Source organism: Oryctolagus cuniculus, chromosome X (genome assembly GCF_964237555.1).
Source record: "Oryctolagus cuniculus chromosome X, mOryCun1.1, whole genome shotgun sequence".
NCBI classification, from domain to species: domain Eukaryota; kingdom Metazoa; phylum Chordata; class Mammalia; order Lagomorpha; family Leporidae; genus Oryctolagus; species Oryctolagus cuniculus.
The window spans coordinates 130,132,574-130,275,636 of record NC_091453.1 but is presented as its reverse complement, the minus strand read 5'-3'; the positions used below and the strand labels follow the sequence as shown (position 1 = coordinate 130,275,636).

The following is a 143,063-nucleotide window of genomic DNA, read 5'->3' as shown; positions in this document are numbered from 1 at the left end:
CACCCGTCAATGTACCACCAAGATGTTGTTCCCAACACCAAGGGCAGCTCTTGCCCTTGATTCCTCCTTGTGGGAAGCCTGAGTCTTGGGGCATAAGCTTCTTCTAGATTCTTTCTCTGCCTCGGAAAAGTCTCTCACTCCCCTCAGGAGGGCTCCAGGCACTCCCAGAGAGTGGCATGGGGCAACTGCAGCCCTCTGTCTCTCCCACCGTTTGAGTTTAGGTCTTGCTATGAACAGTGTCCTCTTGTACAAGAATGAGAAATTTGACCACTGGCTCCATTGTTTAGGGCAGGAACTGGGCAACAGGCTTCCCTTTTCCAACAAATTGCAATAGTCACTTTAGCTCCTCGTAATCTAAATGCAGGAGAGAGGTCCTGCTCTTCCTAGCAACGTTCACTCTCTCTTGTCACCTCTACCACATCCAACAGTCACCCTCCTCTTACCCCTGCATGGGAGATCTCGCCCAACACAGCTTGGTGCATAAAAATCACTCCAGTTTTCTGAGTACCTATGTAAAATGATTGGGGGTGGGCACTTCTACAAAAGAATTTATAGTATAATTGCTTATTTTTTTCTTTTATAATGTTTATATTGTTTCATTGGAAAGGCAAAGTTACAGAGAGGCAGAGGCTTGGGAGGCTGGAGAGGTCTTCCATCTGCTGGTTCACTCTCCAAATGGCTGCAACAGCTGGAGCGGAGCCATTCTGAAGACAGGAACCAGGATCTTCTGATCTCCCATGTGGGTGCAGGGGTCCAAGGACTTGGGCCATCTTCTACTGCTTTCCCAGGCCACAGCAGAGAGCTGGACTGGAAGTGGAGCAGCTGGGGCTCAAGCTGTTGCCATACAGAATGCCAGCACTGCAGGCAGTGGTTCTACCCACCACACCCCAACTCCACTCTAAATTTTTTTTTTCAAGATGGCAAAAGGTAGCTCATACTTCAGTAAAAATTCCCAATACAAGGCAGGAAAACAGACCTTCCAAGCTGAACTTGACCTAAATTCTAACCCATCTCCATTTCTGATCCAGATGACATGTGGCAGAGCCAGCTGTGTGGATGTGTGACCAGTGGAGGCAGATAATCCATATGCATAGAAGGGCTCCACACACAGGGCATGAGGTTTTGCTGTGCCATCTTGAAGTTTGTAATACTTTTGGAACAGGAGACCTTTCATTTTCATTTTGTGTTGGGCCCACAAAGTATGTACGTAATTCCTATCAATGATGTCCCCAGCATCCATGGTCACTCCAGTATCCATCACTCCTCTGGCTCCTGTCTTGCTCCCCTCTGCAAGCACTGGAAAGCCCTTCTTTCCCCATACCCAGACTACACCAATTCCATCAGCTTCCTCCACATTGCCTCTCCTCTACTCCTTCCCTACACTTCATCCTTTGGCTGAGATGAATGCTCTCTTCCAGTCTCAGCCATTCCAAGAGTTTCACTCTCTCCCTAACATGCATTCACTCCAGAAGTGAATCCTTCTCTGAGTTCTACTCGTAGGCATAGGTCCTTGAGGAGTCTCACTCCTTCCCTGAACTTACACATCGATCATTGCTCCAGTAAGAGTCTGGCACCATCTCTGCATACTGATTAAGAAACTAATCAGGTGTTTTGAGCTGAATTGTGTACTCCAAAATCTGTATGTTGAAGTCCTAATTCCCAGGACCTCAGAATGTGATTTTAGTTGGAGACAGGATCTTTAAAGAGACAGCCAAGATAAAATGAATACCGGTGGGCTGTAATTCAAGAAGACTGGTGTCCTTTGAAGTAGAAGTCATTAGGACAGACATATTTAGAGGAATCACCTTGTGAGGACACAGGGAGAAGACAATCATCTGTGAGCCAAGGAAAGAGTCTTGGAAAAATCATGAATCTCACACTTCTAGCCTCCATAACCGCAGGGTAATTCATCTCTACTGTTTAAGACACTTGATTTGTGGTCCTTTGCCATGACAGCCCAAACAAATGAATATTTCAAGTATTTATTCAGTGGCATTATGCCCTATTCTAGGGCCTGGAGCTACAAAAGCCAACAAATCGAACAGAACTCCTACCCCCATGGATATTAAACAAAAACCAAGAAGTCAAAAATATAGGAAAGGGGATGGTTTGGTGCTATGAAGAAAAATGGGGCAGAGATTTTAAATAAGGTGGTCAGGGAAGACACTGCTGAGACGCTGGCATGTGGCTGAAAACATGCAGAAGGGAAGGGCCGTCCTGTTCTAGGTGCACAGATGCACAGATGCGACAGCCCTAGATGCAGAGGCATGCCCAGCCTCTTGACAGAGTCAACAAGGCAGGAGACTGGTAGGCGATAAGGTCGGAAAAGTCAAGATGAGGCATCAGAGATCGTACTAACTTCAGCTATTAAAGTGATCTGGAGAGATGCTGAGGACTCTGAGACAAAGAGTAGTGTGACCTGATTTCTATTTTAATGGAAATAGAAATAAGGCTGACTGCTTCATAAGAATACATTTCAAGGGTGGGAAGCTGGAAGACTATTTAGGGGATACTTGAAATAACTCAGGTGAGAGACAATAGTGGCTTACAGTTCGGGTTCGATGACAGTTTGGAGCTGGGCTGGGACAGGAGTCCAGGATGGCTCTCAGGTTTTTAGTCAGAGGAACAGGAAGAATGGAGGTACCTTAACTGAGATGAGGAAGACAAGAGTAGACTGCTTATATAGGGGTGTCTGAAATTCAGGAGTAATATCAGAGCTGAGGATATAACTGGAGAATAAGTAGCATTCAGTAGGTGTTGAAAATCATGAGACTGGATGGGATCGCCAAGATAGTCAATGCAGAGAGAGAAATGTAGCCCCCGAACTAAGCTCAGGGAAGGAGTGACTGGTAAGGTAGGAGGGAAACCAAAGGAATGGGGAGGGAGCTGAAGAAAGCGCAGCAAGGAAACAGTGAGTCCTGTGGACTGGGAAAGTAAGATGAGAACAAAGAGCTGCCTGTTGTGTTCGTCAGTGTGGGAGTCCTGAGTGACCTAACGAGCAATTTCCAGGGAAACGTGAGAGACAAAGGCGAAGCAGAGTGTTTTCCATCAAGAGTATCGTAAGGATCACTGAAAACAGTGAGTAATGACTCACAGCTCTGTTGAGCTTTGCTATGAAGAAGAGAGAAATGCAAGGGTGTCAGGGATATGTGGGGGCAATATATAAGGTTTTTAAAAAAACACAGCATAAATTAAAGCATGGTAACATATTTATGCTCATGAGCCAGGAAACAGGGGAAGGCCAGTGATGCAGGAGAGAAGGGGCACAGGTGCAGATGGATGAGAGAGGCGATGATGGAGCTTGTAAAAGTTCTCAGCTAAACAAGAATCCAGGCTACCAGCTGGGAGGGCGAAAGGCATGTTTTGGTCTGAGGGGAGAAGGTTTGACGTAGTCTTTGGTGAGATGGAAGGTACATGCAGCATGACTGTCGTGCTGTGGTAAGGGCCCAGTGCAAGCAAAGCATGCAGCTACAGACCCAGAGTAGACAGAGATTTGGTTTTCAGGAGGGCTAGGTTAGTTTTTAAAAGATTCATTCATTTATTTTGAAAGTCAGAATTATAGACAGAGAGGGAAACACCAAGGGGGAGAGAGATTTTCTATTCACTGGTTCACTCCCCAGATGGCCATGACAGCTGGCCAAAGCCAAGAGCCAGGAGCTTCGTTCAGTCTTCCACAAGGGTGGTAGGGGCCAAAACACTGGGAAAGCAGCAGAGGATTGTCCAAGTGCTTGGGCCCCTGCTACTCATGTGGGAGACCTGGAAGAAGCTTCTGGCTCCTGGCTTAGGCCTGGGCCAGCTCAGGTCATTGTGGGCATTTGGAGAGTGAACCAGTGGATGGCAACTCTGTCTGTCTGCCTGTCTGTCTCTCTCTGTACCTCTTACTTTCAAATACATAAATCATTTTTAAACAACAGCAAAAAAATAAATTATGGTGAGGTTATGGTTACAGATGTCAACACAGCCTTAGCACAGGGTCACAGAAGTTGGTGGCTGGGGTAGAGAGGAGGACAAGAGCATTGGTAGGGAGAAGGTCAAGGGAATAGGAGACTAAGGTTGAATTAATAATTATTGGATATATATTACCTCGGAGACCTTATTCTATATCCTTATCTGCATCACAACTCGTCCTTCCATCTCCTGAACTTGAGCTTCCCCTCTTCCCAGAGCCTCACTGGTGGTAGAGGTCACCCCCCCAACAATAGCCACACCCTGGGCCCCTTGCAGTCATCCCTCCCTGAGTCTTGCCCCTAAACTTTTTTCTCATTCTTCTTCTCAATTTTTAACTGACATATCAAAGTTATATATAGCTTTGAAATACAGCATGATGTTTTGACATATATATATATATATATATATATACACACACACACGCATACATACATGTTGTGGAAAGGTTAAATGAAGCTAGTTAACATGAGCATTACCTCAGTGATTGCTGATTTGTAATGAGAGCACATAAACTCTACGGCTAGCAATTTTCAAGTATGAACGATATTTTATAGCTGTAGTCACCATGTTATACAATAGAGCATCTGAACTGAAACTTCACACTCTTTTACCAGCTTCTCCCTGCAAGTCCCCACCTCTCCTCCAGGCCCTTGTGACGACCTTTCTAGTCTCTACTTCTATGAGTGACTTATTTACAAGCCACATATGAGTTAGATGGTGCAGTATTTACCTTTCTGTGCCTGGCTTATTTCAGTTAGCACAACGTCCTCCAGCTTCGTCCACGTTGTCACAGCTGACAGACTGTCCTTTCTCCAGCTGAATAGTAGTACATTATGTATACACACTACATTTTTGATGACAACTGTTGGCAAGGATGTGGAGGAAAGGGAGCTTTGCACAGTGTTGGGAATGTCAGTTAGCACAGCCATTGTGAAAAACAGTATGGGGGTTCCTCAAAGAACTAAAATTAGAACTTCAGTGCGATCCAACAGTCCCACTTCTGGCTATATATCCCAAGGAACTGACACCGGTCTGCTGAAGAGACATCTGCCAAGATGTGGCAGCCTCTGGGCTTTTAACTGAGTACCTACTGTTTGGCAGGCACCATGCCGGGAGCTAAGGACATAAGAGTAAATCAAAGAGACAGTGTCTGCCCTGTTTCCATTCTGACTGGCGAAGACAGACAATAAACCAGAAGACCCAAAGAACACCTAAGAGGCCGGGAAGGGGCCCACGGAGTGCCAGGGCACTGACCCTCACTTCATCGCAATCCGCTCCCCCTTCAGGAGCTTCCACACCAGCAGAATTCTCATCCGAGGCCAGTTCCTCGCTCGCTCTCCCCCAGCACTGGTGTTTCCTCTTCTGAATCTCATCCCACACCAGCCCCTGCACCATCCTTGATCCTCAATCCTCAATGAAGCTTCATCTCAAGGTCTCGGTAGCTCCCCAGCTGCGCATTGCCCAGAGGTTTACTGCCCTCAAGTTGCTCCCAATCCCTGGCTCTCAGATCTGGACAGACCCCTCCCAGTCCTGTCCCTGAGCCCCGTCCTCTCCTTACCCAGCCCCTATTTGAGTGCAAGGGAGATGGTGCCTTCACCCACTTCCTGTCTGTGGGAAGCTACCAGCAAGCTCTGAGCTTCTCTTAACGAACCCTGGCAGGGAAGCAAAGCCAAGAGGCCATGCTGTGGAAGCTATAGGGCTGGCTTTGTCAGGACAGCCTCTGTCTGCCCTAGCTGCTGAGGGACTGCCTCTCAGCAGTCTGTCCTAGGCACATGGCCCGCCATGTTCCTTGGGGAGCCAAGGTGAGTGGCTCCAGGGCCCTGGGAGCTCGGGGTCAGTTGGACAACTGCCTGAGATGGGTGGCTGGTCCTTGCTGAAGAAGGAAGAAGGACAAAAAAGATTTCTCAGTAGCTGAAGGGTCCCTTAGGCACTTCGTCTCTGGGCAGTAGAATTTTCTTCCATTAACTGAGCAATCAGGGTCCCGTTGGCTACCTAGTCTATCTGCTGAGCATAAAGGAAGCCCTAGATCAATAATTTTTTTGACAGGCAGAGTGGACAGTGAGAGAGAGACAGAGAAAAGTCTTCCATTTGCCGTTGGTTCACCCTCCAATGGCCACCGCGGCTGGCGTGCTGCGGCCAGCGCACTGCGCTAATCCGAAGGCAGGAGCCAGGTGCTTCTCCTGGTCTCCCATGGGGTGCAGGGCCCAAGCATTTGGGCCATCCTCCACTGCACTCCCTGGCCACAGCAGAGAGCTGGCCTGGAAGAGGGGCAACTGGGACAGAATCCAGTGCCCTGACCAGGACTAGAACCCGGTGTGCCGGCGCCACAGGCGGAAGATTAGCCTAGTGAGCCACAGCGCCAGCCAAGATCAATATTTCTCAAAGACTGTGATGCACAGGAGTCATCTGCAATCCCCCCACCCACAAAGCCCCTTCATCCCAACTTACACCTATGGCCTAGGCCAGGAAAGATGCTTAAGCAGTCTAGCTTCCACTGGCCTCAGCGCCAGGCATTTCATTTTTCTTACTGCCACCTCCCGGACATGGTAGACACCATAGCAACCACCTTCACCCCATGTAATCATAGTCCTTTCCTGTGCCGCTATGGGTGTCATTACTTCACAAGTGGCTTCAACCATAATTGAAGTGTCCAAACTCAAGTCCAGATACATTCCTTGCCCTTGACTCTTATGAATGAAGTGAGGAGCATGATCATGGCTCCACTGACTTACCTGGAATGCTCAGCAAGACCAAAGAGAGACCCACCAAGCCCCAAGCTCTGGTCATTGAGAGGACACCTTAAAGAAGAGAATGTTAATGCCAGACCTGAAAGGCAAAAGACGTACTCTGTCACTCTGTTCAAAGCACAGTGGTCCCCTTGGTACTCTGGAAACCCCTTAAGCAGAGTCCTGACTCAAGATGTTTGCACTTGCCAAACTCTTTATCTGGAATTCTCTTTGTTTAAAGTGTGTAACAAATGCCTATTGAGCACCCACTATTCGTTCACAGATATGTCCTTGATATTGAGAGCAGCAGAGGAGCAAGCAGACTAAAGACCGCTTGTCTTCACAGATGTAAAGCAAGAAAATACAGACAGTATAACAGTAAATAAGCACAGTGTAGGTCAGGCTGCATCAAATCTAAGGGGACATCAGTTGCACGACCTTATAAGCTGTTTCCAATTAGGCCATGATACAATGCTTTCAGAGCACACAGAATTTTTATTTTGTATTCATTGACACAGTTCTTTCTCACTTAATCATTGATTTTTTAAATCAGAAATCTCTCTATGCTTACATAAAAAGGAAAATATAAGAAAAACAGTTTGGTTAAAGTACATCTGCTCACATTCAGAGTCCAACCCTTCGGAAGCACCTTTTAGCCGAGACCTGTGGATGTCCCCATGTTCCCACACAGCATCGCCCTCTGTGCCTTCCTCTTTTTTTCCTCTCCCTTGGGTGGCAGGGGCCCTTCTGCTGCTTTCCCAGGCCATAGCAGAGAGCTGGATCAGAAGAGGAGCAGCCGGGACTCAGACCTGTGCCCGTATGAGATGCTGGTGCTGCAGACAGTGGCCACAGTGCTGACCCCGGCAAAGTTTCTCTTAAACAATTTTTTTACATTCATATTTTCTTTTTGATTTTATTGTGTTTTCTTCCATTCGATTTTATTTTGCTTATTTTTTTTAACCTAGAAACCTCCTATTTAAGGTATACAAACTCCATGCATTTCATATATACAAATTTAAGAACATAGTGATTCTTCCAGCTTACCCTCCCTCCCACTCACACCCATACACTTCTTCCTCCCTCCTCTACTACCATTCTTAATTTTTACAAAGATATATTTTCAATGAACTTTATACACATAAGAATAACCCTATACTAACTAAAGACTTAAACAAACAGTATGAAGAAAAGAACACTATTCCTCAACAGCTGAGACAAGGGATGTTCAAAGTCGTCACATCTCAGAGTGTCAATTTCCCTTGTATAGATTACCTTTTAGGTGCTCTATTAGTTGTCACAGATCAGGGAGAACATATGGTATCAGTGAAATAAACCAGTTCCAAAATGATAAACAATTATTTTTAGGAAGTTTTGGGCCCTAGGGGCCAGTGTTGTGGCATAATGGGTTAAGCCTCTGCCTGTGGCACCAGTATCTCATACAGGTGCCAGTTGGGGTCCCAGCTGCTCCACTTCTGATCCAGCTCACTGCTCATGTACCTGGGAAAGCAGCAGAAGATGGCCCAAGTGCTTTACTCCCTACAACCACATGGCAGACCCGGATGGAGTTCTTGGATCCCAGCTTTGGGCTGGGCCAGCCCTGGTTATTGTGACTATTTAATGAGTGAAACAGTGGATGGAAGATCTCTCTCTCTCTCTCTCTCTCACACACACACACACACATCTTACTTTCAAAATAAATAACTAACCAAAATAAAAACCTTTGGACCAGGGCCAACGCTGTGGCATAGTGGGTAAAGCCGCTGCCTGCAGTGCTGGCCTGCAGCGCCAGCATTCCATATGGGCGCTGGTTCAAGTCCCGGTTGCTCCACTTCCGATCCAGCTCTCTGCTGTTTCCTGGGAAGGCAGTGGAGGATGGCCCAGGTCCTTGGGCCACTGAGCTCATGTGGGAGACCCGGAGGAAGCTCCTGGCTCCCGGGTTCAGATTGGCACAGCTCTGGCCATTACAGCCATCTGGGGAGTGAACCAGAGGATGGAGGACCTACCTCTCTCTCTCGCTCTCTCTCTCTCTCTGCCTCTGCCTCTCAAACAAATAAATAAATATTTTTAAAAAGCAAACCTTTGAGCCCAAAGTCTACCTTGGATTTCTTAGGGAATGCAGCTGATCTACTTAACCCCCACCCCTTCTGCATGAGTAGCACTTAAAGGTAAGGGAAGCTCAAGACAGGTGAGCTGTGTGCAGGTAGCTGAGAGAAGAACTTTCTAGAAATAGGAAAGCAAGTGCAAAGGCCCTGAGGCAAGAGTGTGGTTGGCATTTTTAAGGCACAAAGAATGCAAGTGAAGTGCTGCACCATAGCTCCCTGAGCCTAGCATAGCTTCATACAGGCAACAAAAGCAAGGTTCAACCAGCATCTGGCTCAAGTTTTCCAAAATGCCCCAATGTTCCTCGTAGGAACCTCAGAAGATGAGTGGTCTTGTGTGAAGAGCTGTCTCAGAGGCCCTTGTACATTCCCTTCCAGGAGAGAACTTGTCAAAGGCTGGTGAGTGCTCTGAAGGAAAGCGTGCATTATTATTGTCACTATTAGTATACCATAAGTGTACTATAAGTGTACCATAAGTACCACGACCCAATGCCCTGGTTCTACTGGGGGATGGGACTCCGTACATTGTTCCTTGTGCTCTGCCTACCTCCCCTACCAGATGGGCAGCTCCCCGAGGGCGGAATCACCTGCGCTGGAGCCTCAGCTCCTTCCTGCCTTTCTCATGGCACTTCCCACCACATAGCCCAGGAACTGGTTCAGTTGGTGTGGAAGAGTTGTGGCCCTTGAATTTCTTTAGACTAAATCTGATCCTAAACTGTCTCTGTTCAGTAACAGCGGAGAGATGGTGGCGCTCCAAAACCATCGTCTGCAAAGACACAAACCTGGAAGCCACAATCCCCCCAAATCACAACCTGTAAGTTCTAAAATTTCCAGGGGTCAAGTCCCCAAAATCATAATCCCCCTAAATTAAAATCCCGAATGTTGATGGCTTTCTGTAAAAAGGGTTGGCCCAGCCACAGGAGTACCAGGAAAAGCTCCGTTTCAGCATGTGCCACTCTTTTTTTAAAAGATATTTATTTATTTTATTTGAAAGGCAGAGTTAAAGAGAGGCAGAGGCCAGTTCACTCCCCAGATGGCCACAACGGCTGGAGCTGGGCCAATCTGAAGCCAGGAGTCAGGAGCTTCTTCGAGGTCTCCCACGTGGGTGCAGGGGCCCAAGGACTTGAGCCACCTTCTACTGCTTTCCCAGGCCACAGCAGAGAGCTGGATGGGAAGTGGAGCAGCCGGGACTGGAACTGGTATGCACGCGGCATGCGGGCACTGCAGGCGGCGGCTTCATCACTACACCACAGTGCCGGCCCGTCATTTTACTTTCTGCATGGGCATTCCATGAGCTGCGGAGGAAAGGCCTGGAGCCGCAAGGTATGAACACTGTGTCTGGTAGAAGCAGCCAGGAAAGCGGCCCACGGGTTTGACCACATAACGCGCGGTGGGCGGATCCCACACTCAAGGCGAGCCACTGCTGTTCCAGGACTGCTGGGATTTCCGCCAAGCTGCGTGCCTGTGTGAGCACACGTGCGGGACTGCTGTCTAGGCGCGCAAACAGCAGGCAAGTGCGGCCCTGGAGTTGGGCGCGAATCATGCAGGTGCCCTCTGGGGTTCACGGCATCACAGAGGGCCTCCACAAAGAGGGGCGGCACTTGGAGACGCTCGCTGACACACGCCCGGGGAATCAGAGCCCAGCGGTGGCGCAGGGTATGAGGCTTCCAGTGTGAAAGAAGAGGGAGGAAATGGCCACATGCCAAACGTGAGTGTAAAGAGGGCCAAAACAGAGTAGTTCACAATGGGGAGGGGGAAGGTAAAGAAGCATTGGTCATACTGAGTAATGCATTGACCAGGAGTGACGTCTGTGAGATCCCCGCATACCGTTAAGGGTAAAAAAGTTACTTTGTTGTTTGTGTGTGTGTGTGTGTGTGTGTGTGTGGAGAAAAATATGCAGAGGGACAGGTGCCACAGAGCTAGCATAATTTTCACCAGTTCATCAGATTAAGGATGATTTTTCAGCTTCCTATTTTACATGTTTCTGTTTTACCTGAATATTCGTATAGTGTGTACTTTATGACTTTTATAATTAAATAAAATCAATGAAATAAAACTATTTATAGTGCATTAACTAAATGATGTGAAATTGGATTTGTGAACTGAAGAACAATAAAGCAATATCCAAAAGTTTAATAATGGCTTTCGCTGGCTGATGAGATTGTGAGTGATTAATTCCAAAGTACTCATAATAGGACTATATTTCTTTGAGAATTGGTATGGAAAAATGATATGCAATTCCTGGGCTATGTGGTGGGAAGTGCCAACACACCGTTGACACCAATGTAGCGCTAACCGAACTATTGGTATCAAATATCCTCTTAGCTCCCAATCATTTCTTTTCCCCAAAATTTTCTTATTTGTTATTGCTTATGTATTCTCCCATCTAACCTCCACAATAGCTTCATAAAATTACAAAGGAAAAAAAATACAGTTTATGAATTAAATTTCAAGAAAACTACTACCTTTACAATGTAAATTTCTTCAACTAACCTCTTCTTTTATATTTTCCTAAATTTTGTTTGGTAATCTTCAGCACACATTTCTACTTTTCTTCTTATAGGTCGCATACATTTGAAAGTATTATATGTGTTTTATAGACACTTACATAAATTGTGACGGGTATGTTTCCTGTTGTAGTTCCTAACTAGTTGTTGCTGATTTGTGGCATAGATGCTCATTTTGGTCAAATGAACTATATGCATCTGCCTTACTAACACATTTACAAATGCATCTCCTAGCAGTCCGGATGTGATTTACATGATGTGCTGGAGTCCCTGCTGTGTCCTGACAATGTCTCCAGTGGTTCACAGTGTTGACCTTGGGTTCACATAAACTCATTGCACCATGTTGACGAAGAATCCTTTTATTCCTGGTTCACTGCTACTTGTAATTTTGATGAGCAATGGAAGATGAATTTGATTAAATCACTTTACTTTGCCGTATTTTCTAATGGTTTCAAATAATTCCATTGTTTGCAGGTTTCAAAATGTACCTAACAATTACTCAGATAATTGGAGGCTTGGATCATTTCTATTTTTCATTATCTTAAAGTGTGCCACAAATGAATATTTTGAAAATAAAATAAATATTCATTTATCTCATAAAAATAGAATTGTGGATGCCAAGCACACTGTGGAGTTTGAGGAGGTCTTGCTCTATAGATCTGAGGTTTTTCCGGAGCCTAGTGGGTAACTGTGCTCACTTCACCGGGACCTTGCCAGTACGAAATAGTACACTTTGTGAAGTTTATTAAATGTCTCATTGTTTCAGTTTCTGTTTTTAGTCATGTCGATATTTCTCCACGTGCACTCACCGTTCTTTTCTGTGGGTGATCCGTGTGGTCGCCTTTCTGTGATGCACTGTTAGTGCAGTCGTAGTGTTTTTCCGATTGATTCCCGCTTCTTCTTTGTACCTATTGCAGCTCTTGTTTGTACCTATTTATGCTCTTGTTTGGCTGGGATTGTTACTTGTCTTTTGGGCATGAAAAATCTTGTTATTATAATGTAGACAAATGTATTCGCTTCATTTTACCTTTCTGATTCTTTCCAGTTGTCATAGACAGGGAGCCCCATCCATGCATGGCTGAGGAAGATACTCCGTACAGTTTTTCTTAGATTTTTGGTGGCTTTCCAGTAGGAGAAAGCAGCAAATCCAGAGCCCTCCCTGTGATGTTGCCCCCACTCCATCTGACGATAGCCTTTTGAAGCTGAGATCCCGGAGAAGCCTTGATGACTTTCTCCTTTTGGCTAGAAATGAGCTTCCCATCATTTAACCATCTCTCAACAGGCTGCTGTGTGCTTCCATTGGGTATCTCCGTGGCTTTTATTCTCTTTTTCAATAAACATCTAATGATTGCCCGCCCTGTTATCTGGACTGGAAAAACAGTAGGGGATCAGTCACTGTGCTTACTTTATGATGCTTCTAGTTTACAGGTGAGGGAAGAAGGTAAAAAGTTATTTATTCAGTCTAAGTGCATCTATTCACTTATTTTATTCAGCAAGACAGTATATAAGCAAATTGGGTTCCATTCTGTTATTAGTAGAGCTGATGCCAAGGGAAGAAATTTTACTTTATTTTTTTTCTCTTTTTTTTAACTTTTATTTAATGAATATAAATTTCCAAAGTACAGCTTATGGATTACAATGGCTTCCCCCCCCATAACGTCCCTCCCACCTGCAACCCTCCCCTTTCCTGCTCCCTCTCCCCTTCCATTCACATCAAGATTCATTTTCAATTCTCTTTATATACAGAAGATCAGTTTAGTAGATATTAAGAAGAAATCTTACTTTAAATAATGTAGTAAAATTTGAAGAAGGAATAAGAGGCACACATATTGGAAATGATACATGATTGCCTGCTTAGAAACTAAAGATGATTTAGTATGAAATGTTTTTAGCAAGGCAAACGGATTCAAGGCAATTTTTAAAAAATCATCACCCTCATTATAAATGAACAATCATCAGTGACCACAATGCAATGCAGAAGAAAGGACAGAGAAATGGATAGTGGATTTTACAAGCCTGAGATCATCAGCCACCTTGCGAAGAGATCTTTCAGTGGAATGCTGGGAGCTAAGGTCAGACTCAAGCACAGTGCTGAGTACACCAGGAAGATAAGAAGTGGAGACAGCACATACAGACAAGTGTCTTGGAAGATAGGTGACACCTCCTGGAGAAGGATGTGGAAGTCAAGGGATGACGCTTTTTCAAGACAAGAAATAGTGTTTATATAGCAAAGGGACTGGTCAGCTAGAAAGAAGCAACTCAAATATGGTAGAGAGAGGGGGATGGGATGGGCTGAAGAGCACAGATGAAGACATTAGGCTTAGAAAGCAGGGCTCTTTCCACCACTTTAGCTGTGCAAAGGAGGAAAGGCTAAGTACGGAGGAAGGTTGCTGATGAAATGGTGAGGAAATGTTCATTCCACATCTTCCGGTTTGTAAGTGCAGACTGAGCAAAGCAAGCGGAAGACAAATGGAAAGACATGGGCGGGGGGGTTTGAAGAGGGAGCAAGTCACTATACTGAGAATGGTTCTGGAAAGACCCCAAAACTCAGAAGTCCTTCTGAGAAGGGAGTTGTGCCTTGATAAATCTATGGAGGGCAAACATCTGCCAGGTTATGAGACAGCAGCTGAAGTGCAGACACACAGAGCACAGATTCAGCCAAGATGGGGGATCTGCCAAGCAACTGTGCAGAGGCAAAGAGGAGAAAGGGGGTGACTCTATGATGGCTCATGGATCTGAGTGCACTTGAGAAGAGGAGCGAATTCAAATTCAACTAGGAGTTGATCAAGATCAAGGGCTGGATTGAAATCTTGAGAATAGAATTCTGTCTGGCCTGGGTCTTGGCGCAGAATAGGTAGTCTGAGGTGTTAGCTGAATTGGTCACAAGGGAGGCCACTAGAAAAGTGCAATACTGCAATCATTCACCAGGGGGCAAGAGACAACAAGAAATAAGCCCAACCCTGCCCCACCTAAAGTTTTGGGGGCTGTATCCAGTGCTTCATTGGCCCTTCTACCTGTTCTGAGCTTTCCTAGGGCATCCAGGTATAAGATGCTGCCTACTGAACTGGAGCCACTAAGTCCCTCCAGACGTGGGATGATATGGTGTGGGGGACAAGGACAGAAGAAACCTTCAGCTCTAAAATCATAGAACCTCTTTTTAGTGCATCCATCCTGTGTTCTTGGTCCATGTCTGGACTCTAAGAAATGCTCCAGCCTTGAGCAACCATGGGAAATGGATTCTGAATGTCTTGGGCACCAGAAAGTATGGGAATCTGGTACCACGAAAGCCAGTTTATGTGCTGACCCCAAGGCATCATCAAACCTCTTTGCCAAGGCTAGTGCCATAGTATGTAATCTCACAGGTTGACTCTAACCTAGAGGGCTCCTACAGCTAACAGCCCAGAGCCCAAAACAAGGTGCTTGTGCCTAAGGAAGGGAGGGCTCTGACAGAGAAAGCCCATGAGCAACAGCTCTTTCCTGATGCCTCCTGTATTTCCAGCCCATGCTGACCCTGGGCACACAAGACAGGCCCCCTTTCATGTGTTATTGGAGGAGACGGACAGCTATGTCCTAGGTGATGGGCTGGGTAGGGGATTGGGGGATGTATGCAAATATTGCCTTGGGCGACTGAGAGGATGGAGATGTCTGTCCCTGCAAGGGGAGTTGTGGCAGTTAAAGGAGGAGACCCTTGTCCTGAGAAAGCACCAGGAGGAAGGGCCCAAACAGATGGATATGAGAGATGGGAGAGAGCATGCAGTGAAGAGATTCTCTCTGCAATACGTCCATCCTCTCAAGGACCAGGCACCTCCTCTATGTCTCCACTAGAACTCAGGAGGAGTTACACAGAGCTCAGACTCGCAAGGAGAGAGACCACCGTTCATTCTCTTTTTGACCCAGGATGGTTCTGGTTGCAGTCGCCGCTCTCTAGTGAGCACCTTGTCTTCACCTATGTGTTCCAGGAGTTGGCAGAGACACTGACAGATTAAAGATATGGCACTGGGTTTCACAGCAGGTAGTTGTAGGCCGAAGCCTAAAAGCCTAAAAGCCTTGCCTGCCTTAGCACCACATCCTTGTTGGCAACTGGGCAGGGGGCACCAGCTGCTAGTAAGTGAGATCAGAAATTAAAAAAAGGCCGGCGCCACAGCTCAATAGGCTAATCCTCCACCTAGTGGCGCCGGCACACCGGGTTCTAGTCCCGGTTGGGGAGCCGGATTCTGTCCCGGTTGCCCCTCTTCCAGCCCAGCTCTCTGCTGTGGCCCGGGAGGGCAGTGGAGGATGGCCCAAGTGCTTGGGCCCTGCACCCCATGGGAGACCAGGGAAAGCACCTGGCTCCTGCCTTCGGATAGGTGTGGTGCGCCGGCCGCAGCGCGCCAGCCGTGGTGGCCATTGGAGGGTGAACCAATGGCAAAGGAAGACCTTTCTCTCTGTCTCTCTCTCTCACTGTCCACTCTGCCTGTCAAAAAAAAAAAAAAAAACAGCCCTCAACTGAGTGGCCTCATCCTCCTGTCTCGGGTTTTCTGCTGTCCACAGACATTCTGGCCAGGCAGCCTCAGGCTGGTGTTCCTGGCTTGAGCACACACTCTGAGGTTCCTGTGTAAATCACCATGTGAGCCTGAGCCTGGCTCTTGCCCAGAGACGGGATCTGGTCCCTGCTGCGCTTATGGCCCACCCCAGCCCCTCTCCCATGTACATTCCCCATAGCACAAACACTTGACTGCGCTCTTCTAAATACTGCAATTTGTCTGTCCTGTCGGCTTGACCTTTGCCTCTCTGCGTTTGACATGTTTTCATTCTGCAGGGTTGTGGGTTTTGTTTCATCAACAAGGTGACCATGTGGTTAATTACCCTCTGACCTGTGGGGTCAGGGCCTCCATCTGGGCAGGAAACATCCATGGCTCCAGGACTTTCAGCCTCCTTGGCATTTAATTGTTACTGTCAATTCCCTCTCCTCTCGCCCCACCCCCACCTCAGCTCCCTGGAGTGTTCCACCTTGGGTATGCCACAAAGGCTAATCAGGGCTCATCAGAGCCACCACCAGGGACATGTGCCAATTCGAGCACTGTGTCATCCACGGAGTCCCTTCATCCTCTAAGGTCCGTAGGAAAGTGACGATTTTGCATTGCATACCAATCCAGTGGCTCCTACAGCCCCTCGTGGAAGAGGGCTGCAAGGTGACTAGCTGATGCGCACAAGCTTAAGAACAGTTCTGCCTGCACTAAGGGAAGGTGAGTGCAGGGGGGAGGCTGTCCTGGGCACTGTGAACTGCGTAATGGGCTACCTTTTGGCTTGAAGGACCACCTGACCACTGGACGGTTGTCTGAGTCCGGTTTGAATTCCCACTTGCTGATCCTGCCTCAGGAAGCTACTTGTGTTTGTGAAAGTTTCAAGGTGACTGCTAAGTGTGTAGGTTACAAGGATGCCCTTTGGAACGTTTGTAAAGAGAAGGCTCACTCTGCAAGATCTGCTGTGCTGTATGCTGTGAATGGAGTGGCAGAAGAACACGGGCTTGGGCTGGTAGTTTTAATAACACTCATCCTTCTTTATTATAAAATGCATTTGGAGGGGCTGGCACTGTGGCATAGCAGGTAAAACCACCGTCTGCAGTGCCAGCATGCCATATGGGCGCCAGTTCAAGATCTGGCTGTTCTACTTCCGATCCAGCTCTCTGCTGTGGCCTGGGAAAGCAGTAGAAGATGGACCAAGTCCTTGGGCCTCTGCACCCATATGGGAGACCCAGAAGAAGCACCTGGCTCCTGGGATCGGATCCGCTCAGCTTTGGCCATTGCGGCCATCTGGGGAGTGAACTAGTGGATGAAGACCTCTCTCTCTCTCTCTCTCTCTCTCTGCCTCTCCTTCTCTCTGTGTGTAAATCTGACTTACAAATAAATAATAAATAAAACTTTTAAAATGCACTTGGGAATAGGAACACTTATAAATTTTTGATGCCACTGAGACCACATGAATATTCACCTCTAAGTCTGTGTGTAGACTCTTCCATTATTTGAAGACTGCTTCTAGCTCAATAAAGAGTGCTGCACTGTCCACCTGGGAGTGAGCCCCTGTGCAGGGTGGCACTGTGCCTGTGCCTGGAAGCTCTGCCACGTGTGGCAGCTGAGGCACCCCTGTTGTGTTCTTCCAACACACCCCTCCTCTGCACCCAGCCCCCTAGCCCCTTTGCACTCTGCCACACAGGTGAAAGGAATCTGGCTTCATGCCGAAGGGGTAAACCAACCTACACCAAACCACTATCGAGTCTTGCAAGGAAGTGGCAAGGAGGGTGATTTTCAGCTGAAAGACACCTTGCAGCCATCAGTGCTGGGGACCGAAAAGTACAAGACAGAGGTACAGCACTACCTGAGGCTGCTGGTGGCTATGCTGAGGGTGGGGGACAGTCGGCGCCTGGGGCTCCCTTCCTGGAACCCACCTGTAGGCTTTTGTAGCTCAGTAGAGAGAGGGATTCACCCCTACTGCAGGAACCTCTGCCAACTGGACTGCAGTGCTCGGACCCCTGTTTCTCTGCTTCCCCATCAAAGGGAAAACAGGTGTGGTCTGGGCAGATGGAGTGAGGGCACCTGGCTTGGGACATAAAGGCTGCCTGTTCCCATGTGCTAGTGTGAAGGCCGCTGCGCTCAGGCCATGAGGCAGAGTACTGCAGCCACTCTGGAGCCACCCAGATGGCTAAGTGGCTAAGACTGGGGACACTGGGAGTGGGAGCCCAGGGAGCGAAGCCGTCTTCACTTTTGGCTTCTCCCTCCCCACGTCTGTTTCCTTGGGCGTACCCAGCCTTGGGCTGCTGAAGGAACCACTCATCTACCTCTGCTCCCTCTGATACACCTTACAGAGCCTGAGAGTAAATATGGAGTAGACTTGTTCTACCCAGTTGTGCCCTGTGCACGTGCAGCATGCGAGGTGGAAGAGAGGCTGAGAAAAAAAACATCTTTGCCCTGAGTAGCGCCAGGTGCAGCATCCATCTGCAGATTTCCCTGTTGAAACGTTGTAGTAGGTAGTGCCCAGAGGCTTCTGGGGTAGTTCAACACAGAGCACAGCCACAGTCACCACTCCTTCCAGTTTAAGCAATAGCTCCACAAGCTTCAGGTGCGTCTTCTCAACCCACCTGTGCCCAGACCTCTCTCCTGCCCCAAGCAAGGCTGATATAGGCCCTCACTGATCAGTGCCAACGCAGAAATCCTTTGGCCTGGTCACTGCCTCCCTGAGAGCTGCCAGCTTTCTCCCCAGCTCTCTGGAGCTGGGGGGCATTAGGCTTCATGCCTGGGACAATGAGCAAGAAAGATTCACCCACAGCAGACTCCAGGTAGAACCACTGATCTGCTAAGTCACGGTCTAGGCCGTGGTGCTGCTGGGTAGCTCAACGTAGAGACTCGGCGCTGGAACTGCTGAAGAGACCGCAGGGAACTCCCTGTCTCTCCAAGTCTGACCTTAGTAAATCACGAAACAACTGGACTAGCTCACACAGGAGCGCTCGTTATAGCCTTTGGACCCTGAAACCACTCTTACTTCCTCTCGTGCTAAGATGGGTCATCCTTGGAACTACTCCCGTAGGAATCCCCAGAAAAAAAAAATAAATAAATAAGCAAGCAGATCTGGGCAGCCCATCCCTCTCCCCTCGGCAACTTTGCTCTGGACTGAGCTAGGAGCTAAGCAGGTGACTAGAGGGTGAATGAACACTGCCCCAGCAGGGATCCCTGTCTGAACTGCAGTGGGTGGTGGACTCGGTATCAATGGACTGAATCGGACAAACCATGAATTCAAACAGTAACCCCAACCAAATGCTTCCCAACTTCATCAGCTTTCGCTGTCTTTCCCTGATGTCTTCAGCACTACCATTCCACGAATGTACCCTCAGAGCGGCTCTAAGAGCTTTTTTTTCTCCACCTGAAAAAGCTGAGGCCCAGAGACTTTGAGTGCTTTTCCAAGGCCTCTGACTGTGGGAACTAGCAGTGGGGCATCGCTCGTGCTCAGAACGCTCCTAGGTTGGCCGAGTAGGCAGAAGGATCCTGCAGCTCTCCTGGTAGCTTGTGAACCCTGAGCCTGTGTCATTCCACCTGCTGGCAAATAGTGTCCCTCGCACTGCCTTCTCTTTACTTTCATAGGTATGGCTTGGTTTTGCACACACTTTACCCTCTGGCGTGAGGACGTACATGGCCCCTGGGAAGTCCTGTAGGAAAGAGGTAGAAAATGCTACAGCTTCTACCTCTGAGCTGGAGTTTGGCCTCTTGAAAGAGGCAGCTGCCAAGACAGGAAGCAAGGGAGTCCCGGCCCACACCCAAGAATGACAACCACCTCCACCTCTGCGAATCTAACGTCAAAGAAGGAATCGAGAATCCTGACATGGCTTCCCTCTCTGCTAGGTGACCCCATGCTAACAGATTCTTGGGAACGCTCTGCATCTGCTGAACACAGTGGGGGATGCACCTGAGCTGGTGAGTGACTCCAATGACTGACTGCCATGTCAGCTGCCCCTTCCCAGTCGCTGCGAATGTATACACCTGAAGATGGTCCCACACTGTAAATAGTTTTTTTTTGCTTTTTTAAAAAGGATTTCCTTTGTTTATTTGAAAGACAGAGAGAGAGAGAGAGATCTTCCATATACTTGTTCACTTCTCAAAAGGCCACAATGGCAGTAGCTGGGACAATCCAAAACCAGGAACTCGGAACTTCCTCCAGGTCTCCCACGTTGGTGCAGGGGCCCGAGGACTTGGGCCATCTTCTACTGCTTTCCCAGGCCATAGCAGAGAGCTGGATTGGAAGTGGAGCAGCTGGGACTCAAACTGGCACCTATATAGGATGCTGGCACTGCAGGCTGGGGCTTTAACCCGCTGTGCCACAGTACCGGCCCCGGCCCTGGCCCCAGCCCCATATTTTAAACAGCTTGATCTGTCACAGACTAGATGGCTTCAACAGCAGACATTTATTTTCCACACTTCTGGGGGCTGGGAAGTCTGAGACCCAGCTGCCAGCAAGGTACTAGGTTTTATTCTGAGGCCCCTGTCTTGATTGTGTGTGTGTGAGCACACACGTATGCACATATGTACACAGAAGGGTGGGGGGTGCAGAACAATCTGTCTTTATTTGTTCTTGTAAGAGCACTAATACCATCATGAGAGTCTCACTCTCATGGCCCCATCTAAACCTAAGTATCTACCGTAAGTGTCATCGCTATATCCATGGGTTCTGTATCCATAGACTCCACAAACAGCAGTTATGAAAGTTTGGGAAAATATTTCATCTGTACTAAACATGTACAGATTTTGTCTTTATCATTATTCCCTACACAACACAGTGTAACAGCTATTGGCATGGTGTTTACCTTGTGTTAGGTGTTACAAGTAATCTAGAAACGATTTAAAAGTCTATGGGAGGGGGCAGGCACTGTGGCTTATTGGGTAAAGCTGTCGCCTGTGACACCAACATCCCATATGGACGCTGCTTGGAGTCCCAGCTGCTCCGTTTCCGATCCAGCTCCCTGCTAATGTACCTGAAAATACAGCGGAAGATGGCCCAAGTACTTGAACCCGTGCACCCATGTGAGAGACCCAAAAGAACCTCCTGGCTTTGGGTCAGCTCAGCTCTGGCCATTGCAATCTTTTGGGGAGTGAACCAGTAGATGGAAGATCGATCTATCTCTCTCTCTCTCTCTCTAACTCTGCCCCTCAGATGAATAAATCTTTTTTAAAGCCTATGGGAGGGTGTTTGTAGTTCTATTTCATATGTGGATTTTGGTATCCTTGAGGGAAGGGTTCTGGAACCAACCCTCTGCAGATCCCAAGGGTTGTCTACACCATCACACTGAGGGTTAGCGCTTCCACATAGGAATTCTGGGGACAAAACCTCTTGTGTGAGGCCTAGTGTCTCCCCTTCATTTCTCCCAGTGATTGGTCACTGCCTTAAAAAAGGACACAGTGACTCCTGACAGGGCTTTCCAAGCCCCTCCCTGCACACATCAGGCAGACAGATGGGAAGAAGTTCTCCTTGGTGTCTGACCAGGGAGCACAATCCCTTTTCCTTTAGAGAATATAAGACAGCTACAGATGGAAGAGAAGGCATCTGTTTGCAAAGGACATAAATAAAGGAGTAAATCACAAATTCGTGCAACATTGTATTGCAAGAAAATGTTTATTAAGCAATAAGGCTGTAATCACTTTAGTGCCTGTAGGAGTGCCTGTGTTGCAGATTTTGTGTACCCACAGTCGGAATTCCATTCCCTGGGAGTTTCTCCAGGACTAGAGAAGAGAGACCAGGTTTGATCAAAAGGCCAAGGCCTCAGAATCTCAGAATTGTTGCAGCTAAAACAACTTCTTAGTAGATTGCAATCCACTCTGGTGGTTTTTTTGGGGGGGCAGGGAAAAAGCATTCTAATTTGAACAGACGTGCTGTATCCTATCTGCCCATGGTGGTACGTGTGTATGCACAGCTGGAACGTGCAGCCAGAGGGATTATAGGCTATTTCTGCATCATGATTAAAAAAAAAAACAGGCTATGCTTAACAAACAAAGTATGTCAGTAAAGAAAAGTAAATGCCCACCCCGCCCAAAACCCAATCCAAGGGACTCTGTTCACACTGTAGGTCCCCTGGACATGCAGACCTCATTGGTCTGTCCCCACCTCCGTCTTCTGTTCATGGCTTGGGACGGAAGTACTGCTTCTGCTGATACACAGCAGGGGAGGACCTTGGGTCTGCGGCAGGTGCCTGGGAAGCCTCTGCAGTAGGAGGCTGCTGGGTTCTTGGATTAGCAACTTGCACCTGCTGGGAGAAGAATAGACAAGGTGGAATCCTTTGCTAGAGTTCCTGGACAGTCAGCAAGCTGCCAAGAAGTGCCTGTTTGCAACATGAGCCTGCAAAGTGCTGACAGCAATGGGGAGCTGGGAAAGCGGAGATTCCTCCTCTTTTCTCTCTCAGTGCCATCTTGGCTTAGAGCTCAGCAGAAGCAGACCTGGACTCTGGCAAAGTTGCCTGAAAGCTCCTGGATCTGCATCTGGGCTTCTCTGCCCAGCTTCTCTGCAGCCCACTGTGGGGCCTCAGTCAGGCATTTCCATGCTGCTCTTGATCTGCAGCTCCTTAGGCCTTAGGCCCTTTAACAAACTTCCCAGAGAGGTGCCAACTCACCCTGGGGTGTGCAGGTGGGAGGAAAGATGGACACAAACATGCTTGTACAAGGAGTGGGCTGCTGAGGTCTTTTCTGTGTAGCAAGGAGGGATTCCTTTGGGCTCTGTTTTGAGGTCATATAAGAGTCCAGCCAGTGAAACAAAAAGGGTTGGAAGAGAGGACAGAAGGGAGGAGGAGGTGGCAAGCTTGGATCTGGGCACAAAACTGGAGGTGTCCGCATACCTTCAGGGCAGTAGGGCCCTGAAGTTTTGTGGCCAGTGAAGCGCCCACATAGCCCTACCTTGGGTCGCTGCTCTGCTTTCTCTCAACTGAGCAACTTCCAGAATCCTCCCTTCTCTACTTCCCTGGGCTACCTACTCAGCTTTGTGTTGGCTCTGCCTCTCAGCATCCCATCCAGGAGAGTAAGTTTGTCAAAATCAGACACAAGGGGCTGGCTTGGTGGTGCAGATTAAGCCACCACCTGAGATGATGGTATCCCACACTGAAGCTACAGTTCAAGTCCTGGGTGCTCTGCTTCCAATCTAATTCCATGCTAATGTGCCTTGGAAGGCAGTGAAAGATGCTCCAAGTGCTTGGGGCCCTGCCACCCACATGGGAGACCCAGGTGGAGTTCTACACTCCTGGTTCAGAACTTGGCTCAGCTGTGGCTATTAGCATTTGGGGAGTGAACCAGTGGCTGGAAGACCTCATTCCTCCTCTCCTCTCCTCTCCTCTCCTCTCCTCTCCTCTCCTCTCCTCTCCTCCCCTCCCCTCTCCTCCCCTCCCCTCTCCTCTCCTCTCCCTCTTCTCATCCTCTCTCCTCTCCTCTCCTCTCCTCTCCTCTCCTCCCCTCCCCTCCCCTCCCCTCCCCTCCCCTCTCCTCTCCTCTCCCTCTTCTCATCCTCTCTCCTCTCCTCTCCTCTCCTCTCCTCTCCTCTCCTCTCCTCCCCTCCCCTCCCCTCCCCTTCCCTCCCCTCTCCTCTCCTCTCCCTCTTCTCATCCTCTCTCTCCTCTCCTCTCCCTCTTCTCATCCTCTCTCTCCTCTCTCTCCTCTCCTCTCCTCCCCATCCTCCCCTCCCCCTCCTCTCTCTCCTCTCCTCTCCTCTCCTCCCCTCCCCCTCCTCCCCTCCCCCTCCTCTCTCTCCTCTCCTCTCCTCTCCTATCCTCTCCTCTCCTCTTCTCTCTCTCTTCTCTTTCTCTCCCCCCTTACCCCCCATCACTCTGCCTATCAAATAAATAAAAACACATCTTTAAAAAAAATAGCCATGAAGGCTCTCACCAGAGTCTGACATATGTAGTGGAACCATTAGACCCACTGATCAGCTGATTTCTTCATATGGGACCAATTTTCTGGCAGCACTGGTAGAGCCAGTTGGTCAAAGTGTGTATGTGAAAAAAAACACATCTTTAGCCATTTAAGGGCATTAAACTCTTTCATTCCACATTAACGTACTGGGTTTTTGTTGTTGTCATTTATAGAAAAAAATGTTATATTACAATTTCTAAAATCAGCACTCTGCTAAGTGCTGTCCCTCAAATTGTGTTTGTAGTCCCCACAGGGCACACTAGAAGCTTACTTGGGAGCAAAGCACTATGAAACTACCACCTGTCCAGCTTCTATCCTGGAAACAAGGCTACTGCGGATGGTTCCCAAGGTAGGTCGGCTCTCAACAAAGACACCTTTGATTTGTTTTCAGCACAAGGAAACATATCCACACTAAGCCCTAGATTTAGAAGCAGGACCAAAGACTCAAGTCCAGAAAGGGGCCTTGGGCCCAGGCAACACACTCAGCATTAAAAATATGGCATGGATCACTTAGACCAGCTAACATTTTTGAGAGCTTTCAAAGTCAGATTGCACTTAAGATCCTCTAGGAAAGCTCACTTTTTCCAAGAAACCTTGCAGAGAACAGTCTTACTCAGCAGAGTCCAGCCACCATGTGAATAATTGCTCTCTAATGTATTCAGCTTTGGGGTCGGTGCTGTGGTGCACTAGGTTAAGCTGCTGCTTGTGTCACTGGCATCCTATATGGGCGTCAGTTCAAGTCCCAGCTGCTCCACTTCTGATCTAGCTCCCTGCTAACTTGCCTGGGAAAGCAGCGGAAGTTGGCCCAAGCACTTGGGCCCCTGCCACCCACGTGGAAGACCAGGGTGGAGTTGCTGACTCTTCACTTTGGTCTGGCTCAGCCCTAGCTGTTTTGTCCATTTGAGCAGTGAACCAGCAGATGAAAGATCTCTCTCTTTGCTCTATCCCTCACTGCATTTCAAATAAATAAATCTTTTTAAAAATGTATTCAGATTTGAAATCTAAATTTCCCAGAGTCTGATACTGTGGTGTGGACCTCGTGAGGGAGGGTCCCGAGTTTCTCTTGATGCGTGCTGCAGGATAAAGGAGACGGCTATAGCATACCTCGTGCCACATGGGTTGGCCTTGGATGTTAGACTGCTCATTGGAGGTCCAAGGATTCATGTCAAAGAAAACATGATGTTGTGGCTCAGCTGGCTGTGGCCAGAGTTTGATGAAATCTTGTGGGGTCTCCAGAATGTCCATATCTGATTCAGAACTGATGGGAGACACAGAAATTGTTCCAGAATTTAGGCTATGCACCAATAGTGGCTGAGCCACAGAGGTCAACTGTTGCTCCGTAGGAGCAAAACTGGAAGAGAATAAACCTGTCACAGTGACCCAGATCTAGAAATGATGACCCTGAGACACTCTCCTGCTCATTAGCAGGTGCTTCAGACACATTTGGTGCAAGACCCAACTTGCCCAAGTAAAGTGAATGTAGATGCAGTAAGAAATTATAGTCACTTGTTTCATTTACATTTTCTTATTTATATTACTTGGACAGTCTTGGTGCTGCCAAAGTGGGTTAGGCATTTTACTTACCCTTAAAATCACTAAAGAAGCTGGCAGCTGAGTAAGGACTGCGACAAAGATTTTGTGATGTCAAACCCAGTGTTGGAGATCAAACCCAAAGCCTGGAGAACTTGTGACTAATCTATAAGCCCATTCCAGACTCTTAATCTACACTTTTAACACCCTCTTCAGGTGCATTCTGATGATCAGGTCAGTTGGAAACTATGACACTAACTTACCCCACATGCCCAGGTCACTGATTCTAAAACAAGGCCTGGGGGAAAACTCACAGAGCTTGGGGGGGGGGGGGGGCGACCATTTTAGAAAGCTAGCGTTCATTCAGAACTGTTATTGAGCCCAAACTGTTTGCTAAGCAATCCCTTAACTGCTGAGCGGAACCTTCTCCTTCTGACACTCGGAAACAGACCATTATTGAGCAGAAATGTTTTGTGCCTTCAGGACTTGGCTCTTACGTGTTCTTGGCAATGCAACTGTTTCACACAGTTACCTTGCATTGATTGTCAATGCATGGAAACCCTTTCACTGCTCTACTGTAAGACCCATATTCCAGGGATGTTTGGGCATGAGCCTGGAAGCCCAGGTATTACTCAGCTGTGGTCCCTAAAGACTTCTCTACAGATGCCCTGTGTTTAGAAACTGGGGTTGAAGAATCAAGCCAAGTGATTTCACGGTTTGCCACCTACTTCCCTAGTTGTGAGGCTTCCTAATCCCGTCCTTTTTGTCACGAGGACCCCTCAGTTTCATCAAGGGATGCTTAGCCATTCATCATTTGTTCAGAGACAGTGTGGGCAGTGGCCAAAGAGGGAGATGAGTTGAGAGCAGGTTTCTGCTGCTCAGAGCAGGGGTAAGGAACTTCTGGCCCATGGGCTGTATAAGGTTCGTGAAATCATTTGGTCTGGCCCTACCAAGGCAACCACAAGTGGAACTCAAAATTCAACAAATCTATATAGCACACTAATCTTTAAGTTAATAATTTTGTGAAGCCCACAGATGATGTTATAAATCTCCAAATGTCCCTTGGCACATAGAAACGTTCCTTATCCCAGCTTACAGAGAGAGCCGCTGGTGTCCCATGGCCATGACGGGGAGGCAGTGATCTCAGCCCTTATTACCATTATATGCACTTCTTACCTTTCATTTTGCTGTGGCTTCGAGTCTCCATCTTGATAATAGTCAGGGGACTTCTGCTCAGTTACTATCCGTAAAGGAACCAAGAAGGGTCGGGTCTGCACATACGTAACCTGCTTATTGTAGAAGGGTAAGGTTTGGCTTGGCAGACAGAGCTGCATCATATGATTCCCTACAGCGTTACTATGATGCTGTGACTGCTCCGGTAGCAACTGTTTCTGCAGCAATTGTTGTTGCTTCTGCTCCTGCAGCTGTTGCATCTGCTGCTGCAGCAGCAGCAGCTGCCCCTGCAGGTATTGTTCCTGCTCCTGTAAGTACCGCTGCATCAACACAAGAGAAGAAGTAGCTCAGTGTCTGTCTGAACCTCCCAGAGATGTCATAAGTACTCCCACTCCGTTCTCCCAAAACCAAAGACCACAGTGGTCTGTCTCTGCACATAGTGGTCTGTGTGACTGTCTACTTGTTTGACAGGGCACCAGTTGGAATCATGCTCCCGATTGTGAGAGTGTAATAAGCCAACACATATGCACATGTATGTGGGCATAGTCTAGTGTGTGCTTGGCTATACCTGGCCCAGGACTTTTTACTATCTTGTGCAAATGAATTTCAGCCAACAAGGCAGCCACTGTGCGTTGGGAGAACCAAGTGAGTTCAAATCCTCATGAAAATAAAATCCCCTTTCAGTTACACACTTAAGACAGGCTTTCTATACCTGGTTGGAAGTAATGGTATGGTCGTCAAACATATTAGTAGATGTCAAAGAGCGAGATGGGCCACAGAAACGTTTGGCCTCCTGGACATCTGAGAAGGACCTCTTCATCTGAGCAGTACACTGGGTTTTGGATTCAGGACTGACAACAAAAGTGGTTGATTGCATCTGTAAAGACACAGTATCACAAACTTCTCATTCAGGTTTTACGCCTGTGGGGAGCAACTCGGACTGGACTAAGTTACTGGAATTGGGACTTATTCTATGCATCTGCTCTCCCACAGTATGGCGCTGGGAGAGGAGAAAACAGCTTCTACACAGCTGCCTCCAGTTCAACCAATAAACTGTAGGACCTGCTCCTGGTTGGAGGAGAGCAGCGTACTTGGCGTGTGGGCAGCCGAGTTAGGATTGGCAGAGGAGGACTATAAAGGAGGAGAGAGACGGCATGCACCAGGAACATCTAAGGGGAACATCTGAGGGAACACCTGTGCAGCCCCCGAGAGAGCCAGCCGGCGGTGTGCCGCTCCCCCGCGGAAGTGGGGAATGTGGCAGGGGGAACCGCCCTTCCACGGAGGTGGAAGGGACGGTAGCCAACCCGGGAAGAACCAGCAGCAAACCCGGGGAGGGCCGAGAAGACAAAAGAACAGCGCAGGGTCCTGTGTCGTTCCTCCACGAAGAGGGGGAGCGACATAATGGTGCCGTGACTCGGATATGAAGCCTAGGCAGGGTCCAGTGTCGTTCCTCCACGAAGAGGGGGAGCGACAACGCCTGTCTTTAGGGCACAAGACTTGCTAAGCATGCAGCTCGATTGCCCACAGAGAACCCCAAAGGAAGCCTTGGCTATACACTAGCCACATCTTTCACAGTCAAGGACTTTCTGGTCCCCATCTCACCTCTTGCAACCAAGAGCAGAAGGGGAAATCCTTAAAAAACTGCTGATAACTCCCATGGCTCTCTGTGGACAGCAGTTGTTTCTCCTGGCAGGCCCTACTGGCTAACTCCTTGAAAGGTACCACAGTCCTCCTCTCTTCTTCCTCCTGCCACTTAAGGGGAACCAGTCTCTGACCTGATACGTAGAATCCTGCAATGTCTGAAGCTGTTCCTTCATCATGTCCAGAGCATCCTGTTTGCTTGTAATGTCAGCTTGCAGCACTCGAGTTCTGTCTTCCAGCTGCTCCTTAAACGTCTTCATCAGGTGAAGTTCATGGCCATTAGTATAGGACACCATTGGCAACGACACTGGCTGTGGAAAGGAAGCCCTTATGATTCATATACAAGAGCATTGGGTTCTCCAAATCCCACCATACTGTTCTATTTCAAAATTTTCAGGCTGAGAATGTAAACAGTGGCGCTCCAATCCATATTGAACTCATTTACAGAAAGTCTGAAGAAAAGGCTAGAGAATCCAAGATTTCTACATCAGAAATGGACCATGCAGATCATTTAGTCTGATATTTTTTTTTCCTAAAAGCGAAAATATGGAATTGGGCCAGAGACAGGAAGCAACATGCCCAAAGTTTTCAGTGGAAGAATGGGAAGGTAGAGCCAAAGTGTTCTACTCCTCAGTCAGATCATTATCACAGTCTGCCAACAGGACCCTGGTTAGCAACTGGAGATTCAGCTTAGAGTCAGGGAGCAGCCAGCTAGAAGGCTGTGGGGCTAACTCAAGCTAAAGAGAACAGGGATTCAAAACAGACCAGAGCTGGAAGACACACAAAGAAAAGCACACAATTGAGAGATTTAAGAGAGTGGACACACAGAGAGCTAAGCGACAGCCTGCAGCACTGGCCAGCATCCCATATGGGTGCTGGTTCCAGACCCAGCTACTTCACTTCTTATCAAGCACCCTGCTAATGGCCTGGGAGGAAGATTTAGACACAGGGAGAGGGAGAGACAGAGAGAGAGAGAGATCTTTGGTCTCCTGGTTCGCCTCCCAAATGGCTGAAATAGCCAAGGCTGAGCCAGGTCGAAGCCAGGAGCCAGGAGCTTTCTTTGCGTCTCCCACATGGGTGCAGGGGCCCAAGCACTTGGGCCATCATCCACTGCCTTCCCAGGCCGTTTGCAGGGAGCTGGGAGCTCTTCGGCCATTTGGATAAAGCATCCCTGTATGTCCCAATCTTCCTTTATCAGTGTCTTGAATTCCTGACTCAGCTCCTTCCCCCACCTGGGCTCCACCTTCTGGATACATTGCTGGTTGTCACTACATGGCACTCAGGAAGAAGCTTAGCATGCTATGACCTACAGAGCCTGGCTATACACGTCATTGCTGTCATTCTGATAACTTTAAGCAAGAGCTATACTGAAGTTTTAACTAGAAATTCATTCAAAAGAGAAAATGAATCTATCAGCAGTGAAAAGTACAACACATTTTCTCATAAGGACGTAAGTAAGAACAAAATGGGTTTCCATGGAAATTTCTTCTTACATAATTCAAATAATGTTCATAGCAGTCCACAAAGCTATGGAAAAGTAAGAAGACCATTTCAAGATGTCTCAAGAAACAAGAGGCTCAAGGGCTTGCCAGCGTTAAACTGCTGGAGCCCAACTCAAACAACTGTCTTCCAGACCTCAGTTCCTTTCACTGGATGAGGATGCATTGGACATTAGGACTGCAATGACTCAAACTCAGTGATTAATTCACACAATTCAACATAGCTGACCATAAACTGCTTCTCTTGGCTGCCAACTCAGATTTTAATAATTATGTCTAATATACAAGATGATCATCCAAATCTGTGTTTATGTACACACATTTGCTAATAGATGAGGTGCAGTTAATCCAAATGTTTTGATATTTGAAGGCTGGATATATGTAACACAGTGAAATGCATGATCTAACCTAACAAAATCGCACAGGAAAAAGCCTAGCCTGTGGCGTGAGGGACGAGTTGGTACAGGTGGGCAGGCAAAGTGTCCTTCCTCGGCATGACTATCATGCCCTCACTGCTAAGGAGAAGCAGGGTTCTTAAAAATACTGGCTTTTCCTGGTACTTAGCTTCCAATTTGACTCAAACTACCTCTCAAGCACAAAGTGTCCTTGGGCATTCCACATGAATAGAACGCCCAGCCTCCCTGTTTGCAAGGGAGTTCTTGGCTGCCTCTGAAAACCCAGTACAACAGAGGCAGGGATCGTTTCTTATTTGGTTGTAAAAAGTGTGCTTTCTACAAAGTGCCACTGAGCACGAGAGTGGAAATTCAGCGCTCGGCAGAGTTAGAGGTGAGTGCACCTTGTGGAGCAGGCCTCGCAGACTACCTGAGCACTGCTGCCAGCGAATACAGTGGCGGCGGACAGCACCTCCTGCACCACTGGGATCTCGGAATCTGCTGAGTCATCAACGGACAGCACCTCCTGCACCACTGGGATCTCGGAATCTGCTGAGTCATCAACGTATTCTGGTTCACTCTGGCCTGCTGAGTTCTCCTTCACTTCCGGTGCCACTGTTTCCACTGTGTTGTTCAGGTTCTCGGTATCCACTGAATTATCCAAGTCTCCTGCCTCTTCCAGGCTCACAGAATATTCCAGGTCCACTGGATCCTTCAGCTTCTCCGGATCCACTTCAGATTCGTATCCAAAGCTCTGCCAGGATTGGGCTAAAGAAGACAATAGAGTGGAATTCAGACAAAAAAAAAAAAAAAAACTCTGAGTTATCAAAGAAATTAGACAACAGTGAAATCCAGTTCAATTCTACAATAAGAATGAGATGTGTCAGGAATCACTAACAACACTATTTTTAAAATTTTTTTCATGTTTGAAAATTAAGAAAAAGGAGGAGGAGTCTGAATTTACACCTGCCCACTCCTCCAGCACTGGTGCCTAGGCTCATTTCAGTTGTTAGTGCTGTTTCATTATCAATTCTTTCATCTCTGCTCCAGGAAATTGGGTACCAATCAACTGAGTTGGTTGAAAATGAACTGAGAACAGTTAGTCATCAATCACTTCTGAACAACTGAATTCTCTAGAAAGTGGGAATTGCGACCAGGGGGCTTTGAAGGGCCCTGGGAGATGTGACAACATGACTTTTCTTCAATAGCAAAGAATATCGAATAATGTGAAATGGCACAGCCATTTTGGAAAAGCAATTTGACAGTCTGTACAATGGTTGAACGCACACTTCCCTTACAACCCAGCAGTACCATGCCAAGGAATTTGCTCAAGTGAATTGAAAATGTACATCCAGGGCCAGCGCTGTGGCTCACTTGGTTAATCTTCCGCCTGCGGCGCCCGCACCCCAGGTTCTAGTCCCAGTTGGGATGCTGGATTCTGTCCCGGTGGCTCCTCTTCTAGTCCAGCTCTCTGCTGTGGCCCGGGAAGGCAGTGGAGGATGGCCCAGGTGCTTGGGCCCTGCACTGCATGGGAGACCGGGAGGAAGTACCCGGCTCCTGGCTTCGGATCAGTGTAGCACTGGCCCTAGCAGCCATTAGGGGAGTGAACCAACGGAAGGAAGACCTTTCTCTCTGTCTCTCTCTCACTGTCTGTAACTCTCTCTCTCACTGTCTAACTCTGCCTGCCCCCCCAAAAATGTATATCCAACAAAACCTCCATGTAAATATTTACTCATAAACACCAAAAACATGGAAACAATCAGACATCCTACTACAGGTGACTGGATTTAAAAATGTGGTATATGCAAAAGATATGGTACTACTCAGCAGCAAAAAGGAACGAAATGATGCTTGAGGCAACATGCATGAATCTTAATTGCATTTTGGAAAGTAAAAGAAACAAGGCCAAAAGAGCTAGACATTGTATGATTCAATTTACATTACATTCTGGAAGAGGGAAGCCTACAAAGATGGAATTGTAGATCCATGGTTGTCAGGGTTTGGGAGACAAAAGCTTAGTATAAAGAGTTTGCACAAAGGAATTTTGGGGATGATTGAACTATTCTGTTTGGTACTGTGGTGATGGACACATGACTCTTAGCCTTTCTCAAAACCCATAGAACTGTACACCCCAAATGGTGAATTTTGATGTATATAAATTTAAAAATGAATTGATCATGATATGAGGAAGCCCAGTTTTGAATGCAGACTGTGGCAAATGAATCTAACAGCATTAAAAATAAATGATGTATCCACAGTGAATAAAGCCTAAGTCACTTCAGAAAACAGTGGTTATGGTGCCAGTGCTATGATATAGCAAATAAAGGAAGCAGCAGCTTGCAGCACCAGCATCTATATGGGCACCAGTTCAAGTTCGTGCTGCTCCACTTCTGATCCAGCTCCTTCTTAATATGCCTGGGAAAGCAGTGGAAGATGACCCAAGAACTTAGGCACTTGTATCCACAAAGGAGACCCGGAAGAAGCCCCTGGCTCCTGGCTCCTGACTGACCCAGCTCATAATCCACATTTTCATGAGTTTTTAGAAGACCCCTTCATATGCATGGGTCTCAAAATTTTATCGCACCAAAATAAACTTTTATCTTTTAATCCATTTTTTCATGAATTTTTTGAAATACCCTCATATCTTAAAAACGAAAGTGTAGAAACTGTAAAATTTACTAATTAAAAATAGAAGTATGACTTCTATATATGGAGATTCCACAGTAAAAATTTATCTATGATAGAATTCCACTAATTAGAGGACATGATCTATATTAGCAGATCTTTAAGCTTTGTGTTTTTTATACAAGTACAGTTGTGAAATGTATTTAATGCAGAAACTCATGTAATAACGTTTTAGAGACTATCATTTTCCCCTTTTATTCTCATTAAAACTGAGTAATGCAAAGTTTCTTTGGACTACAACTACTGTGCCATAGCAGAATAGACTGCATGAATATGAAAGATAAAGTGCTATTCCTCCCAGGACTGATATCTAGCACTTTAGAAGAGTAAAATTAAATGAGAGAAAATGATACTATTCCCAAGCACTTGAACTTGTGATGAGATGTTCATTTTTCATTGCTCTCAAATCATCCTCTCAATAAATTCACAGAAGATGAAGAAAGCTGGAATTCTCTCCTGTGATCTTATACCATTGCAAATATAGTATTATCTTCATCTGAAAAGCTGTAACCACTTTGTAGGTTCACTGTTTTTCTTCTGTTCATCTCCATCCAAAAACCCAAATTTACCTACCAGGAGAATCAGAAGATGTTTTGGAGTCGTAAGAAGAGTCAGACTCTATCTTAATCACTTCAACTTCTTGTGATCCATACTGCTGGACTGCTACCAAACCAGTTTCATCCTATGAATTTCCAAAAGATAAAGGAGATGACATTTCATTTTGGAGGTAGAGAGATAAATGACAGAAACAGAGGCAGAACACAATGTATCACATTTCACAACCACATTTCTAACATTGCTTCAATCATCTGAAAATTTAACACAAAATCACCACATGTGTCCTTGAAAAATGTTGCTGGAAGGAAACAGCAAGCAGAGATTATGGGCATCACAAGGTAAACATTGCCAAACCAAAGGAGAGAGACACCATATGTATGTATGCTAAAAGCAGAAGAATTTAAAAATGTCCCTATCAAAGTCCTGACAAACACATTATGCCTTTCAATGGAGTTAGTAGGAGTAGTAGCCAAGGATGGCCAGTCACCTCATCTTCCATTCCTCATTACTAGCCTCAAATCACTGGTTCAAAGAAAAGCAGGACAGCAGTGGGAAAACTGCACCACTGTACACTGATGGGGCCATCTTCTCAGAATACCTACACATGCAGCTTAGGCTTAGATCAAGAAAAGGTCAACTGGATGCTGTTTAAGTACTACTTCATATTTTTTAAATTTTGTATTAATGTGTCACAGCACAATAATTTGGTACATGTATTCAGTGATCATCAGGTTAGTCAGCATTTCCATCTCAAACATGTTTTTAATGAATAACACAAATTGTACATATTTATGAAATATAGCTTGATACTTCAATATGTGTATTCAATGTGTACTGATCAAACCAGAGCAATTAACATTTCCCTCTACTTGTCTTAGTTTATGTTTGGAGTCTTCAAACTCCTCTCTAGAGGGAGGTAGGATAACAGGTACCAAAACATAATGAGATGAGATGGAAGGAGTACATTCTAAGGTTCTACAGCACAGGTGAGTAACTATAGTTCTCAATAACCTGTTAAATATCTGTATTTTAGATGAATTGACATTGAAAATAATATTAGAAAAATCACTAGTAGTTGAGAGAGAAAATGTTCTTGAGAAATCCAAGTGCAACAGTCTCATTTGATAGTGTCAGACAAGACAAGGTCATACAGCATGTTAGGGGCATGGCAAGAGAGACTCCATTTTTGTCAAACCCAGTGCTCTTATTCCTAAGCCTGGCTACTTCTTTTTAAGCCATGTGCTACTTTAAACTGTATGCAGATGCTCCTTCACTTATAATGGCATAACCTCTTGATAAATTCATCACAAGTTGAAAATAGCGTATGTGGAAATTGCATTGAATCCACCTAGCCTATCAAACATCCCAGCATAGGGTGTGGGTTGTTCCACTTGATTGGGAGATGCAGTTCACTGCCACTGGCCAAACACTACAAGAGAAGATTAGAGTGCTAGCTAGGAAAAGATCAAAATTCAAAAATCACAATACCGATTTTATCAAGTGTGCATTGTTCTTACAGTATCATGTGTGAGAAAATCATAATCTAAGCCATTGTATATCGGGGCAATTTGTATACTATATGCATGTTGGGTTATCTAGTTCCATTTCCTTAACAACTGGATCCCTTTTTAATGGTCTGTGGGTCACTGTTCATATGACATTTAAGCACATGGTTAAGCAATGAAATATTTTACACATCTGTCAAAATACTTTGGGGTTTTTTTTATTGGTTTGTTTGTACTAGCTAAAGCACCGACATCTATGTTGATTTTTCTACAAGGAATCTGTTTCTTGGATTACATCCTAGCATTTCAACTTCAGGAAACTGTGTAGCCTCGAAACAACTGCTTTGTTTTGTACTCCTTTAAAAAAGTGATATGTTGCTAGAGATGTGTCAATACTTTTTATATTTAGAATAAAATTATGACAGGGTGGTATTCACTGAGATAGGATATGATCTCTCTTTCCTTTCTTTTGTTCTTTTTTTTAAAAAAGATATTTATTTGAAAGACAGAGTTACATAGAGAGATAGAGCTGGAGAGAGAGAGAGAGAGAGACAGAGAGAGAGGTCTTCCATCTGCTGGTTCACTCTCCAAATGGCCTCAACAACCAGAGCTGAGCTGATCCGAAGCCAGGAGCCAGAAACTTCTTCTGGGTCTCCCACATGGGCCATAGCAGAGAGCTGGAACAGAAGTGGAGCAGCCAAGACTTGAATTGGCACCCATATGGGATGCTGGTGCTGCAGGCTGGGGCTTTAACCCATTGCACCACAGTGCCAGCCCCTTCTTTTTTCTTTATCATAGTAATCTATTGATTTAATGCATAACTCCTTGCTTCCTGAACAATATTCAATAATAATTTGTATGCCAGGATGTTTATTAAGATGGTTATTGTTGTGCACTCATGTTTTAGTCTATGAATATAAATCCAGTGATTGTAAATTAACTTCAACTATGTTATCATATACAGTAATGGTAATTTGCTGGAGAAAACAAAATCAAAAAAACAATTTTACACACCTGTTTAAAATGCAATTAATACTAAGGCCTGGGGACCAGCGCTCTGACAAGCAGGTTAAGCCGTTGCCTGCAGTGCCAGCATCCCATATGGGTGCCAGTTTGAGTCCCTGCTGCTCCACTTCGGATCCAGCTCCCAACTAGTGCTTCTGGAAAAGTAGTGGAAGATGGCCCCAAGTCCTTGGACCCTTGCACCCATGTGGGAGACCTGGAAGAAGCTCCTGGCTCCTGGCTTTGGCCTGGCCCAGTTCCAGCCATTGTGGCCATTTAGGGAGTGAACCAGCAGATGGAAGATTTCTCTCTCTCTCTCCTCTCTGTATCCCTGTCTTTCAAATAAATAAATATTTTTTTAAAAAGAAAAATGCTAAGGGATGGGTCAAGGGAGGTACAGCTTTTGAGGCTGGACACTGAATGGGCTTCAGATGTAGACTCCAGTAACTAGAAATGAATATGTGAGGGTAGAGAGGGCATTCAAGAATTATGTACCCAAATCTTTGCATTTCCCATGTGTTAGCTTAATATCATGAGTGCTCATGACCTATTTTTAAGAGATCCTTCAATTTTATATTTTAGGAGGGAAAAGAGCCATTCGTCTTCCAGTCAGGCCAGCACATTGAATAGACATAGGGAAATGCGAGACAAACTAGAGTATAATTCTTAAAATACAATGATTTTAAAAGATTCTCTCTGGACTCCACTCTTTACCTGCCATCCTGTTTACATTATTTCCTGCACAACAAAATTTCTCAAAGAGGTTTTCTCTCTATACACAATGTCTTCAATTCCACCATTGTCTTTTAAATCACCTACAATCAGACATTATCCGCCCATACTCCTGCATATTCCATCAAAATTGTTTCCAAGTTCAGCAATGATCTAAAGGGCCTAAGTCTAATGAGCACTTATAAATAAACCTAACTAATCACTACCTCCTCCTGGAAATAGTTTCTTTCCTTTGCTGAACTCCTACCTCACAGTCATTGCTGCTCAGTTTCCCTTGCTGAGTCCTCCTCTTCTATCTCTTTATCTTTGGGTGTACTCCAAGGTTCAGTCTCTGGCCCTTGTTGCTATCTACCTAGGTGAGCTCATCTAGACTCAACAGCTTTAAGAGCATCCACGTTAGGGCTGGCATTGTGGCGCAGCAAGTTAAGTCTCCACCTACAGTGCTGACATCCCATATTAGTGCCAGCTGGAGTCCTGGCTGCTCCACTTCCCACTCAGCTCCCTGCTAATGTGCCTGAGAGTGCAGTGGAGGACAACCCAAGTGTTGGAGCCCCTGCACCCACAAGGGAGATCTGGAAGAGTCTCCTGGCTCTTGACTTTGGCCGGCCAGGCCCCAGCTGTTGCAGTCATTTGGGGAACAAACCAGCAGATAGAAGATCTCGATCTCTATCTCTCTCCCTCTCCCTCTCCCACTCCCACTCTCACTCCCTTTCTCCCCTCCCCACCCCGTAACTCTGCCTTTCAAATAAATAAAAAATATTTTTTAAACAGTTACAAGAAGAGGTCACTAGGTCCATTGAGACCTCAGCTGATGCCATTTGAGGTCTCCAAAGCCATATCACCTCACTAACAGGCATGGTACTATGGAACAGATGTTATGGAACACAAAGTGTTGTTATTATGTTAACCAATCAATCAGGTCAGGCAAAACCACACCCATCAAACAGTTTTCTCTAGGGTTCAGAGACCACCCCCCATCATTTCCTCTCCCCTATGAAATCCTCTCGTTACTTGGTTAATGCCACTCCTGGGAACATTGGCTGCTATTCTCACCCTGTCTCTTATACTACCGTGTCTGTTTAAGTGTTTACAAGAGGTGATAATGGAATGAATCAAAGCCTTCATCAACCAGGCAGTCAATCAAATGCTGCTACAGGGATATACTTGGCTCCCCACCCAGGAGATCACAGCTTGAGACATCACTCCATGCCAGTGAAGAGTAACTCATCACCCCATATCAGCAGGAAGTAGCTCTAGAAGACAGATCATCGTCCCTCTACCTCTCTTGGACTTTTGGGGCCAATGCATCCCATACAACACCTGCTTTATAAAAAACATGTGGCAGGGGCCCATCGGGGTCTCCCGCATTGGTGCAGAGTCCCAAGTACTTGGGTCATCTTCCACTTCCTTCCCAGGCACATTAGCAGGGAGCTGGGGAACAAAAGCAGCCAAAACCGCTCTCCCAGATTGAATCAGCGTTTACCTTCTTTGACTACTTATTTTAGACACTTACACACATACTTGTTGAATGAATAAACAATTAAGTGCCCATCACATGTTTAATATAATTGAGACACATGGATTTGGATGGGAAAGAAATCTGAAACACATGCAAGCTCCAAATCTGCCAAACATGCCTGTTTAGTGCACAGCTGAGAAGTCAGCAATTTCTAGGGATGGATGGCAAACGTCAAGTAGCTGATAACATAAGTTACCTAAACCCATCATTAAGAGCAAGTACTTGGACAGCCAATAGGAAGGATTTGCTTTGGATTGGCATCAACACTACTACATTAGCCATTGCTGCCCATATAGTGATGTGGTGGTTTTGTGGAAGGAACTTCAGTGAAGTTATTGTGCAACTGAGCTGGAGAACCTCTGCTTAGCCTTGGTGAGGTACTTGCTGTTGCCCGAGCTCACGTGATCTCTTATCTCCTGGTCTTAGCACAGGCTGCTCCCTCAGCCTGGATGTCCTTCTCCACCTACTTTTCTTGGCCACCTGTCCACTTCCTCATCAGAGGCTGTCATAGAGTTCTGATATTCTTTTCTTTTTGTCTTTGCCATTTTAATTTCTTCTCCATGTGTTTAATTTTGGAGAGTTCCTATTTCTTTGTCTTTATTTTATTAACTTTTATTTAATGAATATAAATTTCCAAAGTACAGCTTATGGATTACAATGGCTTCCCCCCCATAACGTCCCTCCAACCCGCAACCCTCCCCTTTCCCACTCCCTCTCCCCTCCCATTCACATCAAGATTCATTTTCTATTTTCTTTATATACAGAAGATCAGTTTAGCATATATTAAGTAAAGATTTCAACAGTTTGCTCCCACACAGAAACATAAAGTGAAAAATACTGTTTGAGTACTAGTTATAGCATTCAATCTCAATGTACAGCACACTAAGGACAAAGATCCTACATGAGGAGTAAGTGCACAGTGACTCCTGTTGTTGACTTAACAAATTGACACTCTTGTTTATGGCCTCAGTAATCACCCTAGGCTCTATTTCTTTGTCTTTAAATCTATCAATTTACTAAACTTAAGATGTTTTATCTGCCATTAGTTGCACCCAGTGTAGTTTTCACTAAAATTTTGACTTAAGAATGTGTTCCTATCTTGATATCTTAACTTAGAATTTTGAACATATGTAACACAATTACAATGATTTCAGTAACTTTGTTCACTAATTCTAAATCTGTTCTGGAAAAGTTTCTATTTACTGATTTTGCTCTTCACTAAGGGTCATGCATTACAGCTTCTTTGCATGTCTGGTAATCTCTGACTGAGTGCCACAATATTGTTAAATTTACTTTGGAAACTACTTCATATTTTGTACTCCTACAAATATTATTCCTCTATTTTCAAGGAAACAGGATAGTGAGAACCAGGGGCTGGCATTGTGACATAGCAGGTTAAGCCGCCCCCTGAGATGCTGGCATCCCATATGAGCTATGGTATGGTATGTGTCCCAGCTGTTCCACTTCCAATCCTGCTTACTACTAATGGCCTGGAAAAAGTAGTGAAAGATGAACAAAGTGCTTGGGACCCTGTCACCCACGTAGGAGGCTTGGAAAAAGCTCCTGGTCCTGGTTTTGGCCTGACCCAGCCCAAGCCACTGAAGTCATTTAGGAAGTGCACCAGAGGATGGAAGCTCTCTCTCTGTCTCTTCCTCTCTGTTTAACTCTACCTTTCAAATAAATAAATAAATAATTTTTTTAAAAAAAGAATAATTGGAAACAGTTTGATCTCTTTTGAACTGTTAGGAAGAACCAGGCAATGCAGATAGCCTAGAGCTAATTTCTGCCCTTAGCAGAGGCAGTACCTTTTCTTACCTAACTTCCAGTGAATGACGAGGATTTCCAGTGTGGCTGGTACAAACAAGAACTATGGCCAGACCTTTATGACTGCTGGAACTATTCCCTGTAATTCTCTTGAATGGCTCTTTACCCTGCTTTAAGCAGTTTCCCCAAATACAAGTGCTCATCAGGACTCTGCTGAATTGCAGAGGGCACCATCACAGAACTCAGACATTTCCCTCCAGCATCACCTCTCTGCTCTCTGGGACTTCGCTAGCACGCTAATGTCTGCCTGTATCATCACCTCAGTCTCCTCAACTCAGGCAGTCCACTGAACTGCATCTGTGTTCTCCTCCTTGGCCACATAGCCTAGACACCTGCTGTGTAGTTGGCTGTGGGAACTATGAGACTCAGGTGATCTCCCATCACTCAAGGATCCCTGGCTTCTCTGTCTAACGTCCATTATCTTGAAAACTCTTAATTCAGATCTTTTAATGGTTTTATTTTTGCCTGTTTTGAGCAGCAAAGTTAATCTAGTCCCTGCTGCTCCATCTTGGTTGGAAGTAGAAGTCTCCTAACTCCATAGAATATTCTACAGTCATGTTATGATCAAATTTGGGACTGTAGAAAAATAGCACTTAGTGTTAAGGAGAAGCCAATAGCATGTAAGCTATATTTTTCATTATAAATATATGAAAAATATATAGATAGACTAAAACTGAGTGGAAATAAGCAAAATTAAATAGCAGCTGTGCAATGGTGATGGGATTGTGAGTTTCTTAAAATATTTTCTTTGAATGTTATAATCAGATTTTATAAATTGTATAAAGTTGAGAATATTTTAATCAAGGTTTCCTCAAAACATACTACGTTTAAGGACCCTGGGTTCCTCATACATAGTATGCTATACACCAGCTGTGTTGATGGTTAGCTTGATGGTGAGAGCTGTGTGGTTGCTTGGCCTCTCTTCCTAGAATAACTGTATGTAAACAGAACATAGCTCTATTTACATTAGTCGCCTTCTACCTAATCTCCTCCCTGTTTCAAACTACCTTGAACAGAATGTTAGGTAAATGAAATCTTTTTGTGCTGTAGAATACTAGAACTTACTCCTCCTATCAGAAGGGAGGATGTTTTATTTACATAGAAGTACCTTGCTAAGTGAACAATAGTTAAAACTTCAATACAACATCAGCACTTCATATTTAGAACATTTGCTCACAGAATATGCATGGGACAGAAGAACTTAAATATTGAAAACACCTGCTGTCAGCACTGTCCCAGGAACTTGCAAATCCTTTCAGACACAACTACATATACTGTCCTGAAATTTCTTTACCATACATTTGAAAAGTTCTATAACAGTAGCAGAGTGATTTAACATAGAGTATTCATTTGTACATCTAATATTGATGATTGCCTCCTATGTGTGCCAAACCTGCTCAAGATGCTGAATATATGCTGTTCAGCAGATAGCTAAGGGTCCCTGCTCTAACAGGGGTTTCATTCTGCCGCAGGAAAACAGACCTCTGTTAGAGGTAACCATGCAGTGGCAGGAAGGTGAAGGACAGCCTCGTCGCTTCTCAACATTGGGAATGCCTCCCAGAATGCCTCTTCGTTTCTTCTCTACCACTCTTCTTTCAGTGTGAATCATTACATTTTTCTTTATTATTACTATCTTAAATGCATGCAAATAAGCTCCACAAAGTTCATGGAAAATGTGTATTATGCAAAAACTGTGTGTACTTTCAAAAAAATTTGCACCAAAATAAAACTATCTTTTAATTCCATTTCCCATGAATTTTTAATGTAGTGTCCTATTTGTATGATAATTTAATAAATGTATATAATGTGTAATAACTAAGATTACTTAGCATTTACAAATCCTTAAAATTTTTAAAGCTTTTTAATTAATTAACATGTAATAATTGTACATATTTTAGTTGTACATCTTTGTGGGATACAGTGTGATATTTCAACACATGATATAATGTATAACTAAGCCACGGTAGTTAATGTTTCCACCTCCGTTTCATTACTTTACACTTGGAGCCTTCCAACTCCTGTCTTCTAGTTGCTCATAAAATATGTAATAGGTTATTATAAATTGCTGCAAACCCCTCCGTGTTTCGGTACCATTTGTAGCAAAAAGTGGAGGGCATTAGGTTAAGTGAAGTAAGTCAACACAGAAAGACACATACCTCACATTCTCTCCAGGAATATGAAAGCTATAAAACACCAAAAACCTGAACATAGAATTGTGATTACTAGAAACTGTGAAAGGTGGGAAGCACAGGTTAGAGGGAGGTCAGAAAAGAGACACCAAATCATACTTAGATAGAATGTGGTTTGATTTTATTTCCCAGACTAAGTTTCAAATCATTGCAGGCAGACTCATGTTTTTAGTTTCTATTAATGTATATCCCTAAAGAAATCTTTCCGGTAACACCTGGTGAATGAATAAATGAACAATACCCTGAATTTCTTAAGGAAAGAACAAGGACAATATAGGTGAATTAGGAACTAGATTCTGCCTTTGATGGGATGATGATGTCTGACGAATCTACTCACATGGTCTACTGCGGCAGCCCAGTCAGTAACTTATAATTATAAAATGCACTCACAGGGCAAGAACTTGAACAATGTTTGGGATTGAGGTTAATTTAATTCTTTTTTAAAGATACTATGGGGACCATTCCAAACATGGCAGTTAGAGGCTCCCAATAATAATAATAATAATTTTACATAATGGCAACAATGGAACCCTGCTCATGTGTATGCCCATATGAGATTCCTCTTGAAATTAAAATCTTTCCATGTTAGCAATGCATATTGACTAAAAGAGTCAACATTAAAGGGTAAGAGGTCAAGGTTTTAGTCAATGGCTTTCAATGTACATACATTTGATGCAGCAGCTTTGTCACGCAGGGTTTGAAATCTAGAACCTCTTCTTTGGCCTTGGGCACTCCTATAAACAGGTGAAAAGAGAGATGGTAAGCATTTCACTTGCCATTTAAATCTAATTTTTAGATCAGATAATAAAAATAAATTTCAAGTAAGAGAAACTATTTGTCTTAATATATAACATCATCAATCTTTGAGGTGTCACATTTTCTACAGAGAAAGTTGTTATGCACCATAGCTACGCAATGTATCCTCTGTACCCTTGTAGGAATGACGTTTGCTACAGATCTCGATGAGGAAACCAAGGTTTTAAAAAGCCAAGGTGAATGAGAAAATTAAATCTGGCCCAAAGACATTTCTGTAATTTCAGATGGGTTAAAAATCAAGAAAGAACATGTAGTTTCCTGTAATTAGAGAAATTCTGCATTCTCTGGCTCATTACCCATTCATTTCAATCAAAATCAGAACTTCAATACCCAAGAGGAGATTGCAGCTTTGCGGCACATTTGAATCTAAATACTAATTTTTTACCAATTAAAGTAGAAGGAGGGAGGGAGGAAGAAAGGGAGTGAAATAAGAAGAGAGAGAGAGAATGTGACTGGGATGGAGGGAGGGAGGGAGAGAATATGAAGAAATGAGAATTTTATTTTTAATACTGAGAATATCATTCCAAGCCTTAAAATTTTTCATAACTGGGACTCTGAAATTGAAAAATATTTTGTTTTCAAGAAATTTTCTTTTAGAGACCAGAAACTGAAAAGTCCCTATTGCTCCAAAAAAATGAGGAACTGGAGTATGATAATAAATACAGTATAAAGGAAAATCTTGGAGCAGCAAGATGGTAACATGAATATATAAAATTTTTAAATTATGAAAAGTCCTTGGGCCCCTGCATCCGCATGGGAGACCCAGAAGAAGCTCCTGGCTCCAAATTGGTGCAACTCTGGCAGTTGCAGCCAATTGGGGAGTGAGCCAATGGATGGAAGACTTATCTCTCTCTCTCTCTCTGCCTTTCCTTCTCTCTGTGTAACTCTGATTTTCAAATAAATAAATAAATCTTTAAAAAAATTAGCCAGTTATGGGGCCGGCGCTGCAGTGGAGAGGGTAAGGCCTCTGCCTGCAGTGCTGGCATCCCATACAGCTGCCGGTTCAAGTCCCGGCCACTCCATTTCCAATCCAGCTCTCTGCTATGACCTGGAAAAGCAGTAGAAAATGACCCAAGTCCTTGGGCCCCTGCACCCCCATGGGAGACCCAGAGGAAGCTTCTGACTCCTGGCTTCAGATTGGTGCAACTCCAGCTGTTGTGGCCAACTGGGGAGTGAACCAGTGGATGGAAGACCTCTCTCTCTCTCTCTCTCTCTCTCTGTGCTTCTCCTCCCTGTGTGTAACCCTGACTTTCAAAAAAAATGAATAAATCTTTAAAAAAATTAGCCTGTTATAGATGTACTGAATTTCAAGTCCTGCCTGGGGTCACCTTTTCAAAGCCAAACCAAATGATTTCTCAGGCCTTATACAGACAATGAGCCACACATTCCCTACCCCTGAATAAAAGCATGTCAATGTTCAGTCAAAATGATTTGATAGACATAGTGCTTCAATGAAAGGAAACACATACAACATTTTTACATCACAAAAAGCAGGACCAACTTATTTTTAATACACAGAGTGGTTTCATATGGCCTAGCATGTGTACATACTCCATGGAAAGGTTTTCCCACACAACGTGTGTTTCATTTGGCATCTCAGTCTTTCTACTTGATAATCACTGGGTCATTCCCCTAAGATGACATCACATGTGTTTTTTCTATCATTTGTATAAGACTATTACTGTGTCAGTCCTGAAATAAAACCAATGAGACCAGTGAAGTCCCAGCATAAATTAAAATAAAAAAACTTTGTATGTCTTTGCTACTTATTAAAATGCTGATGGCTTATGTGTTGGCTGTGAAAAAATGAGATTGACATTAAACTTGGCCATATTTTTCATTTTGCATTCTTCAGATCATTCCCATTCATTTCTAGTGGTTATGTACAAGATTGTGCCCTAGAAAGGAGAAAACAAATTAATTGAATAAAATGAAGTAGTGTTTGTACTTAGGGAGACCCAAGCTGGATGCAAGTTGGATCCTAGCATCATGGAATTTTCAATTTTCTCTGAAAAGAGCCAAGTAACTCTCTGTAATCACTGAACAAAATGTGGAGTGTCATAAGAACAGAGGGAAATGGAGAGGGAAAAGAGCTCTTCCAACGTGGGCAGCAGTGGGGAGGACTCCTGAGAGGAGGAGGACTGCACTTGTTCTTGAATGATGAGAATTCAAACATGCAAGCTACAAGGGGGAAGAATGTCACAGACTGGTGTCTTTATTATAGTTTCTTGTTCACTCATCCATCTCTGTGCTACAAAGCAAGCATATGACAGGAGATACGGTGCTGGACCCTGAGAACACAGCCAAGTGGGATGTATTGTTTCATGGGGTATGTGGATAATGAAGAATTAGTCTCAGAGTGAAATCTAAAATTACAAAATGTAATAATGATGAAGGAAAGGGCAGAGTGCCATGGAATAAAACAAAGAAACTGACAGTACGAGTCAAACATGAAACAACAGAGAGAGAACGTACTTCGGGTTCAGGAAACAAACATATGCATAAGCTCTGTGTTGGAAAAGAGCTTTGAGATAACCTAGGGAGGAAGAGGCCAGGGTGGTTAGAGTATGAGAGATAAGGGGATATGTGGCACAAAACAAGGATTTGGGAATAGGTAGGCTGAGAGTAGTATGCCCTCCGTGCCACGCACAAACAGCTTGGATTTTATTTTGAGTGCAGTGGGGAAACCACTGAAAGTTCCGGGGAAAGAAAAGGTCAAGATCACATTTAAGCAAATGATGTTGGAAAACAAATTAGACATCCATATGCCAAAAAAAATGTGAACGTTGACCTAAACCTCATGCATTATAAAAAAATTAATGGACTGTGCATAGAAATGTAACTATAGGGGCCAGCTCTGTGGCCTAGTAGGTTAAGCCTCTGCCTGCACCCTATATGGGTACCAGTTCGAGTTCCGACTGCTCCACTTCCAATCCAGCTCCCTGAAAATAGCCTGGGAAAACAGCGGAAGATGGCCCAAGTGTTTGGGGCACTGCACCCACCTGAGAGGCCCGGAAGAAGCTCTTGGCTCCTGGCTTTGGATTGGCCCATCTCCAGCCATTGTGGCCATTTGGAGAGTGAACAACTGGATGGAAAACCTCTCTGTCTCTCCCTCTGTAACTCTGTTTCTCAAATAAATAAATATATACTTTTTAAAAAATTCACAACTATAAAACTTCTGGAAAAAATATAAATCTATGTAACCTTAAGTTTGGTATGGAATTCTTGAGACTTGAGTGACATCAAGGGGCCTGCTCTGTGGCAAAGTGGGATAAGCCTCCACTTGCAACCTAGCATCCCATATGGGTACAGGTTCAAGTCTCAGCTCCAATCCCAGTCCAGCTCCCTGATAAAGCACCTGGGAAAACAGTGGAAAATGGTCCAAGTTCTTGGGCTCCTGCACCCATGTGAGAAACCTGTAAGAAGCTCCTGGCTCCTAGCTTTGGCCCAGGACAGTCCCAGCTATTGTAGTCACTCGGGGAGTGAACCTGTGGGTAGAAGCTTTCTCTCTCTCTCTCTCTCTCTCTCTCTCTCCCTCTCTCTCTCTCCCTCCCTCTCTCCCTCCCTCTCCCTCTCCCTATCTCTCTCTCTCTAATTCTGGCTTTTAAGTAAATAAATAATTTTTAAAGAAGGACATGACACCAAAAGCACAATCCATCAAAGAATGAAATGATAAAATATTCCTACCTTAAAAATCAAAGACTTGTTCTGCTAAGGATACTGTTAAAGAAAATATAAAAGGAAGCTACAGACTGGAGAAAGTATTTGCACATCAAATATCAGAAAAAAGGCTTGTACACATTATATATATATAGAATTTTCAATTCAGTAATAAGAAAATAAACAACATGATTTTAAAATAGGCAAAGCATTTCAAGATACAATGCAAAAGAATACAAGATGAAGGCAAGTGATGAAAAGATAAACTCTGATACATTCACACAATGAAATGTAGCTCATCAGCAAAAAGTTATTGATGCATATTGATGAAACTCCAGGGAGTTATTCTTAAAGAAAGACATGGAAATATGGGCATGTATCTTTATATCTGGGTAGCTTTGTGTGTATTTGTTTCCTAATTTGGAAAGCACCTGAAAGCAGTTAACAAGTAACAGCAGAACTGCTGCCCATATCTTGGTTTCTAAATACTTTCAGGTAAAGAAGCCATGGTGCCTAGGAATTAGTTGATTTCATGGCACCATGACATAACAATTAGCTGATTTTATGGCTGAAGCAAAGAAAGTTCAAAATGAACTTGGGGGCCGGCACTGTGGCGCAGCAGGGTAAAGCTGCTGTCTGCAGTGCCTGTATCCCATATAGGAGCCCGTTTGAGTCCTGCCTGCTCCTCTTCCAATCCAGCTCTCTGCTGTGGCCTGGGAAAGCAGTAGAAGATGGGCTCAAGTCCTTGGGCCCCTGCACCCATGTTGGAAACCTGGAAGAAGCTCCTGGCTCCTGGCTTCGGATCTGCACAGCTCCAGCTGTTGCAGCCAGTTGGGGAGTAAATCAGTGAATGGAAAACCTCTCTCTCTCTCACTCCCTCTCTCTCTGCCTCCCCTTCTCTCTCTGTATTATTTTGATTTTCAAATAAATAAAATAAACCTTAAAAAAAACTTTGGGCATCTTATACCAGATTTTAAGATAATTCTCAAAAACTGATGAGAAGTGTCCAAAGGACCGAAGAACCAGTTGGAGGGAACTCTTCTGGGCTAATTCTGGGACCATATGAGCACTAAAATAAATAATGATAGTAATATATTCTAATCTAGTAAAAACTGAACAAATAAGTTAATTAATGAGGCACAGGAGAAATTACTTGACCATAAATGCCAGCCATTAAATATAGAATATATGAAAGAGTTAGAAAATCATCAATAGATGATAAGACTAATGGGCAAAAAAATTATTGAGGAACAAGATATTTATAGCCTTTTTAAAAAAAACATTAATTAATTAATTTGAAGGGCAGAATTACAGAGAAAAGAGAGAGGATTTTGTGTATGTGTGTGTGGGCGTATGTATAGAGAGAGAGTGGAGAGGGACAGAGAAAGGGAGGGAGAAAGAGAGAGAGAGAGAGAAAGAGATGGATCTTCCATCTGCTGGCTCACTCTCCATGTGGTCAAGTGGCCACAACGGCCAGGTTGAAGCCAAGAGCCAGGAGCTTTATTCAGATCACCTACATGGGTTCAGGGGCCCAAGTACTTGGGCCATCTTCCGCTGTTTTCCCAGGCATCTTAGCAAGGAGCTAGACAGGAAGCAGAGCAGTCAAGACTCAAACCAGTGCCCATATGGAATGTTGGCATCGCAGGCAGCAGCTTAACCCACTATGCCACAACACTGGCCTCAACATTTATAGTCTCAAAGTATTTTACCATAAGTTACTTACAATTTTCAAAGGAACAATCTACTTCACATTCAAGAAACTTGGCAGATACCACTTTAGTCATGTGACCAAATTTAATCTCAACATAGGGAGAATTATCAATAAGGTGCCTTTGGACATCATGTACTCATAATATAATATTGCTTCTGTGCCTCACATGGATCTAGTCAAGGAAAACTCAAATGGACAGATGTCCTAGAAACTATTTCATCTGTATTCTCCACAAATATTCAGGTCAAGAAAATCAAAGTATGAGAAAGTGTTCCAGATTAACAACTAAAGAGATATGACAGCTAAATTGAACGCATGATCCTGAATTGGACCTTCTACTAAGAAAAGGACAGCAATTGGTCTAATTGTAAAGTTTTAACATAGACCATATGTTAGATAATAGTATTCTCTAGGTACCAAAATTATTGATTTTATAATCATAATGTAGCTATACACTGGAATATCCTCAATCGGAGGAAATATGCAGAAGTATTTGAGAAAAAGAGGTAGTACACATGAGAAAGAGAAAAAGAGACAGGAGTTAGAGAAGTAACAAGAGGAGTAGGCAGATGAGGAGTAAGAGGAAAGAAGGAAGACAAACAGAGGGAGGGAAGCAGTAAGGTGGGAAAATAGAGAGAGTGAAAACAAAGAAAATGGGACAAAATATAAATACTTGTGACTACGTGTAAAAGAAGATACATATGATAGCTTCTGCAATGTTCAAATAAAAAAGTGAAAAAATGCACAAAAGGTAACAGAATGAAAGCAAAATAACAAGAAAAAGATGAAACAAAAAGAATTAAGACAACAGCTGAATGAACCCTTTCACTCTTCTTCAGATGATTAATTTACAATAAGCATAACATCTTCTTCACAAGTGATTGTCTGTACGAATGAGCGTCTGCCAGATATTTATCCCAACTTATTTTGTAAAGCAGGATAATAGTTCAGAAAGTTTGTCCCCGATTTTTATAAACTTTGATATTTACTAGACTCATTTTCATTGGTATCTAAACCCTCAGTGATTTTTGTTTCACTTCAGTGAGTTTTGAGTACAAACCCTTACACAGAATTGTTTCCAAAAATATTAACAAGGAAACTATTCTTATCAATTGCAAATTTAACAGTCTAATGATTGTATGCTATTAGAAGATAAAAATAATTTGCTGCGTAGCTGAAGATGGACTATAGGTAGGGTAGAGGTCATATACACAAGACAAAATATAAACCACCAAATCCCAAGACTTCCATCCCTTTTTTACCTCCATCTTTTGAAGAATGCCCTTTTCAAAGATCAGGCATTTCAAGGACTAACATGACAATTTAGGTGGAAACCAAGAGGCAAATGCAGCCGCAGGGCGATGGGCTGCGGAGTTTTCTCCAACTTCTTTCCTTATGTGTTAACACCACATGCAAACATGTGAGTGTATCTTGGGGCGGTATGAGAAAATGGAATCACATGGCTGGATGGGCCTTGAAGCTAGGAATGTCATCCTGTTCAGACTTGACTGCATCCTCCTCTGTGCCCCATAGAAAACATGGATGCTTTTCACTAAACAACCTGGGTGTAAATGCACCCATAGGTAGTATAGTTAACTATGCAACAAGCCCACCACAGTATTTATCAAATGTGACAAGTAGCAGTGAGGAGTAGAATCTGTAAAATTAGCCATCTGACCTGCACAGGGAGAGCAGAAGAATTGTCCTCTCCGCGACACCGGAAAGCAGAGGGAAGTCGCGGAGACTGACTGTACTGTTACCCCATGAAGGCAGGGACTAGCTGGCGTGCTCCTGGCTTCTTCCCTAAAGCTGCTCACACTCTCTGCAGCTGCACTGCTCTCCATGGCCTAGCAGGGCCTGCATGCTGCGACTCTATCACTCTCTGGCAATTGTACTTCAGTCACACTGGCTTTCTTGCTGTTTCCAGAGCCTCTGCCTCTGAGCCTTGGCCTCTGCTCTTCAATGAGGCAGGGCCGCTGCTATGGCATAGCGGGTGCTGGTTCGAGTCCCGGCTGCTCCATTTCTGATCCAGCTCTCTGCTATGGCCTGAGAAAGCAGCAGAAGATGCCCCAAGTCCTCGGGCCCCTGCACCCATGTGGGAGACCCAGAAGAAGCTTCTGGCTCCTGGCTTTGGATCGGTGAAGCCCCGACCATTGCAGCCATTGAGGGAGTGAACCAGCAAATGGAAGATCTCTCTGTCTCTCCTTCTCTCTCTGTTAACTCTGCCTTTCAGATACATAAAGAAATCTTAAAAAAAAAATCAAGGAGACTTGCTCCTCCACTCCTGTCAGGTGTTAAAGCAGAAGTCACCTGCTTTTTGAGGTCTTTTCTGGACATCCTATCAATAAATTTAAACTATAGGGAATTGGTAATATCCACCATTTTTAATCTATAAAAATGCCACTCACTGTGGCAAAACCTAGTAAAATTTCATCTCCCTCCACAGCAGTCCCTATCTCGTTTCACTGCCTATTTCCCCCTTGGCTTTCATTACCATATAACCTGATCTATAGTTTACGAATTCGCCGGCTTGTTATATTTATCCTCTATTGGTGCATTAAGTACCATGATGATAAGGATCTTTGCTCATTGCTGAAGGCCCAGATCCTAAAATGGAACCTCCCAAATTGTAGGTGCTAAATATGTGTTGTATGAATAAATAAGCTTCATTAAATCTAGAGTGGTGAGACTGGGCAAGCTAGCTACTTAGTGGCAGAGAAACTGAAACATGTGGCATTCTGATACAGTGATATGTGAGACTCTTCCCTATTAGAGATTAGGTAGACACAAAAACGAAGTCAGGGGCCAGCACTGTGGCATAGCTGGAAAAGCTGCCACCTTCAGTGCTGGCATTCCATTTGGGCGCCACTTTGAGTACGGCTGCTCTACTTCCCATCCAGCTCTCTGCTATGGCCTGGGAAAGCAGTAGAAGATGGCCCAAACCCGGAATAAGCTCCTAGCTCCTGGCTTCAGATAGGCGCAGCTAGGGAGTGAATCAGCAGATGGAAGACCTCTCTCTGTTTCTCTCTCACTCACTGCCTCTGCCTCTCTGTAACTCTGCCTTCAAATAAATAAATAAATCTTTAAAAAAAAAAAAAGGAATGAAGTCAGTGTACTCCTCAGCCAGTATAAAGTCCCAATACAACCAAACCTCAGTAGATAGAACTGTAGTATATCATCCACACTGATGTAATAATTTCTTAGAGTATTAGAAATAATGTGCTCATTACCCTTCAGGAAAAAAATTTCTTGCATATTCTATGAATGTTGCTGGCATAAATGTAATATAGGACTCCTTTGTGCATCAAAATATTTTCATCTTGTTAAATCTGTCTTTACAATAAGATCTTTGTCACTTCTCGGCCTTTTGGCTAAGATCAAGTGTAAAATAAATCTTTGTCTCTTTGTTCTAAAATAGGTATAGGTTCTCTTTGATCTCTGAACTTTCATTATCTGAATATTTCCTACAATGATGTGCTAACTTTTTTACACAAATGCATTACCAAAATCTACTAGATTAATCCATCTTAGGTTGCACATCCTCTTGCACACCTATGCAAGAGGATGTGAAGCATACTGCTACTGTGTCTTTGAGGATAGTGTCTTGAGTTAACCTTGTTTAAAACACTTTATGTCTTGTGGCTATCCTCTTTCCCAGTTGTTCAGTAAAAGATCTTCTAAGAAAGTAAAGAAACCAATGAAGGAAGTAAGCAAGACAGCAAGGACTAAGTTGTCCCCAACTCCTTCGAACTGTGAATAAAATGATGAAGATGTACAAAACTTCAAAGTTTCTACAAAGAAAAAGCTTGCTGACACAAAAGAATGTGAGCACATGAGCAGACATGTCACATTTGACACCCAATTACAAATGCACCCTCAGTGGGCAGGCTTTGTAGCATAGAGGGTAAAGCCACTGCCCGTTTTGCCAGCATCCTATATGGGTGCCAGTTCGTGTCACAGTTGCTCCACTTCTGATCCAATTCCCTGCTAATGCACTATGCAAAGAGGTGGAGTGTGGCCCTAAGCGTTGGGGGCCATTGCACCCACATGGGAGACCCAGATGAAGTTCCTGGCTCCTGGCTTCTGCTTGGCCCAGTCTTGGTTATTGTTGCCATCTGGGGAAAGAACCAGTGGATGCAAGATCTCTCTGTGTCTCTTTCTCTCTGTCTCTGTAACTCTGGCTTTCAAATATATAGAGAGAAATCTTAAAAAAAAATGCACCCTTAGGTTAGCCAGAGCGTTTAACCAAGCAACATGGATGCAGTCACCCATCATGAATTCTCTTTTCAATCTCTGCTCTGTGCAGAGATTCTGACAATGGTTCACAGCCAATCACCTCTGACTGCTCCTGCGGGGAAGGGAGGATTCTCTCTGTCCTCTTTCAGATCTACACATGCATGAACCTCAGCTGTTTCCTGTTTAACTCATTCCTTCACCAATCTGGTTTCCTTACCTACTCCCCAAGAGTAAGAGTGACCACAGCCTCAAGCTCCCTCTTCTTACCATCAGACCTCAAACAAGCATGCCCTCCAATGATAAAACCTCTCACGAAGTACTCATTTGCTTATTTTATTTTGCTAAGCATTACTGCTGGCTTGTAGAGCACATATTTAATGCATAATTCCATTATTGATCTATCAGTACATGTACATGATCATGTAGAAGGAAAAGGTTCCCAATTCTGTACACTGTGTACTGCATGGTATTGTGGCTCACTGCATATCAACATATCAACTGTTGTTGTTTATCAAGTATTAAGTAACTAGATAGAGACTATTATAAAAAGTTTATATTTTACAGAAAACCTTGGTGGGTTGTTAAATGGGAGTGAAGAGGGTTTTGGTGATATGTAGCAAGTCGATCAACATTTTCCTGTGGGTTACAAACTTGTTTTTTCCACCTAAAATAGTAGAGTATTGGCTTCTGTTCTCTAAACATTATCTCTATTTTCAATTAAAAATTAAGTATTATTTTAAATGCATTATCTTAATTTGAAAGTCATTAAATATCTCTAAGTTAAATTGACTCTACACTTGAACTATTCTATTACTTGAACTGGTTTTAATAAAAAGCCATCACCCATATTAATATTGGGTAGGAAAATATGAATTATATTAATTGGGAAAGGGAATTAAGACTAGTGGATTGGTCTTCTGGATTCACTTGATTTTTTTATTTTGATGGAAAAAAATCTAGAGATATTCTTTCTCTTGCTTTAGTTTTGTGTAACAGAAATGTATTCTACATCTCCATTACTTGTGCTAACACTACCTCTCACCTGGTGTTCCAAGGAGCATGTTCGCCTTCTGAATCTTGAGTAAGTAGAACTTCTCTGTTGAAGTATCTGTTATCATAAAGCTCCTGCAAAAATACTGGCATGTTTAGACACTTACAATATATTTACACAATAAATACATGGTATATGCAACATATCTAATTTTGGAAGCATGCTCATATTCAATGTCATAACTAATTTCCCTATCAGTTTGAGAAAGGCACTGTATTTCACATGTAGGAAAATTCAGGATTTACAGAGATGTAACAATTTACCCCAAGACACAGAGATAGTAAATCCAGCAGCAGAATTTCAAAAAGTTTAAACCCTGAGCTAAATGTTCTTCCCACAGTGCTACACAGTCACAGTATAAAAAGAAAGCTGCCCAAAGCCTTCTATTTTCATGATATCTTCTCCAAAATATCCACCAATATAGAACAAATATTCTAGAAACCCAGAGAAAAACTGGAGTAGATAAAAATAGAGCTCCTTGGGCCATGGGCCATGAAGGGGACTAGAGTGGTGGGCCATATAAGATTTTCTGTCTTTATCAGAACAGGAACTAGATATTGGCTTCGACCCCCCAGATGAGACGTCTACATCTCATGGTAAACACAGCAGTTTAAATCTGGAGGGCTACCCGATATCCTGTCCTAGATACTAAAATAGCAATATTAATGACAGTGATAGCGATGATCATGTGAATTTTAGTAGTGTTTACATATGAGACACTCTCTTATTTGCTCCCCACATCAACCCTAAAATGAGGTACTATTATCATCATTTATAGAAAAAGAAACTGAGAGTAAATGATACCACTTGGCCAAGGTCACACAGATGGTAGGAAAAGGGTTAGAACTCAAGTTGCCTTGATCCAGAAGCTCCCCCTTTAAGGTAAGGGGTTGGATGGGTTGAATGTTGCAATATCATCAAGATAATGGTATGAACTCTTGATTCTGAACCCCAAACGCTCTCCAATCCATACTGTTCATCCTGCTCAAATCAGTTAATGACAGTTCTACTCAACGATTTCCTCAGGCCAAAGAGCAAAGGATCATGCTTGAGATGTTTCTCTCTTCTCCCAGCCACTTTCAACTCATCAGGAAATGCCCCATCTCCACTTCTATCTCCATTGTTACAATCATGATCAAAGCCCCTATCATCTCTCACATAGATCCTCTTTCTCCATACTCCATTCCCACTCAGAAGTCAGAGTCAGCCCAAATTTTTCTAAGTAAATTCGATCTTGTCACTCTTTTGCTTTCCAATGCACTTGGGGAAAAACCTAGAGTCATTACTAAGGATCTCAAAGTTCTGCATGATCTGGACCCTGCGACCTCTTAAATCCTGTTTTCTACTACTCTTTCCTGTTTCACTTATTATAATCACATATTCCACTTTGCTTCTTGGTACCTGCCAAACTAGTGCTACCTAAGGGCTTTTGCCTTCTTTTCTTGTCGTCACTGAGGGTCTCTGCTCTCAGAAAGGGACCAGACATGTGAGCTCTCCATCTCCCCAAGTTATTAGCAAGTTATTCTGTCTTATCTCCATGGCAAGGGTCAGAATCACCCAGCTATGTCCATCTTCCAGTATGTTTCAAGGCAACTAGCATAGTACCTGTAACCTAAGAAGTGCTTACTAAGTATGTTACTGAATAAGTAAATTATCTGACCCCAAATATATCAGATTAAGTCTAAAGACTTGTTCCTCTTTTTAGATAGTGCCTGTGAGTGCCCAATAAGGTGAATACTGAGTAAAATCCTTTAAAACAAGTGACAATCAGGGAAAAAACAGCTGCCTCAAAACTCACTTTCTGACAAAATTCTTTATCTGCTTGTCAAAATATTCACTCTTTCAGTATGTTCCAGCTCCCAGAAGCTCATATATTCCTATTCTATATTCATAATAAATAATTGTGCATCTCCTTCAAGCATGTCGAAATCTCCACTGAGATGCGCACAGTTTGAAATACAAGAGTTGATCTTTCCTTATTCGTGTTAGTCTAGCTCAACCTACTGCACACATTGAGTGCTTTAGCAATGTTGTCCTGTGGCTAAGGCACCAAATGGGATGCAATGGATATACACACACAGCACACTCACCTTTAGAATCTTATTCCTGATAATACAAATCATTCCCACAAGATAAATCCGATCCTCCCAAGGAAGAGTCGAGTTAGTTGGTGCATCGTAGTAGCTGGTGGGAATGTGGGCAGCAAATAATGCAAAAGGCTCTAAAGGAGACAGGAACACATATGACAATTGAACGGTAAGTTGGATAAACAAGAAAACAGATCCCTTCCACAAAAGTGTGCTGCTTGTCAGCCTACTGACAATTTTCAAAATTCTAATTTTTCCTGTTTTCCTTTTTTCCTGCAACCCTTCCCAAGATGGTCCTTATCAAAACATGAAGAAGTCGTAACAGAGAATCAATTATTATGAGTTCATGTTGGTTTTAGCCATCTGTAATAATATTTACCTGTCAGAAGGTTCACTTTCCTTTATATGTTCCAGCCCCCAGCAGCTCATATATACCTATTCTATATTGTAGCAAAACCACTTGTAAATGATTTTGCCTCTTTGAAGTATGTATGAATCTCCACTGAGATTTCCAGTTTGAAATACATGAGCTGAACTTCACTTACTCATGTATACTAACACAACCCTGTGGATGAATGTTCTGATCTGTTCTCCTTTATAAACACCACATGGATATTAAGTGTTCATGTGTATGTAACTTGTGTGTATATTCATATGTAATCAAGTAAGATTTTTTGAAATGTAACTGACCCTTAATTTCCAAGAAACACAGCAAATACATCAGCTGAACTTTGTATGAGCTAGTTTTCATTGTTTGTTTACTTATTCATTCATTTCTCACATCTTCACTAAGATTTGTTACTACATACTCTTCTAATTTTTGCTCTGCTGGGTTGTAGAGTGCCATCTCACGAGTTTTTACACTTTCTATTCTTTGCTTATTAGTAAGGTTGACCATCCAATCCAGATGCTTTAGTGGCCCCAAAGCAACTAATGTTAATTAACTTATTAATTTGTTAGCTTGCAGTTCCTGAGACCTCAAAAATTTCAAGTGGGGGCTGTCTTTCTGGTATAGTGGGTGGGGCTGCCGCCTGTGATACCAGCATTCCATATAGGCGCCAGCTTGAGTCCTGGCAGCTCCACTTCCAATCCAATTCCCTGAAAATGGCCTGGAAAAGCAGCTTGGGCCCTGGTTTCTTGCTTCAGCCTGGCCCAGCACCAGCTGTTGTGGCCATCTGAGGAGTGAACCAGTGAATGGAAATTCTCTCTCTGTCTCCCTCCCTCCCTTTAACTTTCAAATAAAAAAGTAAATCTTTAAAAAATTATAAGTTGAACCCCATATCCATATATAACACAAATCCATGCTTTGATTTCCTGTGATATATATTCAAATTCCCAGAGAAATGCTCTTCTTCTAGGTCAGTGGACAGAACTTTACTGATCATCTCACTGATTTCTAGGTTTTATTTTATTAACACTTAAATGTTTTTAATTTTTTAAAATTTTTGATAAACATATAATACCTGTATATTTTATGGGATACTCTGAGTAGTTCAATACATGTATGCAACATGAACTGATAAAATCAGGTAATTACCACGTTCACTCTAGGTTTTATATAAGGATACCTCAAAAGTTTCATGAAAAAATGGATTGAAAGATAGTGCACATTTTCCATTAACTTTTTTTAACTTTTATTTAATGAATATAAATTTCCAAAGTACAGCTTATGGATTACAATGGCTTTCCCCCCCATGACTTCCCTCCCACCCGCAACCCTCCCCTCTCCCGCTCCCTCTTCCCTTCCATTCACATCATGATTCATTTTCAATTCTCTTTATATACAGAAGATCAATTTAGCATATATTAAGTAAAGCTTTCAACAGTTTGCACCCATAAACAAGAGTGTCAATTTGTTAAGTCAACAACAGGAGTCACTGCGCACTTACTCCTCATGTAGGATCTCTGTCCTTAATGTGCTGTACATTGTGATTTAATGCTATAACTAGTACTCAAACAGTATTTTACACTTTGTGTTTCTGTGTGGGTCCATTAACTTTTTAAAAGCTTCCTCAAATCTGTCCTTAATTGCATTTTAGAACTCCAGACGCCAACCAAGGGATCCTATGCACGATTTAAAACTCACCAAGGCCACCACAAAATCAGCTTCCTCTTTACCACTGTGGTATTGCTTAATTTTCTAATGGTTTATTTTATTTATTTATTTATTTGAAAAGTAGGTGACAGAGAAAAAGTAGAGAGAGGGAAGGAGGGAAGGAGGGAAGCAGAGAAGGGGGGAGAGGGGGAGAGAGAGAGAGGGAGTCTTCCCACAATAGCTGAGAGAGAGAGAGAGAGAGAGAGAGAGAGAGAGAGAGTCTTCCCACAATAGCTGGGGCAGGGTCAAGCTGAATCCAAGAGCCTGGAGCTGCATGTAGGTCTCCAGTGTTGACAGCAGGGCCCCAAGTACTCAGGTCATCTTCCACTGCCTTCCCAGGTACATTAACAGAAAACTGGATTGGAACCAGAGCAGCCAGTATTCAAACCAGCAGGTAGCGGCTTAACTCACTGTTCCACAATGCTGACCCTGTATTGCTGTATCTTTTAATTTCTGGCAACACAGAGTCCCTTTATTTTAAGTTTTCATATGCATTACATTTCTTTTGTTGCATTTCAGCAGTAATTTCCTTGTTTCAGAAAAGCAGAAAGCCATCCTTATCAGCTCAGTCTACTATACTTTTGCATGAGCTTACCTTGTACATTTCACTATTAGTTTTTTTAAATTCCAATTAATGTATGTAAATAGAAAGTTTGGCCATGGAAATAGAAAGTTTGCAGGGCCAGCGCTGTGAAGCAGTGAGTTAAGATGCGGCCTGCAGCAACGGCATCACATATGGCCACAGGTTCATGTCCTGGCTGCTCTACTTCCAATCCAGCTCCCTGCTAATGCACCTGGGAAAGCAGCCCAAGTGCTGGCTACTGCACCTACGTTGGAGACCTGGAACAAGATCCTGGCTCCTAGCTTCAACCTGGCCCAGCCCTGGTCATTGTGGCCATTTGGGGAGTGAACCAGTGGATGGAAGATATTCTCTCTCTCTCTCTCTCTCTCTCTCTAACTCTGCCTTTCAAATAAATAAATTAATCTTGAAAAAAACATGAAAATTTGTAAATACTGAGTGCAGAAGACATTAATGTTAGTAATGAGGAAGTTACATAACTCATTGACATCATCTAGAGACGATAAAGTGAACTGCTTACCACTTTGTAAAGCAATATCTTTTACATCCAGAATGAACTTTGCATATTCATAAGCGTCATGTTCAGTATCTCCTCTCTTCAAATAACAGCCAAATTCAATGTGTTTTTCTACTAAAAAAAGAATAGACACAAAACAATTCTACATTTGCACTTTATCATATTCTACTGTATAAGTTCATACAAGCAATGTCTTACACTAGATTTTACAAAAATATTTTATTCCCATGAACATTAGCACTTACATGGCTATTTATGTTGTATCTGTAGGGTAAGGTGCAAGCAAGAACCTTATGCACAATGGTCTATTGTGTTTATAGCACTCACACATTCGTGCAATATTGGGGATTTGTGGTTAAACAAGACTTAGTAGAGGAGAGATTTTTAACATTATAATGTTGGATATTATAAAACTACTCCACTGAATGTTTGCCTCTTGTCTCTTAAAATCTAAAAACTTATTTTTTATGTACCAGAGTTTGACATAGGAAGTTTAAGAGCTATCTTCTGGTAGACTTCATTCTTCTCTTCATCGTGGAGAAGGTGTAATAATTTTTTGCCCACAATCTCTTCCTGGAAAGAGGAAGAAGAAAACGGACAGGGATAAGGAGAAATTTTGTTAGACATGCTAATACTGTTCAGTTCCTCTATCTCCTTACCTCCAACGAGCTTATCCTCTATTCAACCTCAGTCATCTATGGCTATATTTTTTTTTAATTTTTTATTTAGCAAATATAAATTTCCAAAGTACAGTTAATGGATTACAATGGCTTCCCCCCATAATTTCCCTCCCACTCACACCCCTCTCATCTCCCGCTCCCTCTCCCATTCCATTCACATCAAGATTCATTTTCAATTATCTTTATATACAGAAGATTGATTTAGTATATATTAAGTAAAGATTTCGTCAGTTTGCACCCACACAGAAACACAAAGTGTAAAATACTGTTTCAGTACTAGTTATAGCTTTACTTCACATTGGACAACACATTAAGGACAGATCCCACATGAGAAGTAGGTACACAGTGACTCCTGTTGTTGACTTAACAAATTGACACTCTTGTTTATGGCATCAGTAATCTCCCTTGGCTCTATTTTTTTTTTTTTTAGCTTTTATTTAGTAGATATAAATTTCCAAAGTACAGCTTATGGATTACAATGGCTTCCCCCCCATAACTTCCCTCCCACCCACAACCCTCCCCTTATCCACTCCCTCTCCCCTTCCATTCACATCAAGATTCATTTTCGATTATCTTTATATACAGAAGATTGATTTAGTATATGTTAAGTAAAGATTTCATCAGTTTGCCCCCACATGGAACACAAATTACCAAATACTGTTTGAGCACTAGTCGTATCATTAATTCACATTGAACTACACATTAAGGACAGAGATCCTACATGGGGAGCAAGTGCACAGTGACTCCTGTTGTTGACTTAACAAATTGACACTCTTGTTTAAGGCGTCAGCAATCTCCCCAGGCTCTAGTCATGAGTTGCCAAGGCCATGGAAGCCCTCTGAGATCGCCGACTTTGATCTTATTTCGACAAGGCTATAGTCAAAGTGGAAGTTCTCTCCTCCCTTCAGCGCAAGGTACCTCCTTCTTTGATGGTGTGGCTATATTTGTTATACCTTTCAAAATACAATTCACTGTGCCCCAACTCTATGACCACTATTTCCTACCTTTTCAGTATACTCAATTCAAGCACTCCACCTCTAAAAAAATTACTCCACCCACTGAGACCTCCAGTTCATTCCTAACACATTTCTACTGGGCATTATATCCCTTAAAACCAAGCTCAAGACCAGCGCCGCGGCTCACTAGGCTAATCCTCCGCCTTGTGGCGCCGGCACACCGGGTTCTAGTCCCTGTCAGGGCGCCGGATTCTGTCCCGGTAGCCCCTCTTCCAGGCCAGCTCTAAGCTGTGGCCAGGGAGTGCAGTGGAGGATGGCCCAAGTCCTTGGGCCCCTCACCCCATGGGAGACCAGGAGAAGTACCTGGCTCCTGCCATCGGATCAGCGCGGTGCGCCAGCCGCAGCGGCCATTGGAGGGTGAACCAACGGCAAAAGGAAGACCTTTCTCTCTGTCTCTCTCTCTCTGTCTACTCTGCCTGTCAAAAAAAAAAAAAAAAAAAAAAAACAAGCTCAGATTCACTGGCCATTATGACCATTCCTATGTGTTCTTGCCTTTTGCCAAGTTTTCCTGGGAAAATCAAAACTTCTAACTGCTCATCTATCCTACACCTTCACCCAAGCAATCAAATGTGGATGGAGAAAAACCCACAGCCATGCATTATACTATTTGAAATTGGTACTCAGCTCTTCCCAGAAATCATTTCCACGGACAATTTGATCTCCTATTCTTCAATGTGACTATTTCTTGACTTTTCCTCCTTCTCCAAACCTCTAAACCCTCAGTCTCTTCATTTTTCACTGGCCTAATTTCTGATTTCACTGAAGAAAAAAAAAAGTCACCATCTCCCTGGCACCAAGTTTGCCAACATATCTGTTCCTGCTTCTAGAGATGTGCTTTCCCTCCTATTCCAATTAATAAGTTCCTAAGTTGAACTCCTTTGTTTATGCACTGCATCTCATTTTTCTCTTGAATACTCAGATATCATTCTAGAAATTCTCTCCTTACTCCTATATCATCAATTTTTCCATTCTTACTGGGCCTCCCTACAGCACGCATGCAAATGCTTTGTCAAACGTGCTATAGTATCTATTATATTGAAAGCCAAAAAAAGAAAGTCTAAAAAACTCAAAACCTTCCTTGCTGCTATCTCCTCTGTTCCAGCTGTAACACTACTTCTAAGGCCAATTTTGGAGCAAAAGTCCTTGAAATGAACTACTGACTAACTTGATATCTCTCTTTCATTTACTTAATATACTTTAAAACTATGCTAATCTTTTTTTCCTAACCACTCCACTGAAACTGCTTCTATCAAAGTCACAATAACCTCCATCTTGCCAAATCCAACAGCCAACTCTCAGTCCTTGTTTTACCTAATATTTCAAAATTTTATGCAATTAATTAACCCTTCTTTCATCAAACTCTTTATTTGGCTCCCAAGACATCACACATACAGATACGCTTCTACCTCAAAGCCTACTCCACAATTTTCTTTGCTGGATCTTCCAATCTTATTCCTGACTTCTAGGTATTGGAGTTCCCCTGGCTTACTGGTTGGACCTTTTCGCTTAATACACTGTCTCCCTAGATGGTCTCTTCCAGCTCTATCTCATTAAATACAAATATCTGTTAATGACTCCCAAATTCTCATTTATAGTACAGACTTCTCCTTGAATTCTTCTAGCCTTAGGTCCCAGAGGCAACTAAAAAATTTTCAATTTTGAGAAATACAAAACAGAGCTCCTGGTATTTTTCCTGGAAAAAAATATACTTTTCCCTCAGACTCTCATTTCAATAAACAACATCATCATTTACCTATTTGTTTATCTCTGACGTGCCTATTATCTCCAAAACTCATTAACAGCAAGCTCTATTGTTTCTAACTTCAAAAATGCACACAGAATTGTCCCACTTCTCATCTCCATCTCGGATTAATCCAATAGACTTAACTGGTCTCTCTTCATCTATTCTTGCCACACCTCTGCCAACATTCTATTCTCCACAGAACAGCAGGGAGGTGATCCACTGAAGTCAGATCACATTAAGCCTCTGCACAAAGCTTTCTACTGGCTATCCAACTCATTCAGAGTAAATCTAAAGTCTTTAAATTAGCCTTTACTGCTGTATATTCTGCATCCTCGTGGCTATTGAGTTTTATTTCCTCTCACTTTCTCTCTTGCTGCTCCCTGAACTCCAGATCCATGTAATTCCTTGCTCATATCCAAATACACCAAGCAGATATTTAATCCTCAATCCATGTGAAATACTCATCCCCAGTCATTTATAAAGGGCTTTATTATCAACACATAGAACAGAATTTGGCATGTGAGTACTAATAAATATTAGTTGAATGAATGAACAATGCTGTACCATGTAGTTGAAATATGGAGACAAATGGATAAATTGAATAACAGATAAAAAAATAAAGAGTTTTTAATGTGATAGGAACAAAGTCATAAAGTATCCTTTGTAGTTGAGTAACAACTTTGGGTGATGAACTACAAAATTCAAATGATTTTAACTGATTAATAGTAATAATCTACAGTCAATATTTAGAAATAAATATTTAGGGTCCATTTGCAGAAACAGCCTATGAGTTGGTCAGCGCTGAAATTTAGCAGATGGATCCTGTCTTATTCATGAAAAGGCTTGGCTCCTGAATAGAATTACATTAATTTAGCAAACAAAACTTTACAGAATTAATAGGCAATATACTTTGACAGTGAAAGTCACAGATTAAAATATTGTCTTTGCAAAGAAATGTAGATTACTATTCATTAAACCTACCATTTTCAATAAATTCAATGAAATTATTTGATTGGTTTAGTCCCAAATGCAATTTAGATACCAAATCAAGTTATCTCATCTCAGTGGAGATCACTCATTCATTCATCTAACACATAATAAACCACTGCTCCATGCCAGACTTTGTTCTCAATAGAGGAATGAAGGACAGCATTGTCACATAAAAGAATTCCCATTCCCATGAGTTTCTTATTGGTTATTTAGGGATGAGAATATTGATAATAAGACTTACAATTAGCCACCAATTAAATAATGAGCATAACAATCATTCCAGTGACCTGCTCCTTTGTTGGAAAAAGGGCAGAGACCTGAAAGCATTATCAACCTCGTGTTCTTTTTCTAGATCTTTGGCATTTGCTCTTCTTATTACACAAGGCAGAAAGATCAACATACTTAAAGCTTAATGAAGCGAGGATAAATACCAGTGAAAAATTAAGGAGATTTTTCAAAAGCCAAGTTTGAATACCTGTTAGTTGTCACACAAATATCAGTATGGTCCCAGTCATGCAAAAAAAAAAAAGAATAAAGGAGTGGTTGGCGCTGTGATGTAGTGCGTAAAGCCACCGCCTGCGGTGCCGGAATCCCATATGGGCACCAGTTCAAGTCCTGGCTGCTCCACTTCCGATGCAGCTCCCTGCTAATGTACCTGGGAAAGCAGTAGAAAAAGGCCCAAGTCCCTGGGCCCCTGCACCCACCGGGGAGACCAGGAAGAAGCTCCTGGCTCCTGGCTTCGGATCGACCCAGCTCCGGCCATTGTGGCCATCTTGGGGGTGAACCAGCGGATGGAAGATCTTGCTCTCTCTGCCTCTGCCTCTCTGTAATTCTGCCTTTCAAATAAATAAATCTTTTCTTAAAAAAGAAATTCATTCCACTCCATGTCACAGTCAAGAAGTATCTCCAAGAAAAAAAATATTTTTTCGTGCCTGAGACATTCACAGTAGACACGCATTAGAAAACTTCTCAACTCTAGAGGACACAGGAAAGCATAAGAGCCTCTGCAAGAAATTCAGGCTGCGTATTACATCAAATGAGACTTGTCAGTAATAATTCTCTTCTATTGCTGGAAGTTCAGGAAGAACAGAGCAAATCTTATCCCAATTATCACAAATTAACCGTGTACCTATGTTCAGACTCTGCTAAATTCTGCCGTTAAAAATGTAATCCATTGGGGCTGGCACCATGGCGCACTAGGTTAATCCTCTGCCTGCAGCCCTGGCATCCCATATGGGTGCCGGTTCTAGTCACGGTTGCTCCTCTTCCAGTCCAGCTTTCTGCTATGGCCTGGGAAAGCAGTAGAGGTCCTTGGGCCCCTGCACCCACGTGGGAGACCCAGAAGAAGCTCCTGATCCTGCTTTGGATCAGCGCAGCTCCGGCCATTGCAGCCAATTGGGCTGCAAATAAAAATAAATCTTAAATAAATAAATAAATAAATAAATCTTAAAAAAAAAACAATGTGTGACTTCATTCTCATTTAAGGTTTATGTAAAGATAGAACAGTTATGCCCTTATTTTAAGTACACCAATCTCAGATAATCAAGTCTATAGTTTAAGAGTGATAGTCCAAAAGATGTCATCTCATGGGTAACACTGCGTGTTTGTGTGTGTGTGTGTGTGTGTGTATTTGGGGGTACTTCAAATGTCCAAGGGTGAAAGAGCCTCTTGAAACGTAAAACTCAGCAGGGGGAGTTGGTTGCACTGTGGTGTTGTGGGTAAAGCTGCCATCTGGGATGCTGGCATCCCACATGAGTGCCAGTTAGTGTCCTTGCTGTTCCACTTCCAATCCAGCTCAATGCTAATGGCCTGCGAAAAGCAACAGAAGATGGCCCAATTGCTTGGGCCCTTGCATCAGCTAAGAGACTTTGATGAATTCCAGGCTCCTGTCTTTGGCCTGGCCCTACCATGGGAATTGCAGCCATCTGGGAAGTGAACCAGAGGATGGAAGATCTCTGTGTGTATATGTATCTCTCTCTCTCTTCTCTCTCTCTCTCTCTCTGTCTCTCTCTCTCTAAGTCTGACTTTCAAAATAAATACATACATAGATCTTAAAAAAAGAAAGTGAAAACCCTGGAACTGAATACATTAAGAAATAAACGTAATATAACAAACAGCAACACTATGAAAAATCTTCATGTAACAGGAAATGGTCACCAGTCTCACTCAACAGCCAACACGGATTATGTAATATCTGATATTTGAGGAGTTTTCTTATCTTCACTATAACAAATTACAAACTGTAGAGGATCACACTCACAGTTCTTTATTTTAATATAGATTTTAATAAGATCTCCCATTTCTATGATAAAAATTTTCTAAAGTCCAATTAAATTCAATAAACAACTCTAATATTTGCATTTTATTCAGTTGTTTTAGTATCCTACAAATACAAACTAAATTTGGAAATGTAAACTAAGATAATGAGAAATAGAAAGGATGGATTCTAGCATCTGTGAATCAAAAGAAAAGAATATTAAAACTCTTAGTTTCAAAGAGATCCATGGAACATGCTGACATCACTAACTAGTGAAATAAACTAGCCCAATTCCAACTTAACCATACGATAATCTAAGCAACATTCTGTTAATTTCCACACTCCAAACTCAAGTACTACGGATTTCTGGGGCAGGGTTTGGCAAGTTCGTGAGAGAACTCTATGGATTGAAGAATACACAAGAAAAACAACAATCCAGATGAAAGATGTTTCGTGGGGGAGGATCTGTGATGGTGGATGTACATATGAAAGCACCATTATAGGTTTAATGTTCGTGTCTCTCCACAATTAATATGCTGAATACTAATTCTCAATGTGATGATATTAAGAAGTGGGCCTTTAGGTGGTAATTAAGACATGAGGATACAGCTCTCATGAGCAGAATTAGTGTCATTATAAAAGAGACTCCAGAGAGATCATTGCCTCTTCTGTCATATGAGATTACAGTGAAGTTCATACATCTATGAACCAGAAGTGGCCCCTCAACCAGGCACTGCACCTTGAACTTGGACTTTTCAGACTTGCAGGCTACAAGCAATAAATTTCTGTTGGCCATAAGCCACTCAGTCTATGATATTCTTTATAACAGTCTGAATGTACTAAGGCGTGTAGTACTTTCATATTTAAGTAATACAGTTGTTAGATGTGCAGCCTGAAGATCCACAAAAAAGCACTAGGGAATTATATATTCCAAGTCGTCAGTATTATCATGATGTAGAAAGCTTTCCCAAAGGAGTCACAGTTCCATCAAAGGGCTCAGGAATGAGTGATTTTTGGACACCAGAGATCCTAAGCACAACTAATGTGTAGTTGCCCCCAGCAATATTTATGACATTGCAAATCCACACAATTGTTTCTACATTGCTTCTAAAGTAGATCATTATTTGTTCTTTTATATAAATAAAAACCAAATCAGACACGGATTGGATTCCACGAGTCAGCATAAAAAGTCTTGACATTGTTTAATCTATATGTGACTGAACCTAAAGAAATGTACAAAATCAAAATCAAACACCCACCCCACATCGCACCACCTCTCTTAGCAACAGCTCTCTCCTCTCCAAGTAGTCACCTCGGAGACTAGCCACGGATTCTGAGGAGACTGCTGTTTTATAAGGTGCATGCTTTTTTAGGGATTGCCTCCTGGGGCAGATTTCAAACCAAAAAAGCAAAACGTGTTTCCTTACCTCATATCAGAATGCTTTGTATAGATTTAAAACTGAAAGCAACAGAGATGAACATAAAACACGGCATACTTTTGACAACACTGTGAGCATCTTCTCTTTTGAATTATTTGCTCCCAATAACAAACAATAAACCACTAAGCAATAAACCAGAGCAATCCACTTTCCCAAAAGCTTGTAGAACTTACGGGCAAATAGCCAAGAAGAGGTGAAATATTTTCAGACACGTAAATAATCAGTCCATCTGTGCTCAGTATAACCATAAAGGCATCTAATGACTAATGAAGAGAAAATAATAATGTAATTAAATAGTTAACAATAACGAAATGATAGCTTTATTTCTAAATGCAAATAATCATAATAGAACACTGAAAATGTATTACAATCTTAAATATCAATAAAGTAGGTACAGAATTAATTAAAATGCTATTATTCTACCTCCTACACAGAATCTATTTAACCTTAAGCATGAGATGTTTATCAAATGAGATGTCACTTAGACAAATTTCAATGTACACCCAATTAACACAAACATGAGCTAAGAAGACTTATTTCCTTTGAAGCACATTTAATTTCAAAAGTACTAAGGATATTTTAAGGACACTTTCATGCATGGTTGGTTTAGTCATTTACTTATAAATGTGGATACTGTCATCACTTTCCTGCTATATATTGAGTAAGATATATAAAAAAATGCTTCCTAGTACAGAACATCTAAAATGACAAGGGGCCAGCACGCAGCAGGTTAAGCCTGCATCTGCAACCCTGGAATCCCCTATGGGAGCCAATTCAAGTCCCATCTGCTCCGCTTCCAATCCAACTCCCTGCTAATCTGCCTGGGAAACCAGCAGAAGATGGCCCAAGTGCTTGGGCCCTTGCACGCATGTAGCAGACTCAGAAGAAGCACCTGGCTCCCGGCTTGGGCCTGGCCCAGCCATGGCCTTTGAGGCCATTTGGGGAGTAAACCAGCAGACGAAGACTCTCTTTGTTTCTCCCTCTCTCTCTGTAACTCTGACTTTAAAACAAATAAGTAACCCTTTTTTAAAACACTATTCTCTATCTTCTACTATGTATTTTCTACATATGAAATAAAAAACAAAAGTTCTCTTACTTGTAGGGTCATTTGATTGAATTCTTCATAGTTACGAAACCGTGGCATCCAACTTGATTTTATGATTCCTGGATTGCATGTCAGAAAAAAGGAAAAAGGATAGAGAAACATCACTTTAAAATGGTTAACTGGGGCCAGCACTGTGGTATAGCAGGTAAAGCCACTGCCTACGGCTCTAGCATGGCACCAGTTCGAGTCCTGGCTGCTCCGCTTCCCATGTGGCTCCCTGCTAATGTGCCTGGAGAAGCAGTGAAGGATGGCCCAAGTACTTGGACCCCTGAGCCCATGTGGAAGAAGCTCCTGGCACCTGGCCCCTGGCTCCGGCCTGGCCCAGCCCTGGCTGTTTTGGCCACCTGGGGAGTGAACCAGCAGATGATCTCTCTCTGTGTAACTCTGTCATTCAAATAAATCTTTAAAAAAAAAATAGAAAGCACAACAATGATAATAGGAGACCTGAATGTCTCTCTCTCTCTCTCTCTCTCTCTCTCTCACACACACACACACACACACACACACACACAAGGATTAGCTATTGGTACTAGATTTCTCAAAGTTACAATTAATTCTATAGAAAAGATTCTCATGAGAAAACAGTGAGTGGCTAATCACAGAATCATAATCACAGAAATGTTTGGAATTTTAAAAGGCCTTGAAGGTCATCCAACTCAATTTCTACTCCAACAACTTTATGATTAGTTCTTTCCTCCTCTTGTGTTCTACCAAAACCCAGTATCCACCAAATTCTTCATAAGGACAAGGGTTCTAGGCAGATCTAGACCCCCAAAGACCTTCTCAACTCCCCGTGAAAATATAGAATTTCACTCTTAAGTTTCATCTCATTAAGCGTTAAGCAAGGATTCTTAACTGTGATGACTTTATCTCATGTCTCTTCAAAGCTGCTGGAACTGTTCTGTCTCCCACCCATTCTAGTCCATTCAAGGTTTACTGGTTTCCCCAATGAGCAGTGGTCCTGCTCCAGTGCTTACTCAGAGACTTTCCTAACATCTACTCCCTTCACCTCCTCCAACCTCATCTACTCCACTAGTAAAAACAACCTCATTGACACAAGCCTTCAATTTCAAGTGATATAAATGGTTTGTGTCAATAAGTATTAGTTACTTCTCCTCACCAATAGTACACAACTTTGATCCCTATTGAAAATGTAATTCTGATAGTGGCTATTGGTTTTCCAGTTGGCATGAGTCTCAGATTCTGTACCATAAGTAGATTAGAGTAACAGAGAAGTAATACCTAAGCAGAAGAGCTTCACATTCCTCACAAAATAGGACAAAGAGGCATACAGCTGGGTAGGAAGTGGGAATCACATGAAAATTAAACCAAACTAATTACACAACTGCCTCAAGATTAACACTGCTGACCATTGCCCCAGTGCAGAAATTCAATTTAAGGCAAAGCTCAACAATTCTGGGCACAGCTCCTTCAACTCAAGAAATGACCCATGATATCCTCTCATGGTTACTTTCTGAGGTCATTTCCTTATCACCTTTGAGCTCCACCTATGACTTTCATCTCTTATGCTTCTTCCAAAAAACTACAAAGAATAGAAAGGAGAATCTATATATTTCTAAGAAAAGAAAACCAATGCATTTCATCATTAAATAATAAAGGGCTTTTCTACCTTATTATTATCCATGAGCTTGTTTTTGTTTTGCCTCTGGGGTGTACACCACAGCAATTCTTTATTATATGCCCAATGTCTAACATGATACTTATTTAAGTCACAGTAAGAACGACTTAATTCTTGTTAAATTCAATATCATTCATTCATTTATTTAACCAGCATTTAAAGAACTGTTATGTGTCAGACGATTTTAGAAGCTCTGGATACAATATGAGCAGCAGACGTAAAATAACTGTCTGCTGTGATTTGTACTCACTGAAACTCATATGAGGATTGGTCCCCAATTTAACGGTGTTGAGACGTGGTGAAGACTTTAAGAGGCATTTAGGGTCATGAGGGACCTGCCCTCTGAACAAATGAAGGCTTTTCTCTCAGGAATGGATTCTCTCTCTCAGGAGTTTGGCTCCCTTTTCTCTTTGCACACATCCATTTGCTCTTATTCTTTCTGCCATGAGTAGAAGCAGTACAAGGCACTCAACAGAAGCCAAGCAGATGCCAGCACCTTGCCCTTGGACTTCAAGAACCATGAGCTAAAATACACTGCTTTTCTTTATAAATTACCCAATTTCAAGTGTTATAGTAACATAAAACAGACTAAGACATGGTCCCTTTGTATCTTATAAACTGATGGGGCAGGATATACAGATGATCAACACATGAACAACATAGCAGATTGTTTCAGATTCCTGCAAGTAGAATGACTGAGATTAGGTGATAAAGGAAAGCCTTACTGGGAAGGAAACATCTGAGATATGACCTGAATGACAATGAGGTAAACACATGGGAGACAGGCAGAGGCAGCAGTTAGTACAAAGTGAAGCAGGAAGGAATTCTATTTAAACAAACTAAAAAATGAGTAGAGTGGTTTCAGTGGTACAGTCATTGGGTAAGGTAGTAGAAAATGAAGTTTGAAAGATAGAAATGGCTAGATTATGTAGGTTATATGGCAAAGAATTGGTATTTTATTCTGAATTAAATATCAAGTGCTTTTAAGAGTGATGCAGTCAGCTTTTAAAATATCACTAATGGATGTGGAAAATAGAATAAAACAGGGGTTAAGCATAAAAACAGTCATAGTAAGAATCTCTTTCAGAAGTAGGAGATGGGGGAGGGGGAGTAGGAAAATGTTTATAAATGGATACAAAATTTCATTTAGATAGGAGGAGTAAATTCAAGCAATACAGTGTTTAACATGGTGATTCTGGTTAATAACAATATATTGCATACTTCAAAATTGCTAAAAACCTATTTTAAATGTTCTCACTACAGAAAATAATTCATGTTAATTAGCTTTGAGTTAGTCATATCACATTTATACTTACATATAAACATCATGTTGTACACCATAAATATATATAGTTTGTATTTCTCAATTAAAATAAAGAAAAATATAAGATGATGGTGGCCTGGATTATGGTGGTACATCAAAGCTATACCAATGGTGAATAGTGAACACATTTGATATATATCTTAGAAGGCAAAAGGATTTGCCAGTGGATTGGATGAGGTTGTGAAAGAAGTGGAGGAAACAAGAATGACTCCTAGATTTGTTACCAGCAGCTGGTGGAGTAACAATTGCCGGTCACTTGTCTGGAGAGAAGAGAGTGTGAGTTCAAGAGACAATGTGGTAGAGGAAGATCAAGAATCCCTCTATGGCCATGTTCAACTGATATCCAAGTGAAGAATTCACATTAGAAAACTTTCTTGGTGATTTAATAATGAGCATGTTTCTCAAGTATGGGGCCTGATTGGGTAGGAAGTCAGGGCTAGAGGTAGGTTTAGAAAGTATGTGTGTGCCCCTGAGTTTTAGTTATGCCTAAGTGTCCAACTCCATTGCCTGTTGTCTTAGGTGCTTCCTTAATTAATGATGAAACTTGTTGTTAAGTTGTTCTTGTGTTAGTGGTGGTGGTGGTGGTGGGGTCATCCCTGACATCCAGATAGCACTTAAAATCAAGATACTGGATGAGACTGCCTGAAAAATGAGCATAGATATAGAAGAGAAAAATTCCAAGGACTGAAGTGATGTTTAAAGTTTCAAAGGGAAGAAAGATGTAACAAAAAGAGACAGAGAAGTCAATGGAAGTCAACCAGCTGAGAGGAAGCCAGTGAGTGTGTTGTCCTGGAAGCTAAGAGAAAATTGTTCTTTAAGGTGGGAGTTGTCACTCATCCCGTGTTTTTGAAACATAAACAAACATGAGGACAGTTAGAGGACCAACAAATTCAGCAATCTGAAGATCACTGGTATCCCTGAAAAAATTGTTGGTGTGGAGAACTAGGGAAAAAATGTGATGTGAGGAAACAAGAGATATGCCTACAAAATTATTTCAGTAAGTTTTGCTGTGAAGGGGGACACAGAAACGGGGCGACAGCTGAAGTTATTATGGGATTTTTTTAAGGTAAGAGATTATTACAGCATGATTATGTGCTTATGGGCATGACCCTTTGAAATGCTTTAATGTGTTGTAGGAATCATTTTACAGCCTTGAAGCCGTGTTTCCCTTAGCAACATTTTCTGTATGTCTTCAAGTGCTTAAGATACCAAAATCTACATTATTATTTCCCACATATGCTTCTATTTTCATTTTCTTATTCCACTTTTTGCATGAACCTCAGTAACATTTTAAGCATCAATCATAAACAAACTTGTGAATAGAAAGAATAGCTATCTTTTGAAAGAATTTGTCACTACTTGTACAGTCTTACAAATGATACTTAAGAATGTGTTACACACTTTTTTTTAAAGATTTATTTTATTTATTTGAAAGAGTTACACAAAGAGAGGCGGAGAGACAGAGACAGAGATAGAGATGGTTGATCTGCTGGTTCACTCCCCAAATGGCCGCAACAGCCAGAGCTGAGATAATCTGAGGCCAGAAACCAGGAGCTTCTTCCAGGACTCCCACATGGGTGCAGGGACCCAAGGACTTGAGCCATCCTCTGTTGCTTTCCCAGGAGCACCAGCAGGGGGCTGGATAGGAAGTAGAGCAGCCAGAACTTGAACCTGTGCCCATATGGGATGCTGGCACTGCAGGCTAGGGCTTTAACCAACTGCGTCACAGTGCTGGCCCCCTGACATTTTGAAATTTGAGTACTGTTTATACCCCTTGTCTATACTTTTGAGGAACAATGGTTTATCCTTTTACTATTTGTTGAATTCTTTATTTAGTGGATGGTTAAGCTTGTGATTATAAAACAAACTAAAAGTACATCATTGTCAAAATTAAAAGAAAAAAACAGGGAAGAAAAGGGAGGTTGGGAGCATGGGCAGGAGGGAGGGTAGGTGGGAAGTTAGCATTATGTTCTTAAAGTGTATATTTGCATTACATGAAATTTATTCATCTTATATAAATAAAAAATTAAGAGATATAGAAGATACTTCAATATATCTTCTAATCATCAATTCTCCCAAATAATGTTTTTGAGGTAAAGCAAGGGACTTGGGGCCGGCGCTGTGGCTCAGCGGGTTAATGCCCTGGAAGCACTGGCATCCCATATGGACGCCGGTTCTAAACCTGGCTGCTCCACTTCCTGTCCAGCTCTCTGCTATGGCCTGGGAAAGCAGTAGAAGATGGACCAAGCCCTTGGGCCCTTGCACCCATGTGGGAGACCAGGAAGACGCTCCTGGCTCCTGGTTTTGGATCGGCGCAGCTCTGGCCGTTGTGTCCGGCCGTTGTGGCCAATTGGGGAGTGAACCAGCAGATGGAAGACTTTTCTCTCTCTCTCTCTGCCTCTCCTCTCTTTGTGTAATTCTGACTTTCAAATAAATAAATAAATCTTAAAAAAAAAGCGAAGGATTTAACAATCCCACCCACAGCTAATTTTCAACATGTCTAGCCAATGGTGAGAATGGGTGAGATTGTCTAATCAGACCTTTAAGCTGTGAAACAGCAATATCATTCATTGGTGCTTTGTATCTGTCTCCTTTTGTAGGATAACCTTGACTCTTCATCATTGCACGAAGTTCACTAAAGAAGGACTTGATCCGTTCTTTCTTTCTCCTTTCAGGTCTACCAGGTACATCACTGGTGGACAAAAAGTAATCAGAGTTACTAAAGGTAAAGATGGGGCTGGGGATTCAGATCGTGGGACACTAGAAGGAAGAGATAAGAAGAGAGAAATGTTAGTATCAATATTTGGGAAAAACCTAGTTCTTCAATTACTCATAGCACAACAGTAACTGTCACTGTTAAAATAAGGAAACGAAAGCCAACTTTATCACCGTTAAACCATGAGGCCCTTGAGAGTGGAGACCATATCTGTTGCCCTGTCTTCTAGAGTAAAGGCCAGCACAATGTCTGGCATGGTAAACTAAGCTTTGCATAAATAAATTGTCAGATTCATTTTAATTTAAATGAGTGAGTCTGTTCCACCACATAGTCTTACCTGCTTTAACAAGATTACTTCTATTTAAAAATTCTAAGTGGTCTATAATTATTCAAAAGTCTCTCTCAAAGCCAATGCTGCATCTCAGAGAGAAAACTGGGTAATAAAATACTAATTGAGTTTTTTTAACCTTTAAAAACCGCAGAACATGCTGAATGTCTTGACAAAAACCTTTTTATTGAGTTTATTTTGGATGTTTTGCTTGGGAAAATAAGTTAATTTGTGTTCTCAAATGTAAATGAATTAAAGCTGTGGGCAAACCAAAGTTGAAAAACAGGCTTCTAGACATATCAGGAAGTGTATACCCATCCATTATTTAATGATCACATTTATTTAGCATCAGCTCTTGGCAGGCACTGTGGAAGTCATGGAGGACACAGTTTGATGAAGGAGGCTGTCAGATACATAGGTGATGTGCTAAGTATTACAATAGAATTGGGGCTGGGGGTTAGGAAAAACTCATTGGGGAAAACACATTTTTCCTGAGTGAATCAGGCTTCCCTGAGGAAGCAGGATTTTGCAAGATGTGAAATAAGAAAACAAGATGGGGGAGAGGGCTATAACAAAAATATCAGTCAGTTATGAATTCTTACGCATTCTCGTTTTCTCTGTCTCCCTCGTCCATTATTCAGTAATAAAGAATTCTGAAATGAAAGAGCAACATTTCACTAAGAAATCAGCTTACTGTGCAGCATGGTGAAGCAGGAAAACTAGTCATAATTCTCAATTGCTTATTACCTTTCCCTCAAGGAATAGATACTTCACTTCTTTTAAAGGTAGGATTTCATTAAGTGCCAATAACCATCTCATATATTATGCAGATGTTGAAGACTTGCTTTATTGTGTTATCCTCAATGAATATTTTGACAATAACATTACAATTGAATATATTTGTAAAAGTTACAAAAATATTGTTAAGTTCCACAACTTAATCCAAAAGTCCAATATCTGTGGGTTTACGTCCATACCCTTAAATTCATTTAACTTTCAGTAGCTTCAAGGACACTTACGGAAACAAATATAGATCAGTTTGAAAGCTTCATACATAGCATGTGCATGCCACAAAAAACAAAATCTGCATTTCCTGTTTATGTCACCAAAAGCCTGGCCATATTAAAACAATGGCCCTGAAGTCATCAGTCTTCTACATAGAACTGTATAATCAGACTCACCCACCACTTCAAGGTCAACACCTCAAAGTAGAATTCAATGACTTTCAAATACATATATTAAGGAAAAAAAGGTCAAAATATAGCAAACATCCTTTAAATGTTCTCAAAGTAAGTGTCAAATAATTAAATTAGAAATCAGACAAAAAACATAGATCTGGATGTTTAGAATTCTAAACTAAAGTATTATAAGAATAGCACAGGGTCAGGTCCTCCACTGTGGCACAGCAGGTTAAGCCGCTGCTTGCAACTCCTGCATTCCATATCAGAGTGCCAGTTCCAGTCCCAGCTGCTCAGCTTCCAATGCAGCTCCTCACCAATGTGCTCGAGAAGGTAGCAGAAGATGGTCCAAGTACTTGGATGCCTGCTGCCTATATGGGAAACCTGGATGGAGTTCCTGGCTTCTGGCTTCGCCCTGGCCTAGCCCTAGCCACTGCAGCCATTTGGGGAGTGAACCACCAGATGAAGATCTGTGTGTCTCTCCCTCTCTGTTGTGTCACTTTGCCTTTCAAATAAATAAATAAAATATTTTTAAAAGACATATTTATTTTACTTGAAAGGCAGAGTGACAGAGAAAAAAGGAGAGGCAGAGAGAGGTCTTTCATCCATTGGTTCACTCCCCCAATTGGCTGCAGCGACCAGAGCTGTGCCAATCCGAAGCCAGGAGCCAGGAGCATCTTCCAGGTCTCCCATGCGTGTGCAGGGGCCCAAGGACTTGGTCCATCTTCTACTGCTTTCCCAGGCCATAGCAAGGAGCCGAATTAGAAGTGGAGCGGCCAGGACTCGAACTGGTGCCCATATGGGATGCTGGCACTGCAAGTGGCGGCTCCACTCACCACGCCACAGTGCTGGCCCCAAATAAAATATTTTTAAAAAGAATACTATGAGGCCAGCACTGTGGTGTAGCAGGTAAAGCCACCACTTGCAGTGTGGCATCCCATGTGGGTGCTGGTTTGAGTCCAGGCTGCTCTACTTTCTATGCAGCTCTCTGCTATGGCTTGGGAAAGCAGTGGAAGATGGCCCAGGTACTTGGGCCCCTGCACCTGCGTGGGAGACCCGGATTAAGCTCCTGGCTCCTGGCTTTGAATGGGTCCAGCTCCGGCCATTGCAAAGTGAGCAAAGTCTGAAAGAAGACATGACCAGCATGTCAACATTACTAGAAATGCTAACAGAGGTTCTTCACGTAGAACGAAAACGACACCAGGTAAAAACTCGGATCTGCACAAAGGAATGAAAACCACTGGTTATAATATTTATGTAGGTAAATAAAATATAATTTCTATTCTTTAATTTCTCTAAATGATAACTGATGTAAAAGCAAAGTACAAACAGTCCCTGACTTATGATAGTTTGACCTACAATTTTTTTCATTTCATAATGGTGCAAAAATGAAACATATTCAGTAGAAACCATTTCCCTTTCAGTGAATTATTCAACAAATCCCATGAGACATTCAACACTTCAGATGATTTTGCCCAACTGTAGGCTATAATTAAGTGTTCTGAGTGCATTTAAGGCAGGCTAAGCTGAGCTATGGTATTTGATAGGTTAGGTTTATTTAAATGCATTTTTGATTCACAATGGGTCTCTCAGGACACGACCCCATCATAAATGGAGGAGTTTTTGTCCTACATGGTTTATAATATATGTTGAGGCAAAACCTGTGATAACAACAGTATAAAGGGCAGGAGGGTGGAAAACACCCTACTGTTACAAGGTTCTTACATTATACATGAAGTGGCACAATATTAATTCATTGCAAACTAATAACTTAAAATGTATGCTACAAATTGCTTAGAGCAACAAATAAAAGACACAAAGACACAGGTTATAAATAAAAAGAATAGCTGAAATGGAATACTAATTAAATAGTAATTTAATACAAAAGAAAACCAAAAAAGGGTGGGAAGGGGAACAAAGATCAAATAGGACAAACAGAAAACTTAACAGCAGAATGGGAGACTTAAAGCTAAACATATTAATAAGCATATTGACTGTCAACAGACTAAGTAAACTCATGTAAAGTCAAAAATCAAGACCAAACTACATGTGTCTGTACAAAACATAAATCAGTTATAAAGACACAGATAGGTTAAAAATAGAAAGACTATGTAGCCCCAATGATAAGGGCTTGAGTGGGTACATTAATATCAGAGAAACTGGACTTTCAGATAAGGAATATTATCAGAGAAAAAGAAGAGACACTTTTACTGAGAAAGCCAATCAGCAAGTCCTTACAAACTTAATTACAAAGCTTTACAATGAAGTGGACACTGAAATAAACCAACTCCCAATCAAAAGTTAAGAGTTCAACACTCCTCTCTCAGTAATCAACAGATGAAATAAACAGAAAACAGGTAAGGACACTGAAGACTTACACCACCACCACCAAGTCAGCTTTATCTCCACTTATGTTTACGGAACACCAGTCCAGGCAACTGTAGAACACGGAACATTCATTAAGATTCAACTCACACTGGATCATATCAGCACTTTCAATAAATTTAAAGTATTAAAATAATACAGACTATATTCTCTGACCACAACAGAATTAAATTAGAAGTCGATAAAGGGGCTGGTGTTGTGGCATAGCAGGTTAAGCCTGCAGCTGCAAAGCCCACCAGTATCACATATGGGAGCTGGTTCGAGTCCCTGTTGCTCCACTTCTGATCCAGCTCCCTGCTAATGCACCTGGAAAAGCAGCAGAAGATGGCCCAAGTGCTTGGGCTCCTGCACCCATGTAGGAGGCCCAGAAGAAGCTCCTGGCTGCTGGCTTAGGCCTGGCCCAGCCCTAGCCATTTCGGCCATTTGGGGAGTGAACCAAGAGATGGAACTCTCTCTCTCTCTCTCTCTCTCTCGCTCACTCACTCTGCCTTTCAAACAAGTAAATCAGCCTTTAAAAAAATAAAAAGAAATGTATAACAAATAAATATAAAAAATATCTCCCAAATAAGATAATTCTAAAAAACTTGTAGGTTAAAGAAGAAACTCCAAAGGAAATGAAAAAATATTTCAAATTGTTCATAAAAATCCATTTTAAGACCCCAAACTTAAATAAATAATCTGATTTTAATTTATTAAGATTATCTCATATCTTTATGATATTATCTAGTTCCACCAAGAGCAGTTATATTTATCCAATTATTCAAATATCTTCCTCATGTTTTTAGACAGAATTTAGAGGTTTCTACATATAGAAAAAAACTAAACACTGCTTATTATTTCATTTAATGAAAATATATAGAACCATCACAGGGAAAACAGTAACAGTTTATTAAAGTGCACATAATAGAGGACCTAAATAAATGGAAAGATATGCCCTGTCTGTAAGCAGAAAGTGCCAATATCATAAACTTGTTAGATTTACCAAACAAATGTATAAGTTAATTTAATTCTAATAACAACTCAATAGGGTTTTTTTTTGTTTTGCTTTGGTTTTTTTACTATGTAAACTTTACAAATTAACTACAAAATTCCTATGTAAAGATCCAGAAACATCTAGAATGATTTTGAAGAACAATGTAAAAGATGTGCCCTGCTAGATAGGAACACTTACTACAAAGCTGTAGTATTTAGACTAGTAGATAATGCTGTAAGACATGTATACGTTAACAGGACAAAGAGCCAACAGAGGACACATCTCTACATAAAATGAAATTTGGTTTATGACAAAAGAGGCATGGTAAGTTTAAACTTGTTACCATGAAAAATGTGTGTGTGTGTGTGTTTAATACAAAGTATTCTGTGTTTGGGGGAAATAAAATTTGTTTCCAAGCTCTTTAGAGACAGGAGCCATGCTTTGATAACTCCAACAGCACCCAGTTCTATAGAGAGCAGACAAAACACAATGCTAATTAGCTGATAATTGTCCTTACCCACTGAACAGAGCAGGCACAAATGCCTAACTGCTAACACACCTGCTTACCTTTTCCACTCAACAGTCCATTCTAAAATAACAGACTCAAAAAACTATACTAGTGAAATAATGAAAGGTAGGAAGGCTAATTAAAAGCTCTCAGGCTTAGAGTAGCCATGCTTGCTATGCAAACAATAATTTGTGAGAATAGCAGTTATGTACTACCCACCATTTTCCAAAATCAATGGGAAATAATCTAAAATATCATCAGATTTTAATGCTGAGGTGTGATACAAAGGTTAAGAGGGTCTTTACTTAGTTGAGGGTTAAGCTTATGATTATCAAATAAACTAAAAATATGTCACTGTAAAATTTAAAAGAACGAATAAGAAAGGAAAGAGGGCAGGAGGGTGGGGTGGGAAGTATTACTATGTGCCTAAATCTGTATATATGAAATACATGACACTTGTTCCACTTATATAAATTTAAAAAATAAAAAAGATCAAACTTGCAAAGATTTCTTCTGCTTTAAAGATGGTGGCAGGGCATGGTTCTCAGCCACTTTTAATTTTCTGGGAAAAAAGTGTGTGTGCATGTGTGTGTGTGTGTCTGTATGTGTGTATACAGGACTTATTTACAAAAGAGGTTAGTTCCAGAGCGTCAAATATTCCACCATCCCTTTAAAGTTCCAAACAGTTACTACACCAGCAGCTGTGGAAGATGAGAAACTAAGCCAAATAGCTAAAGAGTAACACAGTCACACCCCTGGGGATATAAACCTAGAAGTGCAGAGGAAAGAGCTTCAGAAGGAAGATTGTAAAATGATAATTCAAGGAATTTACTTACATATTTCAGGGCTGATGACCTTTACATCAGATTCTTTACATAAAGTCTAATAAATACATGTACTCATTCACCTTTGCCTATTCTGCGTGATGATTTGTAAAGTTGGATTTAATGTGGCTCCATGTGAAATCTCTACACTTGTGGCATTGTTCAGTTTGCAATACAGTAACATTTTCCCAGGACTAAAAGTCCATGCTTCCTTTACACTCCCTCCCAAGATTACATTTCTTATTTCATGGCAAGTCTCAGCATTTGTGATACTTGGTAGATTTTTCATGTGCATTTTAGTAATTGTGGAGGGCTACTGAAAAGCATGTTTGTGAAAAATCTGTACTATCAGAAGTACTTGTTATAATATTTGCTGAAAAATAAGGTTACAATGCCATGTATCCCATAGAAACCTAATCATATAAAACATGATAAGCTAATAAAACAAATAATGAACAATGAACACAGGAATAGAAACAAAGCAAAATCTTTTGAGATGTCTTTGGTTGCTGTCACTATGTGTGATTAAACTATTTTTCTCACTTTTTAAAGTTTATTAGAACTGGGAAATTCAAAATTAAGAAACGCCTCTCAAAAAATATGGACACAAGCTGTGTGAACTTTGATGGATCACTTAACCTCTACGAGTGTCAATTATCTCAACTATAAAATAGGAGTTATAATATCTACAAGTCCAGGTCTGTGACAATTATGTTACTGTATATAAGTGGCTAACACTATTGCTTACATCAGCCATCCAATAAATTGTGATTTTAACTTGAGGTTAGTAATAGCACTAGAAACTGTAAAGGACTATGAGTGGGATGCACTGTTCTCAGAGGAGAGCATGATGGAAAAAACAGCAATATAAGGAGCTTTCTTGATGTCCTTTGTTGAGACAAGAATGAGACAACCATGTGGAGACTGATATGCATGCAGTGGGCCAGCTGGGTAAGTCTAACACATCCTAAAGAAGTGATGTTCCAGAGCTGGTGCCATGGTGCACTAGGTTAGTCCTCCGCCTGTGGCACCGGCATCCCATATGGGTGTCGGTTCTAGTCCCGGTTGCTCCTCTTCCAGGCCAGCTCTCTGCTGTGGCCCAGGAGTGCAGTGGAGGATGGCCCAAGTGCTTGGGCCCTTGCACCCATATGGGAGACCGGGAGGGAGCACCTGGCTCCTGGCTTCGGATCGGCGCAGCTCTGGCCGTTGCGGCCACTTAGGGAGTGATCCAACGGAAGGAAGACCTTTCTCTCTGTCTCTCTTTTTCTCACTGTCTATAACTCTGCCTGTTAAATAAATAAATTAAATAAATAAAAAAGGAAGTGATGTTCCAAGTCTTGGTACTGAGTCAGGGTATCACGGCACCTGCTGTCAATCCTCAGAATGCGTAACATGTGAGAAAACAGCAGGACTCTTTGTGCTGGGGGCACAGAAATGACACGTTCTCCAACAGCACGCAGCAGCCCAAGGGTAGGTACAGAGGACAGGGATGGTCAGATTGACCCTTCCTCTGAGTTTTTCTGAGCACCAAGGAAAAGAGGCACTAAGAATATTGGCTAAAAATGGGACTTTAGATGCTGGATCACGATCTGAAGACTCAGTAAAGAAGTTGCGGCAGGGATGGGGGACGCTCACTGAGAAGAAAATAGAGTGGTCAAGGAATTACAATAAATCTTGAAGAGGCAAATAGCAGGGTTGTTAAAAGTGATGTATCAAAAAAAAAAGTGATGTAGCAGGTTAAGTCACCACCGACAATGCAGGCATCCCATATGAGCACTGGTTCGAGTGCCAGCTGCTACGCTTCCAATCCAGCTCTCCACTATTGTGCCTAGGAAAACAGCAGCAAATGGCCAATGTACTTGGCTCCCTGCACCCACACAGGGGATTCAGAAAAAGCTCCTGGCTCTGGCCTGGCCCAGCCCTGGACGTTGCAGCTTTTTGGACAGTGAACTAGTGGATGGAAGAATGATCTCTCTCTCTTTCTCCCTCTCTCTTCTTCCCTCCCTCCCTCCCTCCCTCCCCTCCTCTAACACTGCCTTTCAAATAAATAAAATCAATCTCTTTTTTTTAAAAGTACCAGGAAAAAAAAGTAACACAAGGATAGGAGTTCTGGGCACAACTGAGGAGAATTAAGTTGAAATGTCACCAGTAGTTTCTGCTGATGCCAAGTTCAATCATGAAAATATCCTATTTTCCACAAAGATAGAGAAAGAGAGAGTATATCTGCACTCTTCCCCATCTGTGCTCTGCTGATCAGTCTGTCCTCTGCCTGTCAGTTTGCCAGCTCAGTCCCACAGACAGGGAGAAGGAAAGCCCTATGGCTTCCCAGAGCAGTAATGGCCAGAAAGTGTTTGCCTCATGTAAACATCATTTAAAATGTTTATATGGAATTTTAAAGAAAACCAGAGAGGGTATGAAGAAAAGCAGAATGTAGAGATGAATACATCTCTGGATATTACTCTGGCTCTAATATTTGTTTATTTTAAAGTAAAAACCTCCAAGTATTTAAAATGCCATTGAGAAAATAATTATACCATATTTTGTAGTTATAAAATCTGCATTCTATTATCATGGATCAGCTCCTTCCTTACATATAGAGAGACACATACACATTTTTAATAAGCAATTATTCAAGTAAAGGAAAATAAGTCTGAAACCTCAATATGGTTCCAGGAATATTTTTATGAAGTTTGTAGGGGTTATCACATGATGACATATCTCATCAACTAGAATTAAGTCATATAAGGTTTACTAAACACAAAAGAAAGAATGAGATACTTAAAATTTTTAGGCACACGTAATGGTGTTAAATGTGTATGGCACAAATACATTAACCATGTCAACGGAAATTTCCAACTGATTTTCAATCAAAACTTCCTTCAAAAATTAATTTATAAGACTGTACTTCACTAGTTCTTCATCCATTTTAAGTGAACAAAAGTGTCCAACAGATAATATTAAGAATAAAACTTGACTTAGATTGGATTGTGGAATACACATGCCACACACCATGTTTAATATGCCAAGAAGGGACAAGCGGCAAAGTCATGCACCAGAAGAGATCCAGAAATAGGATCAGGTTTGCTGGTTCCTTTGAGATAGCCCTAGTGGAATGGGTTTGCTTTTCTCTAACCTTAGTTCTTTCAGCAACCACTTACTACACAGCCATAGTCCCTGGCTTGAGCTAGGTTCTAGGGGAAGCCAAGCAATGAAACAAATGAGTCCAATTCATTGGGAACATATGCATGCACATGTGCCACACACATGCACTCATGAATACACACATACACACACACACACACACACACACACCCCTGCACAGGTAAAATGCCTACTCTTTCCTAGACGAAAACTCAGACACATTCTGAGAATAGTCTGTGATTCCTTTAAAGGATAAAGTCAGATTATTTTGTGAATCTTGTATCCCCTATACCCCAAACTATGCATACAGGAAAACTTATTCTGAGTTGATGTTTTGTGTCCAAAAGAATTAAAGAGCACTAGGTCCTACCTAAAAAAAAATGCTGATGGACGGACAAAGGTTTTTGAATACCCCTCACATAGCTAATCCTATTCCCAATAGGCACCAAAAAGGCAAGCCCAGATCTGCAAATAAATAAAGTGGGATCCGAATGTGTATCAATTATTGATCTTCCACTTTGGGGAATTCTATATGGCATGTTCTCTTAGCAAAAAAGTTCTCTTAGATCCTTGAATATTGTGGTAGAATGTCTCAAGTTTTTAGATGATCTAATAAAAATTTCTGCAGGACCTAAAAATAAGATCAGCATTCAATTAAATTCTTAACCGTGGCCTTGTGACAATTAAGTCCTTGGAAATTCCATGAAGGCCTTCCAAGTTCCTGCCAGTCCTGAAGCATCTCAGCAGTTCATTCAACCCTTGTCCCAGCTCCCCAGGCAACACAAGGTTTGTGAGGAACACTGGCATCTACATGAATCCAGTGATTTGGGGTAAAGGAGCTGACAGTGCTGGACGAGAAGCTTTATACAAGATGGCGTCTGCAGCCACTGGGTAATGGGTACAAAGGACCTCAACTGGGAAATGCAGAGGAAAGCACATTTTACACAGAAAACAAATTCTGAGTGAGGACCCTCAGGTGGAACATCACGGTATAGTGAAACTAAAATGTCCACACTGCTTCCTAGTAACTTCCTTGGACAAGTTACTCTACATCTCTGGGCCTGTTTCCTCTTATGTAAACTGGAAATAATAATGAAAAAATGAATGTCAAGGTGCCTATCCTAGTAATAGGCAGGGGAAAACACCTCATAGTAGAATACTGGATACTAGATAGGGGCTGCAGGGAGGACCTGATGGAGAGTTATTGCTTAACAGGTACAGAGTTTTCCTTTCAGATAAGAAAAATTCTAGAGATAGAACAATAGGTGATGATTCCACAGCAATGTGATCGTACTTAATGTCATTTGATTGTATGCTTAAAATGGTAAGTTTTATGGCCAGCGCAGCGGCTCACTTGGCTAATCCTCCGCCTAGCGGCGCCGGCACACCGGGTTCTAGTCCCAGTAGGGGTGCCGGATTCTGTCCTGGTTGCTCCTCTTCCAGTCCAGCTCTCTGCTGTGGCCCGGGAGTGCAGTGGAGGATGGCCCAGGTGCTTGGGCCCTGCACCTGCATGGGAGACCTGGAAGAAGCACCTGGCTCCTGGCTTCGGATCAGCGTGGTGCGCTGGCCACAGCAGCCATTGGGGGGGTGGGGATGAACCAACGGAAGGAAGACCTTTCTCTCTCTCTCTCTCTCACTGTCTAACTCTGCCTGGAAAAAAAAATGGTAAGTTTTATGATATATTCATTCTACTATGCACGTGTATATCCACAATTTAAAAATGGGAAAAAAAAAACTAAACAGAAACAAAAAGTATTAGGCTCACCCAACAAGCAACACAGTGTGACTGTAATCATTCAAATTATCTAGGAAGGCAGTTAAGGAGTAGAAGCAAAGAACTTTCAAAGTAACCAGCTGAGAAGTGTGAACTTTATCTACAACAAGTGCCCTCTGGGAACAACAGAAAATCCTATGAATTCAATTATTCAATTATAAACAAGTCATTGATATATTTTATAGATTACTCTGTGTGTGGAATGGAAGGCTACAAAGAAATTAATCCTGAAGAAAGTCACACCAATTAGATCCTTGTTACTTAAAAAGTACAATCCCTTGCCCAGGAGGAAATTCTTGGGCTGCCCTACCTAAGAATTGGAATTACCACCATAACAACATCTCTATTCTTTAGAAATATTTATTCATATATATATTTGAAAGTCAGAGTTACAGAGAGAGCGGGTGAGACAGAGAAGAGAGAGATCTTCCATCTGTTGGCTCAACCCCCAAACGGCTGCAACATCCAGGGTTGGACCAGATCAAAGTCAGAGGACAGGAGCTTCTCCCAGGTCCCCCACGTGAGTGCAGGGGCACAAGCACTTGTGCCATCTTCTGCTGTTTGCCCGGGTGCATTAGTAGGGAGCTGGATCGTAAGTGGAGCAGCCGGAACTTGAACTGGAGTGCATTTGGGATGCTGGCACTGCAGACGGTGGCTTAACCTTCTGAGCCACAGCACTGGCTCCAATGACATCTCTAAACAATGCCTGTGGATACTAACTTTGAGAAGCACTGGATAAGAAGACTCAAGGAGTTCAGCTGGGAAAGGCTTGACAGCACCAGAATTCAAATCAAACAGTCTGCAAACATTTTGCTTAATCATTTCTGTAGTGCTTCTCAAACCTCAGGGAAACAAGATTTTCCTGTCTGGCTACACTACCCACTTTTTCTCTGCGTTATTAAACTCTGGGATGATTTCTCTTAAACCTCTCTAAACTATTTTGGAAGTTCAACTGATGTGGAAGGCAGCATATAAATAAATGAGAAACTTCTGAATCCAATTCAAAACAACTACTCTCTGGACAAGACTACCTAAACATTCATAACAGCCTTCATATCCATTCTAGTCAAAGAAAGCTGTCTGCTACCCTGTTGGATGCAGTCTTTCACATCTTATCTCCCAGCCTTTGCCTAATTTGTTTTTTTAAAAAAATATATTTCTTTTATTTAATTGAAAGACAGAGTTACAGAGAGAGAGAGAGAGAGAGATCTTCCATCTGCTGGCTCACTCCTCAGATGACTGCAACAGCCAGAGCTGCATTGACCCGAAGCTAGGAGCCAGGAACTTCTTCCAGGTCTCTCACTCCGGTGCAGGGGCCCAGGGACTTGGGCCATCTTCTACTACTTTCCCAGGTCATAGCAGGGAGCTGGATCAGAAGTAGAGCATCCAGGACTCAAACCAGCGCCCATATGGGATGCCAGCTCTGCGAGCTGGGGCTTTAACCTGCTGCGCCACAGCACCCGCCCCAGCCTTTGCCTAATTTGTACATGAAGCCCCTAAGTAATCTACTCCCTCTTCCATAGTCAAAGTGACTGTCTCGGAAACAAGCATTTAGTTTAGTGGTTAAGACACCTGCCTCCCACACTGGAGTGCCTGCGTTTGATCCCTGGATCTGGCTCCTAACTCCAGCTTTTTACTAATACAGACCTTTTAGAGGCGGCAGTGATGGTTCAAGTAACTAGTTCCTGAAACCCTCAGGAGACCTGAATTGTGTGCCCAGTTCCCAACTTAATCCTTGGCCCAGTCCTGGACATTGTGGAGCGAACTAGCAGATGAGAGCTCTGTCTCTGTCTTCTCTCTGCCTCTCAAACAAATATTTTCTTTTAACAAAAAGGAATGTCTATTCCAAGCCCCTTTCCTCTAGAATCCCAAGATTCACAGGAATTCTGCTGATCAGCATTAAGGAGGCAGTTTAATGTTGATTCCTTTCCCTTCCTCATTTATCAAGAGAATTCAAAACTCTCCTCCCTTGATTGAAAAAGACAAAAGTTTTTTCTTAACTGTTTTTTCATTTATTATATTGTCATCCACTGAAAGAAAGTCTTTATATTAATCAATATATTAGAACAGAAAATCCCAGTTTGTGACAATGAGCATCATAAATGTATTACTGCAAATGAAGGTTGTCACATCACCTTCATAACTATCTCTTCCTTCTCTTCCTTGTTTGAGCCCATCTGACCAACATCTGTGGCCTGTCTATGGACCCACCTCTGCTCTGTGGCTCACACCTGCCTGCTCCTGTCAATCCTCAATGGCCTCAATGACCTCTATCCTCAATGGCTTCTAGCTCAGGCCATTTCATTTCATTTCCTGAAACTACTACCTCCTCCTCCATAGTCTCCACTCTTTTCTTAAATTTTCAGTTTTATTTGAAAGGGAGAGAGACAGAATGAGAGACAGAGACACACAGCCAGGATTGGGCTAGGCTGAAGCCAGGAGCCAGAAACTCAATCTGGGTCTCCTACATGGGGAGCAGGACCCCAAGTATTTGAGTTTCATCTGCTGTCTCTCAGGGTGTACATTATCAAGACTTATACTCAGGCACTCCAACTTATCTGTAACTTATCTGCTGCACCAAATGGCAGCCCCCTATGGTCTCCACTCTTGCCCCCTCAGGTCCATCTTCACCAAGCTGGCAACACAATGTAACACAATGACTTGATTCTGCCCTTCCTTCTGAAACCCTCCCCCGGAGCCTCCATAATCCCAGACTCACACTCGGCACAAAGTAACTTATTTAATTCTCACAAATTGCTTTTAGATATACCCTGAAGTTGTCATCTTCACTTTACAGATGAGGAAACTAAGGCACAGAAAGGCAGCCTAAGATTATCCAGCTAGTGAGTGGTATCAAAGATTTGAGTTCAGGGGCCGGCGCCGTGGCTCACTTGGTTAATCCTCCACCTGCAGCACCAGCATCCCATACGGGCGCCGGTTTCTAGTCCCAGCTGCTCTTCTTCCAGTCCAGCTCTCTGCTGTGGCCCGGGAGGACAGTGGAGGATGGCCCAGGTGCTTGGGCCCCTGCACCCACAGGGGAGACCACGGAGAAGCACCTGGCTCCTGGCTTCGGATCTGCGCAGCTCCGGCCGTTGCAGCTAGTTGGGGAGTAAACCAATGGAAGGAAGACCTTTCTCTCTGGCTCTCTCTCTCTCTCACTGTCTAACTCTATCTGTCAAAGAAAAAAAAAAGATTTGAGTCCAGAAAGTCTGATGTCAGGATGAAAGGCTACATTAGACTACTTTCCATACCTATGTAGTTCTTTCCAAAACATCGTCCTGGATTTCCCCTAAGTCTTTTCTTTAAATATCCCTGTTACAAATTTTGTTCTTTAGGTATATTTATCATATTCTTCCACTAAAATGTAACTTCTTAAGGGCAGGAAAGTGTTATCCAACTTTCTATACCCTAAACCATCTAGAAACATTCTCCATACACACAAATCACTGGATATTTGTTCAAACCAATTAAAGGTGTGTAATTAAAAAGATGATGTAGAGAATTTGGTGCAAACTATTTGACCTTTTGCAAAGTTTGCAGTGACAAATATGATTCTATATACTCATATGGCAGAGAGGAAGTGAGCGTTTAGAATACCAAAATTAAAACTATACGATCCTAGAGTTTTAGAAAACAAATTATTTTGAAGAAATCCAGCCAGGGCTAGCACTGTGGCACAGCAGGTTAAATTCACAGTCTGCAGCACCAGCATACCGTATGGGCTCTGGTTCAAGTCTTGGCTGCTCCACTTCCAATCCAGCTCCCTGACTATAAATCTGGTAAAGCAGTGGAGAATGACCCAGGTCCTGGGGCCCCTGAACCCTGGTGGGAGGCCAGGAGGAAACTCCTAGCTCCTGACTTCGGCCTGGCCTACTCCAGTCATTGTGGCCATTTAGGGAGTAAACCAGTGAATGGAAAAATCTCTCTGTCTCTCCTTCTCTCTCTGTAATTCGGCCTTTAAAATAAATAAATAAATCTTTAAAAATTTTTTTCAAGTCAAGACTTAAAAAAAAAAAAAAGAAATCCAGTCTATTTCATTTCCAAAGTACATTTTGTGTGAGGCTTACCAAGGCCACCTGACCAAAGTTGTATCAAAGGGTTACATTGATAGTGGCCTGTAAAGGCGTTTACAAGACCCGTGGATTCCAGGTTTCTTGCCTCTAGTGGTTAAAGAGCCATTTCACACTATCTATAACTGTCCAGGGCTACTTCGATCCCCAACAGGTAAAGGAATTTGATTTCTACATCTCTGCGGGACTTCGCTTTCCGGAAAGGGAGAATCGATGTGAAGTCTGCTGCTCAAGTGTGCCCATTATCTTCACTATTCCCAAAAGACAAACAACAACAAAACCTAGCAACTAAGCCTTCTAAAACTCAGGGTGATAACAAAGATTTTTATAACTTGAAGTAGAATTCAGTCAACCTACAGAGCATGTTTTTCATTATATTAAGTATGTCTTAATATTAAACACAGAAATCAGTCCTCATAGGAAGCACTAGCCCTTGAGCTAGGGAAAAGGAGCCCTAATAATGAAAAGTGCATGGGGACAGAACTGCTTTTCTTCTGAATGCCCGCTGTGGCACTATCCTGCCCTGAACGAAGCCTTCTATCTCTATTACTAAAGCTAGCCTCAACTTCCAAGTAAGAGTGATCTACTGAGGAGCTCATTAAGAAAGTTCACAAAGAAATACCAGAACTATTTTCTTGGTCTCTACATTTCTAGCTATACCATTGTACAACAATCTTGGAATTCCTATTAATGCATGAAATTTGTCATCTTCAAATTGACATTTTATAAAACCTGAGAAATAACAGGAAAAATCTTTTAGATTTTTAAAAATTTCCTTCAGATTTAATCTGAGTTCTTCTAGGACTAGGGCATATGAATGCACTAAGAAAAGCCAAAGTTCTGCAGTTATTCTTAGTGCATTCAAGGCGTGCCTACTCCATGCTAGAACTGGCAGTGCCAAGCATGAGATTGTAGAGCTAAAAAGGACGAAGTCTCTGCCCTCATGAAGTCCACAGTCAATAAGGAGAGACATTTAAACCAGTAACTTTAATCCTAGTTAAAAAGAATGGTATGAAGATTAAAATCTATGAATTCTAAGTGGCATGATAAACTCAAAACTAACACAAACTTTTCAATTTAATTACCAAGAGTATTTTACTCTCATTCTCCTTTGAAATCACAAAGAAACAAAGCAGGAAATTGCTAGAAATCTGTCTTCAAGTTGCTTACTCTAAGAACCCCTTCTGGGCTGCCACTGTGGCACAGCTGGTTAAGCAACAGCCTGCAGGGCCAGCATCACATATGGGCGCTGTTCGAGTCCGGGCTGCTCCACTTCCCATCCAGCTCCCTGCTAATGTGCCTAAGAAAGCAGCAGGGGACAACCCAAATGCTTAGGCCTCTGCAGTCACGTGAGAGACCCAGAAAAAGCTCCCGGCCTGGACTAGCCCAAGCCATTGCAGCCATTTGGGAAGTGAATCAGCAAATGGAAGATCTTTTTCTTTCTCTGTCCACCTCGTCCCCCTCCCCTGCCCCCAGTAGCTGCCTTTCAAATAAATAAATAAATCTATTAAAAAAAAAAAGAGTTCCTCTGGGCCAATTCCGTGGCACAGTAGCTTCGGTCCTCCACCTGCGGTGCATGCGTCCCATGTGGGCACTGGTTCTAGTCCCAGCTGCCCCTCTTCCAATCCAGCTCTCTGCTGTGGCCTGGGAAAGCAGTGGAGGATGGCCCAAGTGCTTGGGCCCCTATACCCGCATGGGAGACTGGGAGGAGGCACATGGCTCCTGGCTTCGGATTGGCACAGCTCCGGCCATCTGGGGAGTGAACCAATGAAAAGGGAACCTTTCTCTCTCCTTCTCCCTGTCAAATAGATAAATGAAATCTTTAAAACAAAATTAAAAAAAAGAGTTCCTCAGAAATGAAACCTTCCTTATTATGTGATTTTTTAAAAGATTCATTTATCTATTTGAAAGGAAGAGTTACAGAGGCCAGCGCAGCTCAATAGGCTAATCCTCCACCTAGCAGCGCCAGCACACCGGGTTCTAGTCCCCGTGGGGGCGCCGGATTCTTTCCCAGTTGCCCCTCTTCCAGGCCAGCTCTCTGCTGTGGCCCGGGAGTGCAGTGCAGGATGGCCCAAGTGCTTTGGCCCTGCACCCCATGGGAGACCAGGAGAAGCACCTGGCTCCCGCCTTCGGATCAGCGCGGTGCGCCGGCCGCAGCGGGCCAGCCGTGGCGGCCATTGGAGGGTGAACCAACGGCAAAAGGAAGACCTTTCTCTGTCTCTCTCACTATCCACTCTGCCTGTCAAAAAAAAGAAGAAGGAGAAGGAGAAGGAGAAGGAGAAGGAGAAGGAGAAGGAGAAGGAGAAGAAGAGTTACAGAGAGAGAGGGGGGTGGGGAGAGAGGTCTTCCATCCCTGGGTTCATTCCCTAAATGGTTGTTTTCCCAGGCCATAGTAAAGAGCTGAATCAGAAAGCATTTGATAAAATACAACACCCGTTCATGATGAAAACTCTAAGCAAACTGGGTTTGGAAGGAACATTCCTCAATACAATCAAAGCAATCTATGAAAAACCCACAGCCAACATCCTATTGAATGGGGAAAAGTTGGAAGCATTTCCACTGAGATCTGGTACCAGACAGGGATGCCCACTCTCACCACTGCTATTCAATATAGTTCTGGAGGTTCTAGCCAGAGCTATTAGGCAAGAAAAAGAAATTAAAGGGATACAAATTGGGAAGGAAGAACTCAAACTATCCCTCTTTGCAGATGACATGATTCTGTATTTAGGGGACCCAAAGAACTCTACTAAGAGACTATTGGAACTCATAGAAGAGTTTGGCAAAGTAGCAGGGTATAAAATCAATGCACAAAAATCAACAGCCTTTGTATACACAGACAATGCCATGGCTGAGGAAGAACTTCTAAGATCAATACCATTCACAATAGCTACAAAAACAATCAAATACCTTGGAATAAACTTAACCAAGGACGTTAAAGATCTCTACGATGAAAATTACAAAACCTTAAAGAAAGAAATAGAAGAGGATACCAAGAAATGGAAAAATCTTCCATGCTCATGGATTGGAAGAATCAATATCATCAAAATGTCCATTCTCCCAAAAGCAATTTATAGATTCAATGCAATACCAATCAAGATACCGAAGACCTTCTTCTCAGATCTGGAAAAAATGGTGCTGAAATTTATATGGAGGCACAAGAGACCTCGAATAGCTAAAGCAATCTTGTACAACAAAAACAAAGCCGGAGGCATCACAATACCAGATTTCAGGACATACTACAGGGCAGTTGTAATCAAAACAGCATGGTACTGGTACAGAAACAGATGGATAGACCAATGGAACAGAATTGAAACACCAGAAATCAACCCAAACATCTACAGCCAACTTATATTTGATCAAGGATCTAAAACGAATTCCTGGAGCAAGGACAGTCTATTCAATAAATGGTGCTGGGAAAATTGGATTTCCACATGCAGAATCATGAAGCAAGACCCCTATCTTACACCTTACACAAAAATCCACTCAACATGGATTAAAGACCTAAATCTACGTCCTGACACCATCAAGTTACTAGAGAACATTGGAGAAACCCTTCAAGATATTGGCACAGGCAAAGAGTTTCTGGAAAAGACCCGGGAGGCACAGGCAGTCAAAGCCAAAATCAACTATTGGGATTGCATCAAATTGAGAAGTTTCTGTACTGCAAAAGAAACAGTCAGGAGAGTGAAGAGACAACCGACAGAATGGGAAAAAATATTTGCAAACTATGCAACAGATAAAGGGTTAATAACCAGAATCTACAAAGAGATCAAGAAACTCCACAAAAACAAAACCAACAACCCACTTGAAAGATGGGCCAAGGACCTCAATAGACATTTTTCAAAAGAGGAAATCCAAATGGCCAACAGGCACATGAAAAAATGTTCAAGGTCATTAGCAATCAGGGAAATGCAAATCAAAAGCACAATGAGGTTTCACCTCACCCCGGTTAGAATGGCTCACATGCAGAAATCTACCAACAACAGATGCTGGCGAGGATGTGGGGAAAAAGGGACACTAACCCACTGTTGGTGGGAATGCAAACTGGTCAAGCCACTATGGAAGTCAGTCTGGAGATTCCTCAGAAACCTGAAGATAACCCTACCGTTCGACCCAGCCATCCCACTCCTTGGAATTTACCCAAAGGAATTTAAATTGGCAAACAAAAAAGAGGTCTGCACCCTAATGTTTATTGCAGCTCAATTCACAATAGCTAAGACCTGGAACCAACCTAAATGCCCATCAACGATAGACTGGATAAAGAAATTATGGGATATGTACTCTTTAGAATACTATACCGCAGTAAGAAACAACAAAATCCAGTCATTTGCAACAAAATGGAGCAATCTGGAACACATCATGCTGAGTGAAATAAGCCAGTCCCAAAGGGACAAATACCATATGTTCTCCCTGATCGGTGACGACTGACTGAACACCAAGAGGGAAACCTGTTGGAGTGAGGTGGACACTATGGGAAACGGTGGCTTGATCAGCATAGCCCTGACTGTTAATGAACAACTTAATACATTATCCCTCTTAGTAGTTTTTTTATCTGTTCTACTTAATATGACTGGTTTAGTTCTGTAATTGATGCACAGTTATTCTTAAGTATTGAAAATTAACTGAAATGTGATCCCTGTTGAACATGGGAGTGGGAATGGGAGAGGGAAGAGATGTATAATTTGGGACATGCTCAGGCTGACTTGCCCCAAGTGGTGGAGTTGGAAGCATACCAGGGGATTCCAATTCAATCCCATCGAGGTGGCATGTACCAATGCCATCTCACTGTTCCAGGTGATCAATTTCAGTTCACAGTTGGTCATGGTGGAGGGACTGGGAGTCAAAGGGAGCACATAGACAAGTCTAGTACCTGCTAACGCTAACCGATGGAGTAAATAAAGGAGAGAGTGATCCAACATGGGAAGTGAGATACTCAGCAGACTCATAGAATGGCAGATGTCCTAAATAGCACTCTGGCCTCAGAATCAGCCCTAAAGGCATTCGGAGCTGGCTGAAAAGCCCATGAGAGTATTTCAGGCATGGAAAGCCAAGACACTCTGGCAAAAGATCTCTGTGAGTGAGATCCCAGTGGAAAGAACAGGTCATCAAAGAAGGAGGTGCCTTTCTCTGAAGGGAGGAGAGAACCTCCACTTTGACTATGACCTTGTCTAAACAAGATAAGAGTTGGAGAACTCAGAGGGTTTCCATAGCCTTGGAAACTCATGACTGGAGCATAGGGAGATTACTGATGCCATAGACAGGAGTGTCAATTGGTAAAGTCAGCAACAGGAGTCACTGTGCACTTACTCCTCATGTAGGATCTCTATCCTTAATGTGCTGTACATTGAGATTTAATGCTATAACGAGTACTCAAATAATATATTTCACTTTGTGTTTCTATGGGGGTGCAAACTGTTGAAAGCTTTACTTAATGCATACTAAACTGATCTTCTGTAAAAAATAAAAGAAATTATCAATTCCCAACTTGACTCTCACTGGGATTAAACATGACAATAGGTCTGATCTGATTTCATCATCATTTAAAAAAAATCATCTATTATTTTTCACTTTTTGTTTCTGTGTGGGAGCAAACTGTTGAAATCCATACTTAATGTATACTAAGCTGATCTTCTGTATATTAAGATAATCGAAAATGAATCTTGATGTGAATGGAAGGGGAGAGGGAGTGGGAAAGGGGAGGGTTGCGGGTGGGAGGGACATTATGGGGGGGGGGAAGCCATTGTAATCCATAAGTCGTACTTTGGAAATTTATATTCATTAAATAAAAGTTAAAAGAAAAAAAAAAAAAGAAATGGAGCAGCCGGGACTTGAACCAGCACCTATATGGGATGGCAGCACTACAGGTGGCAGATTTACCCACTAAGCCACAGTGCAGGCCCCAATTTTTATAGCAACAAATTGCCCTTTTAATGGGGCTCACACTCGACCATATTCACTGAATTTTGATTTAGAATAGTGTAAAAATTAGAATTATCTTCCCTATTTAACATACAAAGAAAATGAGGTTGAATGATTTTAGCCAGTTTTCACCAGGCTACCCTGAGAGTCAGTGGCAATGTTTGGGTATTTATTCACGGTAGTGTGCCAACTTTTTACTCCTTGGCATTGACCCTCTTTCAACCCTCTTGCCCATCTGCAAGTGTCACATGTTGTCTCCCCTCCCTTAAACTCCCCTGATTCCCATCTGTGACCTTTCAGCCTACTAGGAATAAGCATGAACATCCCATGTTTCCTCCAAATTGCGTTTCCTGCCTATCACCAAATTACTTTGATGTTCTATAGCAGTCACATTTATGTCCAATAACCTTTCTGCAACTGATCATGCTCTTGAAACCTAAAAAATCATAAATATGCTGACAGACTGTCTATAAACACATCAATGTCCTTTGCTGAAAAAAATAAGGGCATTTGGTTTCCATCATAGTGGAGAGTCCAGTCCCTTGACAGTGACTGCTGAGACACAAGATTTAAATATTCGAGAGCTCATGCTCTAAACAGTAAAGGGTGACGCCAGTTACTGATTCCAGACAGTATCAAGGCCGAAGCACAACAGCACTCTGGACTTTGTAGAAGGTGATAATTTTGGAATAAATTCTATCATCGCCTCTCAACTCTTCTCCCCCTCCAGTGTGTGGGTTTCAAGTCCCTGCAACCACTTTCCCCAACCAATAGCTCTTTCACAGCTTCTGTGGCTGTTTGCTGAATGTGGCATATGAGTGGACTATGGCACTGAACTAATTGTAATACTCTCATATCCACTCAATATCCAAGAACATGTTGTGAAGAAAACTGTCCTGGAATGTTTCTCAGAATGATTTTTACACAGAGGATGTTCTCTGACTATCCACTCTTCACACATCCAAACTCTGTCCTGTCTATTTTGGCTGTGCAAAAATGAGTCAATAGAGCTGGCTGCTCATTGCTTCTCATTCCAGGCTTAGCCGAGGGCCACTCTCATCCTCTACCCTGCTCTGTTACTCTCTCCTCATTCATCATTTAGTTCTCATAAGCAAATAAGTAAACCTGAGAACTTACCAAAAATAATAATTAAAAATTGTAGAGACTAGCACTATGGTCCAGCGGCTTCACCTGCTGCTTGTGACACTGGCATCCCATATCGCAGTGCAAGTTCCAGTCATGATTGAGTCCCAGTTACTCCACTTCCCATCTATCTCCTTCCTAATGCGCCAGGGAAAGCAGTGGAGGATGGCACAAGACTTGAACCTCTGCTACCCACGTGGGCGACTGGGAAGGAGCTCCTGGTTCCTGGCTTCGGCCTGGTCCATACCTGGCTGCTGCTGCCATTTGGAGTGAACCAGTAGATGGAAGCACCCTCTCTCTCTCTCTCTCTCTCTCTCTCTCTCATGCTCTACCTTTCAAATAAAAAAAAAACTTTAAAGGCACAATTGATAATTCTAAGAAAAGTAGTACAGAAAGCATGTTAAAGAAAAAATACTATATCTTAATACTCTGTTTCTCTTTATCGTAGCTCTTATTATGTAAAAAAGTACATACTCATTTATTGGAAGTAAATAAAGGCATGCTTCTCCTCATCAGGCAACAATATGGTGCAAATCAAATCCCATTTATTCATTTACCATTTTGAAAGATTTACTTATTTATTGGAAAGGCAGAATGACAAAGAAAGAGCTCTTCCATCTACTGCTTCACTCCCTAAATGACTGCAACTTCTGGAGATGGGTTAAGCTGAAGCTGGGAGCCCAGAACTCCATCTGGATCTTCTACATGGGTGGCAAGAATGCAGGTACTCAGGCCATCACCCACTGCTTCCTACATGCATTATTAGCAGGGAACTGCATTGAAGGCAGAGGCACCAGGACTGGAACCAGCCTCTGATATGAGATATGGGCATCTCCAGCTGAGGCTTAACCTGCTGCACTACCTTGCCACTCTCATGTTATAGTTTAAATCCATTTTCTAAGTGTGGACTCTGTGGTTGAAGGATAAATGAAGTCAATCTGTACTGCTCTTTGGAGATTAGACTTCTAAATAGATAAGTATAATACAAGATTAAAATTTCTAAACTCCATAAGAAAGTTACACACAAAGGATTCTGGAAGCTGAAGGGAAGGAATAAAAATAAGGAGCACAGAGGAAATGCCAAGAACAGACAGGCACATAAGCCAGAACTGATACTGCTTGTAACAGGAGCACTCAAGCTGAAGAATTATACACTTTCTGTTTTGACCCGTGAACTGCTATGGTGAAGCTCAGGGTTCTCTGGCTAGTGAAAACATTGAGCTGTCCTTCTTAGAATTGCAGAAAAAGTAGTCACTGAACTACTACAGAGGAAAAGAAAGCAAACTATTATAAAAGACAAAATGATTTTCTTTTTTTTTTAAAGATTTTATTTATTTATTTGAGAGGTAGAGTTACAGACAGTGAGAGGCAGAGACAGAGAGAAAGGTCTTCTTTCCTTCAGTTCACTCCCCAAGTGGCCACAATGGCCAGAGCTGTGCCAATCCGAAGCCAGGAGCCATGTGCCTCCTCCCAGTCTCCCATGCGGGTATAGGGGCCCAAGGACTTGGACCATCCTCTACTACTTTCCCAGGCCACAGCAGAGAGCTGGATTGGAAGAGGAATAGCCAGGACTAGAACCAGCGCCCATATGGGATGCCGGCACCACAGGCAGGGGATTAACCTACTGTGCCACAGCACCGGCCCCGACAAAGTGATTTTCATCCATTCCACTTAATAGAATTTCCATTTCAATTCAGTGAGGAAAACCAATGTGTGCAACCTAGACTATAAGTACAAACAATGTAAAGTACTAACAGGTAGTCTTCAAAACTCTAGAAAAATAATAACTTTGGGGGGATGGGAGGCAATGTTTGGTTTTGCAGTTACCGCTGAAATGCCCGAAATGCGTATCAAGAGTGCCTGGATTCAGCCCCTAGTTCTGCTTCTACTACCTTTCAATTCTGTTTCCAGCTCTCAGCTAATGACTCAAGTGGTTGGACCCTGCCACCCATGTGGAAGAGCAAGAATGGGTTCCAGGCTCGTGGTTTCAGCCTGGCTCAGCCTCCACTGTCGCAAGCACTTGGGAAGCACACCAGGAAATGACTCACTCTCTCCCCCACCTTCCAAATAAGTAAAAATGATTTTAAAATATTTATTTATTTGAAAGGCAGAGTCACAGAGAGAGTAGAAAAGATAGATCATCCATCTGCTGGTTCACTCCCCAAATGGCAGCAAAGGCCAGGGCAGGGCCAGACTTCAGCCAGGAGCCTGGAGCCTGGAGCTCCATCCTGGTCTCCCACGTGGGTGGCAGGGATCCAAGCACTTAGAGCGATCATCAGTTGCTTTTCCAGGCACATTAGCAGGGAGCTGGATAAGAAGAAGGGCAGCTGGGACTTAAATCAGTGTTTGAGATGTTATGGGATGCTGATGTCACAAGCAACAGTTTAATCTGTGCCCCAACACCAGCCCCCAAAATAAATTTTTTAAAATTTCTACTAAATGAATAAATGAATGAAGTAACCATACTTTAATATTAGTGAAAGCATTGGAATTTGAAAGTGATTATTTAAAGTTGAGTCAAGATTACCCCCGTATTTCTCTCATGTCCATCTCAGTATTCCTCCTTCCCCTAAATGTCTACATTTTAGCCTTCCTACAGTTATTTCTTTGTTCTTTACAAAAACTAAAAATTTACTTATTCTTTGACTTGACTTCCACAGATATGCATAATTCTTCAAAAACTTCAACTCATGTAGGAATAAAAGTTTTTACATACAAAATATATATTTGTGTATTTATAAATGTTTATATATAAACAAATATTTATATTTCCCCCACTTGAGTTAGTTTTAATTTATAGAAACTAAGGTTGTAGTCAGTCGTGTAGTCCAAACATTTTCCAAAAGTGACTGAAATCACCATAGTTAAGTTAGTAAGAGGCTCAAGATGAAATCTTTACTGACTTGTAAGATTAATATTTTGTATAAAATTCTTCACACTGGATCTACTGTATTAGTAATACAAACTGATTTTGACTTTTAAAAATTATGGAATTAGGGGCCAACGCTGTGGTGTAGAGGGTAAATCTGCTGCCTGCAATGCTAGCATCCCACATGGACACCAGTTTGAGACCGGCTGCTCCACTTCTAATTAAGCTCTCTGCTATGGCCTGGAAAGCGATAGAAGATGGTCCAAGTGCTTGGGTGCCTGCACCCATGTGGGAGACCCGGAAGAAGCTCCTGACTCCTGGCTTTGGATCAGCCCAGCTCCACCTGTTGCAGCCATTTAGGGAGTGAACCAGCAGATGGAAGATCTCTCTCTCTCTTTCTATCTCTCTTTCTCTCTTCCTCTGCCTGTCTGTAACTCTGCCTCTCAAATAAACAAATCTTTAAAAAATAAATTATGGAAAAAAGCATAATTCCAATCATACTCACTAAAAAGAAAACTCACTGAAATTTGATGCAAAGATTTCAATGTTTTGTAGAATGGGAAAATTACATTTTACTGTTTCCCTTAAAGAAAAGTTAGTCTGTCCAAACATAAACTCATTATTCTACAGTTAAAAAGGATAGGGTAGGATTTGGTCTGTAACCTAAATGCTCAACAGCTCATACTACCAAAAAAATAAAAATAAAAAAAAAAAGAAGAAGGAGGAAATGAGTAAAATATTCTAAAACTCTCTTCACAGTTCAAGGAAAGAACAAACCGGCCCAGCTTCCTGGGAAGAGGACAGGTCTCTGTTCACCACGGATGATGCTAGTCTCTACATCTGCTCTCCAAAGAGATGGACTCAGTCACCGGAAGTCTATCACCTCAAAGCCACCCAGAGGGGAGGGAGAGGCACTGAAATCTCTGCAACAGCATCCAAGAACAGAGGCGACTGTGTCAACAAACTCATTCTCAATTTGAGGGTTGGGCTTATTTATGTTGTCTGCAGCAGATAAAATGCTTAGGCCTAGAAGGCGGGTTTCTTTCTGAAACTACCAGAAAGATCCCAACAGCTTTCAATGCCTTCAAACTTGCTGGATCCTCTATCAATACATCAGGGAATTTGGCACAAAAACATTCACTGTCAGTTGTCCCAAGAAGTTTGACGTTGCCAATTAACTGTTGGTATTCTTCTTGCTTAGAAATGGCTGGTAAATATTACTGCAGAGTTCAAGGATTCCTGGGTCAAATACCACTGTAGGAGCCAACACTGTGGTGAAGCAGGTTAAGCTGCCACCTGCAATGCCGGCATCTCCTATCAGAGTGCTGAATGGAGTCCTGGCTGCTCCACTTCTGATCCAGCTCCCTGCTAATGAGCCTGGGAAAGGAGTGGAAAATTGACTCCTGCCATCTATCTGAGAGGCCCAGATGGAGTCCTTGGCTCCTGGTTTTGCTCTGGCCCAAATCCCCCTACTGCCAACCTGCCCAGACTGTTGAGACCATTTGGGGAATCTCTATCTCTCTTCCTCCCCTGCCTTTCAAATAAATAAATGGTTTTTAAAACATTGCACATATAAATTATATATTAGTATAATGCATTAAATATTATAAATATATTATATAATGGTCTAGTACAAATATATGTAAATGGTCTAGTACAAATAACCAGGACTCCTAAAAGTCATTGGTCCTGCAGAACACTAATATCAAATGATATAAATAACTACTAAATCAAAATGAAGTGTTCCTTGGTTGAGTACATTTGAAAAACACTGGTTTAATGTAGTGAACCCAGAGCAGGTATTGAGGGTAGATGTTAAGACACCACTTAGGACACTCACATCCCATATCTGAGTGCCTGAGTTCAAGTCTCTGTTACGCTCCCAGTTCCAGTTTCCTGTTACTGAGCACCCAGGAGGCAGCAGGTGATGGCTCAAGTACTTGGGTTTCTGCGAATCATGTGTCAGAAAAGAACTGGGTTCCTGAATCCTGGGCATTTGAAGAGTGAACCAACAAATGGGCTTACTGGCTCTCTCTTGCTCTTGTTCTCTCCCCTTTCAAATAAAATGAAAATGAGTAAACAGAAGATATTTAAAAATACTGTTCTTGGGATCCCCCAAGGTTTGGGAGTAAAGATGGATGTGGGAAACCTTTTTCAGTCCAAGATGCTCCCCGGAAAAGTCCCCAGCAAAGGCCTGTGCAAACATCTGGGAGACAACTTGAAGGATAAAGGACATTCATCTAATCCTTCTTTCAGAGAACAACGGAATGACTGTGCACTATACTTGTATACCTGTATGTGTCTCTCTCATAAGTATATATGCAAGATAACTTTCTTTCAAGCACAAATTATTATTACCTTAATCCCTGGCATCTAGATAACGTTGAAGACAGAAACAAGGTAAAATGTGTTTACCAGGTGTACTACTACAGGAGAATACCTATGCTAAGTAAATATTCCCAGTGTGGAATTTCTTTTTTTATAAATATTTATTTTATTTATTTGAAAGACATAGTTAGAGAGAGAGGTAGAGACAGAGAGAGAGGTCTTCCATCCATTGGTTCACTCCCCAGATGGCTGCAATGGCCAGAGCTGCACCAATCCGAAGCCAGAAGCCAGGAGCTTCTTCAGGGTCTCCCACGTGGGTGCAGGCACCCAAGGACTTAGGCCATCTTCGACTGATTTCCCAGGCCATAGCAGAGAGCTGGATCGGAAGAGGAGCAGCTGGGTCTCAAACCGGCACCCATATGGGATGCCAGCGCTTCAGGCCAGGGCTTTAATCCTCTGTGCCACAGTTCCACCCCCCTCCCCCAACAGTGTGGAATTTCAAGGCTGCATAAGAGCAATCTGTATTTCATTGAGAGATTTTTTTATAAAGCAATCAAGTTGGCATGACAGGTATGTAAGTATATTGCAATTTCTAAAAAGTGTATTCAGAGAATTGACTAGCTCTATACTAGAAAGGGAAAATGTCCCCTCTGAAAGAATGGAGTGAGATTGAGTTGTGATTGTTACATCATGAGGCCAGTGTTGTGGAGCAGTGGCACAGTGGGTTAAGCTGCAGCTTGCAACGCTGGCAACCCATATCAGAGAGCCAGTTCAAATCGTACTTGTTAATGCAGAAGACCACCCAAATACTTGGGCCCCTGCCAAGCTACTGGCTCCTGGCTTTGGATCAGCCCAACTCCACCTGTTGTAGCCATTTGGGGAGTGAACCAGCAGGTGGAAGATACCTTTCTCTCTCTGTCTCTTTGTCACTGTCTTTTAAATAAATAAAATAAATCTTTAAAACGTTTTATAAACCTATTTTCCACATATGTTCTCTTTTGCATTACTGAAGTATCAAAGTTCCCCGACTATCGAAAAACCAAATTACTTTTATCTCAATTAATATGAGGGATCTTCAAAAAGAGAATTTTTTATCTTTTAATTTTATTTTTTAAAATTATTTATTTATTTATTTATTTGAAAGACAGAGTTAGAGAGAGAGGGAGAGATAGAGAAAGATCTTCAATCCACTGGTTCATTCCCCAGATGGCTGCAAAAGCTGGGGGCTGGGCTGAAGCCAGGAGCCCAAGGTATAAGGGCCCAAGTACTTGGGCCAACTTCTGCTGCTTTCCAAGGTGCAATAGCAGGGAGCTGGATCACAAGTGGAGTAGCCAGGACTCGAACTGGCGCCGATTAGGGATGTTGGCATTGCAAGGAGCAGCTCTACCCACTATGCCACAATGCCAGCCCTTAATTCAATTTTTCATAAACTTCTTAAAGTACCCTTACATATGTTACATTGGTTTTTATTTGAGAGAGAGCGAGAGAGAGAGAGAGAGTGTGTGTGTGTGTGTGTGTGTGTGTGAGTGCAGGTTCACTCCACAATTCCTACAATTGGATTAGGCAAACTCATAACATGGAGCTGGGAATTCAATCCAAGTCTGCCACATGGGTGGCAGAGACCCAACTGCTTGAAGCCATCACAGCTGCCTCCCATGGTCCCGATTAGCAAGAAGCTGGAGTCAGGAATGGAGCTGGTTATTGAACCCAAGTATTTCAATTTGAGACATGGGCATTTTATCCAGCACCTGAAGTGCTAGGCTATACAGCTGCCTCTACAATTTATCTTACACATCACAGTTCAAAAGAAATACATGTTGACTTTTCATTTATAAGAGTATGATCATATGAAGTTCTACATAAATATAAAATCATAACCAGAAAAAATAACATTCGGGAACATTTGTTTGCATCTGTTTCACAACTGAGTATACATACATACATGAATACATACACAGACTCATACACCCCTTTACTGCTCTAAAATTATGCATTTATCAAAACCAACACTTCTTTCCATTATTTGATTTTATAATTCTCTCAGGAAAATGAGTAGAGTACTACCACATGTAGCGATCTTAAGTAGAATTCCAAAATAAAATATGATCTCCATTTTAAGTCTACAACTGTCATTGGTGAAAATCAAAAACACATATAAACATTTTTATTATTCATACTATGCAATTTCACATGTTTTCCGTTCAATTTGCTAGTGAACTCTCACTGCTTGACTCTTTTATCTTGATCTGTGCTTTAAAACTGATGATCAGTTTCAAAACACAGAGGGATCTTACTTCCATTCGATTATAATTATATTGTAAAATATGAAAGGTAAATAGAAAAGTAAAGTCTAAGCAATATTTTTTTTACCTGAGTCCAAGAGATTAAAAAACTGATCAGTTGTGTATGGGCACTGGATATTCTCTTCAGATCACTTTGGAAAAAAAAAGAGATGTTTTAGATATAAAAAAATAGCCCTTCTAGAAAGCCTGGGGAAGATGATCAAATTAAGCTCACTGCACGCTGGAGAACACTTTCCATCCACCAAGACTTTCCAGGTTAGAAATGACTTTTTCATGAGTCCTAGGACTCTCACAGCAATGTTGTGGGGTAGAGAAACTGGAAACATTCATCATTCCCCTCAAAATGTTCTTAAACTCCTTGTGGTGCTTGTTTGAAGTCAAATTTCCTTATTGTCCTCCCAATTTCAGTCCTCTGCAGTCAGGATTGTGACCTGCCCGAGCAAAGGGACTGAGTTTCTGATAGATGGTATTTAGATCTGCCTCTATGAAAACTCTTTGTGCACAATTTAAAGTCTTACTTGTAATGTTAGCTTGGCTTATACAAATAGAAGTTAATGCTGATGGTCATGAATTTCTTCTAACAGATCCTACAGACTTGCTTCACCTTAGGCATGGAGTACTCTTGCTTTCTCTGAAGGACACACAACCCTGGCACTATCTGGGTGGTACGAATGCTGAAGCCGAATATGAACTGTTACAAAATAAAAACCTGTTTCTGCTGTTTTCCAAATATACCCCCACAACATCCATTGGACCTGAAGGTTATCCAGGACCATGATGTATCCAAAAAATAAACCAATCATTTTTCTCAAGTTTTTCCAAAAGCATGTGAAAGTTCTCTCACTCTTTTTTTTTTTTTTTTTTTGGACAGACAGAGTGGACAGTGAGAGAGAGAGAGACAGAGAGACAGGTCTTCCTTTGCCGTTGGTTCACCCTCCAATGGCCGCCGCAGCCGGTGCACTGCGATCCGAAGCCAGGAGCCAGGTACTTCTCCTGGTCTCCCATGGGGTGCAGGGCCCAAGCACTTGGGCCATCCTCCACTGCACTCCCGGGCCACAGCAGAGAGCTGGCCTGGAAGAGGGGCAACCGGGACAGAATCCGGTGCCCCGACCGGGACTAGAACCCGGTGTGCTGGCGCCACAAGGCGGAGGATTAGCCTAGTGAGCTGAGGCGCCAGCCCAGTTCTCTCACTCTTACTTCTGATTCCTCCTCTCTGCGGCCTCTAGAATTTAGTATATATTTGTGTCTCAGAGCACTTGCTACTTTGTAGAATAACATATCACTATTTAAGCTCCTGTCTATCTCTTCCTTCTCCTCCCTACCACACACACTGGATTATGAGCATAAAGTCAGAATGTGATCTGGTTATACCCTATCCCCAGCCCCTGGCACAGAGAAGAAGCTCAAGAGTCATTCCTTGAAGCGAACCAGGGCCAGTCATCAACAGATAGCCTCAATTTACATTAGCCAAGGAGCACCTGCCAAAAACTGGTTAGGTGCTGGCAGCAGAACTTGGGTCCCGCACTTACTTCAACGGTGAATGACTTTCATGACTACCTGCTTTGGCACATTTCTGACCTCAAGGAAGATCATCAGACATTTTGTCACTTGAAACCATTATGAAGCAAACAAGAATGGTTATTTGGACTCTGGACTACACCTGGCTATATAAGTTTGGGTTTGGTTTAGTTTACTAAACTAATTTCTACTTTGCCTCATCACAGATAAGATCATATTAGAATGGGGGAATATAAAGGTTTCAATATGTAAATTAACCCACACATATTATTGAATGTGTTCTTCTGTCATGGTCATGTGTTCTTCTGTCTGCAGCTTTTAAACATCATACATAATCAAACTGCCTCAACCTGTCACCCAAGGACCTCTACAATACGACCCAACTCACCTTTCAGGTTGTAACATTCTTCATGTCCTCTGAATTCCAGCAAGCACTCACCATTACCCAGGTGAATTACCCAGAGTAACTCACCATCACTCGCCATTCTTACCACCCACCCTGAGCTCATGATCATCTCCCTGCCTAGAATGCCTTTTCCTAGTATCCTTAACAATTGAAGTCATACCTATCTTTCAAGGGACATCCCAAAAGCACTTTCTCCCAGAAGCTTTTACAGATCTCCCCCCCGCCATCTCCAGAACATGCTGCCTTTACCCCTCAAGGCACCTGGAAATCTTGGAAATTTGTTCCAGCCTGGAGAATTCCACAAAGCCACAAATAATGTTCACAGAGAATATTTGAAATTAAGACTAATCGCTGGAGTGCCCCAAGGGAATGACTTGAAGAGAAGGTATAACCTTGCAGATACTCAACAAGAGTGGAAGAAGTACACAGCGGCAAGGAGAGAGGACAGAGCCACAGCAACTGAAGAGATGAGCACAAATGGAAGCAGCTTCTCCATGTTGAACAAAAGCATAGAACCTCAGGTTCAGGGAGGAAACTGGGAAAGAACTGCAAACAACACAAAAAGATGTAATAACATTTTGTATGACATCAAGACAGAACAATTTCAGCATTCTAGAACTCTCTGCCACCTCAACCTGTTCCATTTGAATAATAATTTGTTCTTTCCAGGTAATATCTTAAGCACCAAAGTTTTGCCAGTGCTTGACTATCAGTGATATTTACAAACCCATCTCCTTCCACTTTTCGCCCTAGAAACACCTGACCTTGGCCACCTCCCAGTCCTGCACACAGCCTGTCTACCTGGAAAGGCTGAGGAGGCCTTTAGAAAAAGAAAGAGCCGGACTTCTTGTTTCTTATGCTATTTCATTCTTTAAAGGAAACTTACTTTCATTTTCTTACTTTTAAGGATGTTAGTTTTACAAAACAGAAAGGAGAGGCAATGAAAACATAATTCTGAGGCCGCCGTTGTGGTGCAGCGGGTTAAAGCCCCAGCCTGCAGGGCTGGTATCCCATATGGGCACTGGTTCGAGTCCCAGCTGCTACTATTCTGATCCAGCTCTCTGCTATGGCCTGGGAAAGCAATGGAAGATGACCCGAGTCCTCGGGCCCCTGCACCTGCGTGGGAGACCCGGAAGAAGCTCCTGGCTCCTGGCTTCGGATCACCTCAGCTCTGGCCATTGCGGCCATTTGGGGAGTGAACTAGCAAAATGGAAGACCTCTCTCTCAATCTCTCTCTCTCTCTCTCTCTGCCTCTCCTTCTCTCTGTGTGTCTGTTAACTCTGACCTTCAAATAAAATAATTATTAAAAAAAAACATAATTCTACCACTGTAAGGAACATATTACCGTTTCAGGGTATTTCTTTTATTCTGTTTTACATGGCTGTGAAAATTCTGTAAAAGGACAATTCTAAGTGGGATAACAAGGCTTTCAGCAATTAGGTGACTTCTCTTAACTTATTTTAAACCCCTTATCTTAAAGTAATGCCCAGTTAAGCCCCCAGTTATCTGGAATCCTATTGCACTGTTTTGAATACTAAGGGATGTCTTAATCTAAAAAAGCAGGGCATTTGTCTCCTACACTCTTTTGAATGCTTTTCAAAAGGAGCTGTGTCCACAAGTGAAAACCCATATACAACAGAAAATAATTTATGATCAATATATTAAGATCCAATATCACATAAAATATGAAAAACATATACTACTTGGCAAAAAGCTTCTTAACATATTGGCTACACTGTTCTTGAATTAGAAATAAGAGTCCATGAAACCTTCGATTTCCTGAAAGAAATTCTATGGAACTCTTCTTTTAAAATGATCTCCATAGTTGTTCCTGACTGTTTGCCATCCCATGTCAGACCCTCTCTCCCCCACCCCACCTGCAACCCCCCACTTTTGCACCATTCCAATTCTCAAGCCTAATGGTTAAGGCATAAGCACAGGGGCCGGCCATGTGGCACAGTGGGTTAAGCTGCTGTCTGCAGTACCAGCGTCCTATATAGGTGCTGGTTGGAGTCCCGACTGCTCCACTTGGAAGCTCCCTGATAACTGTCTGGGAAAGCAGCAGAGGATGGCACAACTCCTTGGGACCCTGAACCCACATTAGGGAGACCCTAACGAAGCTTTGGCTTGGTCCCGCCCTGGCAGTTACAGCCATTTGGAGAGTGAACCAGGGGATGGAAAATCTTTCTCTCTCTCTATGTCTCTCCCTCTCTCTGACTTTAAAATAATGAATTTATTTATTTATTTGAAAGGTAGAATTGGCTCACACTCCAAATGGCCACAAAGGCTGGAGATGGGTTGATCTGAAGCCAGGAGCCTGGAGCTTCCTCTGGGTCTCCCACGCAGGTGCAGGAGCCCAAGGACTTGGACCATCATCCACTGCTTTCCAGGCCACAGCGGAGAGCTGGATCAGAAGTGGAGAAGCTGGGACTTGAACCAGTGCCCATACGGGATGCCAGCACTGCAAGAGGCAGCTTTTACCTAATATACCACAGCACCAGCTCCCCACGTAGGATCTCTGTCTTAATGTGTTCTATGAAACTTAAAAACAACACTACTAGTCGAGCAATACCCTATACCTTGTGCGGTTCTGTGAGTGCAGCCTGTTGAAATCCTTGCTTAGTATATACTAAGTTGATCTTCAGTATATGAAGGTAATTGAAAATGAAACTCGATGAAGGGCAGGATGGGAGAGGGAGTGGGAGAGGGGAGGGCCACGGGAGGGAGGGAGGTTGGGGGGGGAGCCACAACAACACAAAAGTTGCACTTTGTAAATTCACATTTATTAAATAAAAAAATAGCTATATAACAAACAAAAAAAAGAAAAAAAAAGAACTTAATACTTTACCCTTTTAGTATTTTTTTATGTTCTACTTAAAACTATTGGTTGAACTCTGTAATTAATACACATTTACTCTTAGGTGTTTAATTAATGCTATAACTAGTACTCAAATAGTATTTTACACTTTGTGTTTCTGTGTGGGTGCAAACTGTTGAAATCTTTACTTAATATATGCTAAATTGATCTTCTGCATATAAAGATAATTGAAAATTAATCTTGATGTAAATGGAAGGGGAGAGGGAGTGGGGGAGGCGAGTATTGTGGGTGGGAGGGAAGTTATGGGGGGCGAAGCTATTGTAATCCATAAGCTGTACTTTGGAAATTTATGTTCATTAAATAAAATAAAAAAAGACATAAGCACATCAAAATGAAGCTTTGCAAACTTTTTTGCCCGTAGCTATATTCAATAACTTTCAAATTATCATTTATGATTATACATGTTAGAACTTTACTAGAAAGTTACAAGTTATTTCTAGTGGAATGTATAGACAAACAAAACTGTTCTCGGTGAGTTTCCAGATTTTTCATGGTGACAGACTGTGAATTTTACCTCAAAGTACAATCATTTTGAGTAGATGCACTTTTCAATTTCCCAAATTGCTGCCTGTTACCTTTACTTTCTTTTCAAATGAAAAAAAAGTTGATTAATGGTGGCAACATATATCACAGGATATGTAGGACAAATTTAACAACAAAAATAAATATCTTCTGCAACAGGGGTGGGGAACATCTGGCACACAGACCCCTTAAAGCCCACAGAATCACTGGGCCTGGGCCTGCCCAGGCAACCGTAGATAAGACTTGAAATTCAATACATTTGTTTCAAGATTGATTTATTTATTTGAAAAGCAGAATTACAGAGATGCAGAGACAGAGAGAGGGAGAGAGAGGGAGAGAGAGGTCTTCCATCCGCTGGTTCACTCCCCAAGTAGCTGCAACAGCCACAATTAGGCTGATCTGAAGCCAGGAGTCAGAAGCTACTTCCAGGTCTCCTAAGTGGGTGCAGGGACCCAAGGACTTGGGCCATCTTCTGCGGCTTTCCCAGGCCATAACAGAGAGCTGGATCGGAAGTGGAGGAGCCAGGACTCGAACACTGCAGAGCCAACCCCTAAATCCAATACATTTATAGCAGGCTAACTTTTTAAAGGTTTATTTATGTATTTGAAAGTCAGAAAGAGGGAGAGACACAAAGAAAGAGAGAAATGTTCCATCAGTTGGTTCACTCCCCAGTTGGCCTCAACAGCCAGGACTGGGTCAAGCCGAAGCCAGGAACTTCATCCGGATCTCCCATGTGGATGCAGAGGCCCAAGGACATGGGCCATTTGCAGGGAGCTGGGTCAGAAGCTGGGTGGCTGCAACAGGAACCAGAGCCCCTATGCGATGCTGGTGTCACAAGCGGCAGCTTAACCCTCTGCACCACAACACTGGCCCCCAGCCCCTAATTTTTAAGTTGATAATTTTGTATGGCTCGCAAACAATGTTATAGATATCCAAGAGCCCTTGGCAGAAAAAAAAGGTTCCCCACCCCTGCTCTACATGAAGAATGTTAAAAAATATTACTGAAGGATATAAAACAATGTATGAACAAATAGGCCAGCATACTTGTATGTTTCTGAAGAGAAGGCTGCTCTCTCAAATTGTCAAGCTTTCTAAACTTAATACACGCATTTAATCCTGCATGTTTTTATCATAATCCAATGTTGCTTTTTCTTTCTTTTTTTTTTAAGAAAAGTCCTTTTTTAAGATCTATTTATTTACTTAACAGGCACAGTTGGGGCCGGTTCTATGGTGCAGTAGGTTAATCCTCTGCCTGTGATGCCGGCATCCCATATGGGAGCCAGTTCTAGTCCCGGCTACACCTCTTCCAATCCAGCTCTCTGCTATGCCCTGGGAAAGCAGTAGAAGATGGTCCAAGTGCTTGGGCCCCTGCACTCGCACGGGAGACCAGGAAGAAACGCCTGACTTCAGATCGGTGCAGCTCCAGCCATTGCGGCCATTTGGGGAGTGAACCAACGGAAGGAAGACCTTTCTCTTTGTCTCTCCCTCTCACTGTCTGTAACTCTACCTCTCAAATAAATAAATAAAATCTTAAAGAAAAAAAAAATAAGAAAAGAAATTTCCACAACTTATTGCCTGTACTAAGAAATATATTTGGGGATTGGCATTGTGGTGCCACTGTTTACAATGCTGCCAACCCATATGAAGAACAGTTTGAGTCCTGAATGCTCTACTTCGGGTCCAGCTGTCTTCTAACAATGCACCTGTGAAAGCAGCAGCAGATGACACAAGAAGTTGGGCCCCTGCCACCCACATGGGAGTCCAGGATGAAGCCTCAGCCTTTGAGGCAATTTGGGGAATAAACTCTGCCTTTCAAAAATAAATAAATCTTTTTAAAAAATGTTTGATGTGGCCGGAGCTTTGCTGTAGTGGGTAAAGCTGCCACCTGCAGTGCCGGCATCCCATATGGGCTCTGGTTCGAGACCCAGCTGCTCCACTTGCTATCCAGCTCTCTGCTATGGCCTGGGAAAGCAGTACAAGATGGCCCAAGTCCTTGGGCCCCTGCACCCACATGGGAGACCGGGAAGAAGCTCCTGGCTCCTGGCTTCAGATTGGAGTAGCTCCAGCCGTTGCAGCCATCTGGGGAGTGAACCAGTGGATGGAAGACCTCTCTCTTTCTCTCTCTTTCTCTCTCTTTCTCTCTCTCTCTCTCTCTCTCTGCCTCTCCCTCTCTCTGTGTGTAACTGTGACTTTCAAGTAAAATAAAGAAATCTTAAAATAAAAACGTTTGAGACCAGTGTTATGGTACAGCTGGTTAAGCCACTGCTTGCAATACCTCTTCAAATCCTGGTTCTGATCTAGCTTCCTACTAATGCACCTGGGAAGGCAGCAGAGGATGGAGCAAATGCTTGGGCCCCTGCCACCCATTTGGGAGACCCCGATAGAGTTCCTGACTCCCAACTTCAGCCTGGACCAACCGTGGCTGTGGAAACCATTTGGGGAGTGAACCAGCAGATGAAAGATATCTGTCTCTCCCTCTCTCTCTGTCACTCTTTCAAATAAGTAAATAAATCTCTTTAGAAAGAGAGAAATATATTAGCTGCTTTCTACCTGTATTACAAGCTTATTTTCCCAACCATGAGAACTAAAGTTAGAGGATAACAAGCCAAGAAAGTATATTAAAGTACACTTCAAAAACTATTAATCCAGTGGCTCAACAAGAAGGAACTGCAAAACTAATGGAAATAAGCATCATTCTTAAAGTCAGAATTCTTGGAATTCAATCCTAGCTCTGCATTAGCTGTGTGAGCTATGCCTCTCTGAGTCCCTGTAGAATGATGCCAAGCCCTGGTCCCCTTACCCCACAAACTCATTTTCAGGAGGATCAGATGTCACAAGGAATGTGGAAGCTTGCTGGAAAGTCTAACATGCTTTGCACGTCAACATATTTAACAAGTGCCTCAAATGATAAGGTTTACCTTAACCTTAAATTTAGTTAAGGTTTACCTTAACAAGGAGACAAGCTTCAGGAAGACACACTGAGAGTTCAATAGCTCTTAGATTGCTTTCTCCTGAAAAACAACAGCATTCATGAAGGCAACAAATACTGCAGAAAGTAAAACGTACATTGTCAAAAAAAGAAAAACAAAAACTCTTGGAACATCCTATGCATACATATATTATGGTTAAATATAAATTCAGAGAGAACATTAATTAAATCTGTGAATTTATGCTTTAATTTCCAAAGCTAAATATTAACTTGATTGAGTAAGACCAAAGTGTGCCTTGATCTCCAGTATTAGCATATGAAAGGGCTGACAGGCCCTTAGATCCCTACCCTCCCAGAGGTACAAGTTGTGTCTTTAAATTCAGGGAACATTTATTAATGGTCGTGAACACTCCATAATCAAATATCAATCTGTTACTTAAACAATGTGCTTAATTGTTAGGAACAGAATTACATGTAAAACTCATCAACCTCCAAAGCATTCTACTCTACTGGGACGTTAACTAGACTCAAGTCAGAACACAGGCAGTTCATAAATACATATCAAATAACATGAGCATTCTATCTCTTATAAACAACACTGGTTAAGCCAATTCAACAGTTTCATGGTTTAGAAAAAGCCTTACAGAGATCTTACACTCTTGATAAAGGACAAAGGGAAAATGTAGGTTCTTTACAGAATGCAAACTGGGAGGCCCACAGCAGAGGTAGTTTGTGTTTTCCATGCTTGGCGCTTCTTTTACAAGACTGCTGATCTGAGATTATCACTTTGCAAGTCTAGGGGGAGTCTTTGTCCCGCACAGCTTGCATCTACAACATTCAGACATTCACTGCAGCAGGGTAGGGATTCACTCAGTTCCCTGACACCTTGAGCCTTCTAGATGTCCCACCAAAACCTCACTCTTGGGTCCAAAACTAAACTTGCCCATAGTGTTCCTGCCTCAGTGCTTCTCACCTCTGTGAGTAGGACCACTCAAGTAAGCCAGAAACTTGTAGACTCATTCCTAAGAGCTCTCACTCCTTCACCCAACTCCCAGATTCAATCCAGTCCAGCAAGTCCTGATGAGTGAACATGCAAATCAGATGTAGTAAAAGGAATCAGTCTCTTCCTTAAAATCCTCCAGTGGCTCCCTACTGTCCAAGAAATACAAGGCAGCTCCCCAAATTGATGCCTGCAGAGGCTAGCTCTCTATCCCTCCTCCTCTGAAGGTCCCTGCCTTCTCCTTTTAGGGTTAACCCTCAAAGCCCAATCTAAGTCCTCTTCTTTTAGGAAAATGTTCTGAAGATCTTATCTACCCCCCAACACACACCCCCTCAGATAAACTGGTCACTCTGTCCTCTGTGATACAAAGTGACTCCATCACTCGTTAAAGTACAAAGCAAAGCACATATAGTTATGGCAATTTATTTGCAAATTTCTCTGCTCCACTAGTCTATGGAAGCCCTAGAAGAACTGCCTGTGCCTTTATTCACATTTGTTTTCCCCATACTCTGACTCAGAAAGTGACTGTAACAGTGTGAATACCTATCAAATGAGATGTTTGAGACTAAAACCAGGAGTTAAACTACACTTTTACCCCAAATTTTACTGACATTAACCAACTGCTTTTACCCCATAATCCTAATTATCAACTTTCAGCTAATTTAAGAGTAGGATGATTGTAGTACAGTTCATTCTTATCACGAAAACCTAAGTACCTGTGAAATGCTTTGCTAACAGGTGTACACAGAAAAGTCAGTCATTAAATGACCACTCCCCACCAGCTCCTGCCTTGGGGGAGGGCGGTGTTAAGAACAACCCACACACAGGTTCTCTGGTGATGACAGAAAGTGCCAGTGCACCCCCACTACCCCTGCCACTTCTATCCCAGTGGAAGTGCTAAGCTAAGGTCAAAGGCAGAAACCTCCTTAAGGAATAACTGGGACTGGGGAGGACTCATCACTAAGCCCAGGGACCTCAACAGCCTGAGTATTCTCAAAGTCATGAATACAATACTTTCTGCCCATCCCCTGGATTTTAGTGGAAAAGGGCTTTCTTTGCTGTCTGTTTTAACACCTCAATGCTCCCTTGTCTTTGAGAACAGGCCAAAAACAAAACAAAACAAAAATACCATAAAACTACTTCAGACGTAACTGGGCTTTTTTTTTTTTCTTCTAGAACAAGGACTTCAGTTGGCAGTACTTTTCTAAATGTGATGACTGCTCATGCCTTCTGGCATAATTTAAATAAACTGGCTATCTATCTGAAAAACTAATTCTTAAAAACAAAAGAAACTGATGATTATTCAGAAAATTACATACAATTCTTCTTGCATTAGCAGCCTGAGTAAGAAAAGGACCCTGCTAAGAAATCCTTCCACCTTTGGGGGTGAACTTTCAGCCTCCTTCTGTTTTTCTATTCAGAATTGAGCAACTAACTTCAAAATAAAAGAAAATAATAAATAGGGCTAAAGTGGGAGTTCAAATTTCTATTACTGTGCTATTTTATTTACCCATGAAGACACAAAACATAATAAAGATCTTTCTCAAATCTGTTTTAAAATACTTTCCTAATTGAAGTACCAACATTTGTAAGGTGAGACCCCAAAAGAAAGTCATTTGGTAGTTTTTTTTAAAAAAAAAAAAGCAACCAGGGGGCCAGTGTTGTGGCATAGCCCCACTGCCAGTATCCCATATGGGTGCTGCTTCCAGTCCCAGCTGCTCCACCCCTGATCCAGCTCCCTGATAACGCACCCGGGAAGGCAGCCGAGGATGGCCCAAGTGCTTGGGCCCCTGCCACTCATGTGGGAGACCTAGAAGCTCCTGGCTCCTAGCTTTGGCCTGGCTCAGCCCTGGCTGTTGTGGCCATTTGGGGACTGAAACAATGGGTGGAAGATCTCTCTCTGTAGTTCTGCCTTTCAAATAAATAAATCTTTAAAAAAAAATACCACCATGAAGTGTAAAGCCAAGTGCCCCTCCCAGGTCATTGCTACACTACCCACTAGGCTCACCAACCACCCGAGGCCTCCTGTGGCAGGGAAGGGTTACCTCAAGCCACTGAGCTACACAAAGTTCATTTTAATTTTAAATTATTTACACATGTAATAACATCATGCCCCAGACAGAAACCTAAGGTGATTAAATAGCCTGCCTGCTCATGCTGCTGGTCCAGTGTCAAGCAACCAAGTGTCAAGAACCAGAGAGCTTATCTTCTGCTATCTGAAATAGAAAGAGGAAAAATTCCACCCTTTGTGGAGTTTATCACTGTGCATGAGGGTTTCAAAAGGTATAAGAGGAAATTCATGGATTTTTTTTTGTGGTTAAAAGCTTTATCTTTTAATTCAATTTTCCCACAAACTTCCTAGAGCTCCTGTAGCAATGCAAATTTCCCTGCTTAGATAATAACATTTTTCCCTGCTATCCCTTCCTCCTGGTTGCAAAGAACTGAATAAGCCCCAAGAAAAAGGTGGGAAGATATCAGGGGACCTGGCCTTAGGGGTTCCTCCTTTCAGGTTTTGCTTCCACCTGAGAAATGTTTGTGAGTCCATTTGTGGCCCTTGCTTTTCAGTAAGGAGCAAAATGTCTTGCAATTTACAAAAAAAAAAAAAAAAAAAAACAAAAAAAACAAAAAAAAAAAAAAAAAACACTCACTGCCCCTACTGTTCTCACAACCTGGGAATCACTTAGTGCTTTTTGTCCTCTTTCCAGTTTGCCAGCCACTAACCTCTCCACCATCACAGCATTTAGATTTTAAAATACTGAAGAATTCACGTTGCCCTATTCTCTTTTTTCCTCTCAGGTATTTCCATTTTCAAGCCCCTAGCACCTGGCTTCACAACAGTTTTCACGTCAGAGACCAACAGTGTAACTCTTTACAAGCTCGATGTGAATTTACCAAATAAGCCAGTACGTATTTGTGTAAAACTGCGACTGGGGAACACTGCAAAACAATTCATTTAAATTCTCTAACTGTACAGAAAGTTCACCTGGTCTAATTAGTACAAGAAAACTGCATTTCTTAAATACACGGAAGTCCGAAGCGCCAGAGCCACCGCCAGCACCTGCAGCGCCTGCAGCACCTGCAGCGCCTGCAGCGCCCCAAGCCATGCTGCGGCGTCGGTGTCGTCGGTGTCGGTGTCGCACTCCCATTCCCACTCCCACTCCACCACCCAGCTACCAGTTCTAGAACAGGACACTCTGTCGTGCATTGCTACGCAAAGAATTCTAGACCCCCTGGGCTCCTTCTCTCTCTCCATATTTGTCCAGGTTCTTTAAAAAATAGTCCCAGAGTCACTTTTCATAACCGCAAGTTGCTCTAGCAGCCGAAAAATTGTGTTCTCAAAACTGCCCTGCGACTCAGCCACTTTTGGGAGCCCTCTTACTTATAACGGGGTGCTTGTCTGCATACGCAGGTAGAAAATGGAATTAAGCAAGCTTATTTTGGTACAAAACTGTTAGAAACCCATGCATCCGTGGAGTCTACAAAGAACGGAATAGAAATTCTGCAGATATTGGGCACGGACTTCAACACCTAGGCTTCCGTCTTATTTATTCTCGCTCTGGCCACGAACATGGGGCGCAGCTCTCATGCTGGCACAATCCATTTTATAAGAAGGTGTTTTCTGAGAATGCTACAGGTTCTATGCCCTTGCTCTATTATGTGCTCAAGCACAAAGCCCAGCGCAAACCTTTCGTTACTCGAAAGCCAAAAAGCAACCACAAACATGAGCAAACACCTTAAGTGGCTCCTTTAGAAACCTGCTAATGCCCCCTCAGAATTCCAAAATTTCAGATTTCACAAGGTACCAAGGGCTCGATATACTAAAAGCTGAAAAAAGTTCTCAATGCCTCGCCAACCATGGTCCCAGCCCCCACCCCCGCCCCCCACCCCCGCCCCGTGGCCGCCGCCGCCGCCGCTGCCTCCTCCTCGGTGCGCTTGGGCTTTGCCAATTGCTAGTTGCTTGCCTCTCAACTCCGGACACATACATGCCAGAAAATTTCCAGAAGTTTCCAAAGAAAAGTCAAGGGGTGCCTCCTAAGGCACCTCAGATGGCTCCCGGCAGGAATATCAAAATGCGGCGGCTTCGCCCCCTCACCCTGACATATCGGCCCGCGAGTCAGCCAAATTTCTCTGGGTGTTGAGGAAAACGACAGCCCCGAAAAGACTGTGCAGATACTGCAAGTCCCTCCTGTGAGGGAGCAAAGGCGCTCCCCACTGCCACGCAAAGACTTTTACCTCAAAGGCTTTTACCTCAAAGGCTTTTACCTCAAAGGCTTTTACCTCAGAACAGGCTGACCTGTGGCACACCAGCCTGGAACCCAGGAGCCCTCACAGAGTGTCTGCTGTGGCCCAGGGGTTTAAGAGAGGAAGCACCTGTGGTGGGGAGTGGAGGATGAGGGGAGGCTGGAGCCCCTCCGGGTGGGTGCCTCGGGTCCCCTGTGAAAGACCAGAGAGGCGTGGTGTCTCAATCAACATAGAATGAACTCCCCAAAGGCAAATCTCCCAGGGTGCACTTCAAGGAGGGGGCTGGGGGAGGGCTCAGGAAGGGGGGTGCTGGAGGGTTTCGAGAGGGGCGGTGCCCCCACACAGAGCGTTTGTTGGGGCATTTCTGCCTAAGCTCCTAAATGTCGGGTCCCACACATGTCTTCCTGGACAGAAGGCGCAGGGAAGTCCCTTCTACACCCCTTAGCTTATTGAATCACAAAGTTGTACTCCCGCCCGGGCCTGGCCCCCCTTCCCACTAGTTCCAGCTGAACAGCACGTGGTGTGAAGTGTGGCAGCTAGAAGATGGGGCTCTTTTGAGTCTCATTTGGACTCCATTGTGGAGCTAGAGAAACTGGCCACCTACCCTGATTAATAGGACCATCGCAGCCTTGGGGGAGTGGGGAAGGACTCAAAGATTGATACTTCTTCAGGATCAAATCCTGCAAGGACCATATGTCTGTCAGGGGCCAGTGGCGTCTAAAACCGCAGTGCTGCCGAGAGGGCAATCATAAATTCCTCCTAATCTGCCATCACATGAAACCAACGGCAAGGCCAGCTTTCCCTCACACTTCCCCATGCACCCTCCTGCTCTGCCTTTGCTGGGAGACACGCCCCGCACTTTCTTATATTACACATGATGTGACTCTGCCAGTCTCTTCCAAAGATTCACGGGGAAGACAATTCCCCAGCCTTCCTCCTTACACACGTGTATCATCCTCAGTGAGGAACAGATTTAACACCACATGGTGTTTTCTCAAGCTGATCGACTGTGTGACACATCAAAAAGGCCTTCAGAGTTGAAAGATTCAAAAGCAATTTAATTCTGCTTTAGCATTAAATGTAAGGTAAATAAATTAAATATTAATCTGTTTAATATTGAACTTTGTTCACAGTAGTGAACAAACCTTCCCCATCAGACAAGGATGAAATGTGGCAGAAAGGCCCCTAAACTTTTCAATCTCCTATTCAGTCTTGGGATTTCAAAACCAGACCACTCTGACAGACAGGCTTTGAATATATTATTTTTTCCATATGAAAATTGAAAACTGGGGCAAAAAAATAAAACATGTCAGTAAAAATCAAGGAATTGGGGGCAGCATTGTGGCCTAGTGGGTAAAGCTGCCACTTGCAATGCCAGCATCCCATATGGACGTGAGTTCAAGTCTCAGCTGCTCCAATCCAGCTCCCTGCTAACAGGCCTGGGGACACAGTGGAAGATGGCCCAAATGTTTGGGCCCCTGCACATTTGTGGGAGATCCAGAAGAATCTCCTGCCTCCTGGCTTGGGCTTGGCCCAGTCTCGGCTAATGCAGCTATTTGGGGAGTGAACCATCAGATGGAATCTCTCTCTGCCTCTCTATCTCTCTCTGTCACTCTGCCTTTCAAACAAATATTTTTTTAATGGAAGATTATTTCTGAAACCTTCGTGAACATGAAAAATAAGCTCTTAAACTCAGTTCTAGAAGGCATTCATTTTAAAACAGCATGGGTTTGGGGTTGGCATTGTGGCATAGCAGGTAAAGCCACCACCTGTGACTCTTGCATCCCACATGAGCACTGGTATGAGACCGAGCTGCTCCACTTGAAATCCAGCTCCCTGCTAATGTGCCTGGGAAAGCATCAGAAAACAGCCCAAGTCCTTGGGCCCCTGCACCCATGTGGGAGACCTGGATGAAACGCCTGGCTCCTGGCTTCAGCCTAGCATAGCCCCAAGCCATTGCAGCCATCTGGGGAGTGAATTAGCAGATGGAAAATTTATTTCTCTGTCTCTCCTTCTCTCTCTCCTTCTCCTTCTCTCTCTCCTTCTTCCTCTCTCTCTCTCTCCCCACTCTCTCTAACTATGTCTTTCAAATTAATAAAAATAAATATTTTTTAAAAACCAACATGGATTTTCTTTTAAATAGAACATTCTGATTTGTAGCTTGTGTCTACAACTTTTAGGTAGCACAAACTAATTCTAATTGTTTTTAAAGCTTCAGCAAGGGATGACATATGAAAATAACCAGGAAACAATAGAGCAAAAATTGTTTAGTGAAGTCTTCATGTAATACTTCTAAAATCCTCAACCACACTGTTGTGTGTTGAGCAAAGAAACCAGGTTGCCCCTTCCTTCACTGTCGTTCATGTCTTGTTCTTAACCAAATCTCTTCTCTTCTCTCAGTGCCAGATTACATGCAAGGGGGTAATGACAGCATGCATTTTGTAATGTTTGTCACTTTCAGAGTGTACTTTAATCAGGCAATTACTACTGAGTTGTCAGAGAGCACACTAAAAAGACCTTTTTCACATGCATTACTCTGGACAATGCTTCGGCCAAGTTTGTCCAGAAACAAGGAATGGCTCTCACCCCCAAAATAAAGAGATTAACAACAGCACTGTAGAACAGGAAGAGTATGGGCTCAAGTGCTCAAGTATAAATCATGATTGTTCTCCCTCTCTCTCTCTCTCCATATCTCTGCCTTTGAAATATGCTGAAAATAAATATGTTTTTAAGAATGCCTGGCTCAGGAAGCCGGCGCTGTGGCATAGGGGTAAAACCACCACCTGCAGTGCTGGCATCCCATAAGGGCACCTGTTCAAGTCCTGACTGCTCCACTTCCCATCCAGCTCTCTGCTATGGCCTGGGAAAACAGTAGAAAATTACCCAAGTTCTTGGACCCCTGCACCTGTGTGGAAGAACTGAAAGGGGCTCCTGGCTCCTGGCTTTGGATCAGTGCGGGTCCAGCCGTCACAGCCAATTGGGGAGTGAACCAGCAGATGGAAGATCTCTCTTTCTCTGCCTCTCCTTCTCTCTCAGTGTAACTCTAACTTACTTTCAAATAAATAAATAAATCTTTTATATTAAAAAAAAAAGAATGCCTGGCTCAGGACTGGGGCTGTAGCATGGTACGTTAAGCATCCGTCTGCAGTGCAGGCATTCCATATGGGCGCTGGTTGCTCCACTTCCAATCCAAATCTCTAATGATGGCCTGGTAAAGCAGTGGAGGATGGCCCCAGTGCTTGGGCTCCTACACCCACATGGGAGACCTGGAAGAAGCTCCTGGCTTCAGATTGGCCCAGCTCCCGCCATTGTGACCATTTGGGTAGTGAACCAGTGAGCCAGTAAATGGAAGCTCTCTCTCTCTCTCTCTTTCTCTCTCTCTCTCTCTTATAGATTTTTTTAAAGATTTATTTATTCAGTTGAAAATCAGAGTTACACAGAGAGAAGAGAGAGAGAGAGAGAGAGAGAAAGAAAGCGAGAGAGAGGTCTTCCATCCGATGGTTCACTCCCCAGTTGGCCACAAAGAGCTGCGCTGATCCAAAGCCAGGAGCCAGGAGCTTCTTCCTGGTCTCCCATGTGGGTGCAGGGGCCTAAGGACTTGGGCCATCCTCCACTGCTTTCCCAGGCCACAGCAGAGAGCTGGATTGGAAGTGGAGCAGCCAGGTTTGGAACCAGCGCCCATATGGGATGCCAACGCTTCAAGCCAGGGCATTAACTGACTGCGCCACAGCATCGGCCCTCTCTCATACACATACTGTATGTGTGTGTGTGTGTGTGTGTGTGTGTGTAACGCTGCCTCTCAGATAAGTAAATATATCTTAAAAAAAAAAAAAAAACAGAGAGTGCCTGGCTCAAGTCCCAGCTACTCTGTTTCCAATCCAGCTTCCTCCTAATGTCTACTCTGGAAGGCAGCAGGTGATGGCTCGAGTACATGGGTCCCTGCCACACACAAGGGAAACCCAGATGGGGTTCTGGACTTTAGTATTTTCCAGCCCTGGGTGTTGTGGGCATTTGGGAAGTGAGACTCTCCCTTTCAAATAAAATGAAAATTAATAAATAGATACATTTTTAAAGTACAAGCTTGTCATGGAGAATGCACTGAACATCTCTGAAGTCATGGTGTCTTTTTCTGAACAATGGGCCAATCAATAAACAGTATCTGCCTCACAAAGGTAGGATGATTCCATGGAATCATACAAAACACTTAGCATAGTACTTGGCAAGAAGGACATCCTGGTCACTGCGGCTGCAATCCATCAGGAATCACAATACAATATTTGCCACAGGCAAGAAGGACTTCCAGCTGTCCATCCTGCCTGAACATAGGACGCAGGGGTTGGGGAACTTCCATCTGAGATGTTACAGGTTTTGCTTGGAGGTAGCATCTCACCTCTGGTCTTTCTCATAGGAGACAAATCTCTGAAGAAACTCCCTTAAAGACAAAGAACCAAGAGATGTAAGGTTTTATCTCTATGTAGTCATCAAACTGCCAAATGTTGGGGCCAGCACTGTGGCATAGTAGGTAAAGCCACGGCTGTCCAGGCTAGCATCCCATATGGGCACTGGTTTGTGCCCAGCTGCTCCACTTCTGATTGAGCTCCCTGCTAATGGCCTGGGCAAAGCAGAGAAAGAGGGCTGCACCCACATGGGAGACCCTGAAGAAACTTCTTGATCCTGGCTTCCATTGAGGCTATGTGGGGCATGAACCACTGGCTGCAAGATTCTCTCTCTCTCTTGCTCTCTCTCTCCCTGTAACTCTTTAAAATAAATAAATAAATATTTTTATTAAAAAAACTATCAAATATTTGCTTTATCTACAAATGCACAAAGTCTCATATTTTCACATAAATAAATAAATATTAAAAAAGAAAAGAAGGATGGTACTAGGTGCAAGAATCTACCTGGAAAAACAATGTCTTCCAAATAGGTTGTTGAGATCAACTGTCATTGGCCTGGACCCCCAGTGTAGTGCATTGGGCTAGACTCTGGCAAAGTTTCTTTCTTTTTTTAAGATTTATTTATGTATTTATTTGAAGGCAGAGTTACAGAGAGAGAGAAACAGAGACAGAGACAGAGAAAGACAGAGAGATAGAGGAAGAGAGAGATTCCATCAGCTGGTTCACTCACCAAGTGGCTTCATCAGCCAAGACTGTGCCAAGCCCAAACCAGGAGCCAGGAACTTCACTGGGGTCTCCCACATGGGTGCAGAGGCCCAAGCATTTGGGCCATCTTCCGCTGAATTCTCAAGCATGTTAGCAGGGAACTGGATCAGAAGTGGAGCAGCCGGAACTTGAACCAGTGCCCATATGAGTGGCCGGCACTGCTGGCAGTGGTTTAACCTGCTGTGCCACGGTACTGCCTCCTGGCTAAGTTTCTTTAACTGGCCTGATTTTCTCTGGTCTCTTCAGCCATCACAACGCAGACAGATTTTCTTGACTGACAAATAGAAAATGAATATGACAGGTGTTGTTTCCTCTTCACCTTCTCAGTCTAATACAAACCCACTGTTGCAGCTTCATGTCTACTACCTCCTAAAGCACTGCCTTTGTGCTAGCCACAGCACACTTCTCACCCGCCCAAGACTTCTCATCTCTGACCTTCGTCCATGTCTTCTCTGTTTGGGAGAAGAGTCACTTCCACAACTGTCTAGCAGTTCACAAAAGGCCGGTACAGCATCAAATCCAATTATGTTTAGGGCACAAGATAGGCAGGTGGTGGGGATGGATTTATTTTTGTGGTTTGATACTGCAGTAGGTTAGATAAATTTCTCCTCTGAACTACCTCAGCATCCTATCTTTCTTACAAATAATAATAATAATAAAAGGTTTATTGGGACTGTCATTGTATTGTAACAAGTAAAGCCACCTACAATGCCAGCATCCCATATGGGTGCCTATTCATGTTCTGGCTGCTCCACTTCCAATCCATCTCCATATTAATAGCCTGAGAAGTGAATGTTGGTCCAAGTGTTTGGGCTCTTGTCACCTATGTGAGAGACACAGATGATGAAGCTCCTGGCTCCTAGGTTGGGCCTGGCCCAGCCCCGGCCCAGCTCTCGCCATTGCAGTCATCTGGGGAGTGAACCAGCAGATGGACGATCTCTCTCTCTGTGTCTTTGTAACTCTGACTTTAAAGTAAAAAAAAATAAATAAAATAAAATAAATCTTTTAAAATGTTTATTTAGGGGCCAGCACAGTGGCCCAGTGGGTTAACGCCCTGGCCTGAGGCACCGGTATCTCATATGGGTGCTGGTTCAAGACCTGGCTGCTCCACTTCCTATCCAGCTCTCTGCTATGGCCTAGGAAAGCAGTAGAAGATGGACCAAGTCCTTGGGCCCCTGCACCCGCGTGGGAGACTGGGAAGAAGCTCCTGGATCCTGGCTTTGGATTGGCACAGCTCAGGGCCATTGAGGCCAATTGGAGAGTGAACCAGCGGATGGAAGACCTCTCACTCTCTGCCTCTCCTCTCTCTGTGTAACTCTGACTTTCAAATAAATAAATAAATAAATATTTTTTAAAAATAAAAAATGTTTATTCATTTTTATTTATTGGAAGTTCAGAGCAACAGAAAAGAAAGATACAGAAACAGAGAGATCATCCATCTGTTGCTTCTCTCCCCAAATGCTTGGAACAGCTGGGCCTGAGCCGGTCAAAAGCCAGGAGCCAGGAACTCCATCCAAGTCTCCCACATGGATGACAGGGACTCAGCACTGCAGTGGTCATCTGCTGCCTCTCAAGCACATTAGCAGGCAGCTAGATGGGAAGCAGAGGCAGAAGCAGTACTCAACCCCAGCCACTGTGATAGGGGATGCACGTGTTCCAGACCACGACTTAACACTCGGCACCACAAAGCCTTCCTTGAGCATCCCACCTTTTACATTTCTAAACAGCATATGCAATTTGGTGTGACTCTGAGAATGAGCACCTCCTTAAGTTTTGTACCCTGGACACCTCACTTGCTTCATCCTAGTTCCAGCCTTGTTTGTCAAGTCTCTTCATCTGAGAGCTCGGGCAAGTTGGCCCAACTGTGCCCTCTTTTGTCTGTTCAAGCTGTGTGGCATAAGACTCATGAGCTTACCTGAGAGCCCTGGAAGGGGCCGGCGTTCTGGAGTGGGGGTTAAGCTGCCTTTGATGCTGGCATCCCAGATGACCAATAGTGTGGGTCCCAGCTGCTCCACTTCTGATCCATCTGATGTGCCCGGGCAAAGCAGCAGAGGAAGGTGGTCCAGGTGCTTGGGCCCCTGCCATCCTTGCGGGAGACTTGGATGGAGTTCCTGGCTTCTGGCTTCATTCATCCTGGTCCAACCAGGGCTGTTACGGCCATCTGGGGAGTGAATCAGTGGATGGAAAATCAATCTCTCTCTCTCTCTCTCTTTCTCTCTCTCCCGTCCTTCCCTCTCTCACTCTTCTTCCCTCTCTCTCTGCTTTTCAAATAAATAAATAAATCTTAGGGTGAACAAAGAGCTCTGGAACTCTACCTTTTCCATTACGGAGCATTTACTCTTGCCCAAGCAACTCTGGACAGCCTAAACCCAAATCACAGACTTTCAGCCCAGAACTTTTAAGACATTGTTATAGGAGAAAACCTGAAGAGTGTGGGCAAAGCATGTTTCTGCCTTCTGTCCTTTTGTTTGTTTCTTTGTTTTGTTTTTCAGCATCTCTGCAATTATTTATAGCTTTAGTTGCTATAGAAAGGAAGCATCATTGGGCCAGCGCCGTGGCTCACTAGGCTAATCCTCCGCCTGCGGCGCCGGCACCCCAGGTTCTAGTCCCGTTTGCTCCACTTCCAGTCCCGCTCTCTACTGTGGCCCGGGAAGGCAGTGGAGGATGGCCCAAGTCCTTGGGTCCCTGCACCCGCATGGGAGACTGGGAGGAAGCACCCGGCTCCTGGCTTTGGATCGGTGAAGCGCTGGCCATGGCAGCCGTTAGGGGAGTGAACCAACGGAAGGAAGACCTTTCTCTCTGTCTCTCTCTCTCTGTCTCTCTCTCACTGTCTAACTCTGCCTGTCAAAAAAAAAAAAAAAAAGAAAAAAGAAACATCACTTACCATGAATGCCATAACAGTTGAAGGTGCACGGCTTATCTCAACATGATGAAGTTTCCAACACACCAAAATGTGTAGGGCTTTTATTCTTGCCTTTTAAAAATCAACCGAGGGAGGCCAGCGCCGCGGCTCACTAGGCTAATCCTCCACCTGTGGTACCGGCACCCCAGGTTCTAGTCCTGGTTGGGGCACCGGATTCTGTCCCAGTCGCTCCTCTTCCTGTCCAGCTCTCTGATGTGGCCTGGGAGTGCAATGGAGGATGGCCCAAGTCCTTGGGCCCTGCACCCACATGGGAGACCAGGAGGAAGCACCTGGCTCCTGGCTTCGGATCAGCGCAGTGCTCCGGCCGTAGCGGCCATTGGAGGGTGAACCAAAGGCAAAGGAAGACCTTTCTCTCTGTCTCTCTCTCACTGTCCACTCTGCGGATCATAAAAATAATAAAATAAAAAAAAATCAACCAAGGGACCAGCGATGTGGTACATAAAGCCGCTGCCTGCCATGCCGGCATTCCATATGGGCACCTGTTCTAGTCCTGGCTGCTCCTCTTCCAATCCAGCTCTCTGCTATGCCCTGGGAAAGCAGTAGAAGACGGCCCAAGTCCTTGGGCCCCTGCACCCACATGGGAGACTCAGAAGACACTCCTGCCTCCTGGCTTCGGATCAGCGCAGCTCTGGCCATTGCTGCCATCTGGGGAGTGAACCAGTGGATGGAAGACCTCTTTCTCTCTCTCTCTCTCTCTCTAACTGCCTTTCAAATCCATAAACAAATCTTTAAAAAAAAGCCAATCAAATCCTCTTTTCCTCAGAATGACCACCTGACTATTCTCCATTTTCACTGTGTTATCTGTCCTGAAAAGTCAACAGACTTCCGGAAGGAATCTGAAATCAAGTGAAATTTTAGTAACAAAAATAACAACAACAACAACAACAACAGGTCAGTAAAAATCAAAGAAATGGGACTGGTGTTGTGCCATAGCAGGTAAAGCTCCAGGCTCCTGGCTTTGGCCTGTCCCAGCCCTGACTGTTGTGCCATTTAGAGAGTGAATCAGTGGATGGAAGATCTTTGTTCTCTCTCTCTCTCTCTCTCTCTCTCTCTCCCCCCTCCCTCCCTCCATCCCTCTCTCTCTTTGTAATTCTGACTTTCAAATAAATAAACAAATCTATTTTTAAAAAATCAAGGAATGAATTAATGGAAATTTATCATAGACCTATTCTGTGGATTCGTGATTTTAACTTATTTTACAGAAGAGAGAAACAGTCTCAGGAAAGTTAAAAGCAAGTCCAAAGAGGCAAGGCAATCTCAGGACAGATGGGCTACATTAATCATTCTATTTTGGCTTACCAGGGCATTGTTTATTTAAGCAGCATAGTCATCTGATTTTTAAAATCAATTAAGGGGCCAGTGCTGTGGCGTAACGGGTAAAGCCACCACCTGCAGTACCGGCATCCCATATGGGCACCGGTTCAAATCCCGGCTGCTCCACTTCCTATCCAGCTCTATGCTGTCCTTGGGCCCCTGCACAGGCGTGGGAGACCCGGAAGAAGCTCCTGGCTCCTGGCTTCGGATCTGTGCAGCTCCAGCCGTTGCAGCCAGTTGGGGAGTGAACCAGGAAGACCTCTCTCTCTCTCTCTGCCTCTCCTCTCTCTGTGTAACTCTGACTTTCAAATAAATAAATAATATTTAAAATTAAAATCAATTAAAAACTGAGAGCTGAAAATAATTTAAAAAACCAGTTTTCTTGTTGTAAATAAAATTAATATGTAGCCTGCATCATGGCACAAACGGTTAAGCCACCACCTGTAATACAGGCTTTTGATCCAGCTCCCTGCTGATGCGCCTGGGAAAGCAGCAGAAGACGGCCCAAATACCTGGGCCTCTACCACCCACATGGGAAACCTGGATGGAGTTCCAGGCTCTGGGCTTCGGCCTGGCCCAGTCCAGCCATTGTGGCCATTTGGGGAGTAAACCAGTGGATGGAAGATATCTCTCTCTTTCTCTCTTTTTCTCTTTCTCTCTGTCTTTCAAATAAATAAATCTTTAAAAAAAAAAGAAAATCTTTGTAGTTACTGGCTTTCCCATCAGTACATCTTGGGAACAACTCTAATCCCCTCTCACCTGGCTCCATTGGCGCCAGGTGAGATCAGAAATTGCAGGAAGGATGAGGTAGGGAATCCCTGCTAACGTTGACAGATAATAACAAGTGTTGATGAGGATAAGAAAACATTAGAACCCACACACCGCTTGTGAGAGTTTAAAATGGTACAACCCTTGTGGAAAATATACTGACAATTCTTCAAAATATTAAATATAGAGTTAATTAAGACATAACAATTTCAGTCCTAAGAATATGGCAAAGACAACTAAAAATTTAGGCCCAAAGAAAAACTTGTACATGAATGTTCCTTGTTCAGAAAATTAATGATATCCCAAAAGTGAAAATAATCCAAATATCCATCAATAGATAAATAACTATATAAACTATGGCCTGTCCATATAGTGCAATATCATTCAGCCATAAAAATGAAGTGCTGATTCATGCTATGATATGGATAAACTTTAAAAGCCTTATGCTGGGGCTGGTGCTGTGGTGCAGCGGGTTGAAGCCCTGGCCTGAAGCGCCGGCATCCCATATGGGCACTGGTTCTAGTCCCAGCTGCTCCTCTTCTGATCCAGCTCTCTGCTATGGTCTGGGATAGCAATGGAGGATGGTCCAAGTCCTTGGGACCCAGCACCCATGTGGGAGACCTGGAGGAAGCTCCTGGCTTTGGATCAGTACAGCTCCTGCCGTTGTGGCCATCTGGGAGTAAACCAGCAGATGGAAAACCTCTCTCTGTCTTTACCTCTCTCTGTAACTCTGTCTTTCAAATAAATAAAATAAAATCTTTAAAAAAAGCCTTATGCTAAGTAAAATAAGCCAGCAGAAAAAGGCAAATACTGTATGATTCCACTTAGGGTGCCTAGTGTACTTAAATTCCTATAGATAGGGGCCAGCATTGTGGCATAGTGGGTTATCCCACACCAGCAACACAAGCAGCCCATATAGGCACCGGTTCAAGTCTCAGCTGCTCCACTTCCCATCCAGTTCCCTGCTAATGGGCTTGAGAAAGCAGCGGAAAATGGCCCAAGTCCTTGGGCCTCTGCACTCACGTGAGACTGGGATGAAGCTCCTGACTCCTGACTTTGGTCTGGCCCAGCCCTGGCTGTTGTGGCCATCTGGGGACTGAACCAGGGGATAGAAGACTTCTCTCTCTCTGCCTCTGTCTCTCCCTCTCTGTAACTCCACCTTTCAAATAAATGAAATACATCTTTAAAAAAATTCCTATGGACAGCAGTAGCACTCAGTGCATAGCTGTTCTGTTAGCCAGATAATCTTTTGTAGCATGTTTGATGAATCTAACTCTGCCCACTCAAAAAAAAAAAAAAAGATTCATGTAGACAGAAAGCAGAAGTAGTGGTGGGGGTTAAGGGAGGGAAGAATTGTTAGTTGCTCAATGAGTGCAAGTGTTTCAGTTTTGCAAGATGAAAAGATTTCTGCAGAGTGGCTGCACAAAGATGTGAATATACTTAACATTACTAATTACACTTACTAATGGTTAAGGTGGTCAATTTTATGTTACAGGTGTTTACCACAATGAAAAAGATTACCTTGGGGTTGGGCACTGTGGTATAGTGGGTAAACCCACTGCCTGTGGTGCCAACATCCCATGTGGGTGCTGGTTCAAGTCATAGCTGCTCCACTTCCAATCCAGCTCTCTGCTAATATACCTGGGAAAGCAACGGAAGATAAACCAAGTCCTTGGGACACTGCACCCAGGTGGGAGACCCAGAAGAAGCTCCTGGCTCCTGAGTTTGGATGGGCCCAGCTCCAGCCATTGCAGCCATTTGGGGTATGAACCAGCAGATAGAAGATCTCTCTCTCTCTCTTTCTCACTGTCTCTCCTTTCTCTCTCTCTCTCTCTCTCTCTCTCTGTAACTCTTTCAAATAAATAAATCTTCAAAAAAAGGATTCCCTTTATATGAAATGTACAGAATAGGTAAGTCCAGAGATAAAAAATTGATCACTGGTTGCCAGGAATGGGCTGGGAAGAGAATATGGAATGATTAGTAATAGCTTCAGGGTTTCTCTTGTGGGTGATAAATATGTTTGGGGATTACATAATGGCAATATTTGTGCAACCTTGTGAATATAGCAAAATATCGATTTAATGTGTGACTTTTTAAATGGGTGGTTTTTATAGCATGTGATTTCTATCTCAATTAAACATTTTAAAGAATATTTTTTTTAATATTTATTTTATTTATTTTAAAGACAGAGTTACAGAGAGGTAGAGACAGAGAGAGAGGTCTTCCATCCACTGGTTCACTCCCCAGATGGCTGCGATGGCTGGAGCTGCGCTGATCTGAAGGCAGGAGCCAGGAGCTTCTTCCGGGTCTCCCACGTGTGTGCAGGGGCCCAAGGACTTGGGCCGTCTTCAACTGCTTTCCCAGGCCACAGCAGAGAGCTGGGTCGGAAGAAGAGCAGCCGGGTCTTGAACCTGTGCCCACATGGGATGCCGGCACTGCAGGCCAGGGCTTTAACCCACTGCACCACAGTGCCGGCCCCATGATTTATTTATTTATTTGAAAAGCAGTTACAGGGAGAGAGAGGTATCTTCCATCTGTTGGTTCACTCACCAAATGGCCGCAACAGCCAGGACTGGGCCAAGCAGAAGCTGGGAGCCAGGAACTCCATCCAGGTCTCCTGCATGAATGGCAAGGACCGAACACTTGGGTCACCTTCTGCTGCCTTCCCAGGTGCACTACTGGGGAGCTGGATTGGAAGCCAAGCAGCCAGGACTCAAACCAGTAGTCATATGGGATGCTGGCATCACAAGAAATGGCTTAACCTGCTAAACCACAATGCCTGTCCTCAATTAAACTTCGATACAAGAAAATAAAAGAGTCTTGAAGTAGGAGCCAGAGGTCAAAGGGAGAGGATGTGCAGGAAACTGATGAATATGAGAAACTATGCAAAAGCTATGCACTGACCTCCTCATTCATGAGCAGATCATTGTACTGAGACTACAGACAATTATGTGACACAGTTGGCTGAGATTAAGGGTGAGTTTCACTGCTGGAGATCAAAATTTGAATGAAATATATATTTACCAATGTAATTATTTTAAACTTAACATAGTTGGTAACTTCTCATAATGACTAAGTAGTCTGTGGCTGACTAGAGAATACAAAGAAATGATTATAATATGAATATACATTAATATTCTATTTGAATATAGTCTAATTGCAGTTATACGCCCTAAACCCATACCTTTCAAATAGGACCAGCCTCATTCTCCCTACTGATTGGATAATAGAAATCTCTGTGGATAGCTAATGTAATGCTAGGGTAAGTACAATGGCGATAATGATTTTTTTTTTTTTGACAGGCAGAGTGGACAGTGAGAGAGAGACAGAGAGAAAGGTTTTCCTTTTCCGGTGGTTCACCCCCTAAATGGCCACTGCGGCTGGCGCACTGTGCTGATCCAAAGCCAGGAGCCAGGTGCCTCTCCTGGTCCTCCATGCGGGTGCGGAGCCCAAGCACTTGGCCATCCTCCACTGCGTTCCTGGGCCACAGCAGAGAGCTGGACTGGAAGAGGAGCAACCGGGACAGAATCCGGTGCCCCGACTGGGACTAGAACCCAGGGTGCTGGCGCCACAGGTGAAGGATTAGCCTATTGAGCTGTGGCGCCGGTGCTAATGATTTTATTAAGCTATTTGAGAAAGTCTGGTTCTTACTGGACTTGGTGGAAGTGTATCAAATCTCTTGGTTTATAATAATTTAGAACACGAGTTTCTGGCTTGCTCCATGATGCAGGGAATTGCCAGAGCCCTTTAGGATGAAGGCAAGTGAGATTTCTTGGCAAGGGAACAGAGTAGATTAATGGTTGTCAGGTGCTAGGGGTGGAGGAGATGGAACTTGACTGGTAATGGATATCTGTTTTGGTGATGAAAATGTTCCCAGCTTAGGGGGTGGTGAAGCTTGCACTGAAGTGTCCCGGACCGCCCAGATAGGAAGAACCAGCGAGACTCACCGTAATGCAAAGAACAAAGGGACTTTATTAGGGTCCAGCATGCTGGGGCCTGACCTCCCGTTCGGTGTAGTGCTGGGAGACCAAGACCCCTTTTCTTTGTTCTCAAGGTTTTTATAGTTCCCAGGCAAACAAGTATTATGTCCGCATTCCTTTCCCCTCATATGGCCATATATTGAGCCCCCCCCCAGTTGCCCCCCACCCCAGCCCTGCTGGACCAAGGACTGCCCAGTGTCAGGTTTCATCTTCTCCTACCAGTCGCATCCTGGTCCTAGCCTGCCCTTGGCCCATAGTTGTCCCCCCCTCCCACCTTGCCCTGCTGGACCAAGGACTGCCCGGTGTCAGGTTTCATCTTCTCCTACCAGGCACATCCTGGTCCTAGCCTGCCCTCTGTCTTGGGAGAAGCCTGTCATGGCGTGACTCTTGGCCTCTCACAGCACAACTCTGTGATTATGCTAAAACTGTTGAATTGTTTTCTGTAAATGGGTGAAGGTCCTGGTGCATGCATGATATTATCATGAGGCCAGGGGCTGTCTTCTGTTCACTCTAGTGTATCTAGAGCTGAGAACAGTGCCTGGTACCTACAGTCAGATCACAGAGTTTGAGAGATGAGGAATCAGGGAACCCTAAACCTGTTTCCCATCCTCAGGATATGCAGTATAGAAGAGCCTCAGCAAATCTCACGTGAACTGCACGATGACTACTTTTGTGACAAAGTTTCAGGAGGCAGGGCAAGAGATTCAGCTTCATCTGTGGCTAGATAATTTACTTTGTGAGGGCTGCCTTTTCTTTTCTTTGTTTTAAAAGATTTCATTTATTTATTTGAAAGGCAAAGTTACAGACAGAGAGAAGGAGAGAGCGAGAGTAAGAGCTATTTTCCACCCTCTGATTTAGTTCCCAAATGGCCACAATGGCCCAAGGAGGGCCAGGCCAAAGCCAGGAGCCAGGAGCTTCTTCCAAGATACCACAGGGTGCAGGGGCCCAAGCACCAGGGCCATCTTCTGCTGATTTTTCCAGGCTGTAGCAGAGAGCTGGATCAGAAGAGGAGTAGCCAGGACTGAAACTGGCGCCCATATGGGATGCCAGTGCTGCAGGTGGTAGCTTTACCCTCTGGACCACAGCTCCAGCCCCAAGGGCTGGTTTTTCTAAGTTTTCTCTGCATTCTGTTCTTTCATGTCCAACTGTTATGCATAATTTAACTGAATGATTTGATTGCCAATACACAAAAGTGAAAAAATTTATGTATAAATAATCACTAACACAGGGAAACACTTGTTATTTTAGAACAGCTGGTAGCTATTTGTGATTGCAATCACCTAATTATAGGTTAGCAACTTCTGAATTTGTTTGATATTCAAAACATATTCCATTATTTAAAAATTTCTATTATATTTTTTAAAGATTTATTTCATTTATTTGAAAGGCAGAGTAACAGAGAGAGAGACAGAGAAAGAGATCTTCTATCTGCTATTTCACTCCCCCAGATGGCCACAATGGCTGAGACTGGACCAGACCAAAGCCAGGAGCCCAGGAACTCCATCTGGGTCTCCCACATGGATGGAAGTGGCCTACGCACTTGAGCCATCCGCTGCTGCTTTCCTTGGTGCGTTAGTAGCTAGCTGGATTAGAAGAGCTCCAGAAAGATACTTTTTTTAAATATTAATTTATTTATTCGAAAGGCAGGGTTGAAAGATACAGAGAGAGAAGGAGAGAGAGAGAGAAAGAGAGAGAGATCTTCCATCTGCTGATTCACTTCCCAAATGGCCTCAGTAGCTGGAGCTGGGTGGATCCAAGCCAGGACCCAGGAGTTTCCTCCAGGTCTCCTATGTGCATGCAGGAACCCAAGTACTTGAGCCATCCTCCACTGCTTTCTGTAGTGATTAGCAGAGAGCTGGATCAGAAGTGGAACAGCCAGGACTCAAGTTGAAGCCCATATAGGAATAAGGTGCCACAAGTGGGGACTTAACCTTCTATGCCACTACGCAAGCCCCCGAAAAGCTACTCTTTATAGTTTTACTTACCATATGAATGACTTCAGAATAAAAGATAGTAGAAAATGTTATAAAATAAGGAGATGAAATTAAGAAATTCATAGCAAATGGAGAAATTACACAAGCTACCTAATTTGCTATAGTATTTATGGTGTTTTCATAAAGCAATTAATAAAAGACACTTTAAAAGTTTATTTTTTTTCTCATGCTGTATCTTCTACATTGACGTAAAAGGGGCAACAGTTATTAAACACCTTGGTTAGAGACAGACATACATTTCTTTTTTTTTAAAGATTTATTTATTGGAGCCAGTGTTGTGGAGCAGCAGGTTAAACCTTGGCCTGAAGCGCCGGCATCCCATATGGGCACTGGTTCCAGACCTAGCTGCTCCCCTTCCAATCCAGCTCTCTGCTATGGCCTGGGAAAGCAGTAGAAGATGGCCCAAGTCCTTGGGCCCCTGCACCCACGTGGGAGACCCGGAGGAAACTCCTGGCTCCTGGCTTCGGATTGGCACAGCTCCGGCCGTTGCAGCCATCTGGGGAGTGAACCAGCGGATGGAAGAACTCTCTCTCTGTCTGTACCTCTCTCTGTACCTCTGTCATTCAAATAAATAAAATAAAATCTTTAAAGATTTATTTATTTATTTATTTGAAAGAGTTACACAGAGAGGAGAGGCAGAGAGCTAGAGAGAGATCTTCCATCCGCTGGTTCACTCTCCAAGCAGAGAGCTGGATCGGAAGTGGAGTAGCCGGGTCCAGAACCGGCACCCATATGGGATGCTGGCACTTCAGGCCAGGGTGTTAACACACTACGCCACAGCACCGGCCCCAAGACATACATTTCATGTTTTTGTTACAGTGATTTTGTTGTTTATGACCAATAAGTTCACTCCTCAATTGGCCACAATGTCCGGAACTGCGCCAATCCGAAGCCAGGAGCCAGGAGCTCCTTCTGGGTCTTCCATGTGGTTGCAGGGGCCCAAGTACTATGGGCCATCTTCTACTGCTTTCCCAGGCCATAGCAGAGAGCTGGATCAGAAGAGGAGCAGCCAAGACTAGAACCGGCGTCCATACAGGATGCTGGCACTTCAGGCCAGGGCTTTAACCTGCTGCGCCACAGTGCCGGCCCTAAGACATACATTTCATGTTTTTGTTATAGTGATTGTGTTGTTTATGACCAATAAGTTATCAGCCTTAATTCAACTACGTAGTTTCAAATATTTTTAATGAAATTGAATCAAACGTATTTGTTAATGCTTGATTTTTATGATTAGCATGCAGATGATTCATTTAAGTTTGCTGTATTCTAGACATTACATATTTGGGGTACAGTTTACCTGCCAAATAGAAGTCAAATTTTCTTTAAAAAACGTATTCTGTATATCTATAATCAATTGAAAAGAAAATACTGTATTCATATCCAGTAATTCCTGCTCTTATGTTATTTACTGAATATTTTTCAAGCTGAGTCCCTTTCTTGTCCAGTAATTTATTCATAACCATACAAATGAAGCTGGTGGCTTTAATTCTCAATTCAGTTTGTCTATGAAAACATATGGAATATCTGCTATACACAAAGCAATATATTTTATCAGGAACATTTCTGTTTTTAAAATTTATTTATTATGTGAAAGCATAGTTACAGAGAGGCAGAGGCAGAGAGAAAGAGAGAGGCAGAGAGAGAGAGGTCTTCCATCCGCTGGTTCACTCCCCAGATGGCCACAATAGACAGAGTTGGGCCAGTCCAAAGGCAGGAACCAGGAGCTCCTTCTGGTCTCCCACGTGGGTGCAGAGGTCCAAAGACTTGGGCCATCTTCTACTGCTTTCCCAGGCCATACAGAGAGCCAGATTGGAAGTGGAGCAGCCAGGTCTTGAACTGGTATCTACATGGGGCCAGCACTGCAGGCGGCTGCTTAACCCCCACCCCCCCGCACAGTGCTGGCCCTATATCAAGAACATTTCACCAGCATTATTTCAGCAGCAACATTTCAGAGAAGTACATGGTGTGCTGGCATTACAATTGCTATTATACATAAAATGGTATAAAATGCTCCATGTTTTCTTTCGAAGTGCACTATTATTTAACCACCTTTATTCCATATTCCAGTTTCTTGTGTGAACAAACTTTTTAAATAGGAGGGAACGTCATTTTTTTTTTCAAAATTCTTGATGTAACTGTGTTCTTTCTGTATCCACATCAAGTTTTGCCTCCTTAATTAAATATTCAACTCATTTTGTCCAGCATTGCTTTTGCCCATCTCTGACTGTGTTTAATGCTGACCCTGTGTCATATTTTGGGGAGTACTGACTTATTCATTTGTTGTTATAAAGAGTCCCTTAAGACTTAGCTCTCCAGGGAGATTTTAATTTTGCCAGAATCGGGAAGCAGCCTATTCCAATGCTTTCTTACTGTTGAGCATGCCATGAGAACACAAGTAAGTGTGGACTGATTGGTTGATAACATTGTAGCATAATCTGTACATAAATGGTATGTAATTGATATACATTTTAACTCCCTCACATAGTCAGTTGTTCAAAAATAACATTCTGGAAAACAATCAGTTGTTGAATTTAAAGAGTATTTAGAAAGACAGGCCATTTCCTTATTTTCACATTTATCAACATAAATGACAATGGGTAAATAATTACCAGGAGTCTGTGCTAAGGAGGATTAGGAATGATATCCATACATTTTAAACCTACTTCAAGACCAGGGATGTCTTAGTTGTGTTCCCCTATGTCTCTTCCTTTCCCCATCTCCTCAAACTTGTTGGTACATATTTCCTACTAAAGATCAACTTGATCACTAGCAAATATGAAATGTCAGTCTTTCTTAGCTCAATTTATCACAAGTCCTAATTAAGAGTTAGTAATGTTTGATTGTGGAGAAAACTCATGACTGCTTAGACAAAAGAAAAAAAAAAAAAAACAACTCATGAGGCGCTGGGCTCAGTGTTTCTCCCCTAAAGCAAAATGACCAAGCCCTGCCTAATGTTAGCCTCGGGGAAAGACTGCAGGCCAGGAATAAGGAGTTACAAATCCTTTAAACCCACCCTCTGTTTATTTTTTAGTTTTAAAGTCTCAATCGTTCTTTTAATTTCTGCTCACTTGCCTGAGGCCTTGACCAGAGTGTTTCCATATTGAAAGCATTAAGTGGAATGGCCTCAGGCTGGAAAATACAAGCAAGATTCATTTATCTCAATCACCAGGAACCAGAGAGAAAGACCCACACTGCCTGGCCAAAAAGCAGTAGCTTCCTGCCTTTATGAGAATAAAACAATATAGTTAAGGAACTTGTTAATTTGCATGTCTTGCTAAGAAATGTGCTGATTCCCCAGCCCCAGAAAAAATTGTGAGGGGTAGAAGCTCTCAGGCATGTTGTTTTCCTACTTGTGGATCCCACCAGTAATCTATCACTTACTGGATCTAGATGAGCAAAAGCATTGACTGTCAATAGTCTTAAAAGTTATAAGCTGGGGGGCCGGCGCAATGGTACAGCGTGTTGAAGCCCTGGCCTGAAGCGTTGGCATCCCGTATGGGCGCTGGTTCTAGTCCTGGCTACTCCTCTTCCGATCCAGCTCTCTGCTATGACCTGGGACAGCAGTAGAGGATGGCCCAAGTCCTTGGGCCCCTGCACCCACATGGAAGACCCAGAAGGAGCTCCTGGCTCCTGGCTTCGGATTGGTGCAGCTCCGGCCATTGTGGCCATCTGGGGAGTGAACCAGCAGACAAAAGACCTCTCTCTGCCTCTGCCTCTCTGTAACTCTGCACTTCAAATAAATAAATAAATCCTAAAATAAAACAAAACAAAACAGGGCCTTAACACAAATGTTCAAGACTCCCTGGGAGGGTGATTTACTAAAGCATTATGACCTGCGTTCAATGGGATGCAATCAGCTTCACCTTGCAAGAGACTGGATTTTGTCCTTCACTTCCATGGATGCACTATTTTACACACACTTAACACTTGGCAATGGGTTAGTATGCAGCGTTGGACTTGAGGAATGGGTAATGTTCAGTGTCATCCATCAGAGCAGAAAATGATTCCCTTTGAACGTTTTCAAATTCCGTACTTCCTTGTTGATGTGGTAAAATAAGCTCTAATTTAGATGGCCCCTCTGGATAATGTTGCATGTTGGTTTGTGGTTGAACATCCACATATCTTTTTCAACTGTAATTATTTGTTTATTTGAACTAGTCTTGGTTCTAGTCAGTGGTGAGATGTGAAGGGCTAATTTCAGCAGATGTTTGCAGCCAGCTCTGTCTAGAGCTCTGTGGCGAGCCTCTACACAAGAGCCTGGTGTAAGGTGAGGAGCAAGGACCTAGCTATCAGGGTCATAGGTAAACCGGCAGCAGCTTCCAAAGAATGAAAACAGAATCAAACCAGAGACAGGCCAGGGTCTGGTCCTGGGAGCGAAGAAAGATGACACTGAAGAAAGATGTCACAGGGGAGTTAGAAGATTGGAGTAGAACACTAAGGGAGGAATTGATTCACGGAGATAAGAAATGGGTAGCTGAGGACAAAGTGATGCTAAAATACAACTAGGAGAACAGGAGCAGATAACGTTTTCTGGTGGTTAGTTGATCCTTCCACGACAAGGAGGCACAAGAGAGAGAATTTTTATACTAATTCCCTGACAATGATTACTACCCAGACACTGTCAACCTACCATTTTGGAAATGCATGCCCTTGATCAAAAAAACAACTTGGAGAGAAAATGCGCAAGGTTGAATTACCTACATCCGTGCACATGGCTGGACAACAGCACCCACCAAATGTGAGCCAGCAGCAATGTGATGCAGGCAGGGCCCTCTGAGCATTCCTTGCCATTTTCATCTCCTATGGAACAGCTCTCCAAAATGACCCTTGCCCCTTTGTTCATTTCAAAATAGATTGATCTGCATCTGAGAGGTATATCTACCAAATGGGGACAGATGATAGCCAGCTGATTCCTGGGCTATGGAGGCAGCCAGTCCTACATAAATACAAAGACTATTCAAATGAAGGTAACCTTTCTGTGCAAAAAGGTCCCTGCCAATTAAAACTTCAAAGTTCTTTGTTCCCATGTAGAACAGCTGGGTTGTTGAGTAGATGCTATTCCATTATGTTGAACTTTAAATTGAATATTCAAAATATTTAGATAATACCTCTTCAAGCTAAATTGAAAATTTCAAAAACATATATATTTAAATTACACTCTCATTGTGTGGAATTGAGAACATGGACAAAATTGTATTTTTGTTGGAGAGTGAGTGAGCCTTTCATGTCATGATTTCAAAGGGTCATTTAATCAACAAACAGGTCTCTGGGGTTATCATTTGTGCTTTTTACCAACATCATCCTAGCATTGTATTAGCAACTGTGGGAAGAGTATACATTGTGCCCACAGTAATGCATCAGGAAGAAAACACAGCCTTTTTCACTGTTAGTTTTCAAGTTCTTTATTCTAAACAATTTAGAGTAATTCAATGGGGCTTGCATTGTGGCGCAGTGGGCTAATGCAATGCAATGCTGGCATCCCAAATGAGCATGGGTTCGAGTCCTGGCAGCTCTGCTTCTGGTCTACCTCCCCATTAATGCATCTGGGAAAACAACTTGGGCTCCAGCCACCCAGGTGGGAGACTCGGATGAAGTTCCAGTCTTCAGCCTAGCCTGGTCCTAACCATTGCAGCCGTTTGGGAAGTGAACCAGTGAACGGAAGAATTCTTTCTCTCTCTGTCTCTCCTTTCTCTTTTCAATTCTGCCTTTCAAATAAGCAAAACAAATTTGAAAAATACATAAATAAGACAGAATAATTGCATATACATCATCCTTGTCCTTTTTTATGATTATGAAACCAATTCATATTTATTGTAGAAAAATGAAAAATAAGTTTTAAAAAATTTCACCAGGTAAAGTGGTAATACTGTCTTGGTACATTGCCTTTCATTTACATTTCTTTTACATAATTGAGACCATATTGTGCATATGACTTTATATTCTGATTTTAGAAGTTAACATTACAATGAGGCTCTTCATGTTATTATATACAATTTTAAAATCAGATGTTAATGGCTGTGTAATAACATATTATACAGAGATACCATAATTTATTTTAAAATGCTTCTATTATTGGACATTTAGGTTCTTTCCACTTTTTTCTATTGTAACATCATAGTAATCATCTTTGTGCATAAAACAATTGCTTTAGAATGGTGTCAAAGAAATAGTGTGCATAAAACTATTTTCTCAGACACAAAGAAAAGCAATTTTAAAAGATCAAGGAAAGTCTCATAGCCCTTGATAAATATTGCCAAATTGTTTGACTAAATATGGCTCAAAAAAGTACTTTCCTTAACAACTAAATTCTTCAAATAGGTTATTACCTGACCAGTTCTTAAATAGAACTTCCATACTTTTAAAAATGGGGGGCTGGCATTGTGATGCAGTGGGTTAAGCTGCCGTTTGCATCCCATATCTGAGTCCCAGCTGCTCCACTTTCAATCCAGCTCCTTACAAATCCTGGGAAGGCAGTGAAGGATGGCTCAAGTAATTGAGCCCCTGCCGCCTATGTGGGAGACCAGGATGGAGTCCCTGTCTCCTGGATTCAACCTGGCCCAGATCTGGGCTGTTGAAATCATTTGGGGTATGAACTAGGGGATAGAAGATCTTTCTCTCTCTCTCTCTCTCTCTCTCTCTATATATATATATATATACACGTGTGTGCGTATATACATATATGTTTCTCCTTCTGTCTCTGTCACTCTGCCTTTAAATGAGTAAATGTTTTTTAAAAGTGGCCATGTTGACTTATGATTGAGATTTTATCTTTTAGTTCTATACTGATATTAAATATCCAATAACCTAATACCTATGAAACTCTTTATAGAATTCTGAACACATCAGAGCATTGAAGTTTCTTGGTGATAATCAGTTTAAAATCTTTCAAGAAGAGAAGGTATTGGCCGGTGCCGCGGCTCACTAGGCTAATCCTCCGCCTTCCGGCGCCGGCACACCGGGTTCTAGTCCAGGTCGGGGCGCCGGATTCTGTCCCGGTTGCCCCTCTTCCAGGCCAGCTCTCTGCTGTGGCCCGGGAGTGCAGTGGAGGATGGCCCACGTGCTTGGGCCCTGCACCCCATGGGAGACCAGGAGAAGCACCTGGCTCCTGCCTTCGGATCAGCGTGGTGCGCCGGCTGCAGTGCACTGGCCACAGCGGCCATTGGAGGGCGAACCAACAGCAAAAAGGAAGCCCTTTCTCTGTCTCTCTCTCTCTCTCACTGTCCACTCTGCCTGTCAAAAAAAAAAGAAGAGAAGGTATTGATATATCCCAGATGAATGAAGCTGGAACTGTGACTCACAATCCAGTATTCTTCTCATTGCACCAGACTGCATTATAGTTTTTTTTTTAAAAAACATTTATTTTATTTATTTAAAAGACAGAGTTACAGAGAGAGGTAGAGACACAGAGAGGTCTTCCATCTGCTGGTTCACTCCCCAGATCGGCCAGAGCTGTGCCGATCTGAAGCCAGGAGCCAGGAGCTTCTTCCAGGTCTACGCAGGTGCAGGGTCCCAAGGACTTGGGCCATCTTCTACTGCTTTCCCAGGCCATAGCAGAGAGCTGGATCGGAAGAGGAGCAGCTGGCGCCCACATGGGATGCCGGCGTTTCAGGCCAGGGCTTTAACCTGCTGCGCCACAGCGCTGGCCCCTGCATTATAGTTTAACCATTAAAACCCACACAATACGGCATTATAAACTTTTTAAAAAAGATTTATTTATTTATTTGAAAGGCAGAGTTACACAGAGAGAGAAGGAGAGGCAGAGAGAGAGAGAGAGGTCTTCTACCCGCTGGTCACTCCCCACTGGCTGCAATGGCCGGAGCTGTGCCGATCTGAAGCCAGGAGCCAGGAGCTTCTTCCAGGTCTCCCACATGGGTGCAGGGGCCCAAGGACTTGGGCCATCTTCTACTGCTGTCCCAGGCCATAGCAGAGAGCTGGATTGGAAGTGGAGCAACCAGGACTCAAACCGGCACCCATATGGAATGCCAGCACTGCAGGCGATGTCTTTACCTGCCATGCCACAGCACCAGTCCCATATATTTTAAACTTTGATGCCTGTTGTTTAGCACCACTCTGTTTCATTCTATGTGGTAAGCTGAAAACTTTATTACTATTAACAAAAGATTTCTTGGTATGACAGATCAGGAGTAGAAATGTAAGAACATTCATGAAATTCATTCCTTTTATATAAATAAAAAAGAAACACTGAAAATTAAAAAAGAATGTAAGAACAGAAGATTGAAAATTAAATGTCTCAAGAGAGGGCACATACTTTCTGGATATTAAATATGAAAGAATCCAAATTTGCACAGATCAGAAACAAAAATAGACAAAATTGAGATTCTGCATGGAAAGGCAAAGAGAAAAATGATTGTAATAAATGGTGACATTTTCTCCTTTCTTGACATCTAGAAATTTGGTAGTGAGGTGAGGCCTATAAACTGCAAGCAAGAGAGCGGAGGACAGATCTCTGCAAGTAATAGCCAGCCCAAGATAAAGAACAGCAGAAGGTGACCTTTGAGGATCAGGTCCCCATTGATCAGTCCCATAACAAAACACACCATTTGATGGGAACTCCCCGAAGAGGACTGATTGAGATATTTGAGGAAAGTCTTTATGTGAAAGACAAGGCCAAAAGCAAAGATAAACAAAAATCAAGTTGGATGAAATAAAGACAAGCATGAAACAAAAGAAAATTCAAAGAAATCTGTAAATAATTTATCAATGATACAACAAAATGTTCTTCTGGGAATCATGAAGAGGAAATCATAACGAATAACCTCCCGGACATTAAAAATAAGAAGGGGCGGACATTTCAGGCTGTGATTAAGACACCACTTGAGACACCCTAACCCCATTTGGAGGTTGTGGTTTCGAGGCCTAATTCAGCTTCTAATTCTAGCTTCTGGCTAAGGTACATCTTAGGAGGCAACAGTGATGGTTCAAGTAGTTAGGTTCCTGCCACCCATGTGATAGATCTGGATTGAGTTCCAGGCTCCTGGCTCCAGCCTAGCACAGTCCTAGTTGTTGTGGGCATTTGCAGAGTTAACCAGCAAATGGAATCTCTCTCTCTCTCTCTTTCTCTCTCTCTCTCATTCTCAAATAAATTTTAAAAATAAAAATATGAAGGAAGAATTTAAAATGCAATTAGAAAGATTAAAATATAATGAGGGGGGTCAGTGCTGTGGCATAGCGGGTAAAGCCACCACCTGCAGTGCTGGCATCCTGTGTGGGCACCAGTTCAAGTCCCGGCTGCTCCACTTCCAATCCAGCTCTCTGCTGTGGCCTGGGAAAGCAGTAGAAGATGGCCCAAGTCCTTGGGCCCCTGCACTCACATATGAGACCAGGAGGAAACTCCTGGCTCCTGACTTTGGATCAGCACAGCTCTGCCCGTTGTGGCCAATTGGGGAGTAAACCAGCGAATAGAAGACCTCTCTCTGTGTCTCTTCCTCACTCTGTAATGCTTTCTTTCAAATAAATAAAATAAATATTTAAAAATATAATAAGGGAATCTCATAGAAAATAGAATAAAATGACTAAGAAATGGAAAATTGAAAAAGTGATACAAAAGTAGATTAACTCAGGAGATTCAGTATTATACTAACAAGAGTTCTAGTAAGAAAGGAGAATAAATAAAAACGTTTAATAAACTTGGAAAAATTCTTCTGAACAAAACTAACAGTGTAGACTTCTTTCTAGGAATATTACCACTTTCTTCCATGCCATGTGCACAACCAAGATTCTCTTTAAAGCCTCAGGTCTTACTGAGGAGAGATCTTGCCTGGGAGTTAAGTTCTTGGTTCAAATTCCAATTCTGTTACTAATTTCTCTGTAATCTTGGACAAGTTTTTCTCTTTCTGGAACCCAGTAGTCCCATATCCAGAATAGGAATGAAAATATCTGTCCTACTTTAATTCACAAGATTAACTCATTCATTCATTCATTCATTCAGTGACTATATCCTGGCTGGTACCCTTCACAATTGTGTCTGAAATAATTGCTAGCTATCTGAGCATAAACAAGGTGCAACTCAACTCGTATAGGGAGTTCACTCTAGAGGCATAAATAGATATAACATGACAATG

At 42.9% G+C, this 143,063-nt stretch overlaps 1 protein-coding gene across 5 annotated transcripts; it reads right to left on the bottom strand.

The window, feature by feature from the left end:
• Positions 1-21,395: 21,395 nt before the first annotated feature.
• On the bottom strand, positions 21,396-117,051 carry PASD1 (PAS domain containing repressor 1). Of its 5 annotated transcripts, none has more exons than XM_051833846.2 (18): positions 116,970-117,051; positions 103,413-103,476; positions 74,533-74,583; positions 73,427-73,578; positions 67,915-67,982; positions 66,992-67,081; positions 59,166-59,265; positions 58,696-58,806; positions 55,504-55,634; positions 53,405-53,487; positions 42,607-42,673; positions 33,184-33,292; positions 30,356-30,693; positions 28,169-28,345; positions 27,106-27,270; positions 26,397-26,713; positions 24,795-24,948; positions 21,396-22,045 (listed from the first exon to the last, which is right to left on the bottom strand). In XM_051833846.2, exons 3-18 carry the CDS (start codon positions 74,562-74,564, stop codon positions 21,917-21,919), a joined length of 2,223 nt encoding a protein of 740 aa, XP_051689806.1. In that variant the 5' UTR covers positions 74,565-74,583; positions 103,413-103,476; positions 116,970-117,051; the 3' UTR covers positions 21,396-21,916. The 5 variants fall into 5 exon arrangements, with proteins under 5 accessions (XP_051689806.1, XP_051689805.1, XP_051689808.1 ...); XM_051833845.2 differs by having other exon boundaries at positions 116,877-117,008; XM_051833848.2 differs by lacking the exons at positions 103,413-103,476; positions 116,970-117,051 and adding an exon at positions 77,487-77,563 and having other exon boundaries at positions 21,396-22,042.
• Positions 117,052-143,063: the final 26,012 nt, after the last annotated feature.

Bases quoted from the DNA above. Each gene is read 5' to 3' on its own strand.
- PASD1 (XM_051833846.2), bottom strand. From the start codon at position 74,564: ATGGACGAGGGAGACAGAGAAAACGAGAATGC. The intron at 30,694-33,183 runs GTAGGTAAATTT...TGTCTTCTTTAG, and splicing joins AACATCTTCTGATTCTCCTG to CCCAATCCTGGCAGAGCTTT. The intron at 22,046-24,794 runs GTATGCTATAGC...TTCTTCTCCCAG, and splicing joins GCCAACCCATGTGGCACGAG to CAGGTGCAAGTTGCTAATCC.